This window comes from Crotalus tigris, unplaced genomic scaffold, assembly GCF_016545835.1.
Source record: "Crotalus tigris isolate CLP2741 ecotype Arizona unplaced genomic scaffold, ASM1654583v1 scf7180000024438.362428, whole genome shotgun sequence".
Taxonomy (NCBI): domain Eukaryota; kingdom Metazoa; phylum Chordata; class Lepidosauria; order Squamata; family Viperidae; genus Crotalus; species Crotalus tigris.
The window spans coordinates 12,517-156,695 of record NW_024100608.1 but is presented as its reverse complement, the minus strand read 5'-3'; the positions used below and the strand labels follow the sequence as shown (position 1 = coordinate 156,695).

General features: G+C 38.5%; 3 protein-coding genes across 3 annotated transcripts; 2 read left to right on the top strand and 1 right to left on the bottom strand.

Annotated features, from left to right (window-relative positions):
• Positions 1–37,769: 37,769 nt before the first annotated feature.
• Positions 37,770–102,984, bottom strand: OXCT1 (3-oxoacid CoA-transferase 1). Its single transcript, XM_039331838.1, has 17 exons — positions 102,708–102,984; positions 89,553–89,661; positions 86,173–86,263; positions 74,972–75,107; positions 73,192–73,341; positions 72,692–72,798; positions 69,455–69,515; positions 65,863–65,970; positions 61,248–61,362; positions 61,045–61,139; positions 60,751–60,799; positions 58,191–58,263; positions 57,456–57,531; positions 48,353–48,442; positions 45,461–45,541; positions 43,748–43,849; positions 37,770–40,329 (listed from the first exon to the last, which is right to left on the bottom strand). Exons 1-17 carry the CDS (start codon positions 102,816–102,818, stop codon positions 40,294–40,296), a joined length of 1,590 nt encoding a protein of 529 aa, XP_039187772.1. The 5' UTR covers positions 102,819–102,984; the 3' UTR covers positions 37,770–40,293.
• Positions 102,985–111,678: 8,694 nt separating this feature from the next.
• Positions 111,679–119,597, top strand: CUNH5orf51 (chromosome unknown C5orf51 homolog). Its single transcript, XM_039331837.1, has 6 exons — positions 111,679–111,836; positions 113,910–114,016; positions 115,343–115,489; positions 116,122–116,253; positions 118,677–118,791; positions 119,260–119,597. Exons 1-6 carry the CDS (start codon positions 111,743–111,745, stop codon positions 119,529–119,531), a joined length of 867 nt encoding a protein of 288 aa, XP_039187771.1. The 5' UTR covers positions 111,679–111,742; the 3' UTR covers positions 119,532–119,597.
• Positions 119,598–121,006: 1,409 nt separating this feature from the next.
• Positions 121,007–128,274, top strand: FBXO4 (F-box protein 4). Its single transcript, XM_039331836.1, has 7 exons — positions 121,007–121,618; positions 122,263–122,498; positions 123,837–124,057; positions 125,623–125,695; positions 127,078–127,244; positions 127,338–127,513; positions 128,141–128,274. Exons 1-7 carry the CDS (start codon positions 121,424–121,426, stop codon positions 128,216–128,218), a joined length of 1,146 nt encoding a protein of 381 aa, XP_039187770.1. The 5' UTR covers positions 121,007–121,423; the 3' UTR covers positions 128,219–128,274.
• The last annotated feature ends 15,905 nt before the right edge of the window (positions 128,275–144,179 follow it).

The following is a 144,179-nucleotide window of genomic DNA, read 5'->3' as shown; positions in this document are numbered from 1 at the left end:
TCCAAAGTGGATGAGTCCAGAATCAAAACCAAGCAGAATTGAGGATATAACTTTTTCCTGTATTCACTATATAACATATCTGAGTTGCATCTGTTGGCTATCATACTGTGGTCATCTGGAGTTCGCCACCCAAATATGGTAACTATAATAAAATAAATCAGTGCTGGTAGCATCTTTTTTAATCTGAACAAGTTTTCCTACATCAACTTCCTAGTGGGCAACTGAATGCATATTAATAACCCAGATTAAGTCCATTATCAGGAAGAAATGATACTGATCCTCAAAATACTCCAGAAACATGGAGAAAGGCTTCATTTGACTGGTGGTCCAAAAGCCCTGGCCCTTTACAACAGTAACTCTGCTTATTGATCTTGCTTGTTTACTGTTACCCAGCTATTTTAATTGTTTTAGGAGCAAAGGTTTCAAAATAAAGTATTTATTTTGAGAGTTTCCATTTGTCATTTCCCTGGCCGGTACCAAGAATCTCCCCTTCTCCTATAGCTCTATCTATGCAATTAACAGGCATCATAAATGCAATAAATTGGGCAACTTATCAGTGCTGCTTCTTATGTTAAAAGGTAGCGTTGTGCACAGCTGCTTCTCTTTTGCCTTAGAGTCAATAAAACTGTCTTTTACCAAGCTGATATTATGCCTTCTTAGTTAAATGCATCCTCATTTAGCAGATCAAATCAATAGATGTCTGTAACTGATTAATGTCATTGCTGTATTTGAGATGTTTTAATGACAACTGACTGCATAATAACATCTTGTTTTATTAAGAGTAAAATTGAAAGTCAGTTCAATTTGTTCACAGATGCTGTTTGATCTACATCCCTAAGCTTTTTTTGTTTTTGTTTTTGTCTTGCTCTATGGTTACTGAATGGCAGCATGGATCTATGTTTAATTTGCTGCGAATGAAACACACATTTGTTTTCAATCTTTTTTTAAACCCAATGAGTCATTACGAGCAAATTATTTTCTCTTGGCCTTATCTTGAAAAAAGGCAGCACAATCTACTTGCAGAATTGTAGTGTTAAGAACTTCTTGTGGAAAATCATAAATGTGCTGGTGTTCTGTCCCCATGTGTTTTGGTGGCTTCTTTCAAAGTATCTACAGAATGTGGTTTGTAGAAGGTAAACTAAGATTTCTCAACCTTGGCCACTCTAAGATATGTGGACTTTACCTCCCAAAAGTCCATAGAAAGCACACTGGCTGGGGAATTTTGATAGCTGAAAGCCACACATCTTAAAGTTGCCAAGATGGAGAGACCCTGGTCTAAAGGGACACTGATAGCTGAACGTTATTAATATTATTCTAAAGAAATAAAATATGTGTCAACATCCAGCTCGAGAATCCAAATAAAATTCCAGGTTCATTCCATCTCTGAAAATCTTACTATTGAATACACTGCATGGTAAGGTCGAAGTAAAACTAACTCTGAGGTTCCAACACCAATTCATAGACTTAAACAATAATTTTCCCAGCCAAACCCCCAACATCTTATGTAGTCCATATAAACAAGTTCACTTTGTTATGGGAACGATCTGCTTCAAATCCACACCTGTTCTGATGTCCTTGAAAAGGTTTCAGGCTCTCACGGTCTTCAGCTGAATCATAGAAGTTTCGTTTCTCCATCTAATCCACTTGAAAGTAACACCTCCCCCATTAATCTAATGGCAAGTTGAAACACAGAGGCACATAGCTGCCAAAGTTTCATAATATAGCTGTACATGATTCAAATATGATTCAAACTAGATGCTTACAAAGATACAACATCTTAAAAGCAGCCACATCTGTATTTTTTATATATAATCTTAAAAAAACATACACAAATGCTTTGAAGAGGTGCTGGATTTGTACTGCCACAGGTTCCAAAGTTCCTCTTCTAAATCACTACTAAAATATATAATTAATATTTCTTACCCAGAGAGATCTAAAAAAAAAGCCTGTCTGTTGGGCAGAGGAAACTGCTACCCTACTCACATACACATGCACACATTCTGGATTCTGTTTGTAATTTTATCATAAACTTGGGAATGAGTGAATGAATAAGCAGAAGTGAGGTCTTCCGCAGGTAAAGATTATCCAATTCAAGTAATTTATTTCTTAAATTTCTATGCCCCCCTCTTCCCTGCAAGATGACTCTGGGTGACTTATAATAAAGGAATCCTTTGAAATTATTACTGTAGCCTGTTTGTCTCTTGCCATTCTCTCAAGCTTTGGGTTTAAAATGAAATAAAAAAAGAATCATAGTAAGCTTGTCCTCTGGTACTTGAAAGAGGTTCAGGGGGAAAAAATCAGATATTTGCCATTCTTTTGACTCATTTCAGAATTTCTCTCCAAACATTTCCCTGTATCTTGTTGACAATGATAAATAACTGGGGGCTATCCATTTTAGTCAAATATTTCACAGAGCATTTTGCATTAAGAAAGGAATAGGGGGCTCTTTTCATATACTGCCTAAAATACATGATATTTTATATTTCTAAATAATGAGATAGGAAAGAAATATCATCCAATTGGCTAAAGAGACCTGCAGAATTATGGAAAGGAGAAAAGGGAAAGGAAAAAAGAAATCAGACAATTTAAAGTTGTAAATGTGACTGGCCCAAATCCAGTCAAGGGTTCAAATTCAGAGATGAAGGTTTTATATTAGGAGGGTAAGGCAAAAAGTATGCAGACAAGAATTTGGAATTCTGAATGCTTGAACCAAAGTCATGATTTCTATGTTCAATAAGATGGTTGGTTGTGAATATGGTTTCCAGTTGTCTTTTACACAGTCTGAGTCTTTTTATGCACTGGGTGTTCAAATCCTTTCTGGATTCAGTTGGTACTAATTAGCCCTTGGCTGGTTCTCATTTACTCTCAGGGAACCTGGCTTTGTCCCTTTCTATTCCATGATCCTACCTGTTGCCCTGTCATAGGGGGAGGACATTGATGATTTGACTAGGGATGCTTTTGAAATTCATACAACCACTTCTATATTGTCACAATTTCCAGGACTCATATTTGTCTTCTTTCTATTCCCTAGTTTCTTTCCCAACTTTCAAATTTCACATGTCAAAAATGGTAGTATTTTTGTAAAATAATGGGCTAATGTCTTGTAGCTGAGCAAGGAATAATTTTAAAGAATTCCTCAAGAATCCCAGCTTTTAAACTAAACCTTTACCCAATGTATTTTTTAGCAGCCTTTGGCTTTTATTTCATTTTCATATGAGTGTCTTAGACTTTGTTGGTTCATTTGTTTCACTTGTGTTCTTCTAGGTTGCTAATGCCTGAGGTCAAGTAATAATTTTCTATATTCTTGCAATTTCAATGCTAGATTTACAACACTTTGCTCAGTTGTGTAAATTACTTTGATGAATAGGAAGATGTAGATCCCTCTGGCATACTCAGCTTAGTCTTGATTTCACTTATCTGACAAATAGAGTAATTACTTTAACAGATGATTAATCTATCCTTCCCCAAGCTATCTATTGAGGGAATCTGTTGAGACAGCAACTTTGACAACTTGTAAATTCCCTATCAATAATTCCAACACATCTGGTGGACTTCAAGTTAGAGAACCTGGTATCAATCTATAATGGTATATGGGAATGACCTTGGGAGACAGGGGAAAGAGTTGTGGACTAAACTATCATTATAAAAAAGTCTAGGGAAGCAGAGAGGGCATGGGAAGCATTTCAGAAAGCACCCTCCCTACTTTTCTGGAGAGTAAAAAGAAAGGAGGGGAGGAATATTTTCAGACTGGCAAAATTCTGCTGATATAATCTTACAATAAGGATAGCACTAATAGTCATTGTTGTGCTTCTTTTCTGGATTACCTCAAAGGGCTGACATAATCCATTAAAGACTAATCTTTCTCTGCAAATTCTTTAGCTTTCCTTCCTAAATGAGAGCAGTGGACTAGGATCAGGAAGGCTTCAGTTCAAGTTCACCTGAGTGACTTTGAGCCACTCATTCAATCTAGACTACTTCATAATCTAGCCTTCTAGGGGATACCACACTGAGCTCCTAAAGGAAGTCTGTGACATAAATCTAACAAATATATCAACATATGCTGTTGCTTGCAGTGTTTCTATTTGTGAGTCAATAAACTTTTTGCAAGACCCAGCCAATGAAATTCCCAATTTAATCCAGTCTGTGAATTTAAGCATTTGGTTTATTTGGCTTCTATTCAGCTGATGCACAGCAACACCATTTCTTTCTCATTAAATTATTTATACATGCTATTCTTTCCCTATTTGTATTACCTTCATACAATAAATGAATGCCAAAGAACACCATATCTGATTTTCTCTCTGGGAACAGGAATAAATTAATTCACCAGCAATCTAAACATCATACTCACACACAAAAAAAATCATAAACAAACACAAGCCTGCACCCTTTGTTCATTGTTTGTTTATATGAAATAGCAGCACAGGAAGTTTGCAAAATATGCACCACATTCCCTAAATGGACATTTTGTGTTAAAGAAAAAATAGCATTAAAAACATTAGAATTTAGAATAGGTTCAAAACCTACTGTTTTGTGGCTTGTGATCAGTGCTTTTTTTCTAAAAAAAAAAAAAAAAAAAAAAAGTGCCGGAACTCACACACGTCATACAACCCGCCTTGCCTATCCTACAAGGTTTCATCCAAAAAAGATGCCGGAACTCCGTTCTGGGCATTCTATGAGAAAAAAAGCCCTGCTTGTGATAAAAAAAGATAATTTAGGTGCTTGCCTAAAAAAAAGAACAATTCTTCAATTCACAAATCCATAATTTGACCTTTCCCAAAATAAAGCCCATTGAGAATAAAAGAGCAGGTCCAGCTCTGGAACAAGATGATTTTATTGTGAAAGTTGTGAAAAAGTACCATTTTTTTTTCATTTTAGACAATGTCATCCTTTTGTGGGGTTTTTGTTGTTGTTGTTATTTATTTATTTATAGAAAAATGTACTCCGTGGCTTTTGTCTTCCAAAAAGAAGCTTGTCAAAGTAGTTTACATAATATGGTCAAAACACAGTCAGAAATCTGTTTCAAATGCACTGCTGTTAGAGCACCAGTGGAGAATAATGCAGGGGATTGCCATTTATTTATTTCCCTGTGCCATAGTCTCATATGGACAAGTGTCCAATAAACAGCATAGGTAGCCCTCAACTTACAACAGTTCACTTAATGACCATTTGAAGTTACAAGGGCATTGAAAAAAGTGACATGATAGTTTTTCAGACTTGTTGCAGCATCTCCATGGTCACATGATCAAAATTCAGATACTTGGCAACTGGTTCATATTTATGACGTTTGCGGTGTCCTGGGGTCATGTGATCCCCTTCTGACAAGCAAAGTCAATGGGAAAGACAGATTCACTTAACAACCGTGTTACTCACTAAAAAAATTGCAATGATTCACTTAAAAGCAGTATTAAAAAGTTGTAAAATGGGGCAAAACCTATTTAACAAATATTTCACTTAATAACATAAATTTTGGGCTCAACTGTGGTCATAAGTAGGGGATTACCTGTGACAGCTGAAGACTCTCCTGCTAAATTTGGAAGTAACATGACTCCCTTTATAAGAGGAACACTGGCATGTTTCTTTAAGGTGGTACTTTTATATTTGCCAAATCCAAAATCCAGAGAGGCACATTTCTAAGAGGCAAACCCCTCCCTCTTCACCCAACCAGGATACACAAACACATACCAAGTCTGCTCTCTCATCCAAAATTGAATCTTCTTGGATGAATGATTTATCCAAGAGTGAATCAGATTTGTTATAGGCAGACTTTGCATTCATTAACAAAAATCAGAAACTAAGCATTTCATATACCTGATGACCTAGTTCCTGGGGTGACAGCAGATACAAGAAGTGGGAATTAATCTCAAATAACCAATCTCCTTTTCCCAAGAATGACCCTCTCTTGCCTTCCACCATATTTTCATGACCACTTGTTCTGCATCTTTTCTGTATCTCAGATTTCAGCATCTGCAATCTCTGTTCCTGCCTTTAGTAGATATCCATCTTATATTCATGTCTTTACTTCCTCTATCCTCAGTCATCCTCACAACCTCCAGCACTTCCCACTGGTCAGCTCTGGGTGTACTTGATAGGGTCACTAGTTGTCCCTAGTTCCATTAAAACAGAATGAGTAAAGTTAAGGTTTTATTTAGGCAGCTAAATCCCATGTTTTCAATAGCTTTAGATCTCAGCCAAAACCTCACCATTTTCCCTCCATGTATAGACAGGGCAGCTCTTGTCCATGCCAAATTGAAAAGAAAGACTGGAACATAATCTTATTAGACCTTATCTATACCATGCTCAACAAATTTACATGATTCCACTAGAAGACTCTCTCACACACACCTATCTATCTATCTATCTATCTATCTATCTATCTATCTATCTATCTATCTATCTATCTATCTCAGGGTTGAACTGTGAAGTTCTTGGTGTTCTTTGAGCCTAGTTGTTTTCCTGAAGAAATTACATTACTCAACTAGGGAACATCACTACTGCTAATGAATAATAAAGTCTGCACTGTCATCACTAATACTGATGATGTTACCGACTTGGATAATGAAATGTCTGCAAGTTCAGACAGCACCAAGGACTCCAAAGTTTACATGAAATGAAGCAAATTAATTAAAAAACTTTCATGCATTCTAAATTCTCTTATTGGAGGATCTATAAACACCAGTGTACTAAGTCCATAGACTAAGTCAAGGTCATCTTCTGAGAAAAGGGTGATTCTGAGGTAAGGAGTATAAAATCCCAAAATCTAGAATATATGCTGAAAGGGAAGTAACATGTATTGCATATTTTATTTATTTATATTTCATATTTCTTAACAGCCCATCTTACTTTTTTTTTCAGGAATTAAAGGTTATTTAATGCATTCATTCCTTCCCCTTTCTCATCCCCTCCACCTCAATTTTCCAGTCTCTACCTGTTCCTCTTTCTCACTCCTACTTTGCCTCCAAAACCTACCTCTCCTTACTGTTTATTTGCACTCTTAAGTGTGAAGAGGAGAGAATAAAACTTGGATTATAAATACAAATCTTGTTATTTCTGCAAATAGAGAAAATAGGAGGGGGGGGGGAGGATGTGGTAACAAAATAAGCAGTTCTCTCATCTCAGAGACGGGCTGACACATCCAGTAAACAAAATGACTAATATTTTTCTTTTGTACCAAGAGGAGTTTCACTTTGTATAAGAGCAATCTTTTTTAAAAAGGGGCTATATGTGTGTGATATATGGGCAGGGGAATATACCATATTTTCCTAAAAGTAAGACCTATCCTGAAAACAAAATCTAGTTTAATGTTTGGGATGGGCCTAATATAAGCCCTACTCCCAAAATAAGCCCTAGTGAAGACTCCACCTACCTCTTCCCTTTTACTCCCCTTCCAAGCCAGACTGCCACGCTATGGAGGATGGGGGGAGGATGCTTGTTCCCTTACCCAGTCCACCTTCACTGTTTCAGAGCCAGGGAAGAGTGATGGCGAAAGGCCTCCGCTGCCACTACACATCAGTTGCATCTGCCCCTGGATGGGCTTTCTTCTGTCCCCATCACCCCTGCCCCACCCCACAGATCACCTGTCCGGTGATGACTGCCGCCTCTTCCTCCTCCACCTGCCGTTTCAGTCCTATGGTGCCACCTCACGCTGCCTGGTCCCCCTTCACCATTTCAATGGCGGGAGCTGTGGAGGCCTGCAGCTCTGCATCATCCCTGGGCTGGTGCAAAATGGCAAAATGCTTCCCAAGACTTTTTTGGTCCGGTGATAATTTATTCCTTCCAGTTTATACATTTTAATGGTGGTGCAAAAATTACAGCTGACCCATATCACTGAGTCTTGGGGGAAGCTCAAATGGCACTTCATCCAACTTTCCAGTTCAGGAGAAAGGACCAGAAAGAAAACAAAGAATACTTCAAGTGAATAATTGGCTATATTCCAGTTACACCCTTTCCTGGACCAATAATACCTACTGGCAGTAACTTGTGCCCTAGTCACCTCCCATCTTAAGTATTGCAACTTGCTCTACATAGGGCTGCCCTTGAAAAGCATCCAAAAGCTCCAGTTGGTACGAACTGCAGCAGCCCGCATGATTTTGTGCAGACATTGGTATGCACGTGTCACCTCTCCTGCGGAAGCTGCATTGGTTGCCAATTTGCTTCCAAGTGCAATTTAAGGTGCTGGTTATCACCTTGAAAGCCCTTCATGGTTTGGGACCTGAGGGACCTTTTCTTGCTATTCACATTCACTAGAGTGGTGAAGGTCCTGTCCCCTAAGGAGATATATCTGGGAGGACTCAGAAGAAGGACCTTCTCCCTGGTGGCTCCCTCCCTCTAGAATACCATCCTCCAGAAATTAAACTGGCCCCCATTCTGACACTCTTTCAGAAGGCCCTAAGATGTAGTTCTGCCAGCAGGCCTGGGGAACCCAGAGTGGGATGGAGCCCATTAAATGGCTGGTATGAGTGGGTGCTGTCATCAGGTTGGGGGAGGGTTATTATATTATTTTATTATTTTTATTTCTTTTATATTGTGTTTTTATTTCCTGTAAGTCGCCTTGAGTCACCGTGAGCTAGTAAATTTTCTGAATGAATGAAGTAAATAAAAACAAACAAATAAATAAATAAATAATGTTGACGGGAAAGATTTGGTTTGGTGATCCTAGATCAATGGCTGGCATGAAATGGGTGGCACCTAGCATGAATTGATAAAAACATATTTCATCAAAGCATAGAGAAGTTGATTTGGAGGGCTTTAACATAAATTCTGTTGGGGTGGGAATGAAGCCCTTGAAGTAAGTGCTTTGGATAAAGAGGTGTGCACCATAGAAAATGACTGTGTATTGAAATATGGCCTCTTAAACCACTTTTGAAAACCAGGAGGAATATTAGCTCATAAAGAGAATAGAAGAGAAGAGAAGAGAATAGAGTAGAGTAGAGTAGAGTAGAGTAGAGTAGAGTAGAGTAGAGTAGAGTAGAGTGGAGTGGAGTGGAGTGGAGTGGAGTGGAGTGGAGTGGAGTGGAGTAGAGTAGAGTAGAGTAGAGTAGAGTAGAGTAGAGTAGAGTAGAATAGAATAGAATAGAATAGAATAGAATAGAATATCCCATTGTGGGAACAATGGCACACATTAAAAATGAAATCTAGTTGCTTCCTCTCAAAGTGTACACATAGATAACACACATTTAAACATACTATATACAACATATATATAGACCTATACCCTTACATATAAGTAACATATAAATATTAATCACTGTCCATCTTGAATACATAACGGAAGGAGGAAGCTTTAGCGTTCCCAAGATTAATACTGTATGGAACAAAACTATGACTGAATCTGGATGTTCTGCTTCAGATACCACGAAACCTCCTCCCAGAAGGTAACAAGGAAAACAGGTTGTGAAGAGGATGTGTAGTGTCCCAGACAATCTTGTGTACCCTGCTCAAGCAACACTTATAGGGAACTGCCAATAATCCTTTTAGCCATCCTCACCACTCTCTGCACCTACACTGCCTTCCTGTCTGAAGCAGTGATGCTTCCAAACCAGACTGTGATGCTGTAGGACAGGATGCTCTCAATCGTCCCTCTGTAGAAAGTGGGAAGGACAGGGGAAGGAAGATTTGCTTTTCTTATGTGATGCAGAAAACACACTGTGCCCACTTCACCAGTGTCTCGCTGTTGAGCAATCAAGCCAGCCTACGTGTTAACTGCACACACAGGAATTTGATGCTGATAACCATCTCCACAGGTGAATCATTAATGCACAGAGGAGTGTGGCTGTGCCTGCCTTTTTTGAAATCTTTGGTTTTTCCAGTGTTTAAAACTAGGCTGTTCTCCTTGCACCAGTTCACCAACCCCTCAACCTCCTTGCAGTAAGAGCATAGGAAATAAAGAAGATGAGCTTCATCTCAGATGGGCCTATTACAGAGTGGCAACTATAATTAATGAAGGCTTGGCAGGATGATTCCCATGCCTGAAATAGAGCAGCTGAAGGATGACACCTGCTACAGGGAGATAGAGTTTGAGTGAAATATTAGAAGAGACTTCCTAACAGTACGAATACTTCAATGGTGGAACCAATTACCCAAAGAGATAAGCTCTCCTTCATCAAATAGTGTTAAAGTAGAAATTAAATAGCCATCAGCCAGAGATTATTAAATCTAGCTTCCTGCACTGAGTAGGATAATTGGACTCAGTGGAGTAATGGTCATTTTGAACTCTACAGTTCTTTGAGTCTATGAAACTGATATGTTTTTAATAAATAAAATAAGTTCTAGCTGCAAAGAGGTAAAAAAGAGAGAGTAGAAGCAATAGCTTAGAGGAAAAATTGCAGAGCAAGATAAAGGCCAACATCTAAATTCAGAATCCTGGTCATCCTCCACATCATGGGCAATTTGCCCCTTGAAGATTTTAAATGCTGATCTAATACTGTTCCATTCTCTTGTTCCCTGGAGTGAATCCATTAACGACAATAGAACCCTTTTAAGCCGATAGATCTATTGCAGATGTTGTGCAATGAGAAACCCTGCATATTTAAACCCTACCCCTTCCCAAAATCTATACCACAGTTGAATAATCCAAAGTGCCTTCATTTTGCTGAACAATCTGAGTATTCCCTATGGCAGCTAGATTTCAGTCCATTAAGAACCGAGATCAAGCTTATTTTTAGGCTTGTCAGTAGACATCCTAGATGGCTGCTTCAAGGCTGAAACTGACTAAAGGCCTCTCTATCCCTCCTCTCTCTTGTATGGAAAAGGTTTAAGGTTGAAGTACAATCCTATTAAGCAGTGATGGCAGATTGGTGTGATTTTCAGAAATGTATTTTTTCTTTAAAAGAAATGCGGACAAAACTCTCTCTGTGGTTTGGTACATAATGCATTGTTGCAGACAAAATGTCCCAGGCAGTTTAATCAAATTATTGTTATTTCAAATAGAAGAGTTAGAGAGATTTATTGTCATTTTTTTACTGTGGGCACAACAGCACACATCAAAAATGATATTTAGTTGCCCGCTCTCAGAGTGAAACACATACATGACACAGACCTAAACATCCTATGAACAACATATGTACAGACCCACATCCCTACATATATGTAGCAAATAAATATTAAATACTGTCCATCTTGAATATATAACAGAAGGAAGAAGCTTGAGAGTTCACGAGGTTAATGTTGTATGGAATGAAACTATGGCTGAATCTGGATGTTCTGCTACAGATAACACGAAGCCTCCTCCCAGAAGGTAACAAGGAAAACATCGTGAAGAGGACATTATCATGTCCCAGATAATCTTGCGGACCCTGCTCAAACAACGCTTCTGTGCTATGTCCTGGATGGGAGGGAGGGAAGTGCCAATGATCTTTTCGGCCATTCTCACCACTCTCTGCACCGCCTTCCTGTCTGAAGCAGTGATGCCTCCAAACCAGACTGTGATGCTGAATGACAGGATGCTCTCGATTGTCCCCCTGTAGAAAGTGGTCAGGACAGAGGAAGGAAGATGTGCTTTTCTCATGCGAGGCAGGAAATGCAGGCACTGCAGAGTTCAGAAAGGTTTAGATACTCAAGCTTGAGTAGTCTCATATCTTGAAAAAGTCTTAACTGCTTAAGGCACAATGATAAATCCTTCTTATTCCACTGCACAATATTCACAATTATCCAAATTATTTTAACATTTAATGTGCTAAAAATCCCCTTGGTCTCTTTCTTTGAGATAAAACTTTTAATACCAATGCATGAAAAAGTATGTTTCTCTATCCTTTTATAATAGTCAAGGGGCACCCATCTTACTTTGCCAGTTAGTTAACTGTGCTTTGGTTGGAACCTATTTTGGTTCTCAGGCACCACTGTGTCCTTTTGTGTGATGGTTTGGGGTCCCTCCCTCCCTCCAAGGATGGTTTGGGGTCCCTCCCTCCTTCCCTCCCTCCAAGGATGGTTTAGGGTCCCTCCCTCCCTCCAAGGATTGATTTGCTGGCTGTCTTGTGCAAAGTCTTGCAAGAGCACCACACAAATTCATAGAAATTTATAGAAAATCTCATGGGCTATTAGACAAGAAATTCAGTATCTGGCAAGATTTCCTTGCCATTACTGAATTTCTTAGGATTCATGTGAGTTTGAGGGGCGGGTTCCCTTCAAGAACTCTTATAAAATGAGAGATTGAAGTGGAAAATACTGGGAGAGGGGGAGAGGCACTTTCCCAAGAGTTCCTCCAGCCTATTATTGACGGTGTGAAGGACATCCAAACCTGTCAGAGGCAAACACAGATTTCCCTCACTTCACAAGAATTCACTTCATGCTAATAAACTATTATTTTTTGTCAAAGAATTTACTTCATACAAATCAAACAAACAAACACAACCCACTGTTATGCAATTTGTGCCAGCATTATCAGTTTTTTGCCAAAAGTCTGGATACTAATGCCAAGATGTCTTCCAATCCAGACCACTTCCATCTTTCCCAGAATTACAGCATCTTCTAGACAAACAGTCTCCAACCTTTCCGGCTCAGTGGTCCTGCAGAAGAGGTGATGGGGAGGGGGGAGAGCGGATGGTTTCATGTGTGCATCACTTTCACAAATTCAGCTTTGTACACATGGCCACTTCTGTGGTCTGGTTCCAAATGGGCTGTGGCCTGGCATCAGGTCACATACTGAGGGTTGGGGACACCTGTTCTAGACAGTTATGTGTCAAAAGTAGAATTATTTGAGCCTGGTCATTTGTGACATCCATAAATGAGAACTCTGGGTTGATTTATTTGATGATCCATTTGTTTATTTTCTTGGCTGTCTATAATATTCTCAAGTGTCATCTCCAACACCAACATTCAAAAGCATCAGTACTCTTCCTATCCTTATTTAAAATCCAACTGTTGCTTCCATGAAATACTATGGCTTACATTATTCTGATTTTTGTAGGTATAGACCAGGAGTCTTCAAACTTGGCCCTTTTATGATTTGTGAACTTCAACTCCCAGAATTCCTCAGCCAGCATGCCTGGTTGAGGAATTCTGGGAGTTGAAGTCCACAAGTCATAAAAGGGCCAAGTTTGAAGACTTCTGGTATAAACCCAAAATAGTATCTGAATATCTTTTCCAATGCATTCATGACTACTAATGGCTTCAAGTCCTAGTCTGTAGTGTATTACTTGACAGCTTGTTCCTTTTTGTTGATAGTTGATCCTAAAAGGCAGAAACTACTCTACCACTTAAATGTCTTTATTGTCAGTTCTTAGGGCGGCTATTGTACCTATACTCATTAGTTTGATCTTTATATTTTACTTCCATTATTTGTGCTCTTTGACTAGAACTTGCAGATCCTTTGCATTTTGGGTTTTCACAGTAATGTCATCAGCATAGTGCAAGTTATCAGTGTTTCTTGCTCCAGTTTTAAAATGATGCTCATATTCTTCCAAACTGACTTCCTTTAATATATATTCAGCATATAGGTTGAATAAATAAGGGGAGAATATACAATCTTGCTGCACTCCTTTACCAACTTGAAGCAGTCTATTTCACCAAATTCTGTCCATACTGTGGCTTTCTGACCTGTATATAAGTTTTTCATGAGGACAATGAAATTGCTAGGATTCCCATGTTTCTGAGCACATTCCCCAGCTTGACATGATCAACATAATTAATAGCCTTTCTATAATCAATGAAGCACATAGTGACTTCTTTTTTAGTATTCATTGGCTTTCTCATTTGGCATGTATCAGTAGAAATGTTTCATATTCCTCAGTCAAAGCCAACATGAACATCTGGCATCTCTTTTTCCACGTAGGGCTCCAATCTGTGTTAGATGATCCTAAGCATTATTTTTCTAGCATGTGAAATTATGCACATTCCTTCCATCCTCCCTCGATCTCCTTTGACTGCTTACTATCTATCCATTGGCATCATTTAGTATACCGATTTGAGAGTGGAATCTCCTTCTGAGTTCAGAGAAACAAGACTTTCCTTGTTTTTCTATGTCTGTTTCCATCTTCTATGTCAGTGGGTCTCAACCTGTGGGTCGGGACCCCATTTGGGGTCGAATGACCATTTCACGGGGGTCGCCAAACAATGCAGTCCACCATTTTTTCCCCTTTTCCTTTGCTGTGCCACTCCCTTTTATTCTATTGGCTTTTGAAAGCCAATAGAATAGACTCTCTTGAATAGAGTCTAATTCTATTGGCTTTCAAAAGCTAATAGGAATTGTCCAGGCTGTCTTGCCCTGCTGAGCCCACCAAAAGTCCCATTCTGCAAACAGTGTTGCACCAGTTGAGTAGTCCTCGACTTATGTCCAGTTGAGTAGTCCTTGACTTACGACTGGTTGGGGGGTCATGGCATTAAAAAGATTGAGAACCACTGTTCTATGTCTTTACTGTTACAGTTCCTTTCTGACAGTTTTGTCTTTCTTGGCTTTTCTTTTCTCCTTGGCAATTTTCACAATTTGTTCTGATATCCAGTTTATTTTCTTCTCTTCCTTAGGGCAGTCTTGTTTCACACAATATCTTCTTTAAGTTCATTCTATAATTCCTCTGGTTCTCAATCAAAGATGTTCAGTACTTCAAAGCAATTCCTAGTTATTTTTCTTCTTTCTTCTTCCTTCAAAATAGTGGTTATATGCTCAATAATATAGTGTGAATACTGATTGGTTTTCTTTTTTGATTTAGCTTGGAACTCTGCACATCAGCAGTTATGATCTGTTCTGCAGTCAGCACCTGACTATGTCTTTTATGCTATTACTGTTAGTTATTAACACATAATTGGAGTGGCAGAAATTGGCAAGTCTCCCTCCCCAACTTCATTTCAATTTTTTTATGCCATATAATCCAACTATGATTTCCTCCTTAACATTTTCAGCTTTGGCATTCCAGTCTCCAATTTCATCTATCCAGCAATTTCTATCAATTTCAAATTAAACTTGATTATAAAACTTAGTAACTTTCTCTTATTCTGCATCATTGCTTGGGGCATTGACTTGAATGATCATTATATTAAAGAATGGTCCATGAGGTCTAATTCATATTATTTGGTCACTGAAAGCATTAGAGTCAAGTACTGCTCTTGCAATACCCATCACTAACTATAAAAGCAATGCTTTCTTGCTTTGTATTTTATGCCTTGAATAATAAACAGGATGATCTGACTGGGACGGCCTTGACTTGATCATGATGGGAACATATATTCTTGGTGTGCACTCCTGGTATTCTTCACTCGTCCCTCCCTCCCTCCCTGGAACACCCCACTCCCCAACCACAATGAGGCAGCAGAGCAGAACCTATGGGGGAAGGAAAGTCCTTCCCTTTAAAAAATTGTTGAAGATTTTTTTTTCTTCACTGAAGAAATTTCTCTACCAATTTCTGCACCCATGAATTTCGATGCAGAATTTCAAAAGTTCTTTTATGTCCAACTCTGATCATAACTAACTTAACTCTTGGCTGATCTTAAAAGGCAAGTTAAAAATTAATCATTTATTTTTCTTGGCATGGTGGAAGCTTTGCTTTACCGAGAAAAAGTCAGTCTTTTATGATTTTAATAAGGGGGATGCTGAGCAGCTCTCCTGAACTCTTCCAAGACAGGAGCAATATGCTGACGAGTATCAAATGATGACACATCCCAAATTCTTCTCTTCTTAGGTTCGCTGTGTGGCTGTCAGCCAGGAACTTGCTTCTTAATGTCTGATGGAGCTGGCATTTCAAAAAGGTTTCTCAAGCAGCCAAACTTGGTTTTGAATTGCTGTTGCAAATTAGTTCAGCTTAATGATTTTGATTTAACACTATGAAAAGGAGCCAAATACTGACCTCAGCACCCCAGCTGTCAATGAGGAAAGAATTGCACTGTTAATGGACCAGAATACTGAAAGCAACACTCCTAATCTTGGCCATTCTCTTCCCACCCCATTGTCTTATATGTGATGCTACTTTGGCTTACTTCCACTTAGTCTTTCTGTCTGTCTGTGTCTTTAACTGAGCAATCTGAGTGGTGAATATCAAGACAACAAGAGAACCAAATCAGCTTTTTCCAAGAGAATCCCACTCTGATACCTTTGAAAAAAAAAGTTTAAAAAAGTATTCCTTAAGCAGTTCTTTCAGATCTGTGCCAAACACTGTCCTTCAACTCCCCTCAAATTTTCTTTTCCCTCAAATGTAGCTTCTGTTTTTGTTCTTCAGTCTCTGGGTGCTTTAGAGTTTCATTCAAATTTCTTTTTCTAGTGTTTAAGAGTAAAGAGACAATTTCAAGGTGACCAAGAATGAAATTGCTGCAGGGTTGTTGTTTTTATTTCTCTCTGTCTATATGTAGATTACATATGTTCCTGGGGAGACAGTACATCCCAGAATTATTATCACACGAAATGTTTAATCTTTTTTTACTAAAACATCTTACCCATTTTATGGCAGCACCTAACTGACATTAGCTGATCTCAAAAAATTCAGGACATGCCAGGGAATATCAGACCATATGTCAAGCTCGAGGCATGTGTGTGATATTGCCACCATTATTGCTTCTCAGCTTGACAACCCATTAGGGGGGAGGGGAGGGAAGAATGGAATGCAGGCTCCAGACAACATGAAGTCAACCTGTGTGAATCAAGGACGTTTCAGTAGATGTTTGCAAACATACAGAGACACTTTCTCATAATGATAACTTGATACTCAATTGGACCATATGACCTGCATTAATAAGGAGAAGGAGAATTCTATATCTTAATTATATTGGATTGTGCAAGAAATAGCCAGAGCTGGTTTTGCTTCATTCGTGCTGAAATGATGTACTCAATAAAGTTTTGCATTAAGAGATTGGATTGTCTCAATGCTTACTTGTTTGAGTTCGTTAATCGGAACCTTGATACCATAATACAGTTGGCAAATTCTCTCACTTTCTTGGAACAAGGCAATATATTGTTGCCAAGAAAATTACATGACAATTTCCATGTAGTCTCCAAGAGCTGAGTTTATTAAGCAAGAGTAGTAGTAAGAGATTATTACTGTTTTTGTAGGAAATCTGCATCACTGCTAAAATCCAAATCCTAGGGGGGAAAGTCCAGAATAATTTTCAAATTAAAGCAATAAAAAAACCTAAGATGTTCTCAGAGGAGTAATCTGCTCTGGATCTACCTAGAAAACCCTAATTAGATAATACACTAAATATATTAATTATTTTTCTTCTATAGTCTTCTCCCATGTTTTAAACATATTAAGAGGAACTGTTTGCATTCATTACATAACTTATTAGTCATGTCTAGTTTGTCCTTTCTCTGTAATATAACTTTGCTGATATTTTGGTTTATGCATCAAATTATATAGACCATATCAAAGCACGGCTTATCAAAGTGTCTTTTAATAGCTTTCGGCCACTGTTACAGGAAGGGTGGATTTTCAGAACATGCTAGACAAAGCTGGGGTTGTGTTGATTAGTTGGTGGATCAGGGTGCTGTCAGCCCCTACCTGGCAGGGTTGGAAGTAAGAGGCCTTTGGCTGCCCTTGAAGATCAACCTGAGTCTGCAGCTGATACAGAATGCAGTGAGTGTCTATGGAGATTCTCAGTCATCCAGTCATGGCTGTCCCAAAGGTGCTTTTTTTTTATTTTCAAGAGGCAACCAGATTTTCTTGTGTGTTAGTTGTGCCTTCTTTATAAATTCTGTGACCTGCGCCAATACTTCTGTTGGTAGTAGTGGTTTCAGCTCTTGGAGTTTGTGTTCTGCTCTCTCTTTCAAAACCTCAATTGTAAAATTAATCTGTCTTACTCTTTCATTGAGAAGATGGCGCTGTGCCTTCTGCAGGATGTTTTCTGCCCTATGTGCCTTCACTGTTGAACACAGGCGCAGGCTGTCGGGGATGAATCTGCATTGTCTGCATCTCAAACTGAAGCACAAATGGTTTCTGTAGTCTGCCATTTTTCTGGAAATCCGTTCATACTCCTGCACCATTCAAACGGTGTTCAGCCCAAAGTCCAGTTGCCTCTTGAAAAAAAGGCACTTTGGGAACAATGTAGTGAAAGCATTTAATGGGCAGCCTCTCTACTGACATGTAAAACTACTGCTGTGGAAGCTGCATATTTCTGAAAGCAGATTAAGGTACTTGATCCTTGACTTACACCCATTCCTCCAGCAATTGTTCAAAGTCACAAAGGCACTGAAAAAAGTGACTAATGACTGATTCTCATACTTATGACTTATTGTCACTTATTCCCATAGTCACCTGATCAAATTTTGAGTGCTTGGCAACTGGCATATATTTATGATGGTTGCACTGCCCTTTTCTTCTAACCAGCAAAGTCAATGGGGGATCTGAATTCACACACCCCACATGATTGTTAAATGAAACGCTGCAGTTGTTAATTGAATCTCATGATTTACTTAACAACTGCAGTGATTCGCTTAACAATCGTGGCAAAAAAGGTTTGGACATGACTCAATTAACAACTGCCCTGCATAGTAATGGAAATCCTGGTCCCACTTGTACTGTAATCACCTATAATGCCCTATATGGCTCCAAACTGCTTATCCCACCAAACGGTCCAAGTGAAGAGAAAATGCCTCCTGGTAGTTCCCATCTACCACAGCTATGATGGGTGTGGTCTCAAAAGCAGGCAATCTCTGTCAGTGAGTATCTCCGCTGGTTCAGAACAGCTTGCCCCCAGAGCCAAGATGCTTCCACTTTCAGGGCCTTCTGGAACCTTGTAAAATGCTGATTGTTCTAAAAAGCCTTGCAGGCTTCGTGCTGTAGAATGATTGACACCAGAACTGATTATTAGAACACTTTGAATTAGGGTTTATTGCATTTTATCATATTGTTTTGATGTGCTACCACTAATGAGAACACACCAAATGTGCCTTCTTATCCAATTCAGCTTTTAGTATTTTGTGAGAATGCAGCTGAGGAGTGGACAGCACTTTCTCATTATATGAACTGCTTTCAGCCCTAGCGTCCTTTACAGCTGGACTGAGAATTTAGAGACAAAATGCAAGGTGGAGGAAAGTGAGGCATTAAAAAAAACACATTTGGCATGCTGCACTATGTGCAGCACATTGAATTTAAACAATCCTCTCTCAAGTGAGTCTTTTTAAAAGAAAGGCCTGATATATTAATACACGAGTGTCAAACTCACTGCGTCACATGACGTGTCATGACGTATCGTGACTTTTTTCGCATTGCCGGAGCTGGGGGGGAAGCGGTCTTTGCATGAGGCAACCGGTCTGTGGGCCGGCAGTTTGACACCCCTGTACTAATAGCAATAGCACTTAGACTTATATACTGCTTCACAGTGCTTTACAGCCCTCGCTAAGCAGTTTACAGAGTCAGTATATTGCCCCCAACAATCTGGGTCCTCATTTTACCAACCTCAGAAAGGTGGAAGGCTAAGTCAACCTTGAACCGGTGAGAATCGAACTGCCGAACTGCTGGCAGCTGGCAGTCAGCAGAAGTAGCCTGCAGTACTGGATTCTGACCACTGCGCCTCCATGGCTTAATCTTAGTCTTTGCATCTCACTACACAAAACTGTTTTTTTTTTTCTGTCTTTTTAAAATGGTCCATTGTTATTATGCCCAACAGGGATGATCTAATAGTTGGTTCCAGAATGATAAACACTGAGGAGACTCTTTTATAAACAACCAGCTGCAAACTCCTCTGTGTTTTTAATGATTTCTTGGTTATATTGTGTTTCAATTTTATTCTTTACATTGATCGTTGTAAAATTACTTTTAGTAGAAGAGGGGCTACAAACAGGGGCATCTGTAGGACCCATTACTTTAATCAAAACAACAAAAGTAATGTGCCATCAGGGTTCAAATCTGACTTTTGTAAATCTATGTGACATCCCAACATACATGAAAAGTGGGTAGAACTTGCATTTTGTCAGCATAGTGTTATGGGCCATCATTTGTACCCCTTGGCCCCCTCCTGCAGATGACTCTGACTGTAAATTAAGGAAATAAAGATTATGTCATCTGACTGACAATGGCCAAAAGAAACAGCACAGTCGAGAGCATCCTGTCATACAGCATCACAGTCTGGTTTGGAAGCATCACAGCTTCAGACAGGAAGGCAGTGCAGAGAGTGGTGAGGATGGCTGAAAAGATCATTGGCAGTTCCCTCCCTCCCATCCAGGACATAGCACAGGAGCGTTGCTTGAGCTGGGTCCGCAAGATTATCTGGGACACTACACATCCTCTTCACAACCTGTTTTCCTTGTTACCTTCTGGGAGGAGGCTTTGTGGAATCTGTAGCAGAATACCCAGATTCAGTCACAGCTTTGTTCCATACAGTATTAACCTTGTGAACTCTAAAGTTTCCTCCTTTCGTTATATATTCAAAATGGACAATGATTAATATTTATGTGTTACTTATATGTAAGGGTGTAGGTCTATATATATGTTATAAATAGTACGTTTAAATGTGTGTTATGTATGTGTACACTTTGAGAGGAAGCAACTAAATTTCATTTTTAATGTGTGCCGTTGTGCCCACAGGGAAAAAATGACAAGAAAGATTATCTAATCTAATCTTGATCCCAGCACTCAAAAGTAAACAGCAAAAGATCAATAATCTATGTACATTGAACGTCAAAGAATTCAGTTCTCATTAATTCTGCACAAGGTAGTACAGTAAGTAGTCTTAAAAATGGAAGTGATGCCACATCACAACTATGGTTCTGAAACTGATATGAAATTGATTTCTGGGTTCATTATAATCTAAGCTATGTTCTCCCAGAATTTTAATCCTGGAAATTGCCACTTCAACATAGTTGAGAACATTTAATTACATAGCAGTTATCAGTTAAGACAGTTTCAAGTACAGATTTCTGATCTCAGTAATTCCTTAACTTAAAGTGTCTTTATAAATTTCCTCTGATGGTGACTTTCTTTTCTAAATACTGCACAAACGTATTGCCAATTTTTCAAACAAAACAAAACAGGTGCTGTGTGCATTTACTTACATGACTGTCAGCAAATGTGCTGTGAAGCAGGAAGATTATTTGACACGTTATTACTACATTTATTTTGCACTGACACATAATGACAAACTCCACTGGCTATATTTTCAATCATTCTATTTTTAAAAAGCAGGAGGGGGCATCTGTTTTTCTTTCTCTGTACTTAAGATAATTTAATGTCATTTATCAAAAACTGAAGCTTGTTCACCAGGTGACACGGTACTAGATGAGTTACTGAACTATGGTCGATCCTTGGAAAGTAACACAGCAATCCAAATTACAGATAGTCCTCACTTAATATTGATTGCTTCTTGACTGTTCAAAGTTACAACCAACCCCTGAAAAGGTACTTATAACCTGGTTCTGGAGTTCTGATGGCGGCATATATACACCCATAGTCACAGGACTATTTTTCAGATACTTGGCAACTGGCTCACCTTTACAACCCATTGCAGTTCATTTCAGTCAGTTTACAGCAAAGAAACATCCATAGGAATGCATTTGCTCACTTAACGAACATGATATTCATTTAACATAAAGCCATGTTTGCTTTATGTAAAAAAGGTCAATAACTCAGGTTGGTCACAACCGGCTTGATATACTGTAGAATCATCATGATTTACAATAGAAATTCTGGGCAGCATTAACAATCATAAATTGAGGACTCCCTATATTTCTCTAGTTATTTTGGGCTGGATTTGGAATTTCCAATTCCAACAATTGAAGCTTGAGGAAGGCTGCAGTATCTAATGTCACTAAATCAGTACAATCCCATGCTCCATGTCTACTCAGGAATAACTATGCCTACCTTGGAATAAGGGAAATTGTTTTCAAAGTACAAGGAATACTATTGTAATCATCTCATCTTTCAATCATTTTCTCATCTACCTATTATGAAAGAAATCAAGCTACTGTAGGTTAAGTTACCTACTCCCAAGTTACCTACTCCTATGCTAAATTTTACAATCATATAAAGAACTGTTGGACTTTTAAAAGGAAATATTTCTGGGTTAAACTTAATTCCTGTAACCTCCATAGATACATCCATATGTAATATGTTTTATTGTTGCCTTCTATGGGATGTTTTCAAACTTCTCAGTCTAATCTGTAGCCCTGGGATTTTTTGGTAGAATCACACAAGACACAACTAAGTCTGACACACTAGAGCAGACATGTCAAACTCAAGGCTCGCAGGCCAAATCCAGCCCATGATGAGCTCAGATCCAGCCCATGGACCTACCCTGGAAATAGCAAGGGACCAGCCCCTGCTGTCCTGGTGCACTCCAGCTTGGCCAGGTGCCCTGCCTGGCATTGCGCAAAAGACAGTGAGCGCACAGGTGTCAGTGGTGCCCAGCAGCAGCTCCTCAACCACCCCTCGGCCAGCACATCCCAGGGTCCCATAGCCCACACAGCGGAAGTGGGTCTGAGCACCACAGCTGTTGGGCTGGCCCTCCAAGTGGCAGTTGGAGGCAGAGGCACAGGGGAGAAGCATGCAATCTAGCCTTCCAGACATGCTTACCCATCCACCCACCCATCCAACCTGCTGCATCCCAGCCGCAACAGCCAGAGGTAAGCAAAGAGAGATGGTGGGGCGATGCCCATCTGGCCATTCCACCCAGTCAGCAGTGACCACCCAGCCATGCCCCCCTGAGGGCAAACACAATGCTGATGCAGCCCTCAATGAAATCGAATTTGATACCCCTGCTCTACAGTTTCTGAGCCCAGACAAACTCAACCAGATACTGGTATCTGCTGAGGCAGCTGGTCTTTTGCAAACAAAATGCTGATTTGATCCATTTCTTGACCAACCTCTTCTGGAAAACGAACATTCTGAATGCTATAAAAATTACTCATGCTTTCACCTGAAAGTCCTCAACTCCGTTTGTTGGGTTGCAAGCTGGTAGATCTATGGTATGAAGCCACACTGACATGTGTTAAGAATCCTTCAGCCTGAAGCTAACCATGTGCAACTTGATCCAGCAGAAGTATTTTGGAATGGCCTACACCTCATCAGTTTGTCTTCAGTGAGATGAATAGCCTTGACCTTCCATCCAGTGATCTGTCTTCCTTATTTCTCTCTGCTTAAATATCTTCCATTAGATAAATCCATATAGGTGTGGATGACATACTAGCTCTAGGCTAGGCTAGGCTAGGCTAGGCTAGGCTGCTCTATTCAGGAACTGCCCAATTCCAAACTTTTTCTTGCCTTATTTTGAAATGCAAACAGGTCAACCAAGTGCAGGCTAGGAATCTGAGCCTCCTAAGACAGCAAGCTAGAAGTGCCAAAGATTATCATTGTGTCCTTATCCAGTAGACATTCCACCTTCTGTTGGACCTTTTTCCAGATTGGTTGCCAACTAAGAATGGTAAGGGTGTCTCTCCAGTACAGCAATTTTCTCTTCTGCAGGTGAGGTACCACTGCCTGTTTCAGTTGTCAGTTTCATCTTGGGCTGAACACAAAATTGTTCCAGTCAATTTATTTTCAGATGTTTTTGTTTGATTGATGGATGGATACACTGCCTTTATTTCATACAGCTTAAGGCTGTGTGTACAAAATGTTCCTTTCTCATGTTTTCCCCATAACAGGAGAGAGTTTTAACAAACATAGGCAACATATCCACTACTTTTTGCTATTATTGCATCTACAGATTTCTGTTCATTGGCCATGCTTGAGTTGACTATTCCCTCTTATACTGTAAAGGGAAGGAGTGGGAGAATATCTGAAAGGTTATTGGGAGGATTGTTTGAGGCATCTGACAGATAAAATTGCCTTATCTGCTCTAAGCTGGTCTCTGGTTGTGTAAATCCTGCTGAGTTGATTGAGGTATGGCCTAGCTTAATTATCTGGTAGGAATTTGAGCATGTTAGCCTCAAGCAAATGGACAGGGTCCTCTGATAGTTATCACTTTATCAGATCCATGTTGGTTAAAGTTTCTCAGTAGACAACATGTTATTGAGCCCAAGTAGTGATTATTTCTTTCTTCAGTGAGGGGATAGTTCTTCCTGCAATGATCTGTCTTTATTCAAGAAGCCATTGCTGAACCTTTTAGCTGATCTCTACTAGCCTCCAACCTTCCTTTGGTGATTATTGAGCTGCAGAGGAAGTAAATTATCTAGATTTCTTCTAGTTAAATTTCAGGCATGAACAATTTCAGGCATTGAGGCACCACTGATCTTGCTTAAGGATGACTTTACACAGGATGGGTATGGTCTGTCTATCCTGGCTCTCTCTGAACTCCCTGAACAGTGACCTTTAAGTCCATCAATCTTGGTATCCTTCTGGACTGGCTCAGGGGGTTAGGAGTAGAGGCCATGGGGTTGCCTTGGTTTTCCCACTCAATGAAGGAAAAGATCTACCCTTAGACCATTGTTTTGTGGAGGTCATCAAGAATAATTTTGTCTCCTTATTCTTACTTAACATCTATATAAAGCAATTGTGTGCGGCCATCCCTTGGCACATGATTAGGCACTAAAAAAATATTAGGTTCTAGCAACATATAGCAATATAAATATATACAGAATACAAATAGAGCAAAACCTTGTGAGAAGTTTTATATCAACATATATATTATACACACTGTTTCCATCTTAACTTAAAACATTAATAGAATCAGTGTCTCCATTAGATAATTGACTCTGTGTGTGTGTGTATGTGTGTGTGTGAATCTGAAATTAAATTAATCAAGTAAAAATAGCAAAGGGGGGGGAATCCTTTACCCAAGCTTCCTCAAACCCCCAAATAAATTACCCAGACCTAATCCACATAACAAAGATTAAAGTCTGCAAACACAAATAGAGTTAATTAAATTAGGTCTCCCAGCAGAACTGCATATTCAGAAGAATAAACATCATAGACATACCTACACACACACACACACACACACACACACACACACACACACACACCTCAAGTGTTATCCTAGAATCAGCACATAGACATTTCTACACTCTGGACACATTCCCCCTATAAAAATCTGCTACTCTGCCCCATTTCTCTGCAGCTGCCCCTAAAGGCAAACTGTTTGCTTTTAAGAATAAATATTTCTTCTGTCTGGATCTCATTTTTATTTATGGGTAAGGTGACCAACTTTTTTACAATGAAAAGGAGAACACAAATAATATCGTAAAAACTGGCTCGGCCCATGGAAGGTCAACCGCCTGCCATGCCCCCGCCCACAGCCGCCCCGCCAGCACCGCTGCCTTGCCATGTAGAGCGGGCCCCGCAGCTCCCAAAGCACCAGCCATGCCAGCTCCAGCCCTGGGGGGCAGCCTGCAGGAGGGGCCCTGCCAGCACCACCACCTACCCTGCGCAGCCCCAGGTAGAGAGGGCCCCGCGGCTCCCACAGCACGGTATCTTCGGAACTAATTAGGAGATGGTGTAGTTGGGTAGCAGGCAGGGGTGCTAAGTTCCTGCCAATTTGCCTTCGCTGCAGACAACTTGCATGTGCAAAGTTTGCCGGTTGGGTGTTTTGGCACGCTCAGCATCAATTCCTATTGGCTTTCGAAAGCCAATAGGGTGAGTAGCACAGCTCATGCAAAAGTTGAAAAAAAACCATCAAAAAAAGATGCCGGAACGCCGTTCTGAGCGTTCTATGAGAAAAAAAAGCCCTGCAGATTAGTCTTCAAATATCGAAAAGGAGGACATGTAGGAGGACACTTTTCGAGGAAGGACAGAACTTACAAAAGGAGGACTGTCCTCCATAAAGAAGGACGGCTGGTCACCTTATTTATGGGGCACAACCCAGGCTCTAGTTGGAACCTCAAATTATTCTCCTGACAACCTATAGCAACTTATTAGCAATTCTATAAACCAGGCCTGCACAATGTATGGCCCATGGGCCATAATGTGGGCCACCAAGCAGCCTTGTGCAGTGGTGTGTGTTTGTATTTGTTTGTTTGTTTGTTTGTTTTTTAAACTCAATAAATTGACTGCTGTTAAATGTTGCTGCTAGCAGGCAGGATCTGCTATTGCCACTGCCTGAATGACACACTGTCAAAGGCCTCCAACACCTCCAGGCCTCACCAACCGCATCAGATCCAGGATTGCTGATGTTCTGGTACAGTAGCTGCCAAAGAGCTGATCTATGTTCTTTCATTAAGATTTGAAGGTAGACTCACCCAGGGTTTTTCAGACTTGTTATCCAAAGGTTTGCAAGAGCTAAAAAGTAGTTAATAAACAATTTTTACCTGTGATGAGAAAAGAATACATACACCTTAATGTTATTTTAAAGATGCCAACTGTGATTTGAGCAAGATAGTTATTCCCTCATCTCTCCCTGTGCTCAAAATCCGCTGAAGACCACTGTCTTGCATTTTTCTTGTGAGGAGCAACTGTTTAGAGAGCTTCTAGGTAATTTCCTCTCTTTATCTGGATAGGTTCAAAGAGCTACTCCTGGTCTACTCATCAGCTTTTTGCTCTTTGCCACATTCATTGGCTCTGCTTTTTACCAAACTGTCTTCTGTAGTAGAAAATAATAAGAAGGAAATTTGGTCTTAAAAATACATTGAGATGCTACCAATATGTTAATGGCCCAGGACACAATTAAAGCATCCACTTGTGGATCTATTATCACTTTTGTCTCAGAAAAAAAAAGAGAGAGATTCAGAGATGCTAATTATATACAGCTGGGAAAAAAATAGTTAGATTTGTTTTTGTTATAAACCAGAAACTCCATAGATGAATCATATCATGCTAAGGTTAAATTGGGTCTACCAAATTCAGAACAATTTGAATATTCCTTGATATGTATTAATCTGAACTCCTGGGAATAAGGAGAGAAAACTGGAAAGTTTATAAGCTTATGATCTGAAACAAAAACAACATTTTATATTTAGAATTCTGGCCAGCATTGGTTACTTACTAAGATGGAATCTATTAATGATCAATTTTATTTTTTTTCTACAGAGTTTTATAAATTAGGGACATTACTAACTGCACAGCAAATTATTAATTTCTTGAGAAGTATTGAAATGTAAGTGATCTTTCAGTAACATAAAAATCAACTATCTCAGCCACCAACATGAGAAATTGCAGAAAAATTCAAACTATAAAACAGAGAAAGCCTCTGGACCTGATGGATTTCCATTAAAATAGCGTAGAATTTTCATAGACTTATTGGAACTTATATTGTCAAAGGTACATGATCAATCATTTAATGTCTCTATATTTCCTCATCACTTTATGAGGCTTACATTACGGTAATAATAGTCTGTAACATAATACTACTAGTAGTACTATATTAGAGAAAAAACATTCTACTAATTGTGGAAATTATTTGCTTAATGTGAATGCCAAAATATTAATTGCAACACTAGCCAGGGAGTTACAAAAAAATAAGAGCATCATTGATCTATCCAAGTCGATCTAGGACTGGATGCATAAAAAGTAGACAAGTATCTGACAATATCTATCTGGCAACTGCTGTTTTGAATATTACCACTGATAACTTTGAAATTGACTGAATTACATTGAATGCTGGAAAGGCCTTTGGCATGGTTCAGTTTAAATCAATCATATCTATTCTAAAAAGATAGGTTTCCACCATTTTTCATTTACTAGATTACTATTTCATACTTTCCCCTTGTGACTGGAATTATTACAAATAAATTTGTTACTCCATCCATCAAGGACCCATGATGGTGCAGTGATTAGAATGCAGTATTGCAGACTAACTCTGCCCATTGCTAGGAGTTTGATCCTGACTGGCTCAATGTTCATTCAGCCTTCCATCCTTCTGAGGTCAAAAAAATGAGGACCCAGAATATGATGATTCTGTAAACCACTTAGAGAGGGCTGTAAAGCACTATGAAGTAGTATATAAGTCTAAGTGTTGTTGCTGTTGTGGCCCCCATTAATGATACCTTTGTCTCCTTAAAAAATTTTGTTTAGCTTCTTAAGCCTTTGAGTTTTTCTTTTACAGGTAGTCCTCACTCAGCAATCACTCATTCAGCGACCATTTGAAGTTATAACACCACCGAATGCGGAGACTTGATCAGCATTTGCAACCTTTGCTGCTGACTTCTGACCAGCGAAGTCAGTGGGGTACCCCTGGCTGGTCAGAAGTCAGTCACAAGTCATATTTCATGCTGTGTGATTCGCTTAATGATCACAACTGGAATTGCTGGGTGTGCCATCATAAATTGGCATGGTGACATGAAATTTTTGATTTGTTGGGGGCAATGTAAATATATATATATATATATATATATATATATATATATATATATATATATATATACATTGCTTACTGGTGTACACCGCTTAGAGAGTGCTTGCACTTAAAAGCGGTATATAAGTCTCATAAATAAATAAATAAATAAATAAATTTACAAGTATGTCACTTAGTGATGGAGTTCCTAGTCCTAATTACAGTTGTTAACTGTGGAATTCTTATAGTGAATCTTATAGTATTACTGAATATAAATTTTTACAGTATATGCTGATGATATCATGGTTACTTTATTTTTGATAATAATCTACTATCATTAGCAAAACTGTTTGAAATTTTATAGCAATATAGTTTATACTCTGTTTATACCCTCTGGTTATACTATTAATTGGGAGAAAAAACTTTTCTGTCTTTGGGATTTACAGTATCCATAGAATACTAGGGCTCACATTTTGTATAGACTGTTAAAACACTTGGGTTTATATTTGTATTGAAATATATCATAATACTTTGAATTAAAAATGGTTAATGGCATAGATGCAATTTCATTAGATATAATTTAATGACTAAAACTTCCATTACTTTAAGTCTTTGGAGCAAGGATGATGCAATTAAAATGAAGATTACATGAAGATTAGGGTACATTTTAATGATTCCTATGATAATGCCTCTCAGATCCTTTACACAAATAACTACTTTAATAAGAATATTTTTATGGCAAGCTAAACCCTTTGAATATCTTTGGCCAAAATGGAGGCTGCATTTACCCGGAGGTTAGCTTTGATCTACCAGATTTTTAACGATATTATTGGCCTTTCATTTTAATATTTTTAAAATGAAATGTTTATGAAATTTCCCCCTCCTTTGCCTTACTAGAGCAAGTATATATTCCTCTGTATTCTTGGCAAGTTGAAGGTCCAAGTATATTAAAAGGGGATTTTTGTTTGAACCTTGAAAGCTGCCAGGCACATTTGGCTATTAATTGCAAGCAAGTACATTTTGATCCCAAATCACAAGTGAAATTAACATTGTGGACGAGTCCAAATTTGAAAACAGCAGCACGATGTGGCTTAAGGATTTTGGTTGTATTTCCATTTTGATTTTTTAGCCCTCTAAAGGAGAATATTTGTAGCTCAGGGCTGAAATGAGGGGTCCCTGGTGCTCTCTGAGCTTGGTTCAATGCTGGCACTGATGATGTAACCTAGTTTGGCTAATAATCTACTGCAAAAAAGCAACCAAGCTCAGGACCCCTCCTTTTTAACCCTCTGCTAACCACCCAAAGTCTCATGACAAAAGGGCAGTCTAAATAAATAAATCATCTACTTACTTACACACCTACAAACAAAAATAGCTGGAAAGTGAATGCAAGAGAATAGCACCATTTTAAAATAGCAACAAACAGCAGGCAGTAAACAGTGGTGGACAGGACAAATAAAAACTTGAATGGCAACACCAGAGAAAAATGAAATGAAAAGGCCTGAGAGAATAAAAAGGCTGGCTCTAACCTTGAACAGAGAATAGACTTGGGAGCTTGTGTGCTTCTCTGTGGAGGCTGGTCCAAAAACTGAATCCAGTACTGATGTTAAAGAAGCCATCTGCTGTTTCTTTAACATGGAAGACCAAGTGAGAATATATAAGAATATGCTAATGCCTAAATCCTATTTTTTGCTTCCTTTCCAATCTCCCATATTACTTTTTCTCATCTGCAATCACATTCCTATTTTTTTTAACCATTTTCACATAAACTGAGCTGCAATCTGAATGGGTTCAGGGCTAATATGTGTGCCAAGAACAGGAGCTTAGGAAGTGTGATACAGTAGCCTTCTAGTCATATGACCTTTGAAACTACCAGACACAAATTTATTTATTTTTCAAACTTTATGATTTTTATATAAGTGTTTTTGAAGTCTATTTGTTATTTTGACTTCATAAAATTATTGGCTTATCCAAATCACATTGAATATCGACCAGGGATTGGTTTTCCCTTCAAAACAAAGCACAGAGTTAGTGTCAAGGCAAAATAGAAATAGAAATAGAAATAGAATAGAATAGAATAGAATAGAATAGAATAGAATAGAATAGAATAGAATAGAATAGAATAGAATAGAATAGAATAGAACTTGGAAGTCTTATAGTCCAGCACCCTGCTCAAGCAGGAGAACCTATACCATTTCAGACAAATGACTGTCTAGTTTCTCCTTAAAAACCTCCAGTGATGGAGCGCTCACAATTTCTGAAGGCAAGCTGTTCTACTGGTTAATTGTCCTTAAGTTTCTCCTTAATTCCAGGTTGCTTCTCTCTTTGGTCAGTTTCCGACCATTGTTTCTTGTTTTGCCCTCTGGTGCTTTGGCGAAGTTTTATGGCCTTTTCTTTGTGGCAGCCCCTCAAATACTGGAATACTGCTTTCATTTCACCCATTTCTTCTTTTATTTAGACTAGCCAAACCCAAGTCCTGCAGCCGTTCTTCATATGTTTTAGTCTCCAGGCCTTTAATCATTTTAGTTGCTCTTCTCTGAACTTTTTCCAAAGTCTCAACATCTTTTTTGTAGTATGGTGACCAAAATGGGCTGCAGTATTCCAGGTGTGGTCTCACTAGGGTTTTATAAAGCGGTACTAACTGTCAGATTCTTACAGTACTGCACCAACCAATTCTGTAACCCTATTTGTAGAGAAATTATAGTGGCTCTGCAGATGTCAAAATATTTTCTATTCCCATATTACTCAGGATAATCATCTTTTATTTCTACAAGTATAAAATGAATCAGAGCAGCTTCTCATTCCTTCTCTTCAACTAGGACACTGATTTTTATGCAACTCTATAACTTCACTTCTTCTTTCTTTATGACTGTACGGAAGTGATTTGCCATCGACTTCTTCCTGGATGCTTTCTGACTTTCCATAACAACATTTGTTCAGGAAAGATAAGAGGATATGAATTATGAAGTTTTTAAAAAGTAACAAAGCTTTGGTACTTTTTTACAGAAGTGAAAAATGGATGGCCTAGTGAAATATGTTCCCTTGTGTGCTCTAAGTCTCATTTCATTAATTCTGGTTCCCTCTTTTATTGCAATCAAGCGTACAGAATCATTTTGGGATGAGGGAAAATTGGGTGGGGAACAAGGAAAGTTGATTTATGCTAATGTTTCCTTAATATTCAATTTGAAAATCAGATAAGCCAATACGATTATTATTTCCCATGAATTTTAGAATCTTCCCCTAACTTCTACTTTAAACAAAATAGTTTACTGATATTTAGGGGTTACATAGACTGTTTTAGAGGATTCATGTCATTCTATTGTCACAGATTTATGGATAGATTTTATTAACTTGCAGAAAATAAAGAAACTAAAGTTAATATCACAACAGAACTTATTTTTATTTTGCATTTGTTGCCACTTCTGCATATTTTTAATGTATTTGTGTGTGTGTGTACAAGTATTTACACACAAACATATTTATAAATTTACCAGTTTAAAAGAGGGAATCTATTTTATTATCATATGTTTATGAACAAAAATGATGAAGAACTTCAAGCTTCAGTGACAAAGTTAAAAGAAGCAGATGTGTATGAGACAATTTACAACACCTGATGTGGAAGAACATGGCAATTATAAATTAGAAGAACATGGCAATTATAAATAACAGTGTGGTTAATATATTCCAGAGGAAATATAGCAAAGATGAAATAATTAATAAACAAAATGCTTGTTAATGGAAAAGCCCAGCAGCTATTATTCCTGGCAAGTTCATGCTCTCTGAAGAAGAACTGCTCTAATTGTATTCTTGCATTCTAGAAATCTGATAGAAGACTGTTGACAAGCTGTGTCTCAAATGTGGAAGTCTACATTTCTTGCAATATGCATCCACCAAAGGTCACATGAAATGTTAATTTGAAATAAATAATACACTTTTTGGAAAATGGCTCAACCGAAACATGACTGAAAGAGCAGACATCAAAATATAAAGATGTACTGAGCATCAACTAAGGAAACATATTCAGATGTGTTCTGAGCTGTGCAAAAAAGAGAAGCAGATTCAATGTTCCATAGACGACATATTTGGAAAAGAAACCTGTGGGGGCATGATTATACAGAACCAGATAGTCCAAATGAATTTTAGAAAAAAATTCCTGAGAGTAAAAACAGAGTGGTAGTTTTAAAATCCAGTAGGTTCTCTTCTGGATGTCTTTGAGAGGAAATTAGGAATTATGATGCTTTAATTTGAGCTCTTGCACTAAAAATTGGATTCAGTGCACTGAAGGATCCCTCCGAATCTATGGTTCTATGAAATCAGTGAATTCTCCTTGAATCATTTCCTGGAAAAGCTCCTAGTCAATTATATGGCTCTCATTACAAGCCGTTGCTGGCACACAAAGAACTCTTCATTGCTCTATATATTTTCAATGAGGCATGTTTTTAAAAAATCTACATTAACTTTATCATACCATAAAAACTATGCCACTCAAATCTCAGGTTGTGTTCTTCTACTTGTAATACTCTCTTATTTCTTAGCAACAGCCATTTTTTTATCCATACCAAACAGCAGGCTGAAAAATACAGCCTTCTTTTACCTTTGTAACCTGGGGAAATTTATATTTAATTCTTGTTTTCTTGCCTGCCATCTAAAATGTCTCTTATCTGACCATTGCATAATTTGCTGTTGTTCCTCCTGTCTCTCAAGAACAGTTTAATAGACCATAATTTCTAGGGTGATCTAGATTGAAGTCCCCCCTCAGACACAGAAGCTGATTAGGCCAGACCCCACTCTCAATTTCCTTTGCAGGATTGTTAGTGAAAGAAAACTTGGGAGAAAAGGGTGTTATACACATCACTATGAACTATAGAATATCAACTTAACTCTAACAAATAAATAACATGAAATTTTGCAACATGGTACTCTAGATAATCTGGTTTGTGCATCTTTCATTTGCCTTGATGTAGAGCTGAAGGAAGCAACAAGACTTTGCCAAGCCATACAAATGGCACCATTTGATAAGGCACATAAGCAGAAATATTTTCCAGCATGGCCAATAGACAGAAAATGCCCTCTAAAAAGTACAGCCCAGCTTTACTGAATATATAGCAATAGATTAGCTTAATAAATTGCGCAGAGTGTTGAAAAAACACTTGAAGTCTTTTCACGACATTTTATCATGAGGATAATCATGTTCAGCAACTCTTTATCGGAATGCAAATGAATTTAAGAATTTAATCTAACCATCACCTTTTTTATAAAAAAGAAAAGCTGTTAACAATTTAATCCATTTTAGAAAGATCTTTGCTGCCAAAGATAGGGGAGAAAAGAACAGGTAGACAATTACTTGGAAAGTGATTATTTAAAAGATATGGCCTATACTTTTCAAAACTGGATTAGATCAAAACCATGTTACACAAAGCTTTGATTCTTGTGCTTCATACTCCAGGAGTGTGAACCCAAAGACAGCACTGCACCGTGGAAAAATGAAAAAGATGAGATTTAATAATTACAGGTAATCTTTGGCTTCCAACCATTTGTTTAACAACCACTCAGTTATGACAACACTAAAAAAACGACTTATGACTGGTCCTTGCTCTTATGACTGTCATAGCATCCCTAGTCACATGCTTAAAATTTGTATGTTTGGCAATTGGCATGTATTTATGACAGTTCAGCATCCCGGGATTATGTGATTGCCATACAGTATGTAATCTTCCCAGCTGACTTCTAACTTTCCAACAAAATCAATGAGAGAAGCTAGATTTGCTTAGCAATTATGTGACTCACTTAACAAATCAATTATTTACTTAACAACCATGGCAAAAATGGTTGTAAAATCAAGTGCAATTCACTTAACCATCACCTTGCTTGGCAAAAGAATATCTGGTCCCAATTATGGCCATAAATTGACTACCTGTAATTGCAGCTTAATTTCCAAACAAATTATTTTAAAATATCCAAATGAGTTTCTACTAGACAGCCCAACTTCACTCTATTGTGTGTTCTTCAATTAACAGAGTTCTCAGCAATGGCCAAGCTAGCAGACTAAAATTAAAGCTTAATTCCCAACATATGGAGATGGTGCAGGTTGAGAAGGGCTGCTTATGCTATCCCCTTGAAAAATTATCCAGGATTATGTGATTTTGAAATATTGAACCACAATAGTAGTATCAATAACCAGATTTGTCAGCTTGTAATCGTTGCTGATGAAAAATCAGTTTTGATTTAATTCGCTTGTAAGTAAAATATGTCTGTTATGAGGGAAAGATGTACTTTAAGAAAGATACATTGATGGAGCCTATAGCACTTTGACTTGGCAGAAGAAAAGTAGGGTCTCCATTTTCTGTCATCCATGATGCTTGTGTTTAAGGAAGAAGAACTATTTTTAATCATTTTGTTGCTATGAGAAGCCTGCAGCTGCCATTTTGCTTTACCTGTGATCAACCCAACACTTTCCCTCTTTGTGGGCCAGCAATGAGGAAGGGGCACATAGCATTCCTGTAGGGTTCCTGTCACTTTAACCTTCAATAAACCTTTGAAATAAAAGCAAGGAACTAATAGTGCAAAAATGAATAACATTATTCTAAAATGAGAAAAATAAGAAATGAATTCAACATAAAAATGGACATATAAGCTGGTTACCTGGTTACACACCCCATTAAATAAAGGGTGAAAATGAACTAACTCATCTGCAGAGCCTGAAGACTCAAAGTGATGTCCTGTAACACTTAATTCATGCAGTCTCATGAAAGTTAGCATACTCTATAATGAAAAATGAGCAACACTTAGGATATTCACTGAAGCAACAATACTGTAGTTGTTGCAATACATAAACAGAGTTAAGGAGACTTGGGCCCTAGCTACTGTCAAAGAAGAAGATTTAAGTTTTGTTGCAGTTCCACCCCATTGCCCCCAAACTGTACAGCCATATTATTTGCTACTTTAGGGAATAAGCATGCTATAGTTATCAATACCATTGACCTCTTATTGGCCTTGCAAACAAGGCCATAGAAGAGATCACATTAATAGAATGGAATGGAATGGAATGGAATAGAATAGAATAGAATAGAATAGAATAGAATAGAATAGAATAGAATAGAATAGAATAGAATAGAATAGAATAGAATAGAATAGAATAGAAGATCACATATGCTCAGTACTCAGCAACAACTTGCAAGTTTGACCACATCGTTACAAATCTTCCCCATTTTCTTTGCTATGAACTGGGATATAGTATCAGCATTGCTTAAGATGATCATATTACAAGCCTTGAAACAGTTAAATGGGAATGGTGGGTTATTCATTTAAGAACCCAGATTGGATAGTGGATAAGGTTGCCATAGCAGGGAAAGATTCTTTGTGGTCAAAATTTTAGTGTGATCAGGCCTGTGAATGTGATTTCTCATTTCCTTAGTCTGTGCTCTTTCACTGTCATATTGCAGGATTTTTAGAAACTCAGTTGAAGCACTTTTTCTTCCTTCCATCAATCTTATGTGATAGGAGAGTTGACTATCATTGTCAACATCCATTAGCACTTATAGCAACAATACATTTCTACCTCTATTGTGTTGTTAAGCATTTAGGTGGTTAAGCATTTGAGAATGCTAGAAAAAATAACATCTGACAAATAACATTAACTTTCCTGCATGTACTCCAAGAACAATTGTATTTCACTGATTTTTTTACTACACAGTGGTTTGTAGCTGGAGTGGCTGTGTCGTGTGAGTAACCCTGCATGCAGTCTCTCCAAACCAGGAAGCTACCGGTATTTAATCTAAATTGCTGTCTTTTATGCCTGAAGGAGCTGATTGTTCCTTTCAATTTTCCTAATGTCACTGGCTTTTATGTCTCTCTGCATTATTTTTCCATTCAGTGGCCCAGTTCAAATGATCCCTTCATTTTTTTGCATAATTTTATTAGATACTTTAAAAAGAAGATAAAAACTCATATAAAGGGAGAAATAGGAAAGAAATAAATCAAAGAGAAAGCTGAAAGTGCAATAAAGCAAGGAGAAGCAAAAGAAAAATAGAAAAGAAAGAAAAAGGATACAAAGAAGTAGTTTCAAACTTATTTAACATATAAGTTATACTGTCATGGTTCCGACAGATGAAACTCTTCAAAAGAATTTTGAGGCACTGTTTACCTAAAGAATCTTTTATTCAAGTAGCATAATATCGGCACTGCATAATCGAAGCCAAAAACTGAATTCCCCTCCCCTGGGTACATAGTATCAAAGCATAATTCCCTCTTCCAATTAATAGTCATAAATCACATTCCCCAATTATCTTGAAGCACAGGCTTCCTCTCCAGTTCTCCAGCCCACCAATTCTTTATCAGCTCCGGGCTCAATAACCTTGATTCTCAGGCTAAGTTTAGTGTTGTTATGTCCAGCTAGATTCTCATTCACATCCCCACCTTCCCAGCATCATTTACTCTAAAAGCGAAAGGGGAAAAGGTGGCTATATTTTCATCTGTTATCAATGCAAAACATTCGATGTTAGCAGTGTTGACATCTACATAAGTACAATTATAAACTTACATCTTACTCTATGGTTATAACTATCTTCTGGCTGGGGAATTCTAGGAATTGAAATCCCAATTCCCCCACAATGTTGTGTGGACTTCAATTCCTATCTAATCACCAAAACCATAAATCCTAAATTAGTTTTTTTGTTTTATGCAAAAAAATCCATAAGGAGTTTCCAGTCAGCAATAACTATATTCCCTCACAAGTTACATTCTACTGAATAGCATTTTTTCCCCCAAAGGAATCCTCCAGGCAGGTTGAAAAGTAAAAAGCTGAAAACTCCAATTCAGCAAGCTGAAGGAATCTCAAATGTTTTCTATTTTTATTGGCACAATACACAATAAACTACTCAACGGATTTTAGCTTAGCATGTTGTGCAAACGCAGGCCATATGGACAGTTAATGACTCAGGGTGTGGCAAACTAAGAAAATGTGGTTGACTAAATCATGGATAACTGTGTCATGTGAACAAAGCCAAAATAGCCTTGCTTGAAATACACCCCCGAGTAGCTATTTCTAAACAAAAAGCAGGATAACCATATGGTGTGTATAATATTTAGGCTGGGTAGTACAAATGTTCCACAAGCAACACAGCTACAGGAAACTAAAAATTAATTTATAGTATCACACTGGTAGACTAAGCTACACAATAGGTTTTGTTCACTTGACTTTAAGCAGTGTTAAAGCTGAAGCTGCAAATCCCAAGAATACTCAGCAAACTAACTTAGGAAGAAGCCCTACTGAAAGGAATACAATTGTTCTGGAACTTGCTGAGGATCAATTAGAATTAGAAGAGTTATCATTTTGGATGGCAATCACAAAGCACCAAAATTGCTTTAGATGTTTAATCAGAGATACGTAACCCGCTATCCTCAGCTGTGGGCTGAGCTAAACTGAATTTTAATATGACAGAAAGGGAAAATTATAGCAAGTAATAGTACTTGTGTTCAAATATATACAGTATATTAAAGCATATTTAAATTTTTGCCTAGTCCTGGTTAGGTCTTTGTCCTGACCCCACCTAATTGTTCAAGATGCGAGTCCAGGCACATCTCTCACATGCCCAGAACAGCCTATGGGTTCCAAACTTGTGCATTGCTGCATTTCATGTTTATTAAATGTGATTCAGAGGAATAGGACTGGATGCAGGACATAAAGCATTTCTACCAAGCAAGTTCATACTTAACAACAGTGACAGCAGTACACAACCATTGTGGCTTTTATTGTTTTGAAAGTTGTATACAAAAGATTGAACATACAGTATACAACACATTCATTATTCAATTCACTTTTATTCCTTATCAATGAGCAGAGTGAAACATTTGACAAACACAAAGCATGAAAAAGAAGAGTCAAAAAGAAATATTCTACTGAAGGACAGAAGGACTATTATATTAGGTGTACAGTCAGGAAGGGTCTCTGGATAAATCGGTGGACCAGACTAGAGGAAGAACTCACATTTATATGCACCTTTCCCGAATCTCCAGATGACTTGAACAGTAAGATTCAAAATTTTCTGCAAATTATTCATTCCTATTGGTGCCCCTAGGACTTGCTATCATCATCCAACTATGCCAAAAAACCACTACTGTGTCCTGCTAATTATACTTTCTGTACAGATTGCTTCCTTTGAACCTGACTTCAGGTTACTCTATTGGTTTCATAATAATCTTTGTGTTCAGGTAAAACTTCTTTGCATAACTTTATTAAATGTTAAAATAGAATGAGAAAAACTAATATAAATTAATAATTGAGAAAAAGAAGAGAAAAAAGAGTAAAGAGAGGCCAGAAGTGCTTCATATTCTTAATAACTTTCAGCATCTCTTTATGTTTCCCCCTAAACAGTCTTGTCCTGCTGCAAAATGCTTGTTCTTCCTGAGGACAGTGTTTCTCAACCTCAGCAACTTGAAGATGTGTGGACTTCAACTCGGAGAATTTCCCAGCACCACGTTGATTAGGGAATTCTGGGAGTTGAAATCCAACCACCTTCAGATGGCCGAGGTTTAAAAGCACTACCCTAAGGTAACAAATATCATTTAGCTGCTCATTAGCCCACAAGCAGGCATTCAAAGCTTCCTGCATCACACAGAAATTAAGTTCAGATCTCATGACCCCAAATCTTTGCTTAGATGTTGCTCCTTAATTTCTGTATTTCAGATCCGAAGGGCTTCTTGGGAAGGAGAAAAAGATCTACATCAGACTGCATTCACAAATAGCCACTCTGTTACTGAAAACCAACCTGATTCCTTTGCACTGTCACATAAAAAGGCAGGGACCTATCTCACTGGGATGCTAATGATCTGGCCAAGCTTTAATGCTTCTGCAATCAGTGCTTAGGTAGGAAAGAAAGAAATAAGGAAAGAAGATTTGACCTAGGAAAGATTATTTTTGAAATCTCTCAGACTAAAAAAGAAAAGCAGACGCTATCTGCTATTATATGAAAAACTAAAGGAAAAGGTCAAATTCCAAACAGCACCTAGATTGATGTAATTAAAAATCTATGTGAACAATTAATTTTTGGTATTAGTGAAAACGCAGAATCCACACATTAGATGTATGAATATATGCAATTGAATAAATAAGGTTGGTAAGAAAAAGAAAGTAATTGTAACAGCATCATCACAAAGTTTCATTGCAACAAAGCTTCTGGTATGTGCAAGATGGGCAATTCATTGTACATTTCTTATACAATTTAGGGCTGTACATATTTGGCAGTTAAATAAATTTCTGTGCCAAATCAATCCAAATGAGAGGACTGACAGATGTTGCAGCCAGTATTATTCCTGCAAATTAAGCAATTTTCTCCCCAATTTCTCTTGCACATTTTATCCTTCCAGACATTTAATTTCCTAATGCATATATTCATGCTTTCAGCAAGTAAGTGCTACTGGGTAACCCATCAGAAAGTGCTTATATGTTACACAGAACAGAATCCATATATTACTACAAATCTTGGAAACAAGATTTCTAGACTTTGGGGGTTCTGAGATTTCAACAAGCTAATATATGCTCCAGTCATCTAAGCTCACATTTGTATTTCACAGGATGAGTAACTGGGAGGTTTTAAATGCTTACTTTTTTATCAGAGAATATAAACAGCCCTTATGTAGTCTTTTAGTAATGCAACCCTGAAAATATAATAGCTAAATGTCCAAAGTTCTTGTGAGTCACAAATTTTAGGTAAACAATATGTGCCTGTTTGTGTTCAGATTTGTGAATGTGTCTGTGTAGTAGTGGTAGTAGTAGCTAATGTACAGGCACTCTCAAATTGCTTTTCTGCATATAAAAGTAATCTTAGCATAAAAGGAGTCATATATGGTCTTGGACACATTCAGAGGCATTGAAAATGGCTGGATTATTCTGAAGTTGGTAACTATAACCTAACTGCAATTTTAACTGTATGGAAAAGTTTGTGCATATTTCAGCTTAAAAAGACAAAAGATGATCATCTTAACTAAGTCATTTCCTCTACTACTGTTTATTAACAGTCAAACCTACAATACTGTAATTAAAAATATCTAAGTACCAAATGAAATTTTAAATTTGGAAACTGTACTGTACTGTTGCATACAAATAAATGTTCACAAGTCAGCTTGATGCTAACTACTTAAATACAAACTTTACAAAGACCTCTGAATAATGCATAAATGCAAAAACAGACATTTGATTCCCCTTCCCTGGAAGTATGGAAGAAAGGATCAGTCTATATTTCACTTTCAAATCTGCTTCATTGGCATGAGGTTTGGCGAAACCTGTCAAGAAAGGAGAGAGAAAAAATGAATTGACAGATAATTCCCAGCAAAGCTGCAGCCCTCTAAAGTAGCTACTGATTACAGCCAGTGACTATCACTATTCAGTGCTTATAATGGTGATCAGATGACAAATAAAACACAATGTTTTTGCCTCCAATAAAAACCTGAGTTTCAACTTTAACTTTCCAGAAAAGGAAGGGAGAGGAGAAACAAGTACAAATTATGGTATCATGAACCAGGAAGCCTGAACTCTGATTTTGAGATTTGGGGGACACTTCCAAACAAAGCCTTGTGCTATTGTCACTTGCTTTTTTTATTATCTAAGAATACTGATGGGACCAAAACAACTTGGAAATAAATATGATGCTAGACTGGAGTACTAAAAATAATTTAGAACCCTCATGTAAATAGAAAAAAAACCCTTGCTTTTTCAGGTGTATGAAGCACTGGCAGAACAAACACATATTATGGGAGACAATGAGTGTGTTGTAAATGTTTAGCTCTAATTCTGCCTCTAAATCTATGGGTCTTTAATTTGGCATGTCAAACTGCTGGCCCGTAGGCCAGATGTATCATGCTAAAACTGCGCCCACCGCACTGCCGGCAATGGGGGAAAAGTCACGATACGTCACGCAACATCACATGATGTCGCGACTTTGACATGCCTGTTCTAAACCCTTATGTGGACTCTGACTCCCTGAATTCCCCAGCCAAAAAAAAAAAACAAACATTGCAGAGTTGAAATGCCTTAACCTGGAGGACACTCAAGTTGGCATTTGTGCCCTAATTTAGACAAACAAACAGCTTTTTCATTTGCACAGCTCCATTTTTCCAACAGACTATAGTTTGATGTCAGCTACTACCAACTGATGATTGAGCAAGTTTTAGGTAAGCTGCCAGTACCCAGAAACTATCTGCCATGTGAGGATAATAACAATTAACAGTTTTATTAGATTGTTTTGAACACTCAAGAAGTACTATGCAAATTCTATTTTTCATGAGAAAAAGTATTCAAGAATGAAGACAAGAACAATTGCCAAAAATAACGACGTTGCATAAAATAATTCAAAATAACGTTGCCTGCTTCTCTTGAATGATGGGTCAATGCTCATTTTTGGCAGCAAGGGAGGAGAGAAAGAGCCCCATATCTTCCATGTGCTCATTTAGAGAGCTCCATACATCCTTGGATGCTTTCGGATTTTAACCAGCTCTGGGTTAGAAAGCAGAGCATCCCTTGTATGATGTGAGTACAGTCTCAAACCTAAATTTTTGTTCTACTACTACTACTGATTTGAATGTGCAATGTAATTCCCAAAGTAAAACAGACCCAGCAAGATTTCATGTTCTCCGTTTCTATTCCTGCTTTGCCCTAACACCAGTGCTGTCATGTCACAACTTGCTTTCAACAATTAAAAGTGGCCACCTGTCTTTAATCAAATATGATCCATGAACTACAGTTCTATCTATGACTGATGCCTACACAACAATGTAATCACAACATGAAAAATGTTAAGTGCTGGAGGCAATAAACGTTGCAGCGCATACTGACGTCTCTTCATGTATTTCAGCAGAAGGGAACAGAAATAAATGTATATGTGGATTAATTCTGTCATGCACCACTGTCTCCGTGCACTGAGGCAAACAAAAAGCTTCCAATAGCTTTCCTCAACTTCGTGTCCTTCAAATATTTAACATAAAGGTTCTGGGAGTTGGTCCAACACATCTGGAGGATACTAGATTGGGGAAATTAATCCATGTGTAGATTGGTTTCTGTTCTCTTCCATTAAAATCCCACTGAGTTCACTGGGGTTTGAAAATACATAAGCTTGAATAGCAAGAGTGTGGGCAAACTTCTCTTGTCTTCTCTCAGCAGTAATCTGGCAAAGACTACCTGGTCTGAAACAAGTAGTCGGTAGGGCTTGGTGTCAGCACCCATTATTTGTCACACCTTTTTTTCTCTTTCTGACACTTTGTCTCCCTACTCCTACCCATAAACAGTAGGCATCAGGTTGAGACAAAGAGCTTTTAATGGAGAGGTTTGATTGATCTCTTTCAAAGGATGAGTAGGCAGAAAGACTGAAATTAGGCCAAAGTCAAAGGCAGCTTTAGAGCCACAAGTTGTCTACTCTTTCCAGTTCTTTTTAGATGTGATGGAATGTGCACCTGCAGAAGTGAGGGAGAGTATTGATCCCGTGTTTTCTTCCTCCAAATCAGATTCCTTTAAAAATTGGTGCTACCCAAGGTTGTAAGCCTTTTAATGTCAATGTGTTTCATCAAGCCATCAATTTTTTTTCAAGAGATTCAAGATAAGCACCTTAGAATCTCAAGACACTGTATATTTAGTAAATTAGTAAGTTATGGTTTTAGTTTAACAAGATTCTGTCCATTAGGTGTAAGCAAATAAAGGACTGAACTTGACTGGATTTATGGGTTTGGGTATGATGCTAAGACCACTGATTCCACATTTAGGTTTCTAGAGCATAATTGTGCATTATGATTTTTACCATGCTCTGCCTTTTTCTGCATTATTTAATTTAGAGATTTCAGCATATTTGTGTAATTTAGAAAACAATGATTCCTTCTGGTCTTGTTTTGTAAGATTGCCTGGCAAGATCTCAAGACCACCACTAAGATTATTGCATACAATTAATAAATCATTACATAAAATCTTAAAAATAAGGATAGTTTTAAAACTATGTTTTTTAATTGATGGAACACATTATTGACATTTAAAGGTTTATAGCCTTGGGTAGCATCAATTTTTAAAAGAATATGACGTAGGAAGAAAACACAAGACCAATACTAGTAAACTTTCAGCAAATCATTAAGGCCAAGACCCTTCCTGTTTTTGTACAGTATATTCTACATGCCTATAAGTTTGTAGCTGCCGGTCAAGAAGCTATCATCTCGTGGAGGGTCAGATATGAGGCTTGGGGCTTCAGTTGCTGAGCCCTTAGTTTATAAAACATGCCAGAAAGAGGTGTTGCAGATCCATTTTGCTACCCAGATCAATCAGCTACTTTTATGTATTTTAAATATGCTTATATTCCTTTAATGATCAGTAACACAAATCTTCTTTCACAGCATCTTATGAATGTTATCAAAAACATACAAGCATAAGATGTTGTATAGCAAAATTATAATATTGCCAGAAGATTGGCTCACTCTAAGTCAAGCCAATGAACCATCTTTTCTAACAAACTGAATAGACAAATATTTTCCTCTCCTTAGTCTGGACAGGTTATACCACAACTGGCCTTTAAAAAAAACCTGAACTATTATCAACTATTAACCTTTTGTTATTCATGTTTGAAAGGCATCAGCCTGCATTGCACTAGGCCAAGAGCAAGGGACTAAAAGAGTCCCATCTTTTTTAGCAATTTATTTCTTGTCTATATTTAACTAGTTAGAGACTTACAGTAAAGTCAGCACCCGTGCATTTTTTAATCTCATCTACAGATATGCCGTCCCAGATTTCGATCAGCGTCAGTCCTTTTTTCTTATTGACATCAAAAACAGCCTAAAGGATTGAAATAAGTTGTAAAGAGGTTTAGTTAGAATGGAAAACTCTCCTGACCTAGAAGGCTGATTCAATCTCTGAAAACCAATCCCTGTTCTCAAGTCCTGGTGTATGGTTGCCTGCTCCTCTGTTTTCCTACAATTATGTCTTCTCCCCGTCCACCTACTTTAAATGCAACATGTGCAATTCACTCATTCAAGAAAACTGGGTATTGATGCTAGAATTCCCAAACTCATATGTCATACTTGTTGCCATATGATGCCACTATTAATTACTTGGTAGGGAGAGTAAGTATGAGGGAAGGGGGGAGGCCAACCAGAATTAAGTATCTGAAAGTAATTACATTATATTTAAGCCCACTCTATATAAAAAACAGAAGAATGGAAGGAAATGCTAAACCCAGTTATTTCCTTGACAGGCTGGTTTTTAATCTATCAAGAGCTTTTGCATGATTATGAAGACATCCTTCCCCATCAACAATGTGTAGATGGTACAGCCAGGCAACAGCGAGATGATAACAGATTGCTATCATGCAGTATGAGAAAAGAGTATTATAGTCCCTTTCTTGAAACCTGTTGATAAACACCACAAAGCATAATGAAAGGTTTGCTTCAGCAGAACCGTCTAATATTTTCCCAGAAAACTGGGGAAAAGGTAGGAAAAAGAAACTCTGTACAAAAATGAGAGATCACCCCAAAATAAATAGATCTCAAAATCCTTTAGAGTCCCTTTCGCTGTTCCACCACTGAACCAGTCAGAAATCCATATTCTCCAGCCAAAAGCCCACAAATGGTCTTTATTATACTTCTGAGCCAGCAGAGCCAAAACATGCCAGGTTGGGGAATCAAGCCATACATAATTAGGCACCCTGGAGCAAGCCTGCTAGCCTGAATGACAGCTCCAGTTGAAAATATTTTAATTCTCCTTCTCAGTGAGCTTACACAGGGGAAGCAGACAGGAGTTGGAAAGAAAAAAAAATGAAGAGACAATTTTTTAAAATATAGATTTCTATATATCAATTCTAAACTTCAGGCTGTTTCCCTGGGAAAGGGATGGGAAGCTGGAGGAATTTCCCACACACACACACACACACCACCTTTCAAATAACTTGAGATCAGAAATGATCTCAGTGCCTGTGGGGAAATTGTTAAAAGAAGGTAGCCAATTTAAAAGCCAATAATTTAGGGAGAATCCACCAATGAATTGCTTTGACTAACCTGAAATCTCTGAGAGCCAAGCCAACACGAGTCTGCAAGAGCTGAGACCAAGTTAAGAATGGATCCCCTGGCAAGAGGGGGCGTGTCAAATTTGGCTACTTGGTCTCAAGAGCAGGCAGTCAGAGAAAACCCATCGGTGGATTCTCCATCTCCTGTACTGGAGAATAACACAGTCAAAAATGCAGACATTTGCCCTTATTTTCTGATACTAAGATAAAAATGGTAACTTGAGCAAAATATTTGAATATTATTATTCAAGGGCTTGTGTTGGGCAATTTATTGCCTGCTCTGTTTTGCAGGGTTGTTATGAAGATAATAAGGCTCCCCCCTCTCACGTTCTTTAGGTTATGTGAGAAAGGAATTGAACTAAAAGTAACCAAACCAAGTACTTTACCTTTTCTGTTATGATGCGATCCACACACTCTTTACCAGTAATCGGCAAAGTGCACTTTTCCAGTATTTTGTGGGCATTGCCCTGCAAAAGAACACAGATTTCACTCCAATAAATCATAATCTTTCAAGAGTACTACTTGCTTCAAAATCAGAAGCACATTACTTTTCAAATGCTACAAATACAGTACAACTCTTCATTTACTCTTGAAGTTTTCATGGAGGATTTTGGTATCTGTACAGGCTAGGTTCATTTTGTACATAAAATAGGACTTGCTCACAAAATGTTTTGTAAAATCAGACTACTTTAATCCTTGCATTTCCTGTTCTCAATGCTACTAATTTCTACTGTGCCATTAATAAGTTTTAACAAATTAATTTCAGTTTTCTGTAGCCTGGCCCTTTCCAGTTATACTAGGGTGCACACACAACACATCAAAACCATGCTGGCACAAATTATAATTAATGGAGGATTAACAGAGGCATTTAAAATTGAAAAGGGTACAAGACAGAGATGTCCATTGTCACCATTGTTGTTTGTTTTAACAATGGAGATTTTACTGATTAAAATTCGTGAATCAACTATAATAAAGGGAATAAAAATAAAAAAGAATGATTATAGGTTGAGAGCTTTTGCGGATGACTTGGGTGTGACACTATCTCAACCGATTCAATCGGTTATAGACTTGATGGAAATTATAACTCAGTATGGGAAAGTTTCTGGTTTTAAGGTAAATAATAATAAGACTAAAATATTATCTAAAAATATGATTATGAAGGAAAAGGAAATGTTAGTTAAATTGACAGGTTTTGAAATAGTGAAAAAGGTTAAATATCTGGGAGTATATATTACAGCCTCTAATGTAAAATTGTATAAAAATAATTATGAGATATTATGGTTAAAAGTACAAAAGGACTTAAACAATTGGAAAAACTTACAATTATCCTTGTTGGGGAAAATTTCAGCTGTTAAAATGAATGTTCTACCAAAGTTTCTTTTTTTGTTTCAAATGATACCTATTTTGAAAAAAGATGCCAATTTGGATGAATGGCAGAAGGATATTAATAAATTTATTTGGGCGGGGAAAAAAACAAGAATTAAATTTAAGATCTTATAAGACGCACGGGAAAGAGGAGAACTTAAGGCGCCTAATTTGAAATTATACTATGATGCGGTGGTTTTAACACTGATTAGTGATTGGCTTAATTTAACAAATAAAAGTATACTTCACCTTGAGGGATGGGATTTATTATATGGGTGGCATGCATACTTAATTTATAACAAAAAAGTTGACCAGGCTTTTAAATCTCATATTTTAAGAAGTGCTTTATTGCGTGTCTGGAAGAAGTATTATTATAGATTAAATTATAAAATACCAATCTGGGGGATTCCTGGACACGTGATAGAGGAGGTATCTATGGGTGTGAATTTGGATAGGATTTCTTATAAGGAACTACTTAGATTGGTAGGGAATGATTGGCAATTAAAACCGTTAGTTGAGTTAAAGCAAGAAAATATTGTACAGTCTTGGTTTCAGTATAATCAATTGTTGGTTAGGTGGAAGTTAGATCAAAAGATTGGTATTACCTTAATGGATGAGAATTTGGTAAGACAGATTAAAGATCAAAATCGAGCATATATGAAGAGAATTTATAATGCTTTAATAGAATTGGATTTGGAAATGGATTTAGTTAAAGATTGTATGGTAAAATGGGCCCAAAATATTCAAGAACCGATTCCATTGGATATATGGGAGATAATTTGGGTTAGAAATGTAAAATTTACCCAGGCCCAAAATTTAAGAGAAAATTTTTACAAAATGTTTTATAGATAGCATCTGGATCCTAAAAAGTTGTCTTGTATGTATCCTAATTTACAGCCCAAATGTTGGAGATGTGGTAGCTTGGATGCTACTTATTTTCATATCTGGTGGACTTGTAGAAATATAAAAGCTTTTTGGATTAAGATTTGGTGGAACATTCAAAAGATTTTTAAGAGAAAGATAAAGTTTACTCCACAATTATTTTTATTGGGTGTTACTGTAGATTGTGATGCTAAAAAAATTAATTTGATGTTGAATTTGATAACAGCTGCAAGGGTATTGGTAGGGCAATATTGGAAGAAGGATTGTTTGCCTACTATAGAAGAATGGACGCTTAAAGTGTCAAATTTAGCAGAAATGGCGAAAATTTCTAATTACTTGAAGGATCATTCACAAGAAAGATACATTTCGGTCTGGAGAAGATGGATAGATTATATTCAGAATAAATATGGGACTAAAAAGTTCCATTTAGTTTATGAGTAAATTTTAGAGTATTATTATTATTAATAATTTATTATAGTTGAATCTTTATTAGTTTTATTATTATTTTTAGTATTAGTATTGTTTAACAATTTGGATATTGTATTGTTTAATAATATTGACTTGTTTATATTATTATGTTTATTTTTAATTTGTTTATACCTATCTTAAAGGGGAGTTAAAGCACATTGTGGACTTGGTTATTTATATAGTTGGTTAATGTTAGTTAGAGTTTAATTATTATATTTGTAACCCTGTACTCAACTCTGGGAAGTGGGGGAGGGAAGAGGGGTTAGGGTGGGTGGGTTTTGGGGTGTATACTGTAATTTTTATAAAACTTTTCAATTAAAAAAAAACCATGCTATGCTGCAGAAGGCCAAACTATCTCCTTCTGTGCTATCATGTCCATACATTCAGGAGCTTACCAAGGCTATCTTGAGAATCTGGAGTAGAATGAACTCCTGATTTTTGACTTCAACAAGCTAACACATCTCTCCTCTACAATACCATAATATAGAGAGAAACTGTCTATAGAGTACGTAAAGAATAGAAGCAATACACAATTTTACTCAAAAAAAACCCGTTTTTTTTACCTTTGCTGAGTGCTCCATAGTCACTACTACCTTAGTTCTTGCGCTAGACACCAAATCCATGGCACCACCCATTCCTTTCACCATCTTTCCCTAGAGAAAGAAAGGAAGAAAGAAAGGAAGGAAGGAAGGAAGGAAGGAAGGAAGGAAGGAAGGAAGGAAGGAAGGAAGGAAGGAAATTAAAAAGTATCTCAAAAGCTTTGGTTTTTTAAGATTAATTCTTCCAAATATTAAGAGCACTCCCTTTGTCTCAAGGGGACAAAGGGAAGTGGATCACTACTAGACACATTTCAATATGAGGAAGTAAAGTCAACAGGCAAATGACAAACTTTCTATTGTCTTAAAGCAGATATAATTTCACATTTGAGATGCATAATCTAAGATTTGCTTGTTTGTTTGAAGGCTCAGTGTATCAGCCAATTTATAGCAGCAGTATAGTCAAGATGTCAGCTCAAAAATTTCATTGATTTTAAATAAAAAGAAACAAGTTTATATTAATCCTGTTTGTTGCTGATTTGAAGAACAGACATTTCACATTTATACTGATTTTATTCTATTGCTTTTTTGTATTGCTTACATTTATTACATGTTATGCTTACATGTTTTCATATTATTACTTTTAATTTGTAGGACACAGATGATGCTAGCATCATCCCAACATATTCTACGTATAATAATTTTTTCCCTTTATTGCCGAGTTCCATCCTGTAGATGCTTAAAATCAATTCTGGGTATGCAAATGTAAGGGATGGGAAGGGGAATGCTTGGGGGGGGGGGGTTGCTGATTAAAAGAGATAAGAAGAGCGAGAGAACACTTTTCAATGTGTACCAGTACTCAAAAGGTGTTAAGCAAGATGTATTTATATTTTCCTTCCCAGGAAGGAAATCAAAATAACTATCTAAAAAAGGCCCTGGCAATATGTTATTTTTGCATTAATCAGGCACTAGTCCTCTTCTAAGGAAGCTGAAAGCAAGTTTGTTCCAAACAGAAAATTCTCTGTAAAATTTGAAGAAGGGCAATAACCAATGGGCAAATCCTGTAGCTTGAACTAAAGAGAGAAGCAACCAGGAATTAAGGAGAAATTTCCTAACAGTGAGGACAATTAACCAGTGGAACAGCTTGCCCTCAGAAGTTGTAGGTGCTTCATCACTGGAGGTTTTTAAGAAGAGACTGGACAGCCACTTGTCTAAAATGGTATATGGTCTCCTGCCTGATGACTAGATGACCTCCAAGATCCCTTCTAGTTCTATTCTGATTAATTCCCATTATCCTGGGAAGATAAGGGAGGGTAGAGAAGCAACCTCACCAATTTGCTTTCTGGTAAATCAGGGATCTGTGATTGGAGATAACACTCCAGCAGCCATCTTGGAAGTTCACAGCATGAACTCAAAATTCTGGATCTGTTCAACAACCTCAAACATTTAATTAGATGGACTGTACTTCAATATGATAGACCCCCTTCAATTAATTAATTATCATACTATAAATAGTCCTCAACTTGCCACTTGTTCAAAGTTACAACAGACCATCTCAAAATGTACTTACAACCTGGTTTCGAAGGTCTGCTTCTTGGGTGCTCAGCAACTGGCTGAGCACTTATGGTTGTTTGCAGCATCCCATGACCACATGGCCGTAATTTATGTTTTTGCCTAAAACCAGCATTTACTTCTGGTTTGGGGCAAAAACATTCCATAGAGAACAATGGAATGACCACAGCATATGCTTAACAACTGCTGCAAAACTGGTCATAAAATTGAGTTGGCCACATAGATGACCTGCTCTATGACCATCATGACTCACAACTATAATGGGCAGGCTCATTTAAGGTCTTAAGTTGAGAAATACTTCACCTAATGTTACACAGCTAAAGAAATGTTTACGTAAACATTATGGAAAGGAAATCTGTGTGTGAAGGTGTAATATTAAAAGGGACTAAATAGACTGAATTAATTTAGGCAAAGGGAAACCTGCAAAGAAAGTTCTGGGGGTAAAGTGCTCTACAAGACTTTTCTAAAGTTTCTAGTAACACCTAGAAGAGACAGCTTGCCTTGGAACCAACCTGTTAAAGAATTTTATCTGTAGGTTCTCTGTAGCAGCCCTTTGTGGGGAAGGACATTTTTTCCCAAAGCCTATATGGCCTCTACTCTGTTGGTTCTCAGAAGAACCACAAAGACATAATTTCCCAGCAGGCATAGAGCAGAATGATCTGGAATCCTGCTCAGTGACGGTTTTATGGTATTGTTGGTGTGACACTTCTGCTGCTTTATACATCTTCAACGTGTATGAAGCCTAGAGCTATCTCAGTGATCGAGATGGCTAATAAATTGATTAAATGAATAAACTACTATAGAAAGAGCTGAGAATAACAACAGGTACCAGAAAAGACAGCTGCAGTAGCTACATGAAGCCTACAAAAGCATCATGCATTCTGAGATATACTAATTTCCAGGGTTGGATTTATTCCTAGAATCAGCAAGGGTGGTCTTAGGAATATGACATAAACAGCTCCTAGTCAAGTAAGGCATTTAAAAGAAGTCAGCGCACCTAAATGGATGTATATGACCATCCACCCTAATCAAATAACCCTGGGCGACTAGCAAGAACAAAAACAGGAATACACACCACACAAAAAATAGAAAGAACCATGAAACACATCAGGCAAAAAAGAAACTCTCAACCATCACAAGGCAAAAACACATAGCAGACCCAACTGCCTTGCCCTTAAGCTTGAGGGAAGAGTCAGGTTTTTAAGGCCTTCAGTGTTGGGACCATCTGAAGCTCTGGAGGGAGACTGTTCGACAGGGCAGGTGCTGTGAAAGGAAGGCATGTCCCCTTGGTCCCACAAGATGACAGCATTTAACAGAAGGGACCTAGAACTTGTTCACCCTGCCCACTCTGATGGCGTGGATGGAAATCACCACAGACTCTTGGTCCCTCAAGTATCTTGGCCCTGTGTACTATACAATTCAGCACCTTGAATTGCTCTTAGAACCTTACTAGAAATCAGTGCAAGTCATATAACAGTGGTATTACAGGGCCATAATGTGGGTGCATCAAAAACTTTCCATGCTACCACATTAAGCAGAAGCTGCAGTTTTCAAATGCTCTTCCAGACAAACCAATGTAAACTGAATTGCAATATGTTAAGGGAAGTGATTAAGGCATGAGTGACTATGATCAGAGCCTCCCAATCCAGGAAAGAGTACAACTGTCTCATAAAATTGATTTGTTGCAAAGATCTCTTTGACCACAGTTGCCACTTGTTTACTGAGCTGTGAATCCAGGAAGACACGCAGCCCATGGAACACTTTTTTCTGGGGGAACTATACCCTATCCAGAAGTAATGATGGAGATTCTCCAGATCCAGAGGCCCTAAAACTCACAGTTACCCAGTTCTTCATCCATCAAAGTGATGACAAGCCAGGGACCCATGAAAGATGAAACCGTGTGGAAAAGATGTGAAACCTCCATCTGCAGCATTCAGTTTGTGCTCGACCTTCTTTTCTCCATCCTGCTTACAGGTGCTTTCAATTAGCTATGTAAGGGTGAATGAGTCAGTAAGAAAATAATATTTATCATTACAGGGCTTCTGGTTTTTAAAAAGTGAACACCCTTCCTCCTAAGTGCAGGATTCACACTGGAGCAAAGTCACTGGAGATGGCTTGCCTTCAGAAGCTGCGGGTGCTCCATCATTGGAGGCTTTTAAGAACAGATTGTGCCGTTGCTTGTCTGGAATGATATAGAGTCTCCTGCTATATGGTATAAGGTCCCTTCCAACTCTGTCATTCTGTTATTATTTTGGTTTATAAGAAGCTTATTCTATACCAGTGGTTCTCAACCTGTGGGTCGGGACCCCATTTGGGGTCGAATGACCATTTCACAGGGGTCGCCAAACAATGCAGTCTGCCATTTTTTTCCCCCTTTTCCTTAGCTGTGCTACTCCCTTTTACACTATTGGCTTTTGAAAGCCATAGAATAGACTCTCTTGAATAGAGTCTAATTCTATTGGCTTTCAAAACCCAATAGGAATTGTCCAGGCTGTCTCTGCCCTGCTGAACCCGCCAAAAGTCCCATTCTGCAAACGGTGCTGCACCAGTTGATTAGTCCTCAACTTACAACCAGTTGAGTAGTCCTTGACTTACGACCGGTTGGGGGTCGTGGCATTAAAAAGGTTGAGAACTACTGTTCTATACCATCTGCTTCACTTACACTTCTTGCTTGATTTTTACAAGTTTATCAATAAAGATCACATGAAAAGATGGCAAACATAAATTCACTTCTCAAATCTTTCTTTAATTCACTTTAATGTAACATTTAGACTAATATCTTTCAAGCAGATGCTCCCAGTAGTAGTTGCAACTCACTTGTGCCTTAAGCATGGTGAGAGACTTCTGTTGGAGGGAAGTAATAAATATTAATAAACCCTAATTGCACTACTATGCACATGGAACACATGTTAAAATGAAAAAATATTTTTACAATGCCATCTGAAATGCCAGTGAAAAGGCAAATATCACTGACAAAACCTTTGTATGCACAGAGGTAGAAGAACTCACATATGAAAATGAAAGGATGGCTGATGAAATTAATGGAGTTGGCGAAGATGGAGAAATTGACTATTTTGATTAAAAATTATTTAAGCTTCATTTCTACTTGGAAACTGCTCTTTGATTTTTTTTTTGTTTGAAATTGAAAGAAATAAAATTGGCTTGTGATTATTAAATTTACTTATGATGATAGAAGTACTGTTTGTTGTGGTTTATTATAGTTCAAAAGGTCATTGATTTTTAGGTTTTTAATATATACTGAAGAAAGTCAAAAGTTATCTTTTTTTTCTATAGCTCTTTTCCTCTTCTGTTTATATTTTCCAATTTTGCTTTTTTCCTACCCCTTTCTGACTTTTTTCTTTGCTTTTTTGCATTTTATACTTTTTTTGTTTTTAATGTTTTTTTTTTAAAAAGAAACAAATATCATCATAGGCAGTTGGGCTTTCTTAAGATACTTGAGCATCTGACTGCATTCTAAACCTTTTCAAGCAAGAATAAGACCAGTCGTACCCAGCCAAATTCCTTCCTAAATAGTTTGGATTATCACTCCTGTTCTTCCTAAATTACTGGCTGAGGTTGACACAAATTATAGTGAAAAGTATTTGGGGACAATGGCTAAACAAAGGCAATTAGGCTTTTTTAAAAAAATAGTCAAGCATAAAGAATTTGTATAGCTTCAGCCTGTTTCTTTATATTTACAACCAATACAGGGAGAACAATTGGGTCTTCAGTAATCATATACATAAAGATAAGAAAAGAGACAAATGAATCTCCATTAACAAGAGAGTTTAGTTTTAGGGCCATTAGAGTTCTTGGCTTATGACCATTTGTTTAATGACAGTTCAGAGTTACGATGGCATTGAAAAAATGACTTACAGCACATCCTTCAAATTACAACTGTTGCACCACCCCCAGTCATATGATTGCAATTCGGGTGCTTGGCAACTGGCTCACATTTACAATAGTTGCAGCATGCAGCATTGATGTGACTGCAGTCTGTAGGCTTCCCAGCCAGCTTCCAATAATCAAATATAATGGGGTAAACTGGATTTTCTTAATAATCATGTGATGCTCTTAATGACAGCATGGCTTGTTTAATAACCATGGTAAAAACAGTCTTAAAATTGAGCTCAGTGTGTGATGATTCATTTAACCACATCGCTTAACAAATGAAATACCAGTCCCAACTGCAGTTATAGGTCAAGAACTACTGTCCTGAGAAAGCCCTGTCTCTTATACTAATTTATTGAATCTGAATATTGGACAACATTCATAAAAACAAAAAAAAGATGCAGCTAGCAGACTGATTTTGTCAAAGTAATAATACCACTTTACAAAGCCCTAATAAGACCACACTTAAAATACTGCATCCAGCTTTGGTCATCCCAATACAAAAAAGATGTTGAGATTTTGGAAAGAGTTCAGAGAAAAACAATAAAGATGATTAGGGGCTAGAAGCTATAACATACGAAGAACAATTGCAGGAAATGGGTATACTGAGACTAGTGGAAAGAAGGACCAGGGGTGACATGATAGCAGTCTTCCAATACTTGAAAGGCTGCCATAGAGAAAAGGAGGTCAATGTATTCACCAAAGCACCCGATGGCAAGATAAGAGGCAATAGATGGAAACTAATCAAGGAGAGAAGCAACCTAGAACTAAGGAGAAAATTCCTAACAGTGAGAACAAACAACCAGTGGAACAAATTGTCTTCTGAAGTTGTGGGTGCCCCATCAGTGGAGGCTTTTAAGAAGAGACTGGACGGCCATTGTCAGAAACAGTATAGATCTTCTGCATGAGCAGGGGTTGGACTAGATGACCTCAAAGGTCCCTTGCAATTCTATTAATGTTACTGTTAGAGCTCAAGGAAACCAGAGGATCTAAATCATAAGACAGCTTTAATCTTCCCTTGCCAAGCCTTGAGGGTGAGACAGCCTACTTTTCCTCTGAATTGCTAAGCTGATGTCAGATGAGGATGCACGAAAAGGCTTCACTGCCAATAGTGAAATATCACACATTGCTGGCTCACAGCAAGAAATTTATTGAATCTTAACTCCAGCCTTCCACAGTAATAAAAGAGAATTCTTGCAAGTAGAAAACTGCCAAATGGATTTTTAAAGTTTATTTCTCCCCACCTCTCTTTATAATGAAACTGTTTAGCTCTGAAAATTGATTAAATTTCTCCTGTCACTTAAAGTTTAAACCTGGCAATTAATAGCTGGATGCTAGCCTGAAAGAAGTGAATGAGGTATGGAAATAAGTAAAACACAGAACAAGGAATAAAATGTGCTTTAACTGGTAAACAAAACATTCAAATCAATGCACTTTATTTTTTTTTAATGAGAAAATATATTAGAGCTTTATCCCAAGAAGCCCTCAAGTGTGGGAGATGCTTCATACTTATGATTACTGTATAATAAAATTATAAAAGGGTAACAGGAGATTCTGCTGAAAACAATTATATTTCCTGGGTATATGGTTAGTCACCTTAGTGAAGAGGTACAGAATCTTCACTTCTTTTTTTGACTGTGAAATTGCATTAACAGATTACAGCAATGTTGTAGACATAATTTATCTTGATTTCAGTAGACTATTTAAGTAAATACTTCATTACATATTGATTGGTAAACTAGTTAAATGTGGACTGGGTTGCATGACAATTAAATGATTGCAAAGCTGGCTTGAAAATCATATCTAAAAGAGCACTCATCAACGGTTCCTGATCAAATTGGGAAATTCTTGTATTGGAGCAACCAAAAAATCATCAGCCACGCTACCACCCGCCACGCTCATGAGTTCATCAAAGCCTGGCACTCCACAAGCAATTCCATCAACAGACACATTGATCTATGACCAGCCTACGAACTCCCTCAGAATCCAAATCAACGGCACAACCAACCAGAGACAGCACCGACCCTCAACCAACCCACGCAAACCCCAACCAGCACTTGACCTCCCAATGACCATCACCTGATGTAACCTCCCCATCACAAGACTCACTGATGACTCACACCTGACCCATCACAAGACTCATCACAGACCCTCACTTGACACACCCACGCCTGAAGCCCTTATAAACAGAAGAACACTGACATCCCCTAAACTCTGCTGAAGATGTTACCTAGCCTGGTAACGAAACATTCAGAAACCTACCCACAAGCTCAGAGAATAAACCTTCACCCTCATCATACACTCGAGCTACAGATATTTGCCACTATTGGAAATTCTTATATTATCAAATAGGATAATGCAAGAATTAGTCCTGGGTCCTTTAATCTGTAATATTTTCATTAATGATTTGGATGAAGAAAAGGTGGGAATGTTGATTAAATCTTCAAATGAAACAAAAATGGATATGTGACAGATGTAGAAGCTAAACCCTTTCTGCATCCTGCCACACGATTTATTCTTAGTTTTCTTAGTCAGGCGCCCCCCCCAATACACACACACACACCAAGTACTCCCCCCAATACACACACACACACCAAGTACTCTGTCTATTCAGGGCAACATATTCTAAGATGAATGTAGAGAAACTGGAACAAATCCAAACAAGGAGGAAGGCTAAGGGATTAGATATTAAATTCTATGAAGATGGATTTAAGAAACTGGGTATATTAAGCCATGAGAAAAGATGGTTGGGGGATAATAAAATAGCACCATTCAAAAATCTGAATAGATATTACATAGAAGGTCAAAACCTGTTCTTTCCTCCATGGAAAAATGATTTAAATTACAGAATCAATCAAATTCTGACTGAATGTTATAAAAAAAATTTCTAACCATAACATCAGTTCAGCAGGGATCTAACTAGCCCCTTCTCACTTTATAAAATCCTTGGTTCTACTCTGTGATTCAGATGTCTTGGATTACAATTTCTATCATGACCATGACAGAATTCTCATCCCATAGAATCTGGAATCATTGGTTCCTCAGCCTGACACTAAATGACAGGTTTCAAATTTTCATTTTATGTTTATATGATATAGCCGAGCAATCAATTGATACTGTAATTAGGAACTACACTTAACACTAAGGACATCCTAGTGCAGTGATGGCGAACATTTTAGAGACTGAGTGCCCAAACTGCAACCCAAGTGGGTGCCGAGTGGGTGTAGCCCATTGGGTGTGCGTGGCCAATTGGGTGGGCGTAGCCCATTGGGTGGGCATGGCTGCAGTGGTAACAGCAGACTGGGTGGGATTAAAAAGTTCAATCAATTCCAACTTTGCAAGATCTTTTTTTTTGCCCACGAGAAGTTGAAATTGATTGATTGATTGAACCTTTTTTTTTATTTTGCACATGGCGGCAGAGGCCTAAAACAAAAAGGTTTTATAAAACCCTGCTGAAGGCCTAGGATCAGGTTGACGGCACGTGTACCCACAGAGAGGGCTCTGCATGCCACCTATGGCACACATGCCATAGGTTCACCACCACGGTCCTAGTGGGAGGGGCGATGATACAAAACACAGATGTTAAGAAAGTATCTTTAGTAAAAATATATATCCACACTTCAAATTATTCTCAGCAATAAAATAATACAAAATTAATTCTACTTACAGGAATCATCCAGTTGGCTAAATCACCATATTTAGATACCTGCATTGCTCCAAGCATAGTTAGATCAACATGTCCCCTGTTAAAAGAGCAAAGCACAAAATCAGTGCAAAATTGGAAGAACTACAGAAACAGAATTCTGGCACACTAGTTACTTTAATCCTCAAGATATTGAAAAATTAAATAGCAGTGAAATTAAAGAATTCCTTGTTTAAAAGTATTTGAATAAACATAAGACTGAAATTCCAAAGACATTTATAGAAGACTATGTCTGTCTGAACTTAGTAATAGATTAACATGTGGCATTAATTGAATACATCACGACTGGCTGGAATTCTAAGCCATGATACATAAACCATAATGATTAGGTTCATGCAAATTGCTAAGCCCATAACAAACCAATCAGTACCACTGGTGGCTTAGTACCAGAGACTTTGATTAGCAAATGTTATAAATAAGCAAATGTAACATCTAATAAATAATAACTTGTGTGCATTGCATATTTAGTTATGAAAACATCCATACTAAGAAGCTCAGTTCATAAAATAGAAGGATTTATATAAAGAAGAGTAGGTCTGACAATTTTTAAACCTGGAGTTGCTAATATAGCTCAAATATCTGCATGGCTGTTTTGATGAGTAAGCCTAAAATTCCTTTGAGATGGTTAATTAATAAATTCAACTAGCAGTTGGGACAGCGTCTTGGACAATTAGTAAAATTAAGATAATTATTACAAACCCTCGAATCATTGCAAAAGATTCATCACTAGAGAAGTACGAAGCACCTGGCAGTGCAGTGACTGTTTCTTTACCTGAAAAAGAAATTGAGCATAAAATCAGAGAAATTTCCAGGGTGATACTAGAAATTTATTCTGCCAGCTTAACTCATTTCAACTTTATTTATTATGATTCTTAATTAGTGCAGAAAGAAAAACCGTTTCCTCTGCATTAAATAGAATTTCCTTGCAGTACCTCACTGTGAAAAAAAAATAATTACTGTAAGGCAAAAAACCGTTCAGAGAAGGTATACCACCTTCATGGTACTTATTCCAGTGTTTGAGAAAAAAATGAGTACAAAATGAGAAAGCATGTACTTTTTCAAGTACTTGGCATCTGCCCCAAAGAGAGTGCTAAATTCGCTTGATACTTTGCATTTTTTATCAAATGTTTTAAATTTGATTTGTTGTGTGGGTATTACAAATGTCCAGGCATCCATAGATCATGTGCTGCTGACCATTACCTTTCTGAAATGCAGAAATGAAGCCAGTGAATCAAAAAATGATAGTTACATGGTTCATCTTTAAACACAGCTATTTTAGCACAAATATTGTACAGAAACTGAAGTTCAAAAGAACTGAAAGACTGTAGTTGAATGTACTAAATAATGAAGTCGGGAAGTTTGGTTTAAAGACCTTTTTTCAAAAATAAGGCTTGGTCAAAGCCATGAGGCAGCTACCTCAATCGATGTTGGGGTGACGAACAGGGAGGTATAAACTACAATTGTACGCGGATGATACCCAATTGTATATCTCCACCCCGTGTCCTTTCAGTGAAGCAGTCGACGTGATGTGCCGGTGCCTGGAAGATGTGAGGGTCTGGATGGGGGTGAACAGGCTTAGACTCAACCCTGACAAGACTGAGTTGCTCTGGGTCTTGCCTCCCAAAGGTTAACCTGATGGTCCATCATTAGTCCTGGGGGGGGGGTAAATTTACCTCCCTCAGTGTAGGCATGCAACTTGGGTGTCCTCCTGGACTCACAGCTAAATTTGGAACAACATCTATCGGCTGTGGCCAGGGGGACCTTTGCCCAGGTTCGCCTGGTGCACCAGTTGCGGCCTTATTTGGACCGGGAGGCTTTACTCACGGTCACTCATGCCCTTGTCACCTCAAGACTGGATTACTGTAATGTGCTCTACATGGGGCTACCCTTGAAGAGCGTTCGGAGGCTGCAGTTGGTTCAGAATGCAGCCGCGAGAGCGATTGTGGGCGCGCCAAGGTACGCCCACGTGTCACCTATCCTCCGCGAGCTGCACTGGCTTCCTGTGGGTCTCTGGACGCAATTCAAGGTGTTGGTTATCACCTTTAAAGCCCTTCATGGCATAGGACCAGGTTACTTACAGGACCGCATACTGCCGCACAGTTCCCAGAGACCGGTGAGGTCCCACAGATTGGGCCTCCTTCAGGTCCCGTCGGCCAGACAATGTCGGCTGGCAGGCCCTCGGGGAAGGGCCTTTTCTGTGGTGGCTCCGACCTGGTGGAATCAACTTCCCCCCGAGATTCGAACTACTCCCACCTTGCTGGCCTTTAAGAAAGTCATTAAAACTCTCCTGTTCCGGCAGGCCTGGGGCGGGATACGATCGGACATGCTGTATGAATGTACTTATTTTACTGTTTTATTGTTATATTATTGTTTTAATTTTGTACACCACCCTGAGTCCCTCGGGATTGGGCGGCATATAAATTTTAGAAATAAATAAATAAATTGAGAGAAGGATCCAAGAACACCAAGAAAAAGGAAAAGCTGTGGGTGAGAATAGTTCCACAATAAACCATCATGAATCAGTCAGAGACCTGATGAAAAATTTCCAGGAAATAGCACTGCCCAGTTCAACCAGTTCCATTTGAACCAAGTCTTTCTCATGCTTCATTAAGTTTTGAAAAGGCAGAATCATCTCCTATGGAGAAGCTTAGAGAGAAAAATACTGAGGTAATAATTATAGTAGTTTATCAGGATGGAGATATTCAGTACTAAATGGGAGAGGAGGAAGAATGGTATTTGGGATGTTTCACTTTGTAACTTGGCGACCATAGCTAAGAATTATTAGAGATACTCCAGATTGATTTAAGAAATGTGACTAGCAACAAAAAAACATATGAGGTATATGTAGACTACATCCTCCTAATGTTGTGTGAATTCTGAATGTTCCCAAACATGCAAAAGTTGTTATTTTGATATGACAGAAGACAGAAGAGGAAGTTTTTTAAATACTTAGTTGGAATTTAATCTTACTAACTATATTTAAGTGGCAATGGCATTAAGTTTAGTCTTCGCCATGGATTAGGGTTAGCTTTATGGTGTATGACACATTACTAAAAGACCAAGTAGATCTTTCACTCAAAAAAAATAGTGTGCCCCTATGGTAAAGCTACTTCTGCTTCTACATCTCTATATCCGGAACATTTGCTCCTGGTCCTCCCCTTGTATTCTATCTGGAGTAAGACAATAGGTTGCACTAATCTCTCTGAATGAAAAATCAAGATAGAAATGTAAGCAACAGAGGGAGGGGGGGAAGAGTTACCTGCATTGATGAGATCAGGGTCAACTTCATTTTCAGATGGATAGGGTCCCTAATTCAACAAAAATAACAAATATTGAATGTTTATTCTAACCATATATTTGATGGACTCATCCATAAGTATTAACCTTCCCAGCCATATTTACAACAGCCTTCAACAAATTGTTGCCCTCAGCTGAACTACAGGTCCCATTTTACATAATGGTATGACAGGAACTGTAGTCCTGTTTATCTGGAAGGCCTTGGCTGGAGTAGGCTGATGGATGGGTTTCTGTATTATCTATGTTATATCCTTACCAAACCAAGGATGCCATTTTCACTCTGCAGATGCACAGTTATATCCGGACTGATGAAGTTGCTGGCAAGTAGAGGAATGCCGATACCCAAATTAGCTTTAATTAATTAAGTTAAGGTTCCATTCAGCTTTTATCTACTTTGCTTGTTTAGTTGTGCCTTCAGAAACAAGGAAGCAAAGAACTTTCATTGTAGCTAAAGGATACCATACATGCCATCTTCAAATTCAAGAGCTGCCCGTCTGATAATCCTTTCTCTTACATTATCACTGCTTTTCTTCTTTTTGCTCTGGGAGTCCTCAGCTTTGCGAAGTGATAATCTCTAAGAAAACAAGGAGAGCAAGAAGTTGGTGTTTCTTCCATGTGACATTTGGAACAAGCAAATGACACTAGAGAGATCTTAAACAAACAGATGTTCCTTTACACTCGGGTACTTTAAAATAGTAAGAAATAGTATTAGGTGGCCGGGACTATTTATAGCAATTTTCTCTGAGTTGACAGTTGGAGTTGGTTTTTGGGATCTACATGCCAAAAATATCAAATAAAAAAAGGTCGAAAGCTTATTTTGATTTTTATATACTCAAAGGTAGAAGAATTCATAAATACATACAATGGTAGAATGGATGGTGAAGCTGGTGGAATTAGCAAAGATGACTAAATTGATAGCTTTGATGAAAGATTTTGGCAATTTTTTTTCTACTTGGAAACCATTATTGGACTTTTTGAGAGAAACAGAAAGAAATGAAAAGCTGATTTTGGGATTTAATGATTGGTATTATATGGGATTATCAAAAGAACATAGGCAAATGTTAACCTTAGTATAAGACTTTGATGCATTCTTCTATCCATATCTATATCAAAATAGTAACAATTATTTTCCTGTTTTCCTTATTTTTTTCTGCACTTTTTACTTTTATTGCTTTCTGACCCATTTTCTTTTTCTAATTTTCTATTGGTTTGTTTATCTTTTAACTTTGATTTTTTTTAAAAAAAATGTGCATTTAAATAAAATTAAATAAAATTAAAAATAGACAACATATTTGCACAAAAGGAACAGAATGGAAGAAAGGTTGCACAGAATGTTGAATGTAGCAGAGAGGAACTGGATTAAACTAAGCAGAGGAGCAAATGCAGACAATGCTATTATTCATGTCTATTATCATCATGCAACTAAGGAGATGATGCATAGCATGCATTCATAACAGCAGAGGCATAATGCTAGACTTTAATTAATTGAACATCTGTTAGGAGACAAATTCAGCCCAGCAAGACCTCTTGCTTTTTACTTTTTAGAGTATACAATATGTTCTCTCTATATAGTATATATTACATTGCATCGTTTATATTCTATAACCCTACCCCAATATCCTTTCATTTATCGTATAATATTTAGAAAGGAAAAAAGAAAACAACTCTAAAACATAGCCCAAACAAAATAAATAAGGAAACACCCACAAACACACAGACTTAAAGTCCATGTGTGGTAAGTTCATAATATTTCTCAGGTTTCAAATTTTTGCTACATGGTTCAGCATGAAATGAACATCTTAGAATTTGACTTCTCTTCCTGATATAATTTCTGGGTGTGAGTATCTGACTTTAAGTCAATTTTAATTCCCAGGAATTGCTTGGACACGTCCTTGCAGCTCTCTTTGCAACATTTTTTAGATTTGGTTTGCCTTCCTAGGGCTCAGAGAATGACTGGTCCACGGTCACTCAACTGGCTTCATACTTCATTTTGACCTTATTGGAAGTGATTGGGTGGCTCTTCTGACCACTGCAGAATTTGTTCATTAATTTTCAAGATCCCCAGGAAGTTGTACGGGATCTGCATGCAAGAAGAATTTTTTCAAGAAGAAATGCCAGCGATTGAAGTGAGTATATTATTTGCAAGAGGTACACAAAATGAGTAATTCCTAAGAATTATTCAAATGTAGACTCTACTTCTTTCTTCCCATCAACAAGCTTTTTCTAAGCAATCCAAGCCTATTCACTCAGACAATATAGCAAATATAAAACCTTTTCCAACTTCGGCTTCAAGATAAGGCTGATGTAGAGCCCCATCTTCTTGGATTAATGTTCCAACGTGTACTAGACTTAAAGAGTAATATTTGCAATGCAAGCTCAGAAAGGAAATATAATACATGTACACATGCATACACACATGAACAATACAACTTTCACCCTCATTCTCCAAAATAAATGCCAAGAAATATTTGTTATGACTCAACATAATCACTACATTAAGACAGAAGAAATGTCGGCCCTACAAGGTAGATCAAATAAAGAAACAGACACTACATAAGCCTAAAACTATTCTGATTAGAATGGCTGTAATAAGAGAATCTTGCAAGTCTGAATGTGTTTCCCTCCTCCCTGTTTTATGTGTCTGCCTTATACATTTTCAGAAATCTTTATATACAGTAGTATAGACTTAAGCCATGTTTATCTTATTTGCTATGGTAATAGATCTCCCTCTCTTTGTCAAGGCCATCCTCTAAGTTCTCTACAAGGGGTAAGAAATCTTCCAGCTTCAGTGGAAGATCAACTCAAGAATAAATCAAATATTAATTGGATATTTGATAATTCCATTATTATTATTAACATTATTACCCAAAGTGCTGGTGTCATACAGGAGAACTGTGCAACAGACAGCACCTGCACAGATGTTTGTCTGTATGAGGTCCCAAGAAAGGTATGGCAGACTTTGAGCAATTCTCAACTTAAAAGTGATTTATATTGACACAGTAAGAGCCAGTAAGCAAAATAATCCACTTTAATTATTGTAAGGAGTTGCAGCCATCAACCCAAATCTTTGGACTATTGCTGTGGTTTTTTTTATCATTAATTGTCCTGGTGGAATAAATCACTACTTGGTCTAATTCAAGACAGATGGTTTTATTTAGCAGAAAAGATTTTCAACAGTGATTGCAAAAGGGAAATGAAGTTTTATTATCTCCATGGTTGCAAGAACGGTGTCTGTGAGAGCCCTGAATATTCCTGTATGCCTTATGCAGAGTTGTGGGTCAATGGCCAGGCTGCTACTGTGATGTCCAGGGACAAGAGTTCTGGACTAAATCTGCAGCTTGTTTTCTTGGTTTCTGCTACTTATTTGAAATTTGAATGTCAAAAGCATAAATATCTTAACACAGTTATTGGGAGGGAAGGGAATGGGATAAATAGAATTTAGGTATCTCTTTGGCTATTTCACTCACACAACTGCCATTGGGCTAGATATATGACTGCAATTATTCCTCCTTTAATAAGATAAAGGCTATCTTTCTTTGCCATGCTCCCTAGTTAAATCTGCTTTATAGCAGAATCCTCACCCAGCAGGCATGGAAAACTATATTACATCCAATATAATTTCTATCTGAAAATGCAATCAGCACCTTATAAATGGATGCTGTTTTTATAGACTCTTTCTGCAGTTCCTGCTCCCTTCAACACGCCACAATTCAGTAAACAAGAAGCTTGAAGCTTCGTTGTCTATTTACCAAGGAGGATCTCAGGGGGGATTAAAAAATTGAATAAACCCAATCAATCCAAGCTGCAACTGTGATCCAGGCTATATAAAACATTTCAAAACAGAGGAGAAAAAGAAGGAGGGGTCACATGGGTGAAGGAAAACAGACCTGGGAAAAAGAAACAGTGAAGGGTAGTTGAAAATGCAGGGATTTGCTCAGACAGACATCAGGAGTCAACACTGAGGCAAAGGTGAAGGCTAAAGAAATAAAGGAAAATAAAAGAGAGGAGAAGGGGGAAGAGGAAGGAAGGAAGGAAGGAAGGAAGGAAGGAAGGAAGGAAGGAAGGAAGGAAGGAAGGAAGGAAGGAAGGAAGGAAGGAAGGAAGGAAGGAAATATTAGAAAACTACTCTCAAACTAGGAGAGTGAAGAGCTGTTTTTCAGCAGAATTAAAATGTTTTTCACCATTTTTGTGGGCATGTGACTTTGAGTCAGTGTTTGCTCCTGGTGATTGCCTGGATAAGTCCCTGCAGTTTTTTTGGCAAGATTTTTCAGAAATGGGCTGCTATTGTCTCTTTGCTAAGACTGAGAGAGAGTGACTAGCTCAAGGTTACCCAGCTGCCTTCATGCCCAAGGGAGGATTAGAATTCATAGTCTCTCAGTTTTTAACTTGGTATCCCAACTGTTGCACCAAACTGGCTCACATTTTTGGCACTACTAAATATAAAAAGAGAGAGCAAAACTCTTTGTCATTCCATGGATCTCTTCCTTTTGTAAGCTTCTCTTAAGGAGGAAAAAAAAAAAAAACAGTGCCAGGGAGACATCTGCTATGAACCAATCATTTGACTGTAATTGCAACAAGTACCAGATGATGACTCTATTTATGGTCTAATTTCTTTCACAGAATCTAGGATAGTATACATAGAATTCAGAGCAATTTCAAAGTGAGACACCAATGAGGTCACCTCCCTCTCCCCCCCCCCCACCGGATATCAGCAAGTTTGATGTATCACATACCCTAAAATACATCCTGGGGCCAAAGTTATTCTTTAGGAGTGATACCCCCATAAGGGAATCAAAGATTACCACTGTTCCACAAGGAAATGACTTTTTAAGTTATCTGCTGTCTCACACATGACTTTGTACAAAGCATAGATCAGATTTGCCTGTGCTGCATGTCTGGAGGCAAGAGGGACAAGACTTAAGAGATTACCTGTCTCTGGAGACTTGGGTTCAGCACATGAAACTGTCCCCTGCTTCTCGCTTAAATCACCAAATTCAAACTAATATTGCCAGTGGAAACATTTTGCAAACGCACCCATATTCACAGACCAGTTCCAAACCCACCTAAGAGTTACCTCAATTCTTTTTTCATACTTGTCCCCTTTGATGAGACGATGGACGTAGATTTTGGGGACATGGATATCTTCCGGGGCAAATGACCCTACATCAACAATTTCTTCTACCTGGAATGATAGGAAAATAGGAACGATAAAGACAGAATTTAGTACAGTATGCCACATGATTTCAACAAGAATAAGGAGACTTATTTAGCCCACTCTTCCAGATGTGCTACTACTACAATGCCCAGAAATATTATCACACACAGTCCAAAGTTATACTTGCTGTGAATTATGGGAGTTGTCATCCCAATATAGTAATGTGAAGAATAAACCTAACTCATATTCAAATAAACCTAACTCATGAAAGTGGGAAGTCTTACATTCTTTAAGCACATGCCAATGAATTACTGCCTAAATGCAGTTTTCCCCAATACTAATTAGTTGCTATGGTCCATTTACCGTTAAGATCTCTACTATTTATTCCTAATAAACATATGGATGTAAATGGTTACATATGGTCTCAGATGAGCAGAAGTAGAGACAACAAATCAGAGTGAAGTTCAGTGAAAAAACAAATGTGCAATTATCAATTTAACCGACACAAAGCCGACACATGCTATTTTTTTCCATTCTGCCTTTGCTTACTACTGGTAATGATCACTATACAGCAGAAAACCAAAACAGAAAAGGAAGTCAATGAATGTTATTATTCTCAAAAATTATTTGCTCCTTATTCACACAAGCCATTCATATAATATCACCTTTAAAATCTAAAAAGGAAAGATAATTGAATAAAACAGAACAAAAACCAGGTAATTCTTAACCTACAAACTTATCTAATAAGTGAATAGCATGAACTACTGCAGTGATGGCAAGCCTTTTAGAGACCAAGTGCCCAAAAACTGCCCCCGCCCCACCCCACACCCACACCCAGGGCCACCCACCACCTCAACGGCCCGCCACAGGTTGCCCAGGCAGCCCAGCAGTGCCATGGCAGCCACACCCTTCGCCCATGCCCCACAGCATCATCTGCGCACGATGGTGTGCGAGTGCAGTGTCTTGTCCCCACTACCCCGCTGCTCTGGCTGTCGGGGCAATTCTCCAGGGGAGCTGCTGGTGAGGAGGGGGCCACGGGGGGAAGCAGGACTGGGACAATGGCACACATGCCCACAGAGAGGGCTCTGAGTGCCACCTTGGCACGTGTGCCATAGGTTCGTCACCACTGAACTACTGCAATCCATTTTCTGTGACCTGGAATTCCTGGATTAAAATCTGTGTTGCAGGCCAGAGAATGTGCAATGTTCCCAGGAAGTACCTGATCCCAGTAAACCCAGTGAGCATCTGTTTGTAATAAATACCTGTTTAACTATCTGATAACTTAGTAACATCAAGTTATAGCTTATGCCATTCATTCTGTGAGCGCCCCCGTAAAATATTCTCGACAGGTCTAATATGCTACCATCCCAAAAGATTTCCATCCAGAGCTGGACAAGAAGGCACAGGCCTAATAATAAGTCAGCCTTTCCTGACCAGGAGGCCTCAATTGTATGGAGTATACAACTCCCAGAACCAACTTGTTCTACTTCTAACACATATGCAAATAAGTTGGTGAAGGCTGTATTGAATTATATAAAAATATTATGAAAATGATTCTAGAGTTTCTCCAAGTCTACATATTCTGCAGTTACTTAACCTGTCCTCTGTTATTTTTTTATATTCTTTACTATTACTATCATTATCATCATCATCATTATCATTATCATCGCTATTTATACAGTCTTACCAGGTAGATTTATGCTACATGTGCTGGCTAATATATAGATTAGCTGAATTCATGGACTTCTTTTTAAGTTGTTTTGAGATCCTTTCTATATATTTGTTTGGGAAATAAATTCTTATAATTCTGAAAAACAAGGTAACCCTGAAACTGAGGAAAACTAAGATTGCATAAAATGTATTGTATAAGCATGACCCTTTTTAAGAACCATCATACATTCAGTAAAAACTATGTAAATGCCAATATTTAGGTAAGAAGTGGAACTCATTCAATGCAGCCGCACCACTGTAATGAGATCCATCATACCTGAGAGAGCAGAATAATAATGGAAGAGGACAGCTGTTGCTAAGCAACCTGGGATACGTTGCAGGATTTTTAATTACATTTATTTAATTAGTTATGGGTGAAAGAGCCTTTTCTACACTGTGTACAATCCCTGCCCTATTTGTCCTCAAAATTCATCCTGAATCGTTCAAAAATTAATGAAAATACAGACCTTTGTTATTCTAGCTTCTTCCACTGACAAGGAAAAAAACCAATTTCACAGAACATTATGAAAGGAGAAGACAAGGGAAAGAAAAACAGTAGAATGTGAAAAAAATAGAGGCAATAGAGGCAAATATGGGGACTGAAATACAGATTGCAAGAAGATTCCTGCTTTAAGTCTTCTTCAACCTGGTTCAGATATGTTGGACTACAAATCCTGCAAGATCAGCACATCTGAAGGGTACTAGTTTGGTGAAGGCTATCCTTAGAACTGTTTTATTAAATTTTACTCCTCTCCATGATCAAAGGCAGGAAGTCCTTCCCATTGTATATCATTTAGGAATGGTTGAGATAACAGCAGACCAAGCAAAAAGTCTAGGCTGTCTCCATTCAACAGCCTCCCTTCCTAAGTGTTTCTCTGCTGCTGAATTCAATGGATGACAAGCTTTATAAAAAAATCTTCTATTTGACTTTGTCCACCAACACCAACACCAATACCATCAGGTTTTTCCTGAAGACTAGCTTTACAACATGATAACCCTTTTTGGTGGAAGCACATAGTCAATTTTGTTTAGGTTCAGAAGCTAAGCAAGTTTGGGCTTGGTTAGCATTTGTATGGGAGACAAATGTAAGAGAATCCCAAGAAAATTTAACAGACAAGCATCCAGATTGTGTCCAATTGTCAAGTGTCCACTTCAACTTGAGGAAATCTTTCCTTTACTTACAAGGTTGTTTTAGCTATATTGTACTGTACATCACATAGAACTGTTTCTAGAGGGTCAATAACTAAATACATTTATAAAGAAAGAGTTAATAGAAACAACATCTATTTTCCTGCATGCAAAGGATAATAGCTCAGGCTTCAAATAAGGAGCAATCCTTTTCTTGGAAATAAGGATTCAGTTTTTTTAGGATTATATAAATGCCTGTGCTAATTCCCTTTCTGCTGCACACAGATATAGTTATCAGCAATTCCCCATTCTCTTCAACTGCTCAGCTTTAAATATATAGATATGTCATGCATCAATTCACCAAGGCCTGTAGGTCTTTCTATAGATTTGTCAAATGAAAGCAGGGGATACTGCACTCTCATATGTTCATTTCTTCCCGATTTTGTTTAAAGCTGTGCTTGTAAAAGAGGATTTTTATTTTTATGTAAAAGCAAAAACAAGGGAAGAAGACCCAGCCATGTCTGAAGATGGAAGCATCTTTCTACCTTGATAAGGAAGAAAGATGCTACAAACACAACAATCTCATTCTCTCAAAAAGCTGAAGAATAGGAAGGACAAATCTTATTTAGCCCAGGAATCTCTGCTGAGGCTGGAAAGAACTTTTTTGCCTTACCTCTACCACTGTTGTTCTGGCAGCTTTACACATAGGCTGATTGAAATTTCTCGCAGTTTTCCTGTTTAAAAAGAAAGAGCTTAATAGAGCTGCAGTTATCATTTTCTATAATGTCAAGAAACATTAGCAGAACAAAATTCAGAGCATAATCAATTCATAGTTGAAAGGGATTGGCCTTCAGGTCCAAACCCAACATTAATCTCAACCAAAGCAAACCCATTTTGCCATCTAGCTTCTGCTTGAACATAGCCAGTCAAGGGACTTCCCTCTGTCCTTCAGGCATTGATTGCTTACATCCAAGCTGAACATATACGTCTCCCTCAAAAACAATAACAGAGTAAGTTTTAATGGTAAAGTATTATCCTTGTTTTCAGTCTCATTTTCAACAATTCTCAATTAATCAATTTTCTGGGTAGGCCTCAACATACTACTGTAATGGAGCCCAGATTATCCATCATAAATCAGAATGATCGCACTTCGGGACATCCACATGATTGGAACCAATTATATGACTTCTTGCTGAGGTCATTAAGCAAACATTGCAGTCCTAAAGCAAATCAATGTATTCCTACAGCTGCTTTTTGCTGAAAACAAACCAACCCCCCCCCCAAAAAAAGTCTCTCTTGGGATGGTCCCATTCTTCCATGGAGAGTAGAGAATGATTCAATATAGATCAGAGACTAAGACAAAGATGTGTGATATCCCTTTGACTGTATATTTATGAAAAAATGCATAAGAAATGTTCATCTATAGTTGTAGCAGAGAGGATGGCTGTACTGTGGTAGATAAAATATTAGATGAGTGAAGCTATTGAGATTCAACCATGGAAATTCATTAGACAATTTTGGACACGTCACCCTCTCTGAGCCAAGTTGTGGTGGGGATAGAATGAAATCAGATCTTCGTGTAAGCCATAAAGCTTCTGGAGAAAAGATGAAACATGAATCTAACAGATAAATAGCAGATAGAAGCATGTTCTCTGCCAACATGCCAGGACTATCTCTAATGGTTTCTTAGGTTATAGCAATGCAAGATGTTCAGTCGATATTACAAGAATCCTCTTGATAGCAGGAATTTGACTAGGAACGTCCAGAGCTCTCCCTCACTGGTGATTCTCAGACAGAGGCTGGAGACAGTTAGCTGGAAATATTCTAGTTATGGATGGGTTTACATTAAACATGGATTTGTTTAGAACAGTGCTGGCTGAGGGATTCTGGGAGTTGCAGTCCACACATCTTAATAGCAATAGCACTTAGACTTATATACTGCTTCACAATGCTTTACAGCCCTCTCTAAGAGATTTACAGATTCAGTATATTGCCCCCAACAATCTGGATCCTCATTTTACTGACCTGGGAAGGATGGAAGGCTTAAGCCAGTAAGAACTGAACTGCTGGCAGTTGGCAGAATTAGCCTGCAATACTGCATTCTAATCACTGCACTACCAAAGCTCTTAAAGTTACTGGTTTAGAGGGCCTATTATACCTACAACATCCCTCCATCACCTTCTAATTTACAATTCTCTGAGCACTGATGGAGATACCTCGTAAGCTATCTCTCTTCTGAATTATAACATCTGGGAACAGTCCTGAAACTAATTACATTATTCCTGGGTTTTAGAAAGAATAACAAAATGTCTATCTGGAAGAAAAGATTATAGTTTTAAATTTTAATTCTTAATTCTGCTCTTGGTCTATTTACCATCTTGACATTATTTGAAAAAAAATTAAGTTTTTATAACATCAGCAGCAAAAAAGGTTCTCTGCTTCTGTTTTGCTAACATTATCTGTCCTAGATACACAGCCTTATAATTGCTTTTTATCAATGCTAGCACTGAATTCATATGGATGTCAATTTTTTTTGACACAGCATGCCTCCAAATGATGGCGTACATCTCTTTAATACTAAGAAAAGGTGTAATATAAACAAGAATACTACTTTTTAATAGTGCCCACAGGTACTATTCTAGTTCAGTAGAAGCTGAAAACTACAGCCTTCTACTGCCCTCATATGGTTATTTTTGTTTCACATGTTTGTTCAATACGGTAGAACAGAGCAAGGAGCAAAAGCTGGAGTAAGGTCTTTGCTACTGAAGAACAGCTGTAGGTAGGCAGATTGGCAACACAGAGATACCGGTGGAAGGAGTAAAATATGGGAATAAGATAACCATGATCACAAGTGGGGAACTTATTTCAACCTGGCCCTCATTAGTCTTGATGAGCAGAAAGAGCCTAGCTTTGCTATAATCAGGTTTTCCTCCTATAGCCACTTTTTTGAAAAGCAGCCCCACTGCACAGACAGAAGCCCTTGCATTGCTTCAAAGGATTCTGGGACATAATTCAGAACAGGAATCCACACCCTTCTTCAGGTTGTAAGGCCATATTTGGATTCTCAATGGCAGGCCAGTGGATGCATTCCAAAAATGAATGAGGCTCAGATGCAGAAACGAGTAGGCTAAAACAGTGGATCCCAAACCTGGCAACCTCTCAAAAGCTTCTTACATCTTGGTTCCAAAGTTCAGATACCCCCCCCCCCCGTTACGTGACTGCAATTTAATTTTTTTTACAAAAACTGGCATTGACTTCCAGTTTTTAGCAACACCCCCTAAATAGCAAACTATTTATTTTATTTTTATTTTTTTGTGTTTTTTCATTTAGTGAGTTTGTAAAACGTAATAAAATTAAAGTAATGGTGCAAAGAGTTGACTGGTTGCCCAGAAAGTGATGTAAAATAGTATTATTAAGAGAACAAGGCTACAGTTATAAAGAAATTAGAAGAAAAATTGGTGGAAACTTAACCGAAAGTGGCATTTCTACTGTACACTTTTCCCAAAAGGTTTCCATAATTCTGGCCACTACTGTAACTTACAGCCTCCATTACAGTCATAAATCAAAGATTGCCTGCAACTTTCTTCTATCAGATGAACAATTTCCATTTGATACCACCTTTTGGAAAGGTGCTGGAGTTATCGAAAGGTCTTGATGATTTTGGAGAGCTGGTTGTAATTCTAGGGCTACAGACTCTGCACTCAATATTAAAGTATACTGCTGCTGTTTTTTTGTTTGTTTTTAAAATGTATGGTGGAACAACTGGGCCTCCTCTATTGCTGCATATGATTAAAACATGCATCCTAAGAGAAACAAAAAAAAATCCTCTAGGCTGTAGAATGTTCATATTTCCCAGAAAACTCTTTGAAAGCAAGGTTAAAAACATGCTTGCTGTGTGAACGTGGCATACCTGAAGATAATATTTCCAGCACGATCAGACTTCCATGCCTTTACTAATGCAAAATCTCCTGTAATTGATTTCTCCATAATGTAATGCCGACCTTCAAATTCCCTCACCTTTTAAAAAAAAGGGGGGGAGAAGATTTTAAAATATTTTAAGATATTTTTGAAAAGCTTTGCTTTCTTTAAATTATCAGTTCACACTACAATTTAACAATGAAATGAAATGAAAATACCATTGGCGGTAATGAAAACTGGGAATTAAATGTGCAGACTGAATAAAATCAAGAGGCACAATATGATCTGCATGATGGATTTATAATCTGCTTAATATATTACACTAAGTTAGGATTTATTCAACTTTGTTTTCCTGAACAGGCCTCAAATCATGCTATCATATTACTGGCAAAGTGTGTTATGTCCTGAATCTGCCTTAACTTTCGAAAGTTTCAAAATGGCTGTGCCCTCCCTCCTCATTCACACCATCACTCAAATCCACAGGTATTTTACCTCTCTCGGCTCACTAGCCAGGGCAATAGTGCCATCTTTGTTGTATTTGATTGGAGACCCTCCTTCTTGCACCAAGGTCCCATACCCAGTACTGGTGAAGAAAGCCGGGATGCCAGCTCCTCCTGCTCGGATCCGCTCAGCAAGGGTACCCTAGTAGGAACAAAAGGCTTAATGGCTGGCAAGACAAAAAAGATGTAAAGAAGGTCTGTAACTCACAACAGTACATCAATTCCTTGACAAACGTTGTTAAGGAACCTTTTCTGCTCTTCTAGGTCCACTGAGATAGCTCCTGACTACAGCAAGAGGATTTCCATAGAATACTCATTCCTAAGAACATGATAGCAGTGTTCCAATATCTCAGGGGCTGCCACAAAGAAGAGGGAGTCGAGCTATTCTCCAAAGCGCCTGAGGGCAGGACAAGAAGCAACAGATGGAAACTGATCAAGGAGAGAAGCAACTTAGAACTAAGGAGAAACTTCCTGACACTTAGAACAATTAACCAATGGAACAACCTGCCTCCAGAAGCGGTGAATGCTCCAACACTGGAAGTTTTTAAGAAGAGACTGGACAGGCATTTGTCTGAAATGGTATAGGGCAGGGGTAGGCAACCTCAGCTCTTTTATGATTCATGGACCTGACTCGGGAATTCTGGGAGTTGAAGTTCATGAGTCATAAAAGAGCCGAGGTTGCCTACCCCTGGTATAGGGTTTCCTGCCTGAGCAGGGGGTTGGACTCGATGACCTTATTATTAAATGTGGAGCAGAGGTACTCAAGCTTTCCACCTTTTAATATTAGTTTATTACTGTGCAATAATGTCAATGATCAGCAAGGCATCTTAATGTTACCAATATCTCACTTCTGAAACACATGACATGTGTATATTCCAACCTTTTTTCCATATGTTACTGTTTCTCAAAAACATAAAGAAATCTATTTCCCCAACTATATTTATTATGGATTTTTCAGGCAAATATGGCTTCTTTGCCATGCTAGTTACAACACATTTCAAACGTGTAGTGTTACTTCAACTTATAGGAATATTCTCAGGATCTGAAGATTTGGAGGAGAAGGCAGCCAGAGTGTGTCTGACTGTGGTTAATTTATTTACCCAGTGTGGTTGGGCTAAGAAAAGATTAACTTATGAAAGGTGGTAAATTATGAAATGAGCTACTTGTATTAACTTTGATGTAGGGGGGAAGTTTGGCTGACAGGCAAGTAGTCAATCTTTTTCAAAAAGCTACTTAAACCTGCATGAAGAATGGAGTGTAGGTCAGTCAAGCGCAACACTGCAAATACTTAATGGATTTTTAAAATGTGATTGCCGATGCAATGCTAACAGCTTAAAAACACCTCCTACTTCTCCTACTCTTAACTAGCTGGTACGTGAGTATCCATGTTTTCTTACTTGTATTTTAATACTGCATGGTAATCATTATAGTGCGTCTGTAGCCTGGGGCTCTAACATAAACCAGGCTTTAGGGTTGGTTCGGAATCTGGCCAAAGACTGATCTAGTCCAGTTTCCTGCTTCCTATAGTGGTGCAATGCAATACACTCCCAAGATGGGAAGTCTGTTGACGCCTCTGCAAAATGACAGAAATGAGGAAAGCTGTCTGATCCTTATGATTTGCAACAGACTCAAAAGGACTACGCAATACAGTAGTTACACAAGAAACATTCAGTTTCTGGTGTGGAAATCCTGCAACTGGAATGAAACTCAAAGAGCTGGTACCATTTATTATAAGGAGCCTTCCTCCAAAGAAGAGGCAATTAACATTTCACCTGTGGGGTAAGCTCAACTTCCAGTTCGCCACATAAATACTGCCGCTCAAATTCTGCATTTTCTCCAACATAGGAGGACACCATACGCTTGATCTGTTTGCTCTGAAGCAGAAGTCCGAGCCCAAAGTTGTCTACTCTGCAGAGAAAACAGGGTTAAGGTTGAGAACCAAGTGATGGAAAAATTAGATTATGCCTACAATATTGTGACCAGAAATAATCATAATAAAAAACAAAGAGTCACACTGAGCCACAATTAACTGCAGTCTGTCAAATAAACTACTAATGGCTGGCTTGTGCAGTATAGTCTTCTCATGTTGTAGCAAAAAAAAAAAATGTTATCTTTTGGAGGAAGATTACAGAACACAGAAAGTAAACCTCAGTAGACAAGAATAAGGATGTCTGATTTTTAGAGTTTAGGGGAAGGGTTTTTTATACTCTATAAAAATATATTTCAGGCCTCTCCTATCTCAAAACATAGGAAAATATGCCATCACTTTTTAGCAACTATAGTCACGTGTAGCCCTGAGATCTGCAAAAATAGGGTGGGAGGTTCTCAAGTTATTGACTTCAAACTTAAACTATAAAACATGGTCTATGATATGAATTATAATGGGCATGTGTTCTATGGACAGATAGGAACAAATTATATTTGCACACCATTGAAAAGAGACCAAAAAAGCTAAGAAGGAAACAAAAAGAGCAGAACACCTTTTCCTCTGCAAACAACACTCTGATAAGCAGGGATTAATACTAAACAAACAATCAAGCAGAAAATAATATCCTAATCAAAGAACTACCAAGGAGAAAAGTAGACCTCCATCAACACTGGCAGAGCAAGCTACAGTATACAAATAGGGAGCCAACCACACACTCACACTGATGATGTTATCTAGTTGGATAATGAAACATCTGTAAACAAGCAAGCAGGGAGATCACCAAGGACTCTACAAATGAACCCTGAGCTACATATATTCTCTATTGATTGTATAATTTTCCAGAATAACTATTCACATTTTATTATACATGTTGGCTTAAACTGTCTCCAATTCATAAAAGCTTGTTTCACCTCAGATTCTGTACATAATTCTGTAATGTTAAAAAGGGATGGGATGAATGTTCAGAAATTTTCTCGATCATGTGTTTTTAGCATAGCTTACAACCTGAAATATAGAAGAAACAGTGACTAATACACAACTTCTATATTTCAAAAACAGAACTAAATTCAAGCTTTTTTCAAAAAAGAGAAGGGATGAGCAACAATACTCTGGGGTATGATAAATTGTTTTCAAGAGCTCCTGATTTGTTTCCAGGTTAAAATCAAAAGCTATAACAATAGTATTTTGGGACCACAGTATCTGAAAGTAAGAGATTTGTTTGGTCTCTGATTTAGCATCAAGTTAGAATCCAAAAATCTCAGAATTCTACTCCAGCCTTAGGCATGAAAGCTGGCTGGATAACTTTGGACCAGTTGCTCTCTCTCAGCTCACGATCTCAGTGACAAGCTAGTTAATCAACCAATGGACCAATACATGGTTGACCTGGAAAAAAAGAAGACCCCCACTTATGAGAAAAATGCTAGGAAGAAAAATAAAGTATCTGAAAGTAAGTGTTTTCCCTGAAGACTCATTCAATCTATTCCTCTGAATATTTAAAAGGAAGCTGTCATCTTAGATTTGTTGAAAACATAGCAATGGAAACAGATCACTTTTCTCTATGGAATCTTTCCTTCTTAATGGACGATTATCTTTTTTAAAAATGGCTCATCCTTCTTTCTAGTAAATATAACAGTTGCTGCTGTTTATGTGTCCATTATTTTTACATTTTTAATCTTATTTACTGAAACTACACTTTCTCCTAAGAACTCTCAATAATTCTACTGGTATGTTGTATAAATAAGGAAGCCAAGTGGTCCCTCTAACCTCCTGCCGCCATTTTGAAGGTTCCTTTGGCCACAAAGCAGCCATTTGGCATTAGCCTACAGATGGTCCTCAACTTAGGATCATAATTGGGACTAAAATTTCCATTGCTTAGCAAGGCAATTATCAAGTGTTTTGTGCCAGATTTTTATCACCTTTTTTTCCCCAAAGTTGTTAAGTGAATCACTGTAATTGTTAAGTAAGTCATGTCATTAAGCAAATCTGCCCTCCCCCATTGACTTTGCTTGTCAGAGGCTAGTTGGGAAGTTACAAATGATGATCACACATCACCAGGACACTGAAACCATGATAAATACATGCTGGTTGCTAAGTGCTCAAATTTTGATTATGTGACCGTCGGGATGCTGCAACAGTTGTATGCGTGAGACCAATTGTCAATCACTTTTTTCAATGTTGTAACTTTGAACAGTCGCTAAATGAATAGCTATAAGTCAAGGGCTTCCTGTAGTTGTACAAGGGAAACACGTGCTTCTTATTACAGGTATGTCTTAGTTTTGCCCAGTTAATAAGATAATGTTATCACTTTTGTTATCCTCCTGCTATTAATGCATTTGTTCTAAGTTTGTGTATATCTTGCAAATAATGCCTTGAAAGAGTGATATGGATAAGGAAGTCTGATTTTACCCTGTAATATAGTGAACATACCATTATCTATTGCTGACTTGATTAGGTGACACTAAAGATGGAATTTTAAGAATTAAAGATTGGAGACCTTCGAGAGGATGCAGTAGGCTGGAAGTGAAGCTTATTTTCTTGCGCGTTATTTCCATGTAGATTGTTGAAGCCAGCCTTCTGCATCATAATGCCTTCCAGATGTCATGAAGCTGTAATTACAGGTAGTCCTCGGCTTATGACCACAACTGAGCTCAAAATTTCTGTTGCTAAGCAAGACATTTATTAAGTGAGTTTTGCCCCATTTTACGACCTTTCTTGCCACATTTGTTAAGTGATGTTTTTAAGTTAGTAACCTGGTTGTTAAACAAATCTGACTTTCCCATTAACTTTGCTTGTCAGAAGGTTGCAAAAGCTGATCACATGACCCTGGGATACTGAAATTGTCATAAATATGAGTCAGTTGCCAAGCATTTGGATTTTGATCACAAGACCATGGGGATGCTACAACAGTCATAAGAGTGAGAAATGGTCATAAATCACTTTATGCTGCTGTAAGTTCAAACGGTCACTAAATGAATTGTCGTAAGTCAAGGATTGCCAGTACATCATCAGAAGGCAGGGCTAAGCACCTCTGCATTTGTTTCTTAGTCCCTCTGAATATTATGGTCATCAAAGGAGGAGAGGAAACAAAGGTATCCATTGTTAGCTGGGCTTTTTTTCATATTCACTATGTACACCCTGTGCCGTTCCCATGCCTAGCAAGTGAAATCTAATATGATCTACCAGCCAATATTAAACTTCATTGTCACTTCTGTGAAATATGCTGTCCCAGTGCAGAGGTTGACTTCATCTTGGAAAATCTCCAAGATTTCCACTCCTTACTTGTAGCCCAAACTGCAAACAGGCTCTTTGGAGACTCTGTGTTTTAGGAATATTCCAGAGTAACTTGATCTGGCATACTGAGAAATAATCTTCCAACTAAAATTAGGAACAGCTAATCCCAAATAAAGGACTAACATCAACTCAAACCATTTGAAAATGAAGATAGATGAACTAATCTGGAGATTCTTTAAACTATTCTATTTTTTTTCTAAAAAAAATATACATTCACAATTAATAAAATAATCTGGTCACAAACAGACTGTGAACTTCAGCTACCAGAATTCTCAGCAATGGCCATGAATCTAGGGAATTCTGAGAACAGAAGTTTAAATATCTATTCCACAGCCAGGATATTTTGTTGAATTTCAACACAATTATTTATTATACAAGCATTTCTATGTTAATTAAAAATAATAGCAAACCCCCCCCCAATTAACACATAATTATCAAATCATCCAAGGGTTTGAAGGCATGTTGGAAAAGGATGCTTTTTACCATCTTAGAGAAAGTGAACAGGATAGGGGATATAAGAGACATTATTTGTCTTCAAGAAGATGGGGAAAACTCATATTTTTGAAGATAGATGATGCCATTAATTTGTTTGAAATCTAGACAGGAATCTTCTGGACCAATGCTAACTATTCTGCTTGGACTTTCTTGATGGAAAAAAGCAGAATAAAGTATAGTAAATGATCAGTTTCCTGCACTAAGCAGTACATTGGCAGCCTTGAAAGTACCCGCTTTCAAATTCACTAGAATTTGTTCTAGCATTTTCCCTTCAATTATTGAGCGCATTCTTGATTTTATAAATATGCAACAATTCTCTTCTGTACTTGCTGGTCCTCTTATTAATACAGAAAGCAAGCAAATGTTTTTATAGGCACAGTGTAGGCAACAGAGCAAAAACCAGACAGGAATGTTTAAGCTTGTGCCAGCACATCAACTGATAGAGAATTAAAAATAGTTCACACTGAAACTTGCCCAGTACTACCCACATATGCCCATAGTGGCTTGTATGCCAAGATAAAGTTACAACATAAAAATGTACTGGACTCCCAATCAGAAGAACATTCAAGCTGTACATTCATAATTTGCATATTATGAACTGTGTTTTCAAAAATGAAACTGCAGAAACAGTGTTCATGCCTGCTATCTGAAAGATGGGGTAGCTTCTTAAATCTCCTTGGTCCTATATAAAGACAAATATTTCCATCACTCATATGATACTAATTTCAACATGAATACATATATGAATCAAGATTACATCTACAGAGAAAAAAAAATGTATTTACTTCTTTTAATCTCTAAGAATCAGTCTAGCACATACTGTATATCTAGTCAAAATTCCAGAGTCAGATGTAAATATGATTATGACAGCTGGATCTCAAAAAGGCTAAATGAAGAGAAGTGATAAACTTGATTTGTGATGCTGGACAAAGTTATCGATAATACCTTGAATTGTAAGGTATTGTAATTTATCCTAGATAAATTAAAATTAGATTGCTCATAGGAAGCCCTAATAATGACCTTGAAGTTTACATATTTTGAATGTGTACTTGAAAGTCAAGACTCCTTGGAGAAGACCCTGTTGCTTGGGGGGGGGGGGGGAATCAAAGGCAATTAGCAGAGGCTAAAAGGAGACAAAGTGACTAGATCTACCACTGAGCTAGCAAGAGCAAGCCAGAAATCAAAGAAGCAATTGATGACAGACAAGACTGGCACAAAGATTTTGATCAAATCAGAAATATTTTGGAGAACCAAGACAAATTAGCAACAAAAATGAATGGATCAAGTAAAGAAAAGAAATCTTACTTCTTGTGAAGATTTCCACAATTTCTCCTCCTTTCTCATATATGTGGACAGTGACAGAATATGCAATAATCTTTCCTGGTTGTAGTACCGTAGTACAGGTAGTCCTCGACTTACAACCCCAATGCAGCCAGGAAATTCAATCATAAGACATTGTAGTTATAAGTGGAGATACCATATGATTACTCTAGATTTCACAACCATTTTTATGATGGTCATAAAGTGGGTCACCATGGTTGTTAAACAAATCATGTGGCTGTTAGATAAACCACATCATCGATATGTGAATCCAGCATATCCAGTGGGCATTTTTGCTGGAAAATGGCAAAAAAAGTTGCAAATTTCAGTCATATGACCACAGGACGCCAAGCACACAAAATGCAATCATGAAGGGGTTGCAGCAATAGTAACCTCAAGGAAAAGTCATACATAAGATTTTTGGAGTCAGATATCACTTCAAAAGTCATTAAGCGACTGATCATAAGTCGAAGACTGCATGTTGCAATTTTCTGTCTGCCAACTCAAGATGCAATTCATCAAGATGACTTGAACTCTTACTAAATCCACAACAAAGGCAGTCTACGGCTTCCATAGGAAACTGTTCCAATCACAGAATTAGCATAAACCCTGTTTTTCACAGATGCGCTTATGGTTTTTAAATCCCTTCCTGTTTTATTAACATTAAAAACAGTTAATAACCCACCTGGAGGCTATTGCAATAGGACACACAAAGCTGTGATAGCTGTGTTCCAATATCTCAGGGGCTGCCACAAAGAAGAGGGAGTCAAGCTATTTTCCAAAGCGCCTGAAGGCAGGACAAGAAGCAACGGGTGGAAACTAACCAAAGCAACCTAGAACTAAGGAGAAACTTCCTGACAATTAGAACAATTAACCAATGGAACAACCTGCCTCCAGAAGCGGTGAATGCTCCAACACTGAAAGTTTTTAAGAAGAGACTGGACAGCCATTTGTCCAAAATGGTATAGGGTTTCCTGCCTGAGCAGGGGGTTGGACTAGATGACCTCCAAGGTCCCTTCCAACTTTATCATCCTCATCATCATCATCATTATTATTATTAAAGGACCTCCATGTTGGATGGGTCTATGAGGATAGTGCTCACTTTGAGTAAATTGAGCGGCTTTTTCTTTCCTTGCCACTGTGACACATTTTGGGTTCATTTTTCTTTGCACAATTGATAGTTATACTATGAGCAGAATGTATTTTTCCCGCCAACATATATTGCTAAAGAAAATAAAACTACTGGGTGATATTCAGTTGGTCTCCTCTGTCAACAGGAGGCATATATCAGCAGTTGGTTTCAATTCTAGCCTCTCCAAATCTTTCAGAAACATAGAGGAGTTTTTGGAGCAGACTTTGAGGAGGAGAAATTTCAGTAGAAAGAGGGGAGAACCACTAAATCTCCCTTTACTATCCTCATTCGTTCATTTATTTGTCAAATTCCAGGTTGCCCACCTGCAACTCTAGGAAGCTTTATAAGTCATAAAATCATTAAAATAGTAGCCCAGAAAATGAACAACAGGCATTTGGAGGAAGATTCCATGGGGAAGAGTCAGAATTTTAAAGCTTATTTAAGTGTAGACAGGATGGGAAATCATACAAACTCTAGGGAAATGCTGTTTCAGACAGTAAGCACCACAACAAAGAGGGTCTATCAAATACAATTACTTAATTAATGGGGCCTAAAGCAAGCCAAATCTGTTGGATTATATGGGATGGACAGGCTTTCACTACAGATGGAAGATCATCCTTCAGATGACTAGGATTCTGCTATGTAAATAGTAGAAAGTGGGACCTTGAATTGCACCCAGAAGCTTACTAGTAACTATTATAGCCCATGGAATAGAGATGTCAAGTTTGCCTATAAGGCCACTGCACTCTGGACCAGCTGTAGCCATGGTGACCAAAACACAGGAAAAAGGACCTTCTGGTCCAGAAATGAGTCCAACTGGCAGATAGCAGCCAGTTGCTCCTTGGGTAGGAGCTGAGATTCTGAGAGGATCTCCAGATTGCACATCAAATCCAAATGGTGCAATGCAACCCCATTGAAGACCAGACATAGAAAGCCCCAGATCTAGGCGGTCCAAGAATCCACAACCACTCAGCCATGCTAGGGTTGAGCTTCAGCCTATTCCTTCCATTCAGACTTCAAAGCCCAGGACAAGATCTTGAGAGCATTGCTTGGCATACTGATGACACCTAACTCTAACCTGATGGATAATCTCTCCTAACAGTCCTATTTAGATAGTAAACAAGAAGGCTGAGAGGGTATGAAGCCTGGTAACGCCTCACAAATTAAGTATCTTGGATTTGACTTTTTCCCACACCAATACCAACCAGAATCAGTCACGGAGAAAGAAAAAAAAAACACCATAACACTGTATCTCCTATCCCCCTTTTCCCACAGCTGGAGAGCTAGGATGGTTGTAACACTCCTGTCCCAGTTCCAACATTTGCTATCTCAGTCCTATGTATTATCGGTATGTCCTGGCCTAAATTCTGATTTAAAAGATTGCAGATAATACGTTTCTCTCACAAGACCTCTGCAACTGCAACCTGACTACCTTCTCAACAATCTTCCTCAGAAGGGAGAAGGTGGAGACATGATGAAAATTGACTAAGATAGTAGGATCCATTGATGGCATTGTGAGAAGAGTGAGGCCTTGTGCAGCCTTGCGAAGGGCCAACTGCTGCTCGACCAGGGAATGCCTCATTAGCAGCAGGAGAAAGAAGATGGTGGTCAGCTGGGAGCAGCAGAGGTGCGGGATGGTGGTTGAGTGCAGGAGGGCCAAAAGGGCAGAGATTGGGAGGGGGGATATAGGCAGGTAAGGAAAGTTGAAGTGCACTGCAATCATAAATGCAAGCAAGCTGCCAAGTGCCAGGGCATTGCGACAGCCATAACTTTGAAAACCAGCCATAGTTACCGTTTGTTCAATATTGTTCTAATTTTGAACAGTCAATGAATAAATTGTGATTAAGTGAGGAGTACCTGATTAAGGCCCTCATCACCTCCCTATTCCAGAGAGAAGCCCTCAGAGAAATGGACAAGCATATTTCAGGAAAAACTCATGCTCATTTTGAAATCCATCCAGTTTCCAGGATAGGTACATCTCTTTGATGGGAGAGGGATCACCAGCAAGCAAAAAGCAATCGGAGAATTACCTGGACATGACAAAAGATCAAATATCCTCCACCCTCAGGTCGGGTTGCAACAGCCTCAAGATAAAACTAGATTTAATGTGCGACCTCTGGTAACTCGTAGCTCTTGATTATCTGGGTCACGTTCATGGTTATCATGAACTCTTGAACCACTCCCAATTCAATGCCATCTGGGGGCAAGTTAAAATCCCCACAGATTATCAGCCTTGGGGATTCCATTGCCAGTACAGCAATGGAATCAAGCAGCTCATACAAGCATATTGCTGCACAACAGGGAAGCTAATAAAGCAGCAACAAATCCAAATGCTTCCCACAGACTAATTTCAACTACAAAATCTCACATCTATTTTTCTGTAACACAAAGCCTCTGAAAGCTATCAAAGCTTCCCGAGTGACAACTGCCAACTCCTCTGCCCCAGATCACAGCTGTTGCCAGAATAGAATAACATAGGGACTCTAGGCTGGCCCTTCTTTTAAAATTCCACCCCAGGTTCTGCCACTCCTTCTCCTACACACTTAAGATCTGGGATTAGCTAACAGTCACAACAAAAAAGAGGAAGCCCTTTACAAATGGTTACCAATAACAATTTAGGGAATTTACTACCATAAATTTAAGAATTTAAACACTGAAAAGGCAGAAGTACAAAATACAGCGCCAAATTTCTCAATTCTACAGCAGTGTCTAAATCTTTCTCAACTCTCAACAAAGAGGATTAGTGAAAAAATTTAGTATTTCATAAACATCTTGGTAAAATTTCATAGTTCTGGTGCACAGTATCATGTTTCTGAAAATAGTATTCAAACCAGGAAATGAAAAATTGCTAAAAGTGTTTGAATGAATGAAAAAGCGGAATTATCTAATCATTTAGTTGCACTGTCAACAGTAGTACTGAAAACTAAGGGAGATTCTTTTTTTAATCTTTAACCTCAATATTACATTCAAAAGTTTTAAAATAACCAGTCTAAATCAGGTTTTCTATTCTATAGAACAATTATTCACATCTTTACAAATATTTGGCCTGAAATGCCTACCTATACCAATAAAAACAGGGGGATCATTTACTTAAAGAAAAATGTAGGATTGTATATATTGTATAATGAAAGAGTTATTAATTTAGAGTTTTTTCCATTTAAAATATTTTAAATGTTTTAATTTCAGAGGATCCAAAAAAAGATTGGACAGTCATTTATCTAATATGATACAAGGATTTTTGCAATGATCCACAATTAAGAATGCACTGAATTATTTCCAAGGCAATGCTCTCCTAGTTAAACAAATCAACAAAGAAGACACCTGTGCTTTAATTACTTGGACATGACACAAAAAGCTTTGGTTACTCCTCCAAGGATTAATAAGTGGTTAATACAGGAAGTACCTTAAAAACTAATGCCTATTGTGAGAGTCTTCCTAGCACCATTTGAACATTCAAGTTAGAGGTCTCTGACCAAGGATCAATATTTTCAATTTATGGGTATACATTATAATTTTTTATAAATAAATAAAGCCTAATTCATAATTTAGCTGTTGGTTTTACCCATTAACTATGCTTTCATACATTAAATAGATGCCAGGCTAAGTGGGTTGGATAAATAGTGTAGTAGAAATTTATAAATTGTGTGCTGCTTTGCAAGGGGGAGAGGAGTTATTATCTTTGAAATATATTTATCAGTATTCAGCTGGAGGGACAATTTATGTATGTATATGTTTCTTTTGTCTTGTTTATGCACTTTTTTGGTGTAGTTTTGTTTGGCTTTGTTTTGTTTTTATGTCTGTTTTCTTTCTCTTTTTGGGGGGAGTTTGTATTTTAATCTTTTAAATAAAATTAAAATTGACTTTAAAAAGAAATAAAGCCTGATTCATAAAACTAGCCCTTTGCAATGTTAAACCATTTTTATTATGGCTTGTTGAATAAGCCACAACAGCCAGGTTTACACATTCCACTATGAAAGCAAATTCATCCTTCCCATTTAAAATGCAGTTTTAGGTTTCAATGAGGTAGTTTAAAATTAAACTATTTTATATTATAAAGCTACAATGTTATACTATTGCTTATTTATAGAGATAAAAAAAATTATTATAGAAAATTGTGCATTTATTTACTTCCACACTTAAGCTCAATAAAATCATTATACATAGGGATGAATGCTGTATTCATTCATTTTATCATTTTGTGAAGTTGCTGTATTGCTGAATTGCAGTTTGAGAACCTCTGCTTTACATATGAATACTTGAAGAGCCGAGTACAATAATAAGGTGATGATTTTATTTTACAAAAATCAACATTTTTTTCAGGCAATGTACAAACTTCAGTTTTAAATTCCTGTTTTAAAAAAACCCTGAAATATTTTGGTATTTGTGCAGAGTCTGAAAGACAGCAAATTTTCACTTCATGTTCTGGCATTCTGTCATCCACTGCCTTATTATTTCAACCCCATGTCTTTTATGGGTGACCAACCAAAGTTTATAGCAGATACTTAAATGAATGAATAACTTACACTCTGCAATAGCAATGACAGCAGCCCTGTTTATGACATGATTATGTACCACTGCTATGCAATCATGCCATTAACAGGTGCAGCAAAATAAGTAGAGAGAATATAGCCAAAGTCCAGACTTAATTGAACTTGCAAAAAAAAAAAAAAAAAAGTAACCTCATCTGTTAAAGTTGCAAAATAGATTCTTTACAAAGCAAAGATAAGGGATTTCTTTCCCCATGCAGCATTACTAGGGATGTTTAAAATAATCCTAAGAACTGGCACTGAAGAAAAAAAAAGACCTACCCCGCATTGTTACTGACAGCGATTATTCCTTTTACACCAGTCTTCAACAAAGCTCCTATGAGGTTCTCTGGAATTCCACAGAGCCCAAAACCTATGTGACACAAATTGTTTAGCAGTGAATAACTCTATTTTGAGACTATAGTTTGCCCATGCTGATCTACTGACCCAATTCTATTTCCCAATTCAGGAGAAGGCATCCTATAAACCCCTGGATTTTGCAGCAGTCAAAACTTGTAGTCAATAATCAGAATAAGACACCCCATACCATAGTTTGTCATGCACAAAAGACTTGAAAAAGCTGGCAGAAACACACTGATAATCAAAACCCTAGCATCTCAATGAGCTGTGAGCTGTGAAATGAAATGGGGAAAAAGAAGAAGACTTGAACCATAAATGAAAACAGAAAATATTTTCTTGTTAATATATAGGAATGTTATGTACTGAAAAGTCTTGAAAGATGTTTAACACCTTGGATCTCAGTCTATTTCTACACAGGTAGGACTGAAATATACATCACGTGACTGACAAAAGCTTCTATTATGAGAAATTTGGTAATTTTTGTAACCAATTTTTTTACAGGAAAAGAGGTTACCAAATTATTATATTTATTAACGTTACAGGTAATCTTCATTTAGTGACCATAATTGGGACTGGCAACTTAGTGAAAAATCATGTGGTCACACATCTGCTTATGATATTACTTCAGATTTCCTTTTCTTTACAAACCTGCAAAGGTTGTACATTCAGTCACGGGTCACAAAGATACCTTTTCATGACCATCATAATTGAATGGTCGCTAAGCCAAGAGCTATTTGTATTCAGAATATAGATTTGCTCACTGCTACCCCAATCATGGTTTTCTTATATATTGAACTTTATACTGTTTTAATCTTTCTTGTAGCACCTCAGCTTTCACACTAAAACAATCTACTAAATTATTATCTTCCTATTTTCCAGGCTGAAGCAATCTTCTTGTTCATAAATTTGTAGAAGAAATCAAAACCATTTACAAGCAGATGAACAATGTTTGGCAACCTTATCTGAGGCAACAGTCATATGTAACTTTTGAATGTGATACCAGAAGTCACTGCCCAATAATAAGTAGGATCAAGATAAAGTTAGAAGTTAGAGCCAGAACAAAACATAAACCATGATTTTATTTCAATTGATATTTTAATGAGATAAATCAAAATTATTATTCTTCCACCTATCATATTCAAAAGACACAACTGAGTGGTGATTTCTAAAGTGACCAGTTTCTGGAATCTCAGGATATGGAACCCATTATTTAAAACGTTTATACTCTCTGCTCTTAAGGATTTTCAGGGGGTATGAAAGCAATATCTGCATTTTGGCCCATACTGTATTTGAAACATTAAGTATTTTTTTCCACCTTTATTTTACCCCAAATTATAAACAGAATAAGTATATTCAGTCTCCTTAAGCCATGCGGCTCCTACATGCTTGAGCAGTTCTGCAAACATAGAACACGAGGTAAAGTCTTGCTCAAGCTCTGTTGTTGCATCTCTAAGTTGGAGTTGGGGTTTTCTGTAACAGTAAGGAAGACATTTGCTATTGTCTTTTTCTGACATGTATTTTTGATTCCTTGATTTCCACTAAATCACAGGGCTGCAGACTAAGCTAAATCTATCTGAGAAAAAGACAGTGGCACAATAGTCGTCTCCCAATAAAGTACTAACCAGTTCTTACTCTTAGGTTTTTTTTAATCAGCCAAAGTACTATACATACATCTAAGATGTACATAATCTAGATCAGAGGCTCTTTGCCTTTTGGGCACCAGGGACCCAGTTCCATGGACAAAGGTTTTTCCACGGAGCACAGGGAGCATGGTTTTGTGTGCTGCCTGTATCCTATGGAGGGGGCTTCGGTTGTCTGCACGGACCGGTTGTTGGCATGTTGAGGACCGGTGCTGATCCATGGACCAAGGTTGGGGACCCTTGATCTAGATGTATGTCTTATAGAGGTATGCAAGAAACATTGACAATTACAGATTTAAATACATACAGGCAAATCCATCAGTAAGCGAGGTGGTCACTAAGTATGAAAACACATGATTGGGATTGTGCTTTGCAATTGGAATGAGACTTTTGTACTGACTTTCACACCTTCAAGTTCGACTAACTTCTCTGCCCTTTGGAATGCTCAATTGCCTGCTTACTAACTTTTACACATCAAAAGCAATGAGATTGCAACATATCTCATGGCTGGGAGCCGCAGGCGTGCTACATAAATAGCTCACTCTCTTGAAATATCTTGCTCTTCCTCTACAACCATACCCTACCTGGGATGATGTGGGGGCAAGGATCAGGTAAAAGAGAGACTGCTTGTAGAAATTGTTTGCTTTTTTTACTCCCCACTTGCAGAGCAAAAAGATTAGAAACAAAGAGGTCTATACAAAGCAAGATTGTTTCATTATTTTGTATTTATTTATAAAATTTATTGACCGCCCATCTTACCATAAGGTAACTCTGGGCAGCTTACAATCATAAAAGATAAACACAAATATATACTCACATAGGTAAGCTACACAAACAGCTTACTCTCTTGAAATCACTTCCTCTTCAATCTCTCCACTTTGGGAAAGGGAGGGGGGAGGGATTCAGGCAAAGAAAAAATTGCCCAGAGAAAATTCTTGCTTTTTTTGCATCCCTGGCAGAGCCAAGAGATTGGAGAAGAAGAGATTTCAAGAAAATACTGTAAGCTGTTTGCATTGCGTATCCACATTTCCCAGCATGATTGCATTGCTTTAAAGCAAACAGCTTACTCTCTTGAAATCTCTTTCTCTCCAATCTCTCAGCTCTGCAAAGGAAAAAAAGAAAAGAAAAACCACAGCTGATGCATAGGACACCACATATTGGCTATAATGGAGATCACATGACTGATGTAACTTTGAACAGTCGCTAAAAGATCAGTAAATAAGAACTACCTATAATTTGAAGTGTTCTGTAACTGGAACAAAAATAAATTGTTTAGCCTAACTATTGCTATCTCGTTTTTGTAATCAGTGTTTGCGTCAGGGACAAATTTCATGCAAGCGTGGGAAACATGGACATGGATGAGATGTACTGGAGGAGGGAATAAGGGAGTGTACAGGAATGATTGATGTCTTCCTTATGATGTAATGGCTCTGTTGTCTGATTTTCATTGGCTAACAAAGTTTATAAAGCAATGCTATTAACCTTCTAACTTCTGAATGCAAGGCTGCCAGTGTTCACCAGGACTTATTTTGATCGAAAATAAAGTGCTGTTTCCTCAAGAAGCCTCCGTTTGAGTTGCCTGATTAATGGTATTTCAGATTTAAGTAAGGGCCTGGGACCTTACAATTTATATAGAAAAAACAGTGGAATTTTACTACTTACCACCAACAAGGAGAGTGGACCCATTGGGTATATCTTTTACTGCTTCTATTGGATCAGTATAAAATTGGGTATTGTGACAGGAACTGGTTGAAAAATAGCAACCACAAGTCTAAAAGAGAAGAAAGAAAGAAAAAGGTGGGAGATAAGAATGTCATGGATCCAACATTATACAGTTTATCCAAATAACAGATTTCTTGATTGTGTATACAGTACTGTATAACATATGCAGATGTACATAAAGCAATTTCCACTGATCTAGAATTGCAAAGTATCCACAAAATGCTATTAGAACTTTACATCACACTAAAACTACACACACACACACACACACACATACACACACACAAATACATACACACAAACACACAAATGTATACATACATACACACACTAAACTTAGAATGCAGTACTCTTTTTATTGTACTAATGAATTTAACAACCAAAAATAAAAACTACATGTATGAGAAATAACAAAAAAGATCCACATAGTCTTCACTTATTATTAAATATAATAATAAAAACTACATATATGGGAAATAACAAAAAAGATCCAAATAATTTACAGTCTTTACTTATTATTAAATATAAATCAAATAGAAAATAAAATGAAATAGTTGAAGACCAAAAAGGGATCTTAAAGAATATAACTATATCATATGAGACAAAGAGCCCCTACGTTTCTTATGCCAACAAAAAACCTATATGAGACCACACTTAATTTGGATATATATGAAAGTTTACAGAACCCAGAGAAGTCTCAGAAATTTAAGGGACCTCACTTACAAACAATATCTCAGTTTCTATACATCTTGTGGGTTTACTCATGATGAACTCTAACAGCAGGTGCTCCTGAGTAACAAAACATCCAAACAATATAACTTTTGTATGCGTGTGTCTGGGTGTGTGTGTGTGTGTGAGAGAGAGAGAGAGAGAGAGAGAGAGAGACAGACAGACAGACAGACAGACAGACAGACATGTGTGTTTCAATTGAAAAAGAAAAATCATGCCAAATATATGAAATTATCATGCCAAATATATTAGATTATCAGAAAGCAAGTGTCAAACACTGGACATTAGATGGCCATTTATCCTATTTTATTAAGCACAGTCAGGTAGAAGGTCTCCCATCCAATTTAAAATTAAAGAACTGCAACTTGAGAAGTTGTTGATCAGCAATAAGCATCTGAGCATTTGATAGGCAAGCAAGTCATGTTCTCACATCTCATTACACCAGAATTGGTTTCTTTAATTCTGTCTTAGCATATACAGTGCTATGAGCACAGCCCTAGTGATTTGTAAACCACGATTTATGACTTAGGACATCATATGAATCATAGCTTAGCATCATACATATCTATACACATAAATTCGTGTACATATATCTTTACATAAAGGTCCATTCTTTTGTCTGGTGGTGCATGTTTACTTTTTATAACATTGTTGGGCAGAAGAGGATAATTCTTAGCCCTCCTCTGATAAAAGGAAAGACCCCCAAACATGTATAATTTAAAAAAAATGATTCAGACATTGTACATTGCTGAGGAAAAGATTCCTTATAATCAACAACTTCATTATAATCAACAACTGAGAGCCTGTGTGTGGGACTAGGATCAGGAAAATCCAAATGTTAATATTCTGGGTGACTTCAGGCCAGTCACTCTTTCAGTGCAAACGATATTTTCCTTCTTGTGAGGAAAAACAAGAGGGAAGTGCTACATAGACCACTCGGAGTTCCCAAATAAAAGGAGGGACATAAATCCACTCAATCAAATAATAATCTATAGTACCCAATAAAAAAGAGCCCACTCAGACATGAGCAGTATGTGCTACTCTCGGCACAAATTCCTGAGAGCAGTTTTCTGCAATATGGAAGCCTCCCTATGTTGGGATCTTAGGAGAGCCAGGAATTCTTGTAAGATGCATCTGGAAGGCTCTACAGCAAAGGTGGGAAACGATGACTCCTTTACGATCTATGTACTTCGACTCCCAGAATTCCTGAGCCAGCCATGCTCTAGAATAGGGCTTTTCAACTGGTAGTATGCGTACCACCTGTGGTACATTAGTACATGGCAGGTGGTACGCGGCCCTGCCCAGCCGAATATAGTGGGGGACGGAATGAGCCAGCACAGCGCAGGATTAACTGTGAGAGAGTCCTCCAGAGCTACAGAGTGGCTGGGGCGAGGCAAAAGCCCTAGGCTCACTTCCTGCTCACCCAGATGAGAAAGGAGGAGGAAGGGAACGGAGACAGGAGAGGCTATAAAAGGAGGCAATTTGGACGGGAGAGGGAGAGAGAGAGAAAGAGGCAGCGTTGGGAGGAGATGGAGTCAGTTCTAGCTGCACTGAAGGAAAAGAAGAAGGAGGGTGGGGGGAGAGGAGATCAAGCAGGCCGGCCATGAACCGATCTATAACTTCTGTGGCAGCCATCCATGCTGGCAGCAACAAACAGGCAAGAAATGCAGCGGGGGAGGGGTTGCCCTCCACGAGGAATGAAGAAAGGCAGCAATGAAGAAAGGCAGCATCGGCTGGAGGTGAGGTAGGGAGGGAGGAAGGAAGGGAGGGAAATTAAGAATGGAAGGATTCTTATGTGCTTTTTGACTTTGAAGTTCTGGGATTTGTGCAACATGGCCTTTGTGTTCTTAAGGAGTGTTTGGCAATTTCTATTTGCCTGATGGCTGATGTCTCGTGTTAGATTCTATTGCTCTGCTATTGTTAACTGTAAGTTTTGCTGCAAGGGATTTTGAGTATTTTTCTCCTGAATGGATTTTGCCTGTAGCATTCCTTTACTGGTGAATGGAACCATTTGGGGAGGCTGCCTTAGCCAGCAGCCAGTACTTACTCCTTTTTTTTTCTTAAGTGCCAGCTGCTAGATCCTTAACGTTCCTTTCTAGCCAGTAGCTAATTCTTAAAGGGGAATGTGCCTTTTTAAGCTAGTTCACTCAGCAGCTTGTTTTTTCTGTCTCTGTAGGCTTTTCCTTGTTTGATAAATATATGGAAGAGAGAAAATATGGGGAGGGGGAATTCAAATTCTTCCTTCAGAAGGAGATGGGAATGAGAAAGAGGAAGGCAGGGAAGGAGGGAGGGAGGGAGGGAAGCCCTGCCTTAGCACTTGGCCACCAGCAGCCCTGCCATTGACTTTGCTTGTCAAAAGGTTGCAAAAGTGGATCACATGACCCTGGACACTGTGACCATCATAAATATGAATCAGTTGCCAAGCATCCAAATATAAATCACATGACCTTGGGCATGCTGCAATGGTCATAAGTGTGAAAAATGGTCATAAGGCATTTCAGTGCAATTACAATTTTGAACAGTTGGGGGGTTAGTCATCAAGTTTTTGACACCTTGCTAGATGGTACTTGAATATTGCCATATCCTAAAAGTGGTACAATTGGTGAAAAGGTTGAAAAGCCCTGCTCTAGAGCAGTGTTTTTCAAACTTGGCAACTTTAAGATGGATGGACTTCAACTCCCAGAGTTCCCCAGACACCATGGGAATTGAGGTCCACCCATCCTAAACTTGCCAAATTTGCAAAACACTATTATAGAGGGAGACATTTAGTCTAGTGCAAAAGTAGCAGACATGGAGTTGTTTGTTAAAAGAATATTAAGAGCTTGGCTGTACATTAATTCTGTATAAAACCATCCTGAACCTGCTTGAATTGACTTTCATATGGAAATCATCACATTAGAAGCACAATAGCCACATTTCTAGAAGGGTGCTTCCTTGGGGAAGGTTGCAATAAGGAGCTATGGTTTAATATAGCATTGCTTTCAGTACTTTTACCCTATCTAGGTTTCATCATTCCTGCCAACATAACTAATACTTCCTCCCCATTGCCCATTCTCATTATGCCTGTTCCTTACTGGTGTCACATACTTGGAATCATCTTCTCATCTTTCTTGAACAGCAAGTTATTTAACACTAAATAACAACAAGTTACCTGGTACCTCAAAACAGAAAAGTTAATTAAGAAAAATACTGATATTTCTTAGGAATTGCTTGAAATGCTTTTCTCCTCAACATAAAAATCTGCTGAAACGCTGCTGAAAATCCAGTGGGTAATGGCTAGCTCTTAAAATCACCTGAATGAATATTTAAGACAAGTAGTAACAAATCTGGGATTACTGCATAACTAATTACTCTTTAATTATTCAGAAAAAAAGAAGGGTACTGCACAGCTAGAAAAACAGAAGTATTACAAATAATACTCTTGACTTAACTAAACAAATGGTCAAAAATGAGGATTTTCTTACATGCTCAGAAAACATAACTGCAGGCTTCCGGTTCTGCACAGTTAGCGCACCAGCCAAAGGATCAAGACGATCCGATCCCTACAGCTTATTTCTCTGTTTGGGGACCCTAAATTGACCCAAAGCCACCCCGGAGAGGTGGCAAAGAAGGAGAGAAGCCCCGTCGATCCTGAGAAGACGGTGGTCGGTCCAGATGTCTGAGGAGAGTCCTCCAAAAACTGACAGAAGGCTAGCGTCATTTATGAATCTAGCCCAAGCTACATGTAGCTGAAGCCAAAAAGCACTAAACTAAGCATGATCATAAACAGTGTGACTAAACTGGGTAAGAATATTGATTTTCTCTCTTCTACCTGACTGATTTCCTGAGGAAAAAAAAAACCCCAGAAGTAAAAATCCTCTGAAAGTGAGGGGGGTGTCTTTGTTCCACCCTCATCTAAACGGCAGCGAATTAAGTTTAGGGGGGGGGATTGAAAGATGGACTGGTGCTGATAGCTAGTGGTGGATGAAAATACTGCCTTAAATATACAGCCTAGAAAAAGAAACCTGTTGCTGTGACCTTCAGGGTGTTGATTAAACAAAGAGCAGCTGGACTATCTACAAAGTGAGAACTACAAAACTTAGAAAAAATTGACCCTCCTGTATTATAAATATTTTTAAAATTGTGACTTTAAAGTGATTGGCAGAGAAAGGACTTTTGATCATTATGGAGCATCAGAGATCTGGAGAAAGAACATACCAAGAAAAAATAAATACTTACCAGGAGGAAATGTTTGTTCTGTTACAACAAATGCAAATGATATTAACTTCAAACCATGAGGAAATAAAAAATGAATTTGAAAATTTAAATGAATGCATTCTCAATTTAACATCACAACAATCAAATGATTAGAAAACAAAAAATGAGAGAGATCATGTAAAGCAGACAACTGAACATAAGCTAGTGGAGACTCAAGTGGAGAAGGATTTACAAGAATCATTGAACATTGAAAAGTTAACTCTAAGATCACAAAGTAAATTTGAGGATAAGGAAAAAGATTTGACAAAATGGATTGCTGAGCCATTGGGAGTACAAGAAATGGGGAGACAAGGAATGATGAGAGAAATCTTCAATGAATATGAAGGGGCAAAAATCTTTTTATAAAGACATGATGTTTGATTTGTCTACTATATCCACAACATTTACAAGATTTATGGAAAGACTCTTTGATACAACAGAATATATTGACTGGGAGAGATGCTTGGCAAAAGAAGAGGGCTAAAGTGAGAATTGAGGAATTAGATGATGGGGTGTATCAGAGGGAATATTTAAAATTAAACATTTGTTTGAATATGGCTAAAGAAATTGCAAGATTTTAGTTTAAGAGGGATGAACTGTCTAAGTAAGACAGTATCTTTTTTTTCTTTTGTTTTTCAATATGAGAACTATAAAAATGTGTGGGATGATTAACATAAAGGAAATGTTTTAGATATTTAAATGTAATTGATTTTAAGAAAATTCTAATGGATAACTAAAAATGGGGAAAATGTTTAAAGATTAAACATAGGTTTAATTATGGGTAAAAAGAACAGAAGAAATTTGGAAATAAGTGTATGCTAATTCAAGAGGGATATGTATTTTAAGTAGTATATTATTTTCTTTTTTTCTCCTTTTTTCTCTTTTTTCATTTCTTCTCTTTCTCTTTCTCTTTTTGTCTCTCACGTCTTTTCTTTTTCTATGTCTTTTTTTGTGGCTTTTTCTTACTTATTTTTTAAGATATGAAAATAGATTTAAACACTTTAAGGTTTAAATGAAGGTAATTAATTCTGGGAAATTTTTAACCAGTAGAAATGTTTTGAACATTGTAGGGAAAATAAATTTAAATAAGAATTGTAAACAGGATTTGTGACGAGGCAACCAAGATGATCAGATAGAAAAGAAGCATGATACTGATGAGATTATTATTGGTAGAAATTTTAGAAAAATCTTTATATTTAATTGTTACCTATCAAATTAATTTAGGTTGCAAAGAGAATATTATTGGAAGAAGAGAAAGTCAACCAAAGTTATAATGTGGATTTTGGAATATAGAAATTAATCATTAGTGATTACTTTGTAAATATAAACCCAGACAACACACTGTTTACAAATATCAACATGTTTATATTAAAAAAATCAATAAAATATATTTAAAAAAACATAACTGCAACATATTTGTCTATGCATGGCTCTATTCTTAAGAAAACAACTTCATATATAAACAATAATTATCTTAAGCAATTCCTAGACATAACAAGAACAAAGGTGAACCTATTTACAAGACTTGCAACTGACAAATCAAAACAACTAATTTAATCTAATGCTCCAGTCCAATAGGACCTGACTGCGAATAAGTTTCTTCCAATAACATAAATACCAAGTCGCACTTTTCATTCCAAGGAAAATAAATGAATTTTAATTCCAAATTAGGATTAAATTGTGTAACCTGTTTTAGAATCATACAGTATTTTCACAATCATTCTTGCCAGAAATTATCAACTGAGGCAAAAGTTGTCAAAAGTCAGGCACTGAAGAAATGAATCTTCCTATCAAATTATTACTATTTTGAAATCAGAAAGAATGATATATACAATCTCCAAGCAATACCAACAAAATTGTCACTAAAAGGAGGCATGAAAAATGTAAATTTTCATGAATGAATGCAGTGTTTTACTATCGCTGGCACTGTTTTCTATTACAGTTATTGGTATTTTGGACTGTATACTTTTAATTTTATTTATGTAAACAAGGCATGTCAGCTACACAGTTTCAATTGGAGCAGCAAATAAATTCACTTTTAAAGAATAGACACAAAGCAGTACTTCATTATCAGTAATTCACATTTAAACTAGTTTACAGACATTTGATTTGCCCTATGGTCTGATCAAATAAGTAAAATCTCACAGCATTCAGCATATTCATTAGATGAAACAGTAAGAAATATGAAAAAGTGGTTCACATTATTAATACATTATTAACAAATAGAATAGAAGCACTGATCATATCTTGTTGTGAGTTACATAAGATTATTGTGTGTAAAAGAAACAGCACTTATAGAATTTATATTTATAGAATATAAATTCTATAAATAAATAAAGTACTTAATAAGGTATGTCTGGCAGCATGACGCAGGCCATAAAGCTTTTGAAACCAAAAGAAGCAGCTCACAGTTTGTTCTCCCTGGCATAGAAAATCACATGGCATGTGCTACGTTTCACTAATATTGGAATTTTTAAAAAGCCAAGCAACTGGTTTGTCACCTTTTACTGACAAGGGCACAGTTTTCAATTAATTAGATGGTGCCAACTAATTCAAAGAGCCTTTTATGATTAACCCATTACTACATTATCTATCCATCTATATACTATTAAAACTCTTGTCCCTGTAACCTTTAACTGGGCAAAACAATGCATCATTGGGTAACACTTTTTCAACCAAGGTACCTCAAATGGGCTAACTTACAGATTGTGTTCAAAATCCGACCCATGTCTCCCGTGGAATTGAAATTTTGGCAAATTTTATAAAACATTTTAAGATGATGGTTCTCAACCTATGGTCCCCATGGGGAACCCACAATGGCTAGAAAATATGTTATGATATCAATCGAGTTAAGTCTTGGGGGTCCTTTGCCATAGTCTGTGGCCACAAATAGTATTTAAATGGAGTCCATGTTGAAGAAAATGTTGAGAACCTCTGTTTTAAAACATAAACATTATCATGAAGCAGTTTCACATAATAAAAATGTCATAAAACATTTCCTGTGCTGATGTTTGACTGTGCTGTTCATATCAACATGGACTATTTTCAAGGCAGATGAACGTATCTTCAACTTTTCAAGTGAAAGCAGTAAATTAGAAGCTGTGCCACTGCTGATGGGATTGAGGAATCTGATTGAGGAAATCTCTGAAACAATGACCCAAAGGCTCACAGGTTGCAATAGCAGTTAATTCTGCAATTTAGAAGTCCAAATTTCTTTGAGTGAAAAATTGAGGAACGTGCATTATAAACATTAGCCAAATCATATTTAAAACATTGTTTAATGTTGATAGCAATGGTTTATGAAGCCACAATTTACTTGGTTTGCATAGTGGACTGTGGCATTAATTACGGTTAACAAATCAGAATGAGCAGGTTCCTACAATGCACTAAATCCTGCAAAAACCAAATTATGGTTTATATGAAATATATGGGGTGGCGGGCAAACAAATGAAGAGGAAATGCATTTGCATATTGCAGAGAAGCAGCATACTCACAATCATCATATAACTCCCCATGTTCAGTAAGAATAAAATCCCCTGGACACAGAATAGAGATGCATCCAAAAATCAACGTGAGGAGACAAATGATAAAACATGCAATTCATATCTTTGTACTTGCACCACATCACCACAAGATATATGGGGTAGAGCTTACTCTACGACTTCATAGTACACATTTGTCATTTTCAGAAAATCTTATCTTGTTACAAAGACCCTTGGATAGATCAGGGAGACTTTCAGAATAGGCCAAGTATACAGTTACAAAATTGCCTTAGCCAAAAAGAAACCAAATTAAAACATAAATTAAACCAAATTAAACATTTCAATAGGGACTTCAGAATTTTATCAGATTCCAGGCATTCTGAGAACCAAGGCCATTTCATGTCAATAGAAAAAAAACACTGATATCAAAATAAAATTTGGAATTTAAGAGCAAAAGTTTAATGGTTAAGCACACACTCAGTAAATACCGTGTTTTCCCGAAAATAAGACTCGGTCTTTTTTTTTTCCTCCAAAAGGGGCACCAGATCTTATTTTCACGGGGAAAGGGTATCTTTTCTACTCACCTCCAGCACCGACAGCCCCGCCCAGCCGGCCCACTTCTTCTGCGGCCAAAGGAGCAGCTTCATTCTGCAGCTGAGAATGAAGCTCCGGTCTCACAAAGGCCTTTCTGGAAGGCCACTGCAGCTGAGAACCAAGCTATGGATTGAATATATTCAATCCATAGCTTGGTTCTCAGTTGCAATGCCTTCTGGAAAGGCCTCTGACTGCAAAATGCAGGCCTGGGGACACTGCGGAAGAAGTGGGCTAGCAAGGAGAGGCCTGGCTGCTAGGTAAATGGGTGCAGGGCACATGGGGCAGCTCCACACCCCCACCCCAGCTTGATTTTTAGGTGTGCGCCTTGCCCCAAAACTAGGGCTTATTTTGGGGGTATGGCTTATATTAGGCCCACCACCAAAATCAAGCTAGGGCTTATTTTGGGAAAACCCGATAGGAACTTATGGGTTTAGTCTCAAGGACCCTCAGATAGGTCTGTGAAAGATTTCATTATAAATCATGTCCAGGGGAAATACTGAAGGCCACAAATAAGTAACAATCACTAAAATCTTCCACACAGTTTAATCAACCAACAATCATGTCTTCCATCAGTTTCAAATATTATTTTTGATTGCTTATTTTCATTCCATCATTTGTTATCATGGTTGTTTTCATATAATTTGATGTGTTTGCAACCACCAAGAGTCTTTTAACTGCAGCAGGCAGGAATCAAATTAATAAAAATACAGTATTTAGCATTGGCCATTAAGCTACCAAGAATTAAGAGAGACATCTTGAAATTGATCACGGGGGGGGGGAACCTTCCTCGTCCACAGAAAGCATAAAAGAAGCAGATTACAATGCTTCTTAGAAGCATTCCCAACATTTTCCTTTATAAAACCCTGTCATATTCATCAAAAGGTCCATTGGCCTGTGGACTTTAGCTCCTAGTAGTCCCCAGCCAGACATGGGGAATCTGGGAGTAGAAGTCCATGGGTCTTAAAGTTGGCAAGGTTGGACACTCTGTTCTAGGAGATAGTAAAATAAATAATCTGCCAGGATAACTTTTGTGATTTTCTAAGGCAGCAAATAGGAAATGAGCCTCACTGAATCCTGGGGCTCTCTTTTCAACTGTGTTAAAAAGAGCCAGAAGTCTCTTATGTATTGGAATTGAAAAAATATTGAATTTTTAGATTGGGATGGTTTTAATAATCAATGGAGTGTTTTAACTTAGTTAGATGATTTTTTTGTACAATAACATAGATGTGATATGATAATCAATTGGATGAAATTTGAAGTTTGTGTAATGAATTGAAGTGAATTAACATTATTTTTTAACTAAGGTAGCTATTGTGTAATGGAAGAAGAAATAAATGAGATTGGTGATAAAAGGAGGGATGAGAGAAATTAAGAACTAGAATACATCTGGAAGGGATACCTGAATTGATAACTTGTTGATTTAAAATTAAATTTGATTTTGGTAATTGTAAACTGATAAAGTTTTAAAACAGGTTTAGTAGTAATAGAAATTTAATTTAGAAATGGAATATTTTAAACGTATTATGTTATTTGAGGGAAATAGAGAGGAGACAGTGAATGTATTAAGTTGAGTTGTTTATTTATGTTTTTACTTTTGAATGTCTGATTACTCAAACACCACTGTGTGTCCTGAGTACTTTTTCTTAAAAATTAAAAAACCAATAAAATATTTTTTTTAAAAAAAGAGTCAGAAGTCAACACTTTTTCTTTTTCCCCCTCTACTCCATACTTTTTTTCTTTACCCTTTTTCATCCCTTAATTTCCCACTATTTTCCTTTTCTTTGTATTTAAATTCTGCTAAACTAATACAAAACTTTTAAACCAACAAATATTGCTTTTGAGAATACAGTTACTTCCTGATGAAAGCTTCAGTTTACAATGTCCTTCAGAATGTGAAGAATCAAAGCTCTGAGAAATTCCAGTTAGGATGGTCCAGGGGAACTGTGGTCCCTATATATTTGGAAAACAGCAGGCTTAAGAAGACAGGTATCTAGTCTTTTAATTATTTAAATCTGAAAGAGAAGAAATCATTAGTCTTGTGGCAGATTAATTTCCAGCCCTACCTTGGATAGATAGATGACTAATTGTAGCTCCAACTCTTGACTTTTAAATTTATTATTGGCATGCTGTCTTTACTATTACACTTTAAGGGAGTTTTGCTGAAAGCTGCATTATCCCACCAATTCAGATACCGTAACTACAAGTAGTCCTCAATTTACAACCAGAAATGAGCCTGGCAATTATGATCATAAGTCATAACAGTCGTAAAACGGATCACATCACCAGATGCATTTTATGACCTTTTTCTGTGATAATCAGTTACTTCCTGTTTCCAGCAAAAACACTGTAAACCATGGCCACATAAAAAGGGGAGCATTGCAAATAGCCATAAGTGTGGGCCAGTAGCTAAGTGCCCAAAATGCAGTCATGTGACTGCAAAGGAGAGCATCAGAACTTCAAAATCGGATCGTAAGTACCTTTGGAGGAGTGTCCATTGTAACTTCAAATGGTCGCTAAGCAACTGGTCATAAATCAAGGATTATCTGTATTTCTTTTTGGAACTTCCACCTGAACTGGAACATTTATGAGGTGGCGCAGCAGTTAAGAGTGCAATACTGCAGGCCACTTTAGCTGACTGTGTTCAGCAGGTCAGCGGTTCAAATCTCACCGGCTCAAGGTTGACTCAGCCTTCCATCCTTCCGGGGTAGGTAAAATGAGGACCCAGATTGTTGGGGGCAATGTAAATATATATATACGTTGCTTACTGGTGTACACCGCTTAGAGAGTGCTTGCACTTAAAAGCGGTATATAAGTCTCATAAATAATAATTTATTACTACCCCTTTTCAGATCAGTAGGTGCCAAGAACCAGTAGCAACTGCAGTTCTTAACATACTGATTAAGAGGCTAACTCCATTGATGGAATTCATCATCAAGCAATAATTTAGTTTTCTTTATTCTGTGGTCATCCAGATTGTTGCAGCTCAGATATAGCAACCCAGTGTTTTACAAACCTGGCACATTTGAGATGGGGACTTCAATTACCAGAATTTCCCAGCAGGCATCCTGGGAGTTGAAATTCTATCTTAAAAGTTGCCAAATTTGGAAAATACTGCCATAGCCCTGAGCAAGCTGTCACAAAACACAGGTTTAATAAAAGTCCTCAAATAAATATCCCTGCGAGGAAAGATGTATTTTCATTGTCCAGACAGATAAGGCCTCATAGAGGGAAATGCTATTTTAAGAGGAGCAAGCTTTATTTCCGAGTAAGCCATGCGCAGAATCGAGCTGAGAGATCCATTAAAGCCGCTTCTCGAACGGGACCACCACCGGTCTCTCTTCTTCCGTCTAAAATAAATGAAGCACCTCGTTGCGGAAGCAGAGCTGAAAAGCGCCTTTTCTTTTCCTCAAGGTCAGTCGGCGCGCAGTTCGCTTTTTCAACAACTACGTCCAAGGACGCGCTGCCCGTAACGCGCCGACCTCTCCAGCCAGCAGGTAGAAGAAAGGATGCAGGCGCGTCATTCATTCTGCAGCAGATCGGAGGTCACCTTTCCTGGCGGGGGTGAAATATTTTCTCCGCATGGGGAACGGAAACAGCCCTGGGGGTAGACCTGATCCTGGTGAGAGCCAACGAAACAGGCCCAACTAGTTGTCAAGGGAGTCCGCGCCACAGCGAAGAAGTGTGCCAAGAAATGCGAGAAGGGCGTCTGACCTGGTCTTCTGCCTGCGAAAGCGGCTTGACCCCACCAGACCTGTCTCAGATTCTTCCTGGCTCGCAGCTGAACTTGACCTCGCGCCAACTGCTGTGGATCGAGCCGCTCTTAAAGAGACCGGTTAGAGAAAAAGATCCCCAAACGGATGGCTGCGCTCCTGCGCGCGCCCTCGGCCCAACCCAGGAGAAGCCACCAAAGCCCCACTTGCCATGAACTTGGGGAAGGATGCCTGAATCTATCAGTATCGGAACATTTCGGCCAAAAAGAAAACGCCGCTGCAAGCCCGAAAGCACCCACAAACACACCCGCGGGGACCCAAACCTCCCGACGTGGCCGCTTTACCTTCGCTTGCGCCCCGAGAGCGAGCGGCGCCGTCCGATGGCCGGACCCCCATCGGGAAGCGGCGGGCAAGAGAGAGCGGTGCAACCGGGTGAGGAGATGGTGAGCCGCCATCTTCGGGCTTATGCGGCGTGCAGGGCCAGGAGGAAGGAGCTGGGCGAGCGGCGGTGGCGGCCTTGAGGAGCACAAGAAGGCGGCGGCGAATGCCCAACCCCCTTTGAGCGATGCTGCTGGAAAGAAACCGCGCCCAGCTGGCAAAGGCTGCACTGCCGATCTCCGTGGAGGCCGGGGGAGGGTTAGGGGCTCGGCCCTGACGTTTTTTTTAACCCTTTCCAAAACTGCACGAGAAGAGCCCGTGGTTTACGGGGAACTGAGCGAATCATTAGAGCAGGGGTCTTCAAACTTGGCCCTTTTATGACTTGTGGACTTCAACTCCCAGAATTCCTCAGCCAGGCATGCTGGCTGAGGAATTCTGAGAGTTGAAGTCCACAAATCATAAAAGGGCCAAATTTGAAGACCCCTGCATTAAGAGAATTCCCCAGGCCAGAGATACAGGCTTCACAGTAAAGTAAGTAAGCCCGATTGTGCTGAATGAAGCTTACTCCCAGGAAAGAATACATTGGAAACTATACAGACAGCACAGAAAGTTTGTTTGTTTCTTACCTATCTTTGATAGACTCGGAGTGTAAGATAAAATGGGAGCAGATCACTTGGAAGTAACTCATGTTCACGCGTGCAGTGAGAATAAACAAGTATACACGTTTAAGAATGCAGAGCAGTGACTAAGAACTACTGAAATGAATGGAGTTGGGGTTAGATGTAGAATTCCCATATTAAAAAAGTAATCTTGAACTTTAAAGGTTGCCCACTTTTCCATTAAATCTGATAGTTTATACCTTTCCAATAGAAAATTCACTATTTAGAAACGGCCAGTTTAGTTTCACACTCTGTGAGGCTCTCCTTTTTCTACAATTTAAACCCCTGTTAAAGGCAGAGAAACCGGCTAAACTGGCTTCATGTTTTATTTTCTGCTTTGTTGCAATTTGCTGTTGCTAGTTCTACACAAAAGGGAAAATAGTTGAGGGGTCCTTGGTCAAGTTATTTCTTGTGGTGTTATCTAGTTGAGATAATGAAATTTCTGCAAGAAAACAAGCTCAGAGAGCACCAAGGATTTTTTATTTCAATCCCAAACTACAAATATTCTCCTTTATCAGAGAAAATAGTTGCTTAGAATCTATAATTAATCATTACATTCCAGAACTAAGCCCAAATACTTGAATTACCGGTACCTGCAATTTGGCAGAAACTCTACTTTGCCTTGGATTTCAGATGGTGCAAAATTTGTTTAATTTTATGTATTTAGAAACCATCCATCTCTCTTACAGAGAGACAAAATCCAGAGGGATTGATGTGAAACACAGTGATGTATGAAGTTGTGTGTGAAGTAAATATTGATGTTCTTTGCCTCATGCATTTCCCACTGACTCAGTGTGACCTTTCTAATGCCTTCCCTTTCTGCCTCTCCCAGCCCAAAACATGTCACTGCCTTTATTACATCCTCAACCCAATCTTTTCCTTTGTTCAGTACTGGCCTGTGCATCTGTTCCATGCCACAGTCTCACCAGAAAGGAACAGATTCCCAGCAAATCATATGTTACCAGCCTGCTTGCCCACAATCTGCTCTGCGCCTTCCCTTTTGTCCTCTGACTGCCAGCATCCTTTTTCCTGTTACCCCTTATCACCACTTCTCCCCAGAACACTCAAATGTCAGGCCAAAGAAAACAACTTCACTTTGGACAGGCGTTCCCAAACTCTTCAGTTCATTTTCCCCTTCATAAAGTTTTGGATTGTTCATCAACCCCCCATGCTACTTTAACTAATAGTACTAAGAATAATCATATTAACGTTGACTTTGGATAGTCTCACAAACCCTTTGGAGTCAATGTGAACCATTTTGAGGAACCCCAACTTAAGTCCATATCTGGGCAAGTCCAAACCGTACATCACCTGAAATCAGACGATTTGTATAATGTGGAAAACATGTGCAGAGAACATTTGACCTATCCTCTTATCAACTCATTTGGTTTGTTCCCACCAAAACACTAGACTTCTCCATACTAGACTTTTTATAACTTGGATTTTCTTGTTAAGGTTTTCCTTACTTACATCTATGGTACAACCATTACCCAGATTACCTTTTTTTACTGTAAAATCACCATATTATTTTGTATATTCCATCGCCAGCCCTTTTAAGTCATATATAACTGTATTGATGTTAAATCAAATTTTCCCTTAATCCAGGAATATACAAGATGTGTAAAATCTGTTGCATTTTGCTACTACTACAGTGGCAGTGAAATTCGGTCGCCAGAGGTGGATGGAATCAGAGCCATTTCAAGCTAATTACAGAATACTTAATCCTACTGGCTTTTTATTAGGGTAGAGTTGTCATATATGGGTATTGAAAATCCAAATAGCCATTAGATGGCAGCAAAAGCTTGTTTCTGTATTTCTTTTCTACCATCTAGTGGTCAGCTAGATTTGTGCAGCCCAGATCTAGTCCCAATAATTAATTTATGTTTGCTAGTCCCACTTGCTTGATATTTTCTTCTCTATAAAAATGAGCATTCCTCATCATGTTTTCTTCTACAAATAAATGTGTTAATCTGCTTGAACTTTAACATGGATACAACTTCATTATTTGTCACTTTAGTAAAATATTCACCATCAGTTGAGAATTTTGAATGTCAGATAAACTGTTAGTGAATCCAAAATTGTTGTTCCCTAAATATGATAAGTGGGGAACAAGCAAGAAGGTAGCAACAGGTAAGAGATACAGATTAGGAATTGTACATGGACGTGCATGAGAGGCGCTGTGTGGGTTGGGAAGGATTCCTGGATGTGCACAAAAATTGCTATATTCGTCAGATATGGTGGGGAGAGGAACATCGGGGATCAAGAAGAATGGATGTGGTGGGGCTGTGTGAGAGATGCCACCTGGGTTGGGAAGGGTACTTTAGGGGTCTGGGTAGGGAAGGATGCCAGGGGTGTACAGGTAGGGAAGTGCTACCTTGGAGTGCTTGGTAGTATATGAAAGTTAACTTGCAGATCAGGGAAATTTCATGAGGGAGCGGCATGGATTGGGGAAGATGCATGGAAATATGCAAGAGGTGCCACATGGGTCAAGCAAGGCATGCAGGGGTATGGCGTGGGTCAAGGAGAGTGGGGATAGCAGAAATTGGAGGAGGGGGTGGCATGAACTAGGAAAGTTACCACCCTCCTTCCCAGCAGACAGGGAGGGAGGAAGGGATTGCAAGAGTGGCTGGGAAATTATCATAGAACATTGAAAATAAAGATCACTTGAATCCAGCAGCCAGTAGCACTGAAGCAGCCACAACTTGCCAAAGTTTTACCAAATTTCATTCCCTTAGGAATCATGGGTTCCAGATTTTGGACACATTCTGTATGTTGGCCTATTTGAGGTACCTTGGTTGAAAATTGTTATATGATGCAGTATTTCACCCAGTTAAAGGTCATGATGATGAGGATGTCAACGCTGCTAACATCAGATGTTCTTGTTTTGACAGCAGCTGGAAATGCAGCCATTTTTCGCTATTGCTTTTAGAGTTAGTTGATGCAGGGAGGGGGAATGTGGATGAGAGTCTAGCTAGTCATAACAATAATAACTCAACCGTGGGAACCCAAGGTCATTGGACCCAGAGTTGATAGAGTTTTGGCGAGCTGGGGAGAAAGCCCCACTTCAAGCTAATTGGGGAATATGATTTATGACTGTTTATTGGAGGAGGGAATTGTGCTTTGTTACTCTGTATCCAGGGGAGGGGAATTTAGTTTTTTGTTTTGACTATGTAGTGCTGATACCTTGTTTCTCGAATAAAAGATTCTTTAAGATAAACAAAGCCTCTAAGTTCTTTTGGAGAGTTTCATCTGTCGGAACCATGACAGAGAGTTTTAGTAGTATATAGATGGATATCCCTCCATCCATGAATGAAGAACAGATCGAATTAATTAAAAATAATTACTGGAAGTCTTTGGGATGTAGTAAAAGTCAGAGAACATAAGCTTTTAAGTGAAAACAGAAGTTCCTATTACCTTTTCCTTGAACATACTATATGTTTGGAAAATATATTTTTAACACTTGCCACAATTAACTATCAAATATATTTATAACAACTCTTAATTTCAGACATTAATCGTTTATATTATTGTAATCAGTTCATAATTTCCATTACGTTTTACAATAAATGTATTAATTACAATACACTATACTTTCCTATAATATACTGTAGGAAAATGGAAGACAAATATTGTTAAAATAATTTTATTGCATTATTGAGTCTTCTATCTATTCCTTATTTTTTAAATTTTTCTTCCTGTTTTTAAAAAGAAGCCTCTGTGCATTAGAAAAAAAGGTTTATACTTTACACAAGAAGCATTGCACTTCTCTTTGGATCCTTGGTGCTATCAGAGAGCACCAAGGAGCCTGCGGTTCTGAACTGTTATTAATTAAAACAGCCCAATTTAAAAAAACTAATTCTTTGTTACATTTGAAAAGAATATAAAAAATAATGAAACCAAGCAAAGATAGTGAAATACAAATGGAAAAACAAAAAATGTGAAGTATTCTAGAATTAATATATACTATTCAAATACAACATTCGCAACTCATGTGATATTTTGTATCCATTTTTTATCAAAATCCACATCTGGCTATTTACCTTGGTGTTTGAGTCAGGTGAGTAGAAGAACTGTTTTATTTCATTTTGATATTGGTAAGTGGAATTATTTATCCTTAGGCACTCTGGGTTATTTTTGGTGGGTTTGAACATTTTAATACTGTAAGCTTCCCAGAGTCACTAAACGTACACACAAGTCCAACTTTTTAGAGATGTCCACAGATAACTGAAAAACTACAATGCTTATTAAATCTAGTGTAATTTTTAAAGCAGTGACATTTTTTTTTCAGGCTTGGGCAACTTTAACGGCAGCAGTGATGACAGAATTATGTCTGGCAACAGAGTGAAGAAAAAAAAATTCTTCTTTTTCTCTTTCTCTCTCTGTATTCTTAAGAACAGCCCAAAGTTAGCAGGAGGGAATGTTTTAAGTTCATCTGCTGGAAAAGTTTCACTCTTGCATTTACTGTATGTGTTGTAAATGGGTTTTGTCTATCTTTTTCCTGAAACATGATCAGCATTTTTCAAGTTACAAGTCCTAAAGTCCTCTCTAACATGTTACAAATGTACAGTTTAGAAATGAGACCTTTCATTCATGTTCTTTTACCAGAATCCAGCTTCTCTTTTATCCTCATCTGAGATTTTCTCGTTTTGTTCTGCCTATCTGTTTCTTTAACAACTACAGTATTAATGCCTTTTCAAACTCTGTCTGTAAGCTACCCCCCCCCCATTCTACTTCTCCTTTTCTTATCCTCTGTTCTCCATGCCTTTGTCTGCCTCTCCTGGGAGAGTCCACCCAGAAAGGGGAGGAAAAGATCTTGTTCTCATGTCTTTCAGCCCTGCATAGATGACGCAACAACCTTTTGGAAGCAGACCACACTGACCCAGATGCTGCCTCCATCCATTTGAGCCATTGGAATTCAGTTTTGAATCCAGCCATCCACTAAAAAGTCCAGATGCCTGTGAAAGCTGCAGAGGAAAGAAGGAGTCCTGGAGCCATTGGTCCCACTTGAAGCCTCAGAAGAAAACTAGGAAGACTAAGGGGGGAGGGTGGAAACTCACTGTAAGGTTTTCTTTCTTGCCTGATTTGTGTTGTAATTTAAGCAGTTGAATGTATTTATGGAATGATGGCATTTGGGACTAGTTGGCACAGCAAGTACTGAACACCTTGGACTTCTGTCTGGTGGGAGGGAAAATTTGTCCAGGATGGTTGTACTGCCTGTTTTGTAGAAGCAGCTGCACACACACATGCACACACACCATTCAGAATCACATTGAGTCTATCTCTTTCACCTACCTTCAGTAAAGCTCCAGCTTGATTCTTGCACTGTGTCATTAAAATTTTGTAGGAACAACTGGGGGCAATGTAAATATATATATACATTGCTTACTGATGTACACCGCTTAGAGAGTGCTTGCACTTAAAGGGGTATATAAGTCTCATAAATAAATAAATAAATAAATAAACCAGGCCCCCTCAATTGATTTGCAATTCATATGTCCAGACTAGGGAAGTAGCAGGAAAGAGATCTCCAAACCTAAGCCCTGAATATCTTGCACTGGTGGACTCAGATTGGGAGTCCTAGGGCTACTATGTGCAATTTAAGAAAATTTAATAGGCTGGCTTACTACTGGCTAACCTCAATTGGACATTACAAACCTGGATGCACTGAACTAAGAGCTAAGGCAGGAAACAACCCTCGAAAATGGGCAGCCAGTGGTTATGTACTGAGACAAACCATGCCTGTGAAGAATTTTGGGAGGAATGTGCAAACCTGACTGGAAGCTCAAAGTGACATCCAACATTTGAAAATGATTGGCACAGAATATTGGACACTATAAATTTATTTTCCATCTAACAGAACTTTTGCCCTGACTTTTAGACCTTTATGGGTTGGAAGCTCCCCTTTTGGGAGCCACTGCAGGGATCTTTTTCTGCTGCTTCTATTAGTGTCTTCTTCTTCTTTTTTGGCTTAACAGTTTAAAGCTTGTTTACCAAGTCTCCCTGACCAGATCATTCACTTATGGCCCAAAGGGGAGATTTATACTTAAGACCCTGACATTTGCTTAACTGCTGCACAAAAAATGTCATAAAACAAGCCCAGTCACGTGGCTGCCTCAACTTACATTCATAATGACTTACAGTCAGAAATCTTGTCCCAACTGCAGACATAAGTCGAGAATTACCTATATTATCCAGTAAAACAATTCTCCCAGTTTTTGAGAGACTGATAATTAATGAATATACTACTATATATCATGTTAAAAGTCACCAGCAAACAGACTCAAGCCACTCCTTGACTTTTTTGACATCCAAATAGGCCCATTTGCAGTCATCTTAGAACTTGATCTCCTCTTTGCCAATGCAAACTGAAGAGTTCTGTAACTGGAACAAAAAGAAATTGTTTAGCCTAACTATTGCTAGCTCGCTTTTGTAATCAGCGTCATGGACAAATTTCATGCAAGTGTGGGAAAACATGGACACGGATGGGATGTACTGAAGGAGGGAATAAGGAAGTGTACAGGAATTATTGATGTCTTCCTTATGATGTAATAATGGCTCTGTTGTCTGATTTTCACTGGCTAACAAAGTTTATAAAGCAATGCTACTAACTTTCTAAGGTGTGGCACTTCTGGATGTAACTTTGCCAGGACTCCAGATTGTTTGCCATCCAGCTGTTTTATTTGATCAGTTAAAGCACTATTTCCTCAAGAAGCCTCCGTTTAGTTGCCTGATTAGACTTTTAATGGTACCTCAAATTTGAGGAAGGGCCAGGGACCTTACAAAACCACTATAAGTTAAGCTAAGAGCTTGCAAAGGCTGAGGTAATGGTTTACACAGGGGTGTCAAACTACCAACCCATTGTCAGCATTGGAAATAACTGTGCCCACCCCATTGTCAGCAATGGAAAAAAAGTCACGATATGTTGCGACACGTCACATGATGTTGAGAGTTTGACATCCCTGGTTTATTAAAAGGGCAGGAAAATATATTTTCTCAAAGAATCTTAAAGAGGCAGAAAAACATTCCCAATTTTCTTAATAGCCCCAAGTCTCCCTCCCCCAAGCAGAAACCAGCTCTGTAGAAATGCAGATGTAAATAATCCAGGAAGGTTGGAGGCCCCCAGCTAGAAGCTTAGGAAGACAAAGACACCTAAAATCTACATACTCCACCCAAACTCTAAGACAGGAGATAATAGGATTAACCCACAGATGCCAAAGGGCACACCCAGACTCAGGTCAGAATACATGACACAAGAAATACAAAGCCTCAAACAGGAACAGGAAACAACTCCAAACAAAAGCCCCAGAGGGTATAAAAACCCACTCCCTACATGTGCTCTCTCTCTCGTCTTCCAACACTACAATGTACAATGAAGACTTTTCCTTCAACACTACAGTGTACTTCTGTGTTATTCTCAGCTGAGGTTAAATAACACAAAGAATAAATAACTGCCAAAGAATTGAAAACTCTCATCCAGTTATTTTATTAATTAAAAATGCTGATATAGCACTTGGTAAGCCAGTATAAGACCCTCTTTAACTGTTACACTGATTTTTGTGCTTTGTAATAAATAGTTCCTGGGAATCCTGAGACTTACTTGAACTCTCAACATCAAATTCTCTATTCAAAATGACCCCCAGCAATTCCCCTTTCTCCACTCCCACTGAAACAATTTTACATATTTTTTTCTAGAAGAATATTTAAGTGAACTGAGTGAAACAAATAGCCTTGAAGAAGCAGGCACTCTTGTTCCAATTCCAGTTGCACGTGCATACCTTGCAATTATTCAAAAATGTTATTTGATTGACCTCTGTGGAATTTGATTTAGGGGAAAAAAACCGGAAAAGTACCCACATTAAGAAGTATAAAAACATGTTTCATTTTTGTATTTTGCACAAATACATTATTGTGTAATTCTGATTTTAAAATAAGAAATAGAAATAATTTCAAAGGCAGTTTTCCCTTCTTTCTTCCATAAAGGAGGGGTAAGGTATCTCTATGTTTAGAGATTGCTGTGCATGAAGTTTCCAGACAATATATAGAACTGGTTTGCCCCACTGCCCTGTTTATGGATGCTTTTGACCTTTCCACATGATTTTTTTTCGCTTTACAAGAGCAAGGAGCAACACGGAAGGAATGGCACCTCTACTGGTTTCCTATCTCTAGCAATTAACGCCTCCCCATTAAAACAAAAACAAAACGCCGCGTCGCCAAACTTTAACAAGAGAAATCTTGGGCGCAAGCCTCCCACGTGACAGAGGGTGAGGTCACGTGGCTGCAGCTGTGATGATGAGTCACGTGATGTGTGTAACTGACGCTAAGCCCGGCCCGGGTTTTTCCTTATGGCCGAGGCTGCTTTTGCGGTTATCTTGCAGCGGCGGCTCGCCGAGTTAACGGAGAGGCTGAACCGTTGGCGAGAAGGCGGAGAGTTTGGCGGTAAGAAGTAATGACGCGACTCCTGGATCTGACCTGAGATGGTTCTCGCTGGCCATTTCCACGGCATGGCAGACCTTTCATTGGTCTCTTTTCCATTGGAGAGACTAGGCTGGATACGAAGGGTGGAGGAAGAGCATGTTTCCTTTCTTCACGACGTGCTCTTTTGAATGAGTTGGATTGGGACGCTCTTTATTTCTGGAGCAGCCAACTGCCGTGGTGTGATTAGAGAATTGAATCTTGCCTGATTCACACCAAAGTCACTTTTCCAGTGTTCTCTTTATTGTTATTGTTTACCTCTGGAAACCCCACACGCAAGATGGCCCATCTTGCAGTTTTCTCCTTTCAAAAGCCTGGTTCACATGTTTGGATATAAGCTTTCATATGTTTAACTGTAGTTTGTTATATGATTTGCAATGGCTTCGGCTTGTACAGCATTCTTAGCCATAGATCCGGTTTTGCAAACCACAAACTGAATACATTTGAATTGCAAAACAACAAATATTATAAAGCAATATGCACTGCAAGTATACACTATTGTGCGGTCTCGTAACTCTGACTTGACAGCCCTGCAGTTTGGCTGAGCAGCCACTGGGGGAGAAAACTCTGTATGAAGAAACTCCTGTTCTATTGCATTTACAAGGTTTTTTTTTCTCCCTTTTTAAGATGACATTTGTTTAGTCTACCCAGGCAGGGCCTTGAGTACTTCAGTCTCAAACACTTTATGATGGGTTTGTAAAACCAGGTCAAACATGTGTTGGAGTCTGTGGGCAAGATTTTTATACCCAGGAAATAGGGTGTATTTATAATCAAGTGAAAAGACACATGGGATCATAAAATTATAATTCTGAATTATAAAGAGACAATATTTTAAAGGACCCAGTTGCTATGATGTACCCACTAAATCTACTGGCTGAATGTCAAATCATAACTTCAACTACCGCTAGCTACTCCGACCAACTTTTTTAAGAAGCCTATCCACAGGTGCAGCATTGAAACTATTTTTATGTACCTACAGGTAATTCTTGCTTAACTATGGTAATTAGGACCAGAATTTCTGTGGCTAAGCATGTGGTCATAAAGTGAATGCAAATCATTAAACACTGATCTCAAATGACCACAACTTCTGACTTTCTCCAGCTTCTCACTTTGCTTAAGAGAAGCTGGCAGGGAAGTTGCAAATCATGATCACATGAATGCAGTAGCTAATGAGTAGTCATCACCCAAAGACCACCTCTACTTGCATCTTGTGTTTGGTAAATAGTTACTTAAAACCAGTATCCCCAAAGTCTTCATCCACCTCTTCATGAAATTTCAGATTGTTTATCAATCACTAAAATTTATTATATGAAAATACTTTAATAAATGAAAACTACTGCTTTTTAACTAATAATACTTTGAACAATAATCATAATGGTAATCTCATTGACCCTTGAGAATAGATAGTGACCTCCATGGGGAACGTTCCTTAAAACAATATTTAGAAAAATTACTCCATAATACCTTAGAACTTGTTTCCATTGTCTTATTTGTTGGCACCCTTAACTGTCTCCTAGAGTCTGTGGAAAGTCAGATTTCACTTCATACCATACTGGCATTGGTTCCAAATTGCTGGAAATCCTTTCTGGAATTGCAATTCCAGTTCCGTCCACCAATTTAACCTTGCTTGGTTCATACTAGTCATTTTTCCAGTGTTTTTTTTTATTGTTATTATTTATCTCTGGAAATCCCCACAAGCAGGATATGAAACCAGTAGTTTTTCCTAGTTATAGTTCCCCAGTAATAATATCCAGGGATTTATGCACTCTTCATTCTTTCAGTCAATATATAACTGTTGTGACTAGTAACTTACTGACTGCAGGCTACAGCTCACTTTGTAAGCCCCAGTATTTTATAGTAGAAGTTTTTTGTAAGTAGCTATATGTTGAGCTTGTATTCTCTGACCTTCATATAATTTCAGATCATATGGATATTTTGCTATCACATTTTGCTCTTTAAAAATAGCATTGCTAAACTTTGATTGCATAGATAATTTTGCTCTGTTTTACTGGGATATGAAATGTCTTCTGTCGACAGATGCTTTCTTAATTCAGGCCTCTGCTACCCTGGAAAATCTAGCAGAACTTTCAGAAGAATCCAGGGACAACTACACATATTCTAGACTTATACAACTTTATACACAGGTATTATGAATTAAAGAATTTTCATTATGCTTGTAAATATGGTTCATTGAAACCAAAATATACTAAGCTTACTTAATAACGGAAGTTAGGGAGACATTCAAAACAAAATATGAAAGGATTTTGAACCAATTGATTAAATTCTCTTACCAGTTGTTTTTGAAATAGAATAGAGCTAAAATTGATGACACTAGGAATAAAAAAAGGTTTGTATGCTTAAATATATGATTAACCCAGACCAACTGGTCTATTCTTTGGACTAGTTATTAAAACATTAAAAGTCAACTGAATGAATTCAGATTGTAAATACACTCTGAAATCTTCATTTGATTAAAGCTGTTTTCAGTGCATTTTTTTCATTTTTGGCTAGAACTATATATAGGATATATTTTGCAATTAACATATTGTTCTAAACAGGTTATTAAAACTGATAAGAGCTTGTAGCAGTTTAAAAACCTGCATAAGTGCTATGCCATCTATCTGGGGATTTCTGGGTGTTGAAGTTTACATGTCTGCAAGTTGCCCAGTTTATGAAACACTGGAACAGTCTGAGGCTCAGGGCCACATAGGGCCCTACTGTTCCCAAAAGTTCTTAAAAGTTGTAAGTTAAAGATTTAGGGCAGATATGTCATACTTGCAATGTCACGTGACGTAGCGCGACTTATAGCTTTTTCCCCATTATCAACAATGGGATGGGTGCAGTTTCCTTATGACGCATCCGGCCTGTGGGCCAGCAGTTTGACACCCCTGATTTAGTGGAATAATTAGTAGATCCATAATTAGGACATTATCATACTAGACATTGTTAATAAAAAAAGCAATTCTGTTTTTCCCCACCCATTTGTTGCCATGCATTGCCTAGTATAGCACTCAAGAAGCCAAATACCATGCCAGCGCAAAAAGTTGCTCAGTCTATGGTTAGTTCTTTTTCTGCTCTTAGATTTGCTACAGTGTCTTCTCCATGACTGTTCCAGATGCTCTCAGTGCAATGATTTGATTGGAGCACAGGATTATGGCCAATGGGCTGTTCTGTTTGGAGAACTGTGGTTTTTCCTTATGATCTGCAAAAAAAAAAAAAAATTCTAGTTGCAAAGCTGTGAACCCTACAGTAAATCGAATTCAGTTCAAACTGATAGCCCAATGTTGCACAGTTTTTTAAATAGCTGTCTTACTAATAAGGGAGAGTGCCCCCATTGAAATGCGAAGAAAAATTAACTTAAAATCCACCTTTTATTTAATGCAGCCATATTTCTTGGCCAATCAACTGTAGTTAGGAAGGTCTAAGCAGGCTGCATCTAACAAAACCTAAACTCTTCCATCTCTTTAAAGGCACTATTAGATATCACGTATTTTGAAGAAAACCAACTTGTTGATGAAGAGTTTCCAGAAGAATCATCTCTGCAGAAAGTTGAGGAACTAATTGGTGCACTTTCTGAGCCAGAGAACCTGGTCAATGAAAGTGGCATTTCCCAAGAAGTGAGTATTAAGCCAGACATAATCATTCAGATAGACGTTTTGTTCAAGAATATGATCAACATTAATGATCAACATTGAATAAAGCCCTTCCATTATCAAATAACCAATCTTTCATTCCTGCACTCTTTATTGTATATTTTGCAGCATTCATATCCAGCAGTATGTTTCTCTTGTCAGATCAGTATAAACTAGCTTAACATCCGATGGGCTTTTGTGTGCCATTTAACTTCTTTTTAACTTTTATCAAGTAAAAAACCCATGTTTTTAACAGTTGGAATTAGTGTTGTAATACCTGTGAGCACTATATGCCTTTTACCTTATGCCCTGTTGACTTACAAATAATAACAGTTTTTAAAGTGAAAGATAATGAAAAATGAGAATAGCTTTTTCAAGGTATTATGAGGCTGGCTTTATAGAACTTTTAAAGATTTAGATTTCTAATACTAACTTTTCAATATATATTTTAATATTTTGACCACATAATGCTAGCTGAAATTGTACAATAATATCTGATATTTAGAAAGGATGCTGATCCCTATTAGGAATTTGCTCTAGCTACATGTTTGAAGCATCTGTCTTCCTCTCTTTTATATGAAGCTCAAGCTTTTTCACTGATGGGCATCTTTTCCTAGGCGCTTGAAGTGCTTGGAGTTGAGTTGCTGGAATGCCTTTATTGGAGAAGAGGAGCTTTGATCTACATGTTTTGCCACACAGTTAAAGGAAGAAAGGAATGGTTGAGGAAGGAGACTGACTTACTTAAAAAGGTACATTTTCCCATTCCATCACAATAAAAGTATTGGCCGCGCCTGCAAGAATGATATCTATTTTTCAAAATAAGTTCCAGGGCCAATTACATGGACTGGCACCAACTGAAATTTGGGCTATGAGAAATGGACAATTCTTTAAATGTTTTTCCAGTACAAATAAAAGGCAGTGAACCAAAATTTGTAGCTTAGCATAGATTGAATGTCCCCTCCCCTTACACCAGTGTTTCTCAACCTTGGCTACTTTAAGATGGGTGGGCTTGAACTCCTGGAATTCCCTATGCAAAATGAGAACACTGCTTTGTAGTGTGGACCTGATCATGACTGAAGAAAAAATACTCTGTGTTTTGATATATGGATTTCAACTCCCAGACTTCTCTAGCCAGCATTTTCTCATTGCAGAGAATTCTGGAAATTGAAAGTTCACACACCTGGAGGATGCTCAGGTCGAGGAAAGTACGATAGTTTTTGAAGACAGGACCCAGTGTTCTCCCTCAGTAGAAACCAAGTGACAAAATTAGTGGACCAGAGGAATGCTGTGGATATAATTTACTTGGACTTCAGTAAGGCATTTGACAAAGTAGATTACAACCTACTACTTGATAAGATAGAAAAATGCAGGTTAGACAGCATCACCACCAGATGGATTCGTAGCTGGCTGACCAGCCGTACTCAGTGTGTGGTCCTCAATGGAACCGCATCTACATGGAGGGAAGCCTGTAGTGGGGTGCCCCAGGGCTCTTCTGGGCCCAGTGCTCTTCAACATCTTCATCAACGATCTGGACGAGGGGATAGATGGGGAACTCATCAAATTTGCAAATGACACCAAGCTGGCAGGAATAGCCAACACTCCAGAAGACAGGCTTAGGATACAGGAGGATCTGGATAGACTTGAACACTGGGCGCTATCTAACAAAATGAAATTCAATGGTGAAAAAAGTAAGGTTCTACATTTAGGCAAGAAAAACCAAAAGTACAGGTATAGTATAGGGGGCACCTTGCTCAATAGTAGTAACTGTGAGAGGGATCTCGGAGTCCTAGTGGACAATCACTTAAATATGAGCCAGCCGTGTGCTGCAGCTGCCAAAAAAGCCAACACAGTGCTAGGCTGCATTAACAGAGGGATAGAATCAAGATCACATGAAGTATTAATACCATTTTACAATGCCTTGGTAAGGCCACACTTGGAATACTGCATCCAGTTTTGGTCACCACGATGTAAAAAAGATGTTGAGACTCTAGAAAGAGTACAGAGAAGAGCAACAAGGATGATTAGGAGACTGGAGGCTAAAACATATAAGGAACGGTTGCTGGAATTGGGTATGTCTAGTTTAACAAAGAGAAGGACTAGGAGTGACATGATAGCAGCTTTCCAATATCTCAGGGGCTGCCACAAAGAAAAGGGAGTCAAGCTATTTTCCAAAGTGCCTGAAGTCAGGACAAGAAGCAACGGGTGGAAACTAACCAAAGAGAGAAGCAACCTAGAACTAAGGAGAAACTTCCTGACAGTTAGAACAATTAGCCAATGGAACAACCTGCCTCCAGAAGCGGTGAATGCTCCAACACTGGAAGTTTTTAAGAAGAGACTGGACAGCCATTTTTCTGAAATGGTATAGGGTTTTCTGCCTGAGTAGGGGGTTGGACTAGATGACCTCCAAGGTCCCTTCCAACTTTATCATTATAATTAAACTGCTTCCTGTATTTTTTTTTTCCCTAGAGCATGGGTGTCAAACTTGCCGTATCATGTGATGTATCATGACTTTTTTTGCAGTGCCAGAGTTGGGGTGGGCGCGGCCTCAACATGATGTCTGCAGGCCGGCAGTTTAACATCCCTTTTCTAAAGTAAACAAAGATGATGTGTTTTGGTGTGAACTTTTAAGTTCTTTATAGAAGAATTTAGCCTGATTTTTAATAAAAGTAGAGTACCAGAAAATATCAAATTAAGTCATATAAAATTACAAAAGCTAAAATCATATTTATTATTTTATTTATTAGATTTTTATCCCATCTATTACAAGTAACTCAAGATGGCAAACTTATAACAATGATATCAGTAGTTTAAGTTCTACCTCAAGCCTGAGCAAACAAGTTCTTAATGCTAAAACCTAGCAAGATTTGATATCAGCTGTAAATAGCAGAGAAAACATTTCATGTGCAGGATGCCTGTATCAAAAAAACAAAACAAAACCCCAACCTCTTGTAAGACACAAATATTTGTCCTTGGCTCAGTTATGTATTGATAGTATCCATCAGTACATTCCTCTTATTCACACAGATTTATTTTGAGTCTGCTGATAAATAGAAAGTAAATAATATAACTTTTATAGCATGGAAATTGGTTCATGTAATTCATGAAGATTGTTTTGTTGTGGAAACTATATATTGAAAAGGCTATCTTAAATGCCATTTATTTTTCACTTCAGTTTCTTAAGGAAGGAATCCATTACTTGATAAAGATGCTAGATTTTAGAAGTTATGATAACCCAAATGAAGAATTTGTAGTTCAAGATACTGGCACAGCTATATTGGTCAATGAAGGTAAGTGTTCTATATTAATGCTTCTTAGTAGAAATAATTCTCAGCTGCACATTGAAATAAAGGCACTTTTTAGAGAAATCCACTAAATCTTGCAAGTTGGAAGTATTTATTTGCACATTCTCAGATCCTTCAGCTCGTGTATATCATCCTTGTAAAATAAACAAACCTGGAACTAGGGAGTTTTGTAATAATTATTGTTTAATATAATTATTATTTCATGCATGCCCTTTCTTATTCAGGATCATGTAATGATCCTGTTTCCAATTGCTGTCATAAATCAAGGACTATCTGTAGAATTAATACATCTTTCAGTCTCTTACATGTCACCCCTACAATCATTATAATAATATAATGGAGGCTTTAGCTTTTCAGATAGTGGAAAGGGAGAGTGAGTAGCTCTAACCAGACTTAGGGTTCGCCTGATGCAAATGACACTTTCCAAATGTTGTTTTCTTTCCCCTCTGGCAGGTATTTTTAGTGATACTCATCTGTTGGCAATGATGTACTGTGGAGAAATGTGTTACTGGGGGCTGAAATACTGTGGAGATCAGGGCACAGAATCAGAACTGCATAGAGAATTGCCGGGCAGTTCAGAAAACATCATCACGGACTTTCAGGAAATTGGAGAGAAAATGTTAACAAAATACATTGCAGTGTGTGAAGGACCTTTAAGATCACATGGTTGGGATACAAAGAATGCAAAGCGCATATTGGATTATTTTAAACAATTGTCATCCTAACTGACATAATCAGATGGTGTATGTACTGAAAACAAGTATTAAAGTGAAGAAAATTATATAATTATATAATTTTTTTTGTTTTATGGTTGAAGCATGGGTGCGTATCTTTTTAAAAAGAGCTAACAATAATGTGCATTTCTTGATTTCAATTATACAGAAATTTGTTGGTACTATAATACAAATTACTTTGGGATTATTTCAGAAGAGTTAGATGCTAGAGATTGATTTTAAGTCAGAGACACCTATGAATTGTACATGGCCCCTTCAAGGAAAAACTGCCAAATACTTGTATTGCAAGTTTCTGTCTAATTTGGGGAGTAAAAAGTTTGCTTAAAGCACTGATAGAATTCACTTTTTTGAGGAAAGAAATGAATGTCAGAAAATGGGGAGCTGAAAATGTAGTCATTAAGTAAACTTGGTCTCATTAAGCAAATCAATTGTCCCCCGTTTTTTTGCCAGAAACTGGAAATAAATTCAGAAACTGGCAAAAATATTACAACCATAGTCATGTTATCATGGAATGCTGCAAACAGCCATAAAGGTGAGCTGGTTGCCAAATGCCCAAATAACCACAGGAGATGAGACAAGTATGTGTGGCCATCATAACTCTGAACCATCATTAAGTAACCAATTGTAAATCGAGAATTGCCTGCAATTGTGGAGCTAATAAAGGGGTCAGTGTTCAGGGTGCTTAAAAATTTGATTTATTTTTTTTTTAGGGGGCGGGCTGCTAAGATTTGTCTACATAAGATAGAGCAGGATCCCTTATTAGGGTTATGCAAAGCATCCAAAAGACATACCTTGCACAAAGGATGCTAGCGCAAGGTGACTTTGTTGCTAAAAGCGGTTGTTTCAAAATCTAACCTCGGGCCATCTGAACAAGGATGCACAGCCATGGAGCTTTGCTGGTGGCCCTAGCACAACACTTGAAGGCTGACTTTCAACCTTCCAAAAAAACACTGACTGCTGAATATTTCAAGGAGTTGCTTCACTTGTACTAATGGGCTCTGCCCAACCCTCCTAGCTCTTTATCAAGCTACCAAGAGATTCCTCCTATGCTCCGTCTTCATTTCCTATGGCAGGATGAAATCATGTCATAGTCCAGGATATGTTACCTGCAGGCTCTCGGTAGCCTTTGATGCTTCTAGATACAAACTCCATTTTGCATTATTTTGCTCATTTTTCTCAGACTTCTTTGCCATGGTGTTAAAAGGGATGCATCAATTTAAACTGGACTGTTTAATGTAGCTTTCTATGACATTTTTAGAGCTAGAGATGGCTCCACATGAGTTATTAATCACCCAAGACTTCATTTGAGGCAAAAAGTCATCTATTATATGGAATGAAATGTGTTTCTGTTTAAAATGAAAAGAAATACTTATTTCAGTATTTAGTTTTTTTCACATTCTGCTGAGTGGATTAGAAGATTTCAGTACATTAAAGTACAAAATTATTCCATGAAAATGGCAATGTCTTGAGAAATGGGGCTGAAACGAATACAGTATTTCGCTCTTCTAAAAAAAAAAAATCCTCCCTCAGCAACATTCGCAAAAATTCTGTAGGACGTATATCTTACGCGTTACTCTGAAAACTAGTATAAAACCAATAAAACTGCACAAGCTGCAGACTGAGCATCCTTAGGCGGGGCAATCGTGGCAGAAGGCGGGACGCCCGGAAAGGGAAGCCAGCTGATTGATCAACCCCAGCATTGCCAGTTGCGGATAAACAGGCGGCTAGCTAGGAGAGCGGCGTGCTGGGCTCCTTGCTTTCCATCGGTCTGGACCGCTAAGTCCTCCCGCCTCAACCAAACCAACGTCGATTGCAGCTCCGCGGCTCTTCTTTTCGCAAGTCAACCCAGAAGCAGGCGTCGTTTTGCAGCCGGGAGTGGGGCCATGTCCGTCAATCCCGGCGGGGACTGGCGCACCTTGGAATGCGCCCTGCGCAACAGTCTCCAACTCCTTCGGGACAAGTGGGCGCAACGGACGAGGCTGTGGGGAAACACGGACTGTGCCCCGGGGAAGCAGGAGGAAGCGAAGGAGATAGTCGGGACGGACGCGAGCCCGCCGAGCGCCCTGGAAACCCTGCCGGTAAGGACTCGCTCAAGCCACCGCACAAGCTCCAACGCGGCCGCTTCCCGTTACAGTGGGGAGAGAATGGATAAGCCTACGTTTTTCCGCGACTCCCTTTCTATTTTTCATTGGCCCCAGCGCTTAGGGGTGGATCATTATTCAGCCAATCGTACTCTTGCACAGTCAGTGGGCGAGGCGAGTGCAGTATGAGCTCCATTCACAAAACGCGACAGATGCCGTGCTCGAGCGAAGTGCGTCCCCTGGCCGCTCTTCTTCGGAGGCAAAGAAGTGGAAGGATGCAGGGAATTAGTTAAGATCTTTGTTCTCCAGATGATACTTGCTCTCCAGATGAAGTCAAATAAAGCACCCTGTTTAGCATCTCAGATCTTCATGCTCCAAAATGAAGACGTGGCCAATTTCATAGGATAATGCTGGAAAAAACTGCTGGAGAAAAGCCACAAATCTCTTATAGTTTTTGGTTAAAAAAATCTGAGATCTGCAATTTCTCTCTCACAGTTGTCAAATTCTGCAGATGTTAATGGGCACTGCTTTTGTCTTATAAACGGGAGCTTTCGATAAAATATTGCAATGTTTCTTGAAATCACGGGTACTTATATGTTTTTTTGGCTTGGCTTAACTGCATTTTATTGTCTCATTTACAGATAGAGGTGAAATTATACATTATGTCCTTGCTCACACCAAAAGATCTGATTTATTTGGGAAGCACCAACCACTATTGGAGAATAACAATACAGGATCCCTTGCTTTGGAGATATTTCCTCATTCGGGATCTTCCTTCTTGGAATTCCATAGATTGGGAATCCCTCCCAGATGCAAAGATATTTAACCAGCCTTTTGTGGAGCTAGATAATATTGACCCATGCAATTTCATGGCAGCGTAAGTATTTGATCGTCTAATCATGAAAAGTAAAGTCACAAAGTAATTCCATGCACATTTACTCCAAAATAAAATTCATTTGGCTTAATTAAGTTTCACTGAATATGAAATGCTTTGCAGGCTTTCATTTTCAAGTAAAATTTTAAAAACCCATTAGCTATACAGTATGGGAATAAAATTCATTTGGCTTAATTAAGCTTCATTGAATATGAATTGCTTTGCAGGCTCTCTTTTTCAAGTAATTTTTTAAAAACTCATTAGCTATACAGTATGGGAAGTCCTTGACTTATAACCATTCATTTAGTGATCATTCCAAGTTACAACAGCACTGGAAAAATATGATTTTCAACCAGTCCTTGCACTTATGACCATGGCAGCATCCCCATGATCACATGATAAAAATTGAGGTTCTTGGCAACCAGCATGTCTTTACAATAGTTGCAGCATCCTGGGGTCATGTGATCGCCATTGCAACCTTCCCAGCTGGCCTCTGACAAGCAAAGCCAATGGGGGAAACTGGATTTGCTTACAAACCACATGGTTAGCTTACCAACTGCAGTGATTCGCTTAACAACCATGGTCGTAAAATCAGACACAGCTTGCTAACCATCTGGCTTAGCAATGGAAATTCTGTTTCCAGTTATGGTCATAAGTTGAGAACTACCTGTATTTAACATGACACCATATTTGGTATAATTTGTCATTATCCAACTATATTATATTATGACAACTATATTATACTATCATAATTTCCAGTGGTATGATAGAAAGTTACCCAAAAGGTGCTTTTTCAGGAGGCAACTGGACTTTCTTGGTGTGTTTTTTTTAAAGGTGTTTCGCTTCTCATCCAAGAAGCTTCTTCAGCTCTGACTGGATGGTGGGGAATGGAAGGATTTATATTCCTTGCAGACAGCTGGTCATTTGCATTCTTTTAGCGAGTTATTGAGGCCACCTGGAGGTTTATCTGTGTCATCAGGGTCATCTGAGTAGTACAAATGAGTGTGGGGCCTTCTTGGAACTGTTGAAACAGTTGCCTCACGAAAAAGCATCTTTGGGACAACTATGACCTGGATGACTGAGAATTTCCATAGACAGATAAAAAGTTACATTTTACTGCATTTTGCATTTTTTTCTAGCCAATTCCTCCCCCCCCCCTCACTTCCCCAGGGACATCTATTTATTTATTTATTTGTCATTTCTACATTGCCCACCTCACCTCAGTGACTTTAGATTCTTATGCAAGAAGCTGTTAAGGAAAAAAGTAGAATACAGTAATACACCATGTTTCTTGGGCATTGTCAACTAAAACACTTGATTGCTATGTCTTTTAAAATGCAGGTATAGAAAATGCTGCTCCTTCCACAAAAGGTTTTTGAAACCCTGTAAGACTACATATAGCACCATGTCTTCTTTTCTACAGTCACTGATAACACAGACAGAGCCTCGCTTTGCTATGTTTGGACCTGGTTTGGAAGATTTGGATCAATCTTTGGTATATACAATGATGGAAAGTCCAGCGATTCTGCCGCTAGCTGGCATGCCTTCTAGACAAATACATGGTAATGTAGTTTTTGTTTTTGTTTTATAAACTTTATGAGAACATAAAATGAACTAAAACTAACAAGAACTAATATTAAGAATGAAAGAAGAAAATAGCAAAGACTAAAGTACAGAAACCAAAGAAAAGGAAAAAAGTGAAAAAATGACTTCCCATTATAAGTATAATGTAAATTTATTTTTAATTTTTATTTATTTAGCAAACATACAGTATTTTTTTGTTTTTATTTATTTAGTAAACGTACAGTATGCTCCGCCCATCTTGCCTAGAGGCGACTCTAGGTGGCTTATAATCATAAAAATAAGCTATATTCCAAAGGGCAAGAGCCATGGCAGAAAAGGCTCTTCTCCTGGACTCCGCCAGCCGGAATTCCTTGACCAATGGGATCCACAACCTGCCCTTTCTTCCAGTGGGTTGGTGGGGCAGGCCAATCCTACTGGGGGTGATATAGTTCCCCAGATAGACTAGCCCAGGGTAGGCAACCTTTGCTCTTTTATGACTCGTGGACTTCAACTCCCAGAATTCCAGAGCCAGCATGGGGGAAACTTTGGCCCCTTCATGACTCGTGGACTTCAACTCCCAGAATTCCTGAGCCAGCTATGCTGAGGGGAAAGGGAGAGCTTCCAAGCTAAGCCATGCTGGCTCCAGAATTCTGGGAGTTGAAGTCCACGAATCATAAAAGAGCCAAGGTTGCTTACCCCTAGACTAGCCCCATGCCAAGAAATTAATCTTTTGCTCCAATGTTAGAGCATGGTTTACATTTTTTTATAATCCAGACTTTATTTAATGACGTTTTAGTCTCATAGGATTTAATAACAAAGGTGTCCCAGGTTAAAAATGCTGCTTGTCCAAAAGAAGGTGTGAATAAATGTAATTTTAAATATTGTGAATGGGTGCCATTTACTTAGAAAATGTCAGGCATAGGAAATCAGGAGCCAGGGTAGATTGAAAAGCACTATGAGTTTGTTCCATGCAACCTGCACACAAGAATCTGATCTATTAACAGTCAAGGCTAATTAGTGCCAGATAAGTGTCTACAAACTTCTGGAGGGGGCTGGACTTAGATCTCTTACAGGAGTGTAGCAATTCCAAACTAATTATGCATTTGACCCTGCCCTCGGGTTCAGCCAGATCACCTCCTGCACAAAATGCTACAAACTCTTTGATGTTATCCATTAGATCCCAGCAGTTATCAAAATCTTCCACAAAACCATTTTTATCCATTTTAAGGCCATATATTATCATATTGTGTCAATTTAGTATGAGAAAGAAGATTAAAGTCATTTTTTAAGAAATACTTACAGTTTTTAAGTCAATATAATAGTAATAACAGGAGATGCAAAAAATCTTCCTCAACCAAGGTGTGGGCATTTCTTTGTAGGCAAACATTTTTAATCATCTCATCTAATCAATTATATTAACTTTGATTCACAGCTGGAAAACATTTTCAAGCATCCAGAAATAATTGATTTTACACGTTTGTATGGACATGAATAAATATATTTTTTGCTAAAAACAGATATTCTAATTTATATGCTGCATTTATTTTTCCTTTTTCTCTAATAGGAATTGGCTCTGGAGTCACATTTCATTTGAATGGCCAGAACTTTAACATTCTGACACTGTATTCAAAAACTAGGTAAGATTTGTTGAGCTTGTTCTGAGGTAAACAAAGTTAGTTTCAAAAAATTGGAGTTTTTGATGCTCTCTAAGCTTTGAACAACCTTTGAACCACCAAGCTGAGAGAGCACTATGGACTCTGTAGTTCAACCCTGAGCCATAGATACATTCTTCTTTTGAAAAAATTATTTGCTTGAGAGAGTTTTTTAAAGAACTAGACATGATCTTTTTCTGGGATCATATCCTCATATTTTTCAAACAACAATTTTCCCATGGACAAGAAAATTATTTAGTAGTATACCACTTAGACTTGAAAGGATCACATTGTTCTTTCAGAGCCAGTGATGGTGAATCTTTTGGGCTGGCATGTTAAAAACTCTCCGCATAGACACACACACACACACACACACACACACACACACACACACACACACAGAGAGAGAGAGAGAGAGAGAGAGAGAGAGAGAGAGAGAGAACAGAAACAAATCATAACAGAGTAATATTATTTAAATTTCTTATTTAATAAATAAATCAAAACTTACTTGTTAATATTTTTCAAAATGTCTATCCAAGGTAGCTCCAGGTCATATGAAAACTGAATGCTTTGAAGATGTCCTTGTGTGGCCTTGCAGCCTCCAAAAACAGCAAGAAAGCACATCCGATTCTCACATGCTTTTTGGAGGCTCTAGAGAAGGTCCTCTCTCATAACTTGCAGAGAGACCAGAGCTCTGGCATGTCACCAAAAATGACATTGCATGTCACCTGTGATACATGTGTCATAGGTTTGCCATCACCGTTCAAAGCCATTTGTCATCAGATCATTTAAATCAAGGCTGTAAAGTTGGGGTGGGATGGGGATATGAGACTCATTCTAGAGTTATTTGGTGAGTCTTGTTCCCCTCCACAGCTGTGATCAATTTGCAGTAAATTAAAATTAATGAGTTTTTTGACTGAGGGCCAGGTTGGTGTAGTGGTTGGCACTAGGCTAGAAACTGGGAGAACACAAAACCTTAGAAATGAAACCATGTGAGTGACTTTGGACCAGTCATTCTCTCTTATACCTAAGAAGAAGGAAATAGCAAATCACTCTTGAAAATGTTACTAAGAAAACTGCAGGGATTAGTCCAAACAGCCACCAAGAATCAACATTGACTCTAAGACAAACATACACAGTTTTGTAACTAAGGTATAAGAGAGTTGATAGGAAATCAGGAGATTGACTTAAAATGTGTTTTTAATGCTGGATATGTTGCTCATGCTCATATCTCTTTTTTCCCAGCCATAGAAACCTCTGATATATCTCATAAGACCCACATCTGGCCACGAATCCCAAAGAACTCATGCAGCCTTGCTTTACTTTTTCCCCAGAGTCTTTGAAATATTTAGTGTCTTTTTTTCCAGCAAAGAAAGGCAGAGAGACAAAGCAGATACAAATTCCATCAATAAGATGTTCTATGAAGTAAGCAATGTGGATGGGATAACACAATATAAGCTAATTGAACATGTTCAGAATGTGTGCAGGCTAGCCGATGGGTTCATCTATGTTGCAGATTCTGAGGATCATAAAAGTAAGAATTTCTGAATGAAGCTGGCATTTTTCAAAAGATGATGTTTAAGGTGCATCAGGTAAAGGTGAATGAAACAACCATTTCTCTTGGCAGGACACAATCGCCAAATTGAATTTGCTCGGATTTCAGCAATGCTTGATCCCACACTTGGGCCTTCAACCAGACCTCTGTTGATTTTGTCTTGCATTTCATGTGCTTCAAAGGAAAGAATTCCTTGTATTTACCTGGCACATCAGCTGCAACTAAACCTGCTTGACCGATCATGGATGGTACTTTTTGATTTTTTTGGAACTATACACTCAATTATGTAAACATATATACAGACACACATACACATTGCCAGAGTAGCTTATATAGCTCAAGGTAGAAATATAGGCCTTCATTCAAGCCTACAATCTAAAGACATAAAGAAGGAAGGAGGAAGGATGGAGAAGGAGGACAAATCCATCAAATACCAGTTTTTAAATTGATATTGAATATAATGAACAGCTAGTGCCGAACATGTTTAAATTATCTGAAGTGGCTGCTCTTAAGTGACTAATGAAAAGAACCGAGAGCTCAGCTTGATTTTGCTTTCTTCTCCCTCTTATTCAACCAGATGGAATGGCTGCTGCTACTTCGTTTGTCAGTTTTAAAGCATATTTTAAGTATCTTGCACTGTAGTCAACTTTGCATTACATAATTGATTGACAGTAGGTTAAGAAGACATATTTCCCACATTCATGTAATTGGGTAATGTAATTAAGTTTTGTGATTGTTACCAGATGTGGTAGCAATAGCCACAGAATTTGAGGGTCATTAGGATCATTAAAATATTTTTTAAAAAATTATTTAAGGGCAACTGTAAACTCCACAATAATTGTTTCAGTTTTGGATCTGTCTTTTGGGTTTTACAGGTTCAGGACATCGAAGCTGCCACACTGGTTGGACTGTTGGATGGAATTCGATGGCTCCTGGAACATGTCAAACATTAAAATCCATAATAATCAAGTCAGTTCTAATAAAAAATTATCTGTCTTACATGGCCAAATATGATGAGAGTGTCATTTATCTCAATTAGTAAGAGCTGGGAAATCTTTGTAAAGATTTAATAGAGACGTGGAAAAATTATCCAACGACAGATGGGGCATTCACCCCTTAGTCACCTTGTAACTAAACATAAGAATTTCACTGACACTTTATTTTTTTAAAAATCAAATAAAAATTGATGGGGGGGGAAAGCAGGTGAATATATTTTCAAAAGCTGTTTTGTGTTTGTTTTGCTTTGCACCATGGAAAATTGATGAGGAATTACTGTTGTGGACTTCCTTATGTTTTGCACATAAAGAAATACTTGTACAGAAAGGATTAAATTAGCCATCTTCAATTCCAATTATAGTCATAAATTGAAGACTACATGCAAAGGAATTACAGTTGTAAGTTTTGCCAGTCATTAAGTGGGTCACCACATGACCATGCCTGGTTTTATGACCTTTTTTAGGTGAACGTTAAGTAAGCAATTCCATTGTCTGCAGTGGGTACTTTTTTGCCAGAAAACGAAGATAAACACCAGTCTCCTGCCCCCCCAAAAAGTTATAAATCACAGTCAAATGACCATAGCACACTGCAAGTGGTTGCAAATGCAGGCCAGTTGCTGAGTGCCCAAAACATGATCATGTGCCTGGCCATTGGAACTTCAAATTCAGGTCATATGTAGCCCTGGGGAGGTTCATAGTAACTTTGAATGGTCACTGGGCAATGTCATAAATTGTATTGCAAATTTCTTTAAACATACATTTAGAAATTGTTACTTAGCAACTCTTGCAGAATATGCAATTGCATTGTTAATCATTTTTGCTTTGTATATGGGGGAAAGAAGTGACTACCTGGGGGTGTGTGAAAAGAGGAATCAGTCTAGAGTCCCTACATAGCCACAAGTGAACTAAGTCCAACCTTCCTTGAGTGCCAGTGATCCTAATACAATTCTAAGCAGGTGCTGACTTTAGTTGAGAAGATTCTTGTGCATAGGCTATAGCAATAAATCAGCTTGATTGAACCTTCACATCTAGACCTGGTTTTCCATGTCTGTCAACATACTAACTTGTAACCATTAAAGAGGACAAAACCAGATTCCTAATCTAAGAAGGAATCATAGCTAATTAAGAGCAGTTTTCTCATAAATAGGAATTTCGCTGGGTTACCAAGTTATTTCCCAAATATGTCATCACATCATCCATAGGTGCTGTCCACCAGAGATGGTTTCTTCCCTAGAAATGTTCCTGGCAAAGATTCTGCCATCTAAAATTATGATCAAGACCCTGATAAGGATGTGTTATCAAGCAACTCCAGAGGTTCTTGTTTATCTTACCTGTTGCTAGTATAAAATGGTTGCAAAAGCTCCCCAACAATTTGAACCAACTGCCAATATCAATGCATGCCAAATTGTTTTGATTTTGCATATTGTAAACTCCTTTGCATTTCATAAGGAAAGTTCCAAAGAGATGTTTTTTAAAAAAAGGTTACATACATTCCCAGGGACGCTTCAGTAATGAAATTTAAAAACAATAGGAGTTGATTTGTGATTTAATATACAGGTTGTCCTTGACTTACGACGATTCATTTGGTGACCATTCAAAGTCACAACGGCAATGAAAAAGTGACTTGCAATTGGTTCTCACACTTACACCTTTGCAGCATCCTCATGGTCATGTGATCAAAATTCGGTTGCTGGCAATCAGCATGTATTTCGGACAGATGCAGAATCCTGGGGTCATGTGATTGCCATTTGCAGCTTTCCTGTCAAGCGCGGGAAAATCAGAAGTCCACCAGTTCAAATGAATATAAAGATGTATTGCAAGATCTACAAGAATCTAAATGTCATGGTTCTGACTAATGAAACACTTCAAAGAACTTCCAGGCATGTTTATCCTAAAGCCTTTATTACCAGTGTTACAAATTGATGGCACATCATGGAGGTTTATGCCAGAATCTGAATTCCTCTTGCTGGCATCTAACTTTTCTTGCTAAACCCCTCCCTTATCTTGCAGTCACAAGTCACATCTTCCAATTAGCCCAGAGGGCAGAGATTCACTTCCGTTCCTTTCCCCTGGCTTTTGTTATTTCCTCTCCCTTTTCTCTGTCATCTGAATTAACTCTAAAAATACCAGGCAGTTCTGCATATTTTGTCAAAGCAAGAATATTCAATATTAGCAGCGTTGACACTAAACTACTAATAGGCAAAGCAAAGAGTCAATAGAATTCAAGGTGGGCTGGACTTAGATCTCTTGTGGGTGCAAAGGGTCTCAAGACTGATGACACGTTTGATCCCCTCCCTTGGGCTCAGCCTGGTCATCACCTACATTTCCTAATCATTTTCTGACAAGCAAAACCAATGGGAGAATCTGGATTTGCTTAGCCACATTATTCAGTTAAGAACTACAGTGATTCTCTTAGCAACCATGGCAAAAAAGAACACAAAATCGGGTGCAATTTACTTAATAATCAAGTTGCTTAGAAATAGAAATTTTGGTTCCATTTGCGGTTTTAAGTTGAGGGCTGAACTCACAAGCAGACATGCTTTAATATACTTGAGGATAATAATGGATGACCTTATTTTCTTTTTCAAGTACTGAAAATATTTATAGTTCAAGTGCTGTACATTTAAAAACTGCATATGTAGACTCTCACTGAACTCCTGTATATAATTCAGAAACAGGTTCTGTGGAAGTTGGTGAACTTAGTTCCAAGAAACATGCATTGCATCACCATATCATTCTTTACTAACCACCAGAGGTCACCTTTGTAACACAGAAGTATGAATACTTTCATGGATTTTAGAAATCAGAGCTGCTTTCTACAAATTTCTTATGACTAGCATAACTCATTTCTGGAGATAGAAAATCTGCAAGAAATATTTTAAAATCCTCTATTTTGCACTAAATAATTTATTAAAACTGAATACTTTATTTTTTTAAAAAAAAAATTGCAAAACTGCTCCCAGTAATTCTTTGGAAAGCTTGGAAGCAGAATAAAGCTTTATTTAGGAAAATAAACAAACAAATATTTATGAATATGTACAGGTCTCATATGTGAGGAAAGAGATCTCTTTAAAAGAAGAGAAAGTTGTACCCAATATCTACAATTTTAAAATATGTACTTTTTGTTGAAGAGGCTCTCACCTTTGTATTTTGTCTGGGCTTGGAAGCTAGGTAGATCAGGGCTGGTTAATACTTTCATGGAAGGAGAAAATTCCAGGGCTGTAAATTAAACTAGGATAGTGTTTCTCAATCTTGCTGCCGTCTGGGGAATTCTGGTAGTTAGTCCCTACATCTTAAAGTTGCCAAAATTGAGAAACACTGGACTAGTAAGTCAAAAAGACATCCCAAAAGAAGGCAGTACCAAATCATTTCTGCATTGCTGCCAAAAACATGGAATCTATGTGTCTAAGGTATCACAGCGACTTAAATTTAACTTGCTGGACTTCAGACTTTTTAATGCACAATTGTGCATCTGCATGTCACAAGGGATAAGGATCTGGAGATAGATGCTTTATGTAATGAGTCACGGAGCTGAACACTGCAATCCAAAAAGAACCAAAATGGCTTCTTGGTGAAGGACCACCCACTCAGCAGGTCTAACAAAAATATTCTGTGTACACTACTTTTTTTAAAAAAAAAAAGAAATGGATGAAAAACTTCCATTAAGATCTGGGAAACTTTTGGTTCCCATGAAATACCAAAAAAGTCTAGATTAAGTTCAGAATGATGAAACACAGACCTATCAGCCTGACCTCAATACCTGGGAAGATTCTGGAAAAGATAATCAAACAACGAATCAGCGAACACCTAGAGGCAAACAAAGTCTCTACTAAAAGCCAACATGGGTTTGTCAAAAACAGATCATGCCAAACAAATCTTATTGCATTCTTTGACCAAGTGACAAAATTAGTGGACCAGAGGAATGCTGTGGATATAATTTACTTGGACTTCAGTAAGGCATTTGATAAAGTAGATCACAACCTACTACTCGATAAGATAGAAAAATGTGGGTTAGACAGCATCACCACCAGATGGCTTCGTAGCTGGCTGACCAGCCATATTCAGCGTGTGGTCCTCAATGGAAATGCATCTACATGGAGGGAAGTGTGTAGTTGGGTGCCCCAGGGCTCTGTTCTGGGCCCAGTGCTCTTCAACATCTTCATCAGCGATTTGGATGAGGGGATAGATGGGGAACTCATCAAATCTGCAGATGACACCAAGCTGGCAGGAATAGCAACACTCCAGAAGACAGGCTTAAGATACAGGAGGACCTGGACAGACTTGAACACGGGGCGCTATCTAACAAAATGGTATAGGGTTTCCTGCTTGAGCAGGGGGTTGGACTCGATGACCTTCCAACTTTATTTTTATATATATTATATTATATTATATTATATTATATTATATTATATTATATTATATTATATTTATTATATTATATTATATTATATTATATTATATTATATTATATTATATTATTAATATAGATAAGTATTAGTCTGTACATATCTGAACCAAAAAGTGTTGTATAGCCTCAAGGTTCATAGATGAGGAAGCAAAGCTGAAGACAAATTTAGTTCGCAATCCAGGTAATGAATGAGACTGAATAATGTCACCAATTTTCTTCACCACGGAAAAGTCTTTTGTAGCTCTGAATTACAAAAAAGGAAACAAGCCAACTTCATTGTACCAGCACAGTTGTCTGCCAGTCAACAAGATAGCAAGCTGGAGGATTGTCAAAATCCAATGATAGGCAAAGCTCAGGCAGAACTTTTAAAAGAAAAGAATTCTTTTTACTGACATGGCACAAGCTGGCACAGATTGAGACTAGGAATCCAGTAAACCAGTGAAAAATCAAGGGAAAAGATAGGAGATAAAGTGAGGTGGTATCCAGAGTTTTAAGTATGGTACAGCAAGGTAAATGCAACATAACTAAGTTTGGGAAAGTTGTTCTCAGCACTTTTTGTAGGAAATAAGCCAAATCAAGCCTCCACTCAAATGCACACTGAGACACGTTACTGTTTAGAATCTAACTCTCCTGCTGACTTGTTTTTGGCTGGCTGGCTGACCTATGTGCTCAGCTCTGCTGGCTTGTTTTTTGCTGGCTGGCTCACCTATGTACTCAGCTCTTTGTTATATCTTTAAAGAAACAATAAAGAAGCTAAGAACACATCCTCTCCACAGCCTACACCCAGATAAGCAGGATTAACACCAATCAAGCAGGAAATGTTACGTTGATCAAAACTAAACATAAACCAGGACCAAATCCCATACTCATTAGCACTGATGATGATATTAACCTTTTTGCTGAAAATGGGAAAAAATGAATTGATGATCAAAGAGGCTTGAATATGAAATGAGGGAAACTTTGAAATGTAATCTTAGGGAGGAGAAACAATATTTCTTTTTCTAATTGCTGCAGTTTTAATTTTCTTTTTTTGTCTGTCTTTATATGTATTGTCTTTCACATTTTCCTTTTGCTTTGCATATGTTTTCATTTTATTCATGTAAAAATCTTCACTAAAAATATATATTTAAAAATGTTGTTCTTGTTAAAAGCCTGCACAGGTTTTATATGCTCAAGGACCAAGCACTCCAGTCCTACCATTCAGACAAATTCCAATCTGTAGACGGAAGTAATTTCCATCTGAATGGGATTCCTTTCCCTACAAAGAATGCACTTATGCTTCACAAGAGCACTTCTCTCTACAGCATCTACCATTTTTAATCCCACCAATTCTAAGCACTTATAATAGGGAAAAAATGCATTTTTATTTCCACTTAAGATATGTTCTCAATTGATGATATTGCAACTAGGGCTGGATTCTGCCACTGTAGGAGAAGGTATGGTGGAACCTGGGAGCAGAGTCAAAAGAGGGATCAACCTAGAATCCCTTTAAGGATCTCCCTAAGACAGGGGTATCAAACTGCCAGCCCGTGGGCCGGACGCATCACAAGGAAACCGCACCCACCCCGTTGCCAGCAATGGAGAAAAAGCTCTAATATGTTGCATGACATCATGTGACTTCGCGAGTTTGACATGTCTGCCCTAAGAGGATGCTATTGTTCCCCTCTTTTCCTCTGCTGGCTGAAAGTTGCCTGACATGGCCATGTTGACATGGGCTGCAGAAAAAATTGGCCACCTGGTTTCTGTGGAGGTATCAGTCTGCATAATATGTGCCTGGCAGTTTCCAAAGATTGCAAAGACTCCTTATAACACAGGCTGAGTGTACTTTTGAAAAAAATGCTCGCCTTGTACTGGATAAAGATTGTAATGGATAAGCTACCTGGTCAGTCTACCATTTACCATGACAGCATTGCTGCTACTTCTACAAATTTGGGGCTTCATAGGATAGTGTGTGTGTTGGCAGAAAACACTTTTTATGCCACTCTAGCATTTCATATACACAACATACTAAATTAAAACCAATGTAATATACCGGTAAATCATTTTAGATTAAAAATGGGGACGTCCATGTTGAAGTCCACCCTCTGCCACAGAATCTCTCTGAGTGATTTTGGATCCTTCACTTCCTCTTTCTAGGGTAGTTGTGGGTAAAAATGGGAGAGAAAGAGGGAGGGAGGGAGGGAGTGTGGGAGGGAGGGAGGGAGGGAGGGGAGGGAAAGAGATATTTCTGAGGGCCTAAATGAAAAGTGAAATAGAAATTTAATAAATCTAATAAACAACCAATCATATTTAATTAATTTCACTGCCTGGATGCATACAACCCATCAAACCACAAACAAATCATATTTTCTCTTCTTAGGTGAATCCAGTTAACCCAAAATTTAGAATATCATCTTTGGCATAAGGGAGGATGCAATTCAAGCCAGTCTCTATATGTGGAAAAGGAAGGGCTAGCATCTGGGGTTTTGGTAGCCAAACTCTTGCTTTTACTTTTGTGATATAGATTATAGGTCATTAAGATGATAAAAGAAACCTAAAGGTATAAATATAATGTGACTAGTTGTTTGCAACCCTGCACATTTTAGGTGCAAATTGCCTTAATTCTAGTTCCTATGCAGGTTCTATGCTAGTTTCTGCAGTCTACTACATACCATGGTGTTTTCAACAGAAATCAATAGCTGCTAAAATGAATAAACATCGAAGTGTCTAATGTAATGACAGAAACCAAAAAACCTGCAAAAATAATCATCACTTTCTCATGAATAGATGGTTACATACCACATGCATTACGTTAGTCATCTAATTATTCTTCTTATGGACTTCAACAACAACTTCAGTGAATACAGTGGCTCTTTCACGAAGGTTTTTTTTTTCTGTTCTGTTATTTCAAACTTCTGTCTCTTAGTCAACATGCTCTAAATCAGAAATCAGGCACCTTCTCATATTATTAATCCCTCTAATTTGGTAAGGTACAGTGCTGTGAGAGATACTTTGGTTCATTATTCGGTAATTTCATTTGTCAACAGACTATTGCAATTTTGCTGATCTTTTTCCCGAAGCAAAATGTGGCTTAAAATCCTTTAAATAAATAAGGAATTCAGGGAAATCTGTGCGAATTCAGATGATGAAAGTGATTGTGTTGATCTTGTGCACACTGTAATTTGGAAAAGTCTTATGCAAATACACCCATCCTCATGTTTTCCCTGATCATATAAGCAGCATAGAAGTGCATGAAGCAAAAACTGTTTTTTTCTGGCTGAAACAGGACAACGAACTGAACATAGCCTTTGGCCTAATTTCATGGAAGAGATGGAGATAGCACAGAGAGAAAATGTGGGACAGAATAGCACAGAAGTCTGAAGGACAGTGCAGAAGTATGCAGAAAGGATCTGTAAAACCCACAATGGTATTTACATGATCATAAAGTGATTCATGGCAATCGTTATGCCAATCATGTGATCCTTAAGTGGATCCATCATATCTAATGAGTGTTTTTGTCATTTTCTGCAAACAAGCTTCTTGTCAACAAAGTGGCAGCAATGTTTTCGGATAATAATGATAGCAAATATAAGTTATCTCAGAGTTGAACTATGGAGACCTTGATGTTTTCTGAGTGTAATTTTTTGCTTGCAGACATTTCATTACCCAGCTAGATAACATCATCAGTACAAGTGAGTGTGGAGTTTGCTGCCTGTTTATAGCCTTGTCAGTTTTATGGGAGTGTGGTTTTCTCCTTGATAATTCCTCCATTACTATATTGTTTTCTGCCTGATTTTTTGGCTAGAGGTAATCCCACTCATCTGGGTGTTGGCAATGTTCAGTACAATCCTAAAATATTGCATATATAATCAATTTATATGCAATCTTCAACAGATTGTTCCTTAAAAGAGAGGTCTCAAGTCAGGAAAATACTGCACAGGGATTAATTCCCAACAGCAGTAGCCCTGAAGCTTTTTCATACACTGATTACTAAATATCTAATGCATTAAAGATGAAGAAAATGAAGAGCATCACATAAACATAACTGTATTATTTCTAAAGTCCTTTATTAATAAACTGAACTTTGTTTTCAATATTTGTCTTTACCTTGTTATCTGACAGCATTTTCCATTAACCAATATAACAATGTTTGGGTGTGTTGCTGTTGAAAAACCACGCCAGATTCCAAAACTTGGCAGCATTTATTCCATCAAAAGAGGAAGCATGCCTGAACATTATTTCCAACATAACAATGAAATAAAAATGATCTTTTCAGTTGTCAAAGGCAAAGAGTAGAGCAGACATGTCAAACACAAGGCCCGCGGGCCGGATCCAGCCCACCATGTTGTTGCGTCTGGCCCGCAGACCTGCTCTGGAAACAGTGAAGGACCAGCCCGTGGCACCTCGGCACTGATCTACAACCTGGTGCCAGCTATCAAAGCCAGAACATGCTTAGCCTTAGATCCAGGGGGCAGCCCTGGAACCAGCAATGGGCGCCCCCACCCACCCCCTGGGCATGCGCGCAAGTGGCAGCGAGCAGGCACAGTCCAGCATCCCTGCTGGCTGTCTTCCCTGCAGGCTAACTTCATCCAGGATGCCAAAGCTGGCCGTCTCCTGTGCACACACCCAGGGGATGGGGCAGAGGCAGCAAGGCAGCTCCTCACTGGTTCCAGGGTTGCCCTGTGGTTCTAAGGCTGAGCGCATTCTGGCTTTGATGGATGCAGCCAGGTTGTAGATCAGCATCACCCCCCCACCTGGACCTCCTTGGCGAGGTCAGCACCTCACTGACCTAGCCTCGTAACCACGAGGCTTCCCTTTCACTGGGACTGGCATTACCTGCATGGGATAGCAACGGCCAGTGGCAACATGGACACCGGCAGCGCTGGCAATCTCTCCCCCTCCCATCACCCCTTCATAAGCACAGAGGAAGGAAAGAGTTCAGAATGAAGCAGGGAAGGAGGGGAGGGAGGGAAGGAGGGACGGAGGAAGGTTATAATGAGAGGAAGGGTCTGAGGGAAGTCCTGCCTTAGCACTTGGCCATGAGCAGCCCTGTTGCCCTTTCGCCATCCCCTTGTCTCCTCCTCCTGACCTCTCCCGGTGGTCTTCCATCCTATCACTGAGGATGCTTTGGTTACAAAGCTGCGTCTCCTTGCAGGGAGAGGGAGTGGGCTTCCCTCTGACACATACATTTTGCCCTCCCGCACACACCATGAACAACTTGGCCAAGGAGAGTGAGCCAATCAGCAGCAGCCTTGAGAAGGAGATAAGTGCAGCCAGGTGCCCCCTTGGGAAAGGCTGGACTGGGCGCTTGCCCTCCACTGCCCAGGGCTCTGGCAGCCGGCATCACTGGGAGTCCTCTGCATGGCCTGAGAGGGACAGCAAGGCTCCTACGGTAGACAAGATATAGTGCTCGCCCTGGTCTCGCCTTTGTCTCGCTGGAGACAATGGATCTCCCCCAGCCCTGCCCAGGCCACCATAGGAGCCCCCAACTCAAGCAACATTGAGCTGGCCATGCCCACTCTGTTCACACCCATCCCCATTATGCCCACCCCAGCCATGCCCATCCTTGCCCCCCAAGGTCAACCACAACCCTGATGTGGCCCTCACTGAAATCGAGTTTGACACCCCTAGAGTAGAGGGAAGGGAATCAAGCTTTTGAAAAAGCACCTTTGAGACAACCATTACCTGGATGACTGAGCATCTCCAAAGACAAGCAGCTTCTTTGCTTCTCCCAAAATGACAGAGGCTGTATCAGAGTATCTGCAGGATATGGGCAAAAAGTTAAGAGAGCAGCTGCAACAGTTGAATTGCACATGAGTGGAAGATTTTTATTTATTTTTTTGCTTATTAAGACTTTCAGAAGAAACCTCAATAATTCTGCAAGAATTACAACATTTTCAAAGAGGCCAAGGAATCCAAGCAACAATATTAGATCACAAGCATGCTTAATCACAATACCATTAGTAATACCATACACTACAAAATTTAAATAAAACGAGCCCTTTAACTGACAGGTTTATAGTGTTTTTTTAATGTCAGATCCTCCTCTTGAAAGTTCCTGAAAAGTCATTGTTTGGTAAAAGTTTTTTCGAGTGATAACTGCACCTCAAAAGTGCTCTACTTTTGAAAACAAAGATCATTTTTTTTTAATCAGAACCAATAAAAGATTAAAGGATTGATTGTTTTAATAGGGATGCAGTAGGAAAAGAAGTTTTAGAAAAGTCTCTGGTGCACAAATGCTCTTAGACTGAAGACTAAATGTGCATTTTTGAAACAGCAGCAAAGACTCTTCTAATTCTCTAAGTCTTTCAGAAGCATTCAAATAGAACATCTTCCAGGTAGTCATGAAGGTAGCAATACTGTTGTTCGTCCATCGATTTTTCGATGAAGACCTTGACATCTTGTGGGTCAAGATGTCAAGACTTGCGCGTGGATTGGATTTAAGTGAGGGAGAGGTGCGCATAGTCAGCCTCACTCTCTCTTCCCAGATTCCATCTTATTCCAATGGCAGGACAAAAGTCGAGACAATTGGAGATGGGCTGGGTTCAGTGGTTGACCAGGGCATCTTTCGTGTCTTGCCGTGCTCTCAGCATACCATGTCGCTTGCAGAAACTGCCTTCATGACCATTGGTTCTATTTTAATAGATCTCATCCGCTCACTCCACCAGAGTCTGTCTTCACATGCTCGGGATAGACAAATCCCTTGGTCACCGAGTGTTGAAGACACAATGGTTACTCTCAACCTGGTTTGGCCAGCCTGTCAAAGCTGTTGCCCGGGGTGTGGCCGCTGCACATGTTACAGCTACTAGGAGCCACAGGTGAGAGCTGAATGTCAGGTGGGGACCAAAGGTGTACGAGCTGCCCTAAAAGGCACGACATGCCCTACACCAGAGGTACTACCCCTCCCTGAACACCCCATTCACCCCATTTAAATTTAAATTTAGCAATACTAAATTTAAAGAGAGCAATCATTATTTCAGTTCATTATTCTTGCATTTAGTCCATGCTTGGACAGACTAACATAGTCTTTCCCATTCTGCTGAGATTTCCTAGCTATACTCTTAAAATTCTTTTCCACAATTTTCAGGGATCCTCAAGAAAACAGAAAACTAGGGCTATTAGCTACTTACAGTAAGTGGTACCAAGCAATATAAGCTTTTCAGACATAGGCAAACCACAATGTGTCCTGCACTTGTCAAAGACAAAGAACCTCATTACTGTTGCAAATCACCCCAAATCCACATCTCAGGTACATTTTCTTCTGGGGGGGGGGGAACGAACTAGTTACCATTAAAAGTCAATTCTCAAGTTATTTAGTGCCCTTTTTGGAAATGCTCACCCAATTCATACTGCACAAAAGGAACACTTCCTCTAATTGTTTCCATTTGCAGGTAATTTTTGGTGTTTAAAGAATTGACTGAAGCACTAAGAATCCTCTGCTATGATGTTGAGGGAGCCAAAGAGGGCTGTCACTATTTCATGTCATGTCAGTTTGACTTTTCTGAGCATATGCAGTGGAAAACGGAGTACACAATTATCACTGTTCCTTTCTCCTGCTGTGAGAATTGCTAAAAGTGCAATACCTTTATTTATAGTAAAATGTAAATTACAAGTACCATAGCTAGTTAGCCCAAATAAAGTGCAGCAAACAGGGACAGAAATGTTAACCCTTTCCTCAAATTTTGGCCAGATTTTGGTATGATAATCCTAATCCATATGCATTTAAACCATTTCTTTTAAACTACAAATTTAGCTTATTTAGCAAATTTAGCAAGTGCTAATAATGATCTTCACTTCTTTGATCCAGGTTCCACCTGTAGGTGTTTAGAAGCTATTCTTAAATGCTTAAAAGTAAACCAGGTATTGTACCTCTCTCACCCAATCCCCAATCAGTTCACAGCCTTCTTCTTATATGAGAAATAGGAAGGTAGGGGGTAGGGATATCAAGAATTTTGTCCGTGTATAGAATTTTAGAAAAACTATGCTAAGTGAAAGAGCATAATGGGTTATGATCAGGCATGTTGCATGTCTCATTGCTAAAGAAACATGCAGTGGAAGAATGGCATGGTCTGGCATGGTTTATTCTTAATAAATTCATCCTGACTCCTATTGTGTGATAACCAGCTTAACGACTGCTCCATTTAGCAACGTTTGAAGTTATAATGGCATCGAAAAAGTAACTTATGTAAGTCTTCCCACTTACAACCATTGTTACAACCCTGTGTTCACATGATTGATAGTCAGGCACCTTGCAACCAGCAGTCATTGGTGACCATTGTGACACTCTGTGGTCACATAATCATCACTGGTGTGCTTCACAGCCAGCTTTCAATAAGATGAGTCAATAGAAAAGCTGGCTGTGAAATTGCAAGTCACAGTCATGTGATGTCTTGCTTAATAACCATGTTACTTAGAAATAGAATGCCAGTCTCAATTGTGGTCAGTAAGTGAAGATTACATCTGCAGGTCTGTAAAGCAAAGGAAAGCTAAAGTAAGATCATGAGCACAGTTTCAGTTTCATTTAGCTACAACTTCACTTAATGATCAAGTTGTTGGTCTCAATCATGGTCACTGAACAAGGAATGCCTGTATCTCTTTACAACCTATTTTAAGTTCTTTGATAAAAGTTAATTCAATGACTTAACCAATGACTATTAACCAATGACTATGCCTCTCCATATTCCATATAGTTATCCTAGCATTACACAATCTTGAATCTAACCTTTAGGTCCTAACCTAAGGATCTAAATTCTATAGCTATTTAAACCATTGATAGCATATTGTCATGGTTATAAAATTCCACACTTCAAAAAAATCATCAGAGAATCACACACTAAAGATGTGTGTATGTGTACCTTTGAGTCAGTGTTGGCTCTGTGCAACTTCCTGAACAAGCCTCTGCATTTTTCTAGGCCAGGTTTTTCACAAGTAGTTTTACCATTGTCTACTTCCTAAGGCTGAGAGAAAGTGACTGGCCCAAAGTCACGCAGTTGGCTTCGTGCCTAAAGTGAGATTAGAACACAGTATCCCGGTTTTTAGTCTGATGCCCTAACTGTTTCTCCTAACAGGCTTTCTGTTATGTCCCGAGCCTTGCAAACGGCTCGGGCGTTTGCAGGCAGTCCCGGGCAGGTGCAAAGCTGCCCGGGACCAGACAGGCTGTCGCCAGCACCGTGCGCATGCTCGGGTGCTGGCGCGGGAAAAGTAACCCATTTACCCGGGAGTTGCCTATATAAGAGGCTGCGAGGCGTTTGGGCGAGGCTGAAGCCATCTTCCTGTAAGCTGAACGCTGAATAAAAGAAACTGAGAACTCCAGCTGCTTCTCGTGTCTGTTTCCCGCCACGGACTCAACACTGGCGACGAAGGTGGGATGCCTTGCACTACCTGGAAAGGAAGAAGTGTAAGCTTACCCAAGGAGTCCTGAGCGGCGGAAGAGGAACGGCGTCGACTCGGCAGCTGCCCGCCAATCCGGTGCGCATTCGGGGGTAGGCTGGCTGATAGACCCGTCTCCTGAAGATCCGAAGATGGCAAAAATCGGAAGGCTTTCGGAATTCGACGTCTCACATCCAGAGCGGTGGGAGTCCTACGTATCCAGAATGGAGAACTACTTCAAGGCAAACCAAGTGACGGAAGATAGCTTGAAGGCTGCCACCCTGCTTTGCGTTTGCGGCCAAGACGCCTTCGAAATCGCAGAAAACCTTGCAGCACCTGTCCCAGTAGAGTCTGTAAGCTACGCAGACCTGAAGAAGCTGCTGAAGGAGCACTTCCACCCCAAGGTGTCCGTTATCTCATGGCGCCACACCTTCGAACAGAGGGATCAACGGTCCGGTGAGTCAGCCAAGGAATACATCGCCGCGTTACAGAAGGCCGCCAAGCCCTGCGAGTTCAAGGACCTCGAGGAACGACTGAGGGACCGATTCGTGTGCGGGTTAAGGCATCGAGAGCTACAACAGAGACTTTTCGCTAAGGAAGAATTATCCTTCCAAGACGCCTTAAGGGAAGTCACCGCAGAAGAAGCAGCAGGCGGCGCCGTCAAGAACATGCGGCCGATCAGAAGCAGTGCAGAGGGTGCGTCCGTGCACCAGGAAGACGTCCGACGAAACTCCGAGGAGGATCCGGACGAGGAAGTCGACCGTCTACACCCCGCGAAGGAAGAAAACCAGAAGGGAAGCTCTTCGGCTCCGCTCAAGTGCATCGGCTGTGGAGGTCGCCACAGGAGAACCGACTGCAAGTTCCGCTCCGCTACCTGCCGGGCATGCGGCAAACAAGGGCATATTGCAGCTGTGTGTCTGGGCCGACGAAAGGCACAACCCCAAGAAGAACGCCTGAAGGGTACCAGACTCCCCAGCCAGAATAGGGTAGGTTTTTGCGCTTCGCGAAGAAGCATCTGTAGGACAGGCACACACAAGCCCATGAAGAAAAAGCTGTCACTCAACGTGAAGCTACAAGGGGTTCCATTATCTATGGAACTAGACACAGGGTCTGCCCTTCCATCATTTCATTGCATACATTTAGGAAGATTTGTTCCAGTAGTGGGACTAAGGCCAAGTTAAGGCCTTCTGATATTGTATTAACAGATTTTCAGAACTCAAGAGTGTGTGTTAAGGGGGAGGCCACCCTTAACGTGCAATACAAGAGTTTTGAAGGTCCACTAGACTTATTAGTAGTAGGGGGTGAACGAACGAGTCTCATAGGACTCGATTGGTTTGAGGCCCTGGGGATACACGTCACAGGACTCAACAGCTTACAAACACTCGACCTACAGGAAGTCTGCAAGGAATTTGCAGATGTTTTCAGCCCCCAGCTGGGCACATTCAAAGGACCACCTGTGTCCTTAAAGCTAGACCCCACTGTCACTCCCATTAGGATTAAAGCAAGAAGGGTCCCTTTTGCTTTAAAAAGTAAGATTGACACTGAATTAGACAAACTAATCCAACAAGGAATCCTAGAACCTGTTGATTCCAGCCCATGGGAGACCCCCATTGTCACGCCTCTAAAGGCAAATGGGGACATTCGCATTTGTGCTGATTACAAATGCACACTCAATAAGGCATTGCAGCAACATGCCTATCCTGTTCCTGTGGTCAGTCACATCCTGGCCTCTCTCAAGGGGGGGCGTGTTTTTGCAAAGCTTGACCTAGCTCAAGCATATCAACAGCTGCCTGTTGATGATGATGCTGCCATAGCTCAGACCATTGTGACCCACAGGGGAGCCTTTAAGGTAAAAAGGCTACAGTTTGGAGTGAATGTCGCTCCTGGGATTTTCCAAAGCGTAATGGAAAACACACTACGAGGTATACCAGGGGTCTGCCCCTACTTTGACGATGTCTTGATTGCAGGAGACTCCACACACATTCTAGCTGAAAGGCTTAGGGCTGTCCTGTTAAGATTCAGGAAATCAGGCCTCAAGCTCAGAAAAGACAAATGCAAGATTGGGGTGCCTTCTACTGAATTTCTGGGATTCAAAATTGATGCTGCTGGGATTCATCCTGCTGAATCCAAACTAACTGCTATTTTAGAAGCACCCAGGCCAAA

What these genes read in the sequence shown, in the direction of transcription:
- FBXO4 (XM_039331836.1), top strand. Translation starts at nt 121,424, where the DNA reads ATGTCCGTCAATCCCGGCGGGGACTGGCGCACCTTGGAATGCGCCCTG. An exon ending in GCGCCCTGGAAACCCTGCCG is followed by an intron (nt 121,619 to 122,262) that starts GTAAGGACTCGC and finishes TCTCATTTACAG; the next exon opens with ATAGAGGTGAAATTATACAT. An exon ending in ACACTGTATTCAAAAACTAG is followed by an intron (nt 125,696 to 127,077) that starts GTAAGATTTGTT and finishes CTTTTTTTCCAG; the next exon opens with CAAAGAAAGGCAGAGAGACA.
- OXCT1 (XM_039331838.1), bottom strand. Translation starts at nt 102,818, where the DNA reads ATGGCGGCTCACCATCTCCTCACCCGGTTGCACCGCTCTCTCTTGCCC. An exon ending in AGTATGAAAAAAGAATTGAG is followed by an intron (nt 61,363 to 65,862) that starts GTAACTCTTAGG and finishes TTGTTTTCTTAG; the next exon opens with AGATTATCACTTCGCAAAGC. An exon ending in CTATGGAGCACTCAGCAAAG is followed by an intron (nt 45,542 to 48,352) that starts GTAAAAAAAACG and finishes GTTCTTTTGCAG; the next exon opens with GGCAATGCCCACAAAATACT.
- CUNH5orf51 (XM_039331837.1), top strand. Translation starts at nt 111,743, where the DNA reads ATGGCCGAGGCTGCTTTTGCGGTTATCTTGCAGCGGCGGCTCGCCGAG. An exon ending in AGAAGGCGGAGAGTTTGGCG is followed by an intron (nt 111,837 to 113,909) that starts GTAAGAAGTAAT and finishes TTCTGTCGACAG; the next exon opens with ATGCTTTCTTAATTCAGGCC. An exon ending in AGACTGACTTACTTAAAAAG is followed by an intron (nt 116,254 to 118,676) that starts GTACATTTTCCC and finishes TTTTCACTTCAG; the next exon opens with TTTCTTAAGGAAGGAATCCA.